This window comes from Phoenix dactylifera, chromosome 1 (assembly GCF_051530095.1).
Source record: "Phoenix dactylifera cultivar Ajwa chromosome 1, Ajwa_hap1_PhDact_Kaust_v1.1, whole genome shotgun sequence".
Lineage (NCBI taxonomy): Eukaryota > Viridiplantae > Streptophyta > Magnoliopsida > Arecales > Arecaceae > Phoenix > Phoenix dactylifera.
The window spans coordinates 57310262-57426661 of NC_143190.1; the positions used below are offsets into that span (position 1 = coordinate 57310262).

General features: G+C 39.9%; 8 protein-coding genes and 1 long non-coding RNA gene across 29 annotated transcripts; 7 read left to right on the plus strand and 2 right to left on the minus strand.

Annotated features, from left to right (window-relative positions):
* Positions 1 to 18463: 18463 nt before the first annotated feature.
* On the minus strand, positions 18464 to 20493 carry LOC103717864 (GATA transcription factor 9). The gene is made up of 2 exons (XM_008806405.5): positions 20023 to 20493; positions 18464 to 19415 (listed from the first exon to the last, which is right to left on the minus strand). The coding sequence occupies exons 1-2, from the start codon at positions 20353 to 20355 to the stop codon at positions 18657 to 18659; spliced, it is 1092 nt and encodes a 363-aa protein (XP_008804627.3). The 5' UTR covers positions 20356 to 20493; the 3' UTR covers positions 18464 to 18656.
* A 14841-nt stretch (positions 20494 to 35334) lies between these two features.
* Positions 35335 to 36974, plus strand: LOC103717865 (Tetratricopeptide repeat (TPR)-like superfamily protein). The gene has a single exon (XM_008806406.6). It carries the CDS (start codon positions 35452 to 35454, stop codon positions 36835 to 36837), a length of 1386 nt encoding a protein of 461 aa, XP_008804628.4. The 5' UTR covers positions 35335 to 35451; the 3' UTR covers positions 36838 to 36974.
* A 396-nt stretch (positions 36975 to 37370) lies between these two features.
* LOC103717866 (Peptidyl-tRNA hydrolase II (PTH2) family protein) lies at positions 37371 to 45539 on the plus strand. 8 transcript variants are annotated; one of them, XR_003387647.4, is made up of 10 exons: positions 37379 to 37911; positions 38027 to 38218; positions 39266 to 39326; positions 39677 to 39713; positions 40863 to 40964; positions 41091 to 41163; positions 41418 to 41457; positions 41961 to 42000; positions 43672 to 43738; positions 45108 to 45130. XR_003387647.4 is itself a non-coding variant. In XM_026808750.3 (9 exons), exons 1-8 carry the CDS (start codon positions 37870 to 37872, stop codon positions 43719 to 43721), a joined length of 597 nt encoding a protein of 198 aa, XP_026664551.3. In that variant the 5' UTR covers positions 37390 to 37869; the 3' UTR covers positions 43722 to 43738; positions 45117 to 45539. The 8 variants fall into 8 exon arrangements, 7 of the variants coding, with proteins under 7 accessions (XP_088563810.1, XP_088563809.1, XP_088563818.1 ...); XM_026808750.3 differs by lacking the exon at positions 41418 to 41457 and having other exon boundaries at positions 37390 to 37911; positions 45117 to 45539; XM_026808748.4 differs by lacking the exon at positions 41418 to 41457 and having other exon boundaries at positions 37392 to 37911; positions 45108 to 45539.
* A 1606-nt stretch (positions 45540 to 47145) lies between these two features.
* LOC103717849 (protein NONRESPONDING TO OXYLIPINS 2, mitochondrial) lies at positions 47146 to 51591 on the plus strand. 3 transcript variants are annotated; one of them, XM_088707699.1, is made up of 3 exons: positions 47146 to 47366; positions 47447 to 47568; positions 49383 to 51315. In XM_088707699.1, the coding sequence occupies exons 1-3, from the start codon at positions 47245 to 47247 to the stop codon at positions 49415 to 49417; spliced, it is 279 nt and encodes a 92-aa protein (XP_088563825.1). In that variant the 5' UTR covers positions 47146 to 47244; the 3' UTR covers positions 49418 to 51315. The 3 variants fall into 3 exon arrangements, with proteins under 3 accessions (XP_088563825.1, XP_088563829.1, XP_008804609.3); XM_088707703.1 differs by lacking the exon at positions 49383 to 51315 and adding an exon at positions 51322 to 51591 and having other exon boundaries at positions 47148 to 47366; XM_008806387.5 differs by lacking the exon at positions 49383 to 51315 and adding an exon at positions 51322 to 51591 and having other exon boundaries at positions 47149 to 47366; positions 47447 to 47642.
* A 125-nt stretch (positions 51592 to 51716) lies between these two features.
* On the plus strand, positions 51717 to 56160 carry LOC113463439 (nuclear pore complex protein NUP35-like). Its single transcript, XM_088707661.1, has 4 exons — positions 51717 to 52328; positions 52440 to 53109; positions 54640 to 54751; positions 55822 to 56160. The coding sequence occupies exons 1-4, from the start codon at positions 52226 to 52228 to the stop codon at positions 56158 to 56160; spliced, it is 1224 nt and encodes a 407-aa protein (XP_088563787.1). The 5' UTR covers positions 51717 to 52225.
* On the minus strand, positions 54561 to 70227 carry LOC103717850 (uncharacterized). Of its 3 annotated transcripts, none has more exons than XR_015971550.1 (3): positions 68751 to 70227; positions 57073 to 64492; positions 54561 to 56969 (listed from the first exon to the last, which is right to left on the minus strand). It is a non-coding gene; the product is annotated as an uncharacterized LOC103717850 (long non-coding RNA). The 3 variants fall into 3 exon arrangements; XR_015971549.1 differs by having other exon boundaries at positions 57063 to 64492; XR_005511401.2 differs by lacking the exon at positions 54561 to 56969 and having other exon boundaries at positions 61177 to 61747; positions 61855 to 64492; positions 68751 to 70218.
* Positions 70228 to 75529: 5302 nt separating this feature from the next.
* Positions 75530 to 80739, plus strand: LOC103717851 (CASP-like protein 3A1). 2 transcript variants are annotated; one of them, XM_039125393.2, is made up of 4 exons: positions 75530 to 76002; positions 76193 to 76328; positions 79633 to 79766; positions 80357 to 80510. In XM_039125393.2, exons 1-4 carry the CDS (start codon positions 75689 to 75691, stop codon positions 80373 to 80375), a joined length of 603 nt encoding a protein of 200 aa, XP_038981321.1. In that variant the 5' UTR covers positions 75530 to 75688; the 3' UTR covers positions 80376 to 80510. The 2 variants fall into 2 exon arrangements, with proteins under 2 accessions (XP_038981321.1, XP_008804611.2); XM_008806389.4 differs by lacking the exon at positions 79633 to 79766 and having other exon boundaries at positions 75635 to 76002; positions 80357 to 80739.
* A 2834-nt stretch (positions 80740 to 83573) lies between these two features.
* Positions 83574 to 87921, plus strand: LOC103717852 (Regulator of chromosome condensation (RCC1) family protein). Of its 2 annotated transcripts, none has more exons than XM_026808756.3 (5): positions 83574 to 83808; positions 83924 to 84127; positions 85934 to 85969; positions 86087 to 86206; positions 86352 to 87921. In XM_026808756.3, exons 3-5 carry the CDS (start codon positions 85934 to 85936, stop codon positions 87639 to 87641), a joined length of 1446 nt encoding a protein of 481 aa, XP_026664557.3. In that variant the 5' UTR covers positions 83574 to 83808; positions 83924 to 84127; the 3' UTR covers positions 87642 to 87921. The 2 variants fall into 2 exon arrangements, with proteins under 2 accessions (XP_026664557.3, XP_088563854.1); XM_088707728.2 differs by having other exon boundaries at positions 83599 to 83808; positions 85934 to 85986.
* A 1390-nt stretch (positions 87922 to 89311) lies between these two features.
* LOC103717853 (nuclear pore complex protein NUP85-like) lies at positions 89312 to 112132 on the plus strand. 8 transcript variants are annotated; one of them, XM_088707778.2, is made up of 8 exons: positions 89312 to 90828; positions 91627 to 91728; positions 91953 to 92056; positions 94169 to 94245; positions 95301 to 98481; positions 98640 to 99137; positions 102365 to 105645; positions 106900 to 112132. In XM_088707778.2, coding segments are annotated over exons 1-4 (717 nt in total). In that variant the 5' UTR covers positions 89312 to 90318; the 3' UTR covers positions 94170 to 94245; positions 95301 to 98481; positions 98640 to 99137; positions 102365 to 105645; positions 106900 to 112132. The 8 variants fall into 8 exon arrangements, with proteins under 8 accessions (XP_088563904.1, XP_026664559.3, XP_088563888.1 ...); XM_026808758.4 differs by having other exon boundaries at positions 94169 to 98481; XM_088707762.2 differs by lacking the exon at positions 94169 to 94245.
* The last annotated feature ends 4268 nt before the right edge of the window (positions 112133 to 116400 follow it).

Here is a 116400-nt window from a genome sequence, read left to right on the forward strand (position 1 = left end):
TTCCTGGGCGCGCGTGCCGGTCACGTGGGGCATGGTGGCTAAGTTCCCCCGTAACATAACCCATGAACAAATCTGTGTATGATGATTACCTCAGGTGGAAGGAGGCTCATGTTTTCTTCTTTGCTGAAAAGCTTAGACTGCATGGCTTCTCCAAACAAAAGATGCTTCTTTTATTTCTTTGTTTTTGGAGCGCGTCAATTGGCTTCATGACCTTTGTATAGCTAACAAATGGCTACCTATAGCTAGAGTTGGGCACTGGGCCGGGCCGCCCACGGCCCGGCACGGCCCGATAGCTACAGTGCCGGGCCGTGCCTGGCACGGCCCATTTAAAGGGGCCGTGCCGGGTCACAGGTTACTGGCCCGCGGGCCGACCCAGGCACGGCCCGCTTCGGGCCTGGGCCGGCACGGCCCGCTCTAGGCCCGCGGGCCAAGCACGGCACGGCCCGCGGGCCAGCCCGGCACGGCCCAACAGGGCCTGGGCCGGGCTGGCCCGCGGGCCTGGCACGGTCCGGGCCTGAGCCCGGCCCGGCCTGGCCCGATAAAAATTAATGCTTCATAAATTTTTTTAATAAATTAATAAATATTGAAAACTAAGGATTTATGAATATAAAGCCACCTTAATGGTGGGGGGTTTGGCATAGACCCCTACCAGTTTATTAATTTAAATCAAAATGGTACATGAAGGGAGGTTTGGACCTTGGTCTGACCTCCAGAATACAATAAGAAAGGGGCCAAAGGGCCGAGGTTTGGACCTTGGTCTGACCTCCAGAATACAATAAAAATGTACAATTATAAAAAATTAAGAAATCTTACTAATCATCAGTGATTCAGTGAATCAGTATTCACTCTTCAGTCTTCAGTAGTGTTTGTATCATCATCATCAGAGGATGTTGTATTATGTCTACCTTTATCTTGAAGTCTTGCCTCAGCATCCAACCAATCTTTGAAGCAGAGAAGCATCTCCACCGTTTCGCCCGTCATCCTACTTCTCTTTTCGTCAAGAACACGCCGACCTGCACTAAAAGCGGATTCCGATGCTACCGTGGACATCGGCACAGCTAAAATATCGCGTGCAATTACAGACATAACAGGATATTGATTTCTAACACTCTTCCACCAAGATAATACATCTAGATTCTCTATTTGATTTTCATCATATGCAGACTGAAGATTATTTCGTAAATAAAATTCTAGTTCACTACTTAAAGATGAAGAAGATGAAGATAAACTTGAAGCATGTGTGTGTCTTCTCTGTGCAATGAATGAAAAAATAGATGACGAACGAGAACTACTAGAAGAAGGAATAGAGGTTTGTATTTGTGTTCTAGATCCACGAATTTTTTCATCATATATAGCATAAATATCATAAAGAAGTTGTTTTACCTCATTTTTAGCAGGTTTAGGATCTTTAATCATATTTTCACAGTATGCATCAAGTAAAATTAGCACGCCATTTAATTTAACTCTAGGATCAAATACAGCAGCTAAGTTATGCATAGGACATATCTTGTCCCAATACTCATTCCATTTAGATTCCATTAGGTCAATAATAGGCATTAAAACATCATCATATCTATGTTCTGCAAATTTTTGACTAATTATATATGCTTGTTGTAAAAATGAACATGAAGTTGGATAATAAATATCAGAAAAAATATTGGTAGCATTATAAAAACTAAGCAAAAAATCTTCCAAAATTTTTCCTTTATTCCAATCAGTTACAGTCAATGTAAAGCCTAATCCACGATCATTAATATATGCACTTAATAAGTTTCTATATGGGTATGCATCATGTATCATGCTATATGTTGAGTTCCAACGAGTAATTACATCAAGTTTAAATTTTTTAAAACGTTTACCATGATTTATACATAGTTCCTTAAATTCTTGAAGTCTTGATCTTGAAGCATGAATAAAAGAAACTGCATTTCTAATTTTACCAATCACATCTTGAATCATACCCATGCCAGCTTGAACAGAAAGATTTAAGATATGACATGCACATCTAATATGCAATAAATTTCCATCTAACATGGGATGCAATGAGTCTTTTAATAATGCAACAGCAGAATTATTATTAGATACATTATCAAAAGTAATAGACATAATTTTATCATTAATATTATATGAACATGCAGTTTGATAAATGATATTTGAAATTGTTGTCCAGAATGTGGAAAATCAAAAGCACGAAAAGCAAGAATACGTTTATTTAATTGCCAATCATTATCAATATAATGAGCAGTAATGGCAATAAAACAATTACTACCTACAGATGCTGACCAAATATCAGAAGTTAATGAAATTTTTATATTTAAAGTAGAAAGTGATTCAATTAAACTTTGTTTCATTGCTAAAAAGTTAGTCATAGCTACTCTTCTAAATGTACGCCTACTAGTTCTTTTGTAAGCAGGTTGTAGGTTTAATTGAACATATTCTTCAAAATTAAAAGATTCACATAAACTAAAAGGTAATTCATCCTTAACTATCCATTTTACAAGTGCTTTTCTTTGATTTTCATGATTATATGCAAAATTACCTACAAGTAATCCCCCTTGTATATTAAGGGTACTTTGAGTTTGAGCATGAGAATCATGCATCCTATGACTCTCTTGATGTCTTTTTAAATGCCCTGTTCCCCCACTACTACTACAACTATAAAGTTTGGCACATTTTTTACATTTAGCTTTCCAGACTCCATCAACCATAACTCTATCAAATTCAGTCCATACAGCACTAGTCCTCTTACGAGAAGAGGTTTGATCTTCACTCGGTTCACTAGTTCTAGAGGAACTAGGAACATGGGGTTGGGGATTGTTTCTTCTCCCTCAGAAACAGGAGGAATGCCAAACTGACTTTCCTCAAAAGATGACATATCTAAATTGATGAATTAAAAAAATAAAAACTAACCACAAGGAGGATTGGAGGAATTGAGTAGAGGGTCGGAGGGCAGAGGCAGAGCCGAGATTCTGAGCTTCCTCTTGTGCTCTCAACAGGAGTGACCTTCTCTTCTCAACAGGAACCTCCTCTTGTGTAGCACTTGAACACTTGCTAAATGCAAACTAAAAATTAAATTGCTAGAAGAGCACTTTAGAAGAGAGAAATAATAGTATTAGAGAAGGAGAGAATAGTTGGTTTGGTGTGGTGAGAATGAGGGAGGAAAGGGCTGTTGGGAGGGGTAAAACCGACTTTTCCTCACCCCTCAATTCAAGTTTTGTTTGGAGGTTCTTCCCCCAACTTTTTTTTCCCAAAATACCCCTCAATTCAGCCGTTATTGGACTGTTGGGAGGGGTAAAACCGACTTTTTCCCAAAATAGCCGTTGGAAACGGCTATTTTCCTCACCCCTCACCGTTGCGGGCCGTGCCTGGCACGGCCCGTTTGCACCCGTTACGGGTCGTGCCTGGCACGGCCCGTGGCGTGCCTGGCACGGCCCGTGGCGTGCCGTGCCCGGCCCGGCCCGCCAATAGACGGGCCGGGGGCCGGGCCGGGCTTCCTTTTGCGCCCGCGACGGGCCGTGCCGGCACGGCCCGTTTAGACCTTGGGCCCGGTGGGCCTGGGCCGGGCCGGCCCGGCACGGCCCGTTTAGACCTTGGGCCCGGTGGGCCTGGGCCGGGCCGGCCCGGCACGGCCCGATGCCCAACACAGCCTATAGCCTATAGGTAGGAGGAAAAGGTTCAAGTGGGGAAGAACCTCCAAGTTGGTGGGGGTTTTAACAAGCAAAAGTAAGTGGGGGAAGAACCTCCAAACAAAAGATGCTTCTTTTATTTCTTTGTTTTTGGAGCGTGTCAATTGGCTTCATGCCCTTTTAAAGCGAACAAATGGCTACCTATAGCCTATAGGTAGGAGGAAAAGGTTCGAGTGGGGAAGAACCTCCAAGTTGGTGGGGATGTTAACAAGCAAAAGTAAGATGGGATTTTATTAGGACCTTTTCCTTCAATGAGTGAGGCCTTTCACAAAGGAAGAAAAAGAATCCAGATGGATCCTGCTCGTAGAGGATTTGGTTTGCATTTATATGAACACACGCATACAGGGCTCTCTCTCCAGATGATCTTTCTGCTAATCTCTGATACAATCAGAGATAATTACTATTAATTACTGTTGCAGATCAGATTTCACACATCTTAAAGTTTCATCATGGATTTAGCGACTCAAGGTATGATCTAAATTCTCTAAGTTTATTTCATCATTTATATGAACAAGAAGCAACAGCTGAGGCCAAGCCTGCAACTAGGAACTGTTGAAGGGTGTGTGGAGTAAGATGGAGAGCAGTATCTCTTATGTGTCTGAACTAAATCCATCGAAATGATCTGAATTTGTTGTAAAAAGCAAAGAATGTTGGAAGTTGTTGATATCGCAACCCGTGATCGCTCACAAGCAGCGAATCAGGATTTTAAACAGCTAATGTTTATGCAGGCTCTCCTTTTAGGTTGATAATGTGGAGATTCTTCACATCAGTTATTTATATGATCTAAATCGGTTTTCCCTCTTACGTGATCCATTCGGTGAGTTGTTTGTACTCATGACCTCATCTCACGGTATCTTACATAATCTGTTTATAATAACTTGGTCTTACGGAATAATATGTGAAAAAATGTGGATTTGGTCAAGCTCATGGGTATTGGTTTAACCCGTTTAGTTAAATACTACAGAAAGTAGTATAGAAGTATACACAGAGGAGCGTCCAAGAAACACAAAGATCAACAGTTTTGTATGAAACATTCCTTCTTACGCATACACTTCAATTATATATTAATAATGTGGTTATAAATAAGTCAACTTCACCATGAGATCATTTGTAAAAGGTTTTATTTTGTCAATTTAAGATGCATCGCACAACAAAAATCATGACATCTTGTGCTTTAATTTAGTTGAACTAGCAGACGGATGGATGTTTGACAGAGATACCAGCCTTTCAGGTGGTAACATTACATATAATTATAGTGCATGTTTTGGCTTTAGTCTAAAGGTTATTTACCATGCAATAGTTCCAAAAAGAAAACGAAGCACCCAGAAGAGATTTTTTTTAAAAAAAATCAAAACACGTCCAGGTTCTATACGTCGTAAGTTTCAGAAGTACACAAGCTTGGTGAATGCCTCGTTAAGAAAGGAAGGAGATGGCCAAGAGGTATTTCAGGAAATGTGCTGGTCAAGCTCATCCAGAGAGTGATGATAATGAATAAAGTAGCTATTATTTAGCATTTCAATCTGCTGATAAAATCATGATTGATACACAGCAGTTGGATGTAGGCAGATATTGGAATTAAGACTCAATGTGAAGTAAAGAGGATTCGATCTACTAATATCAGAGTCTGCTATTGCTTAAAGGTAAGCCGTCGTCAGAAACTTTCCTGTGAATCCATATTGCCACTTCTTGTGATTTGAGACAATGATACATCCTCCCAAAAATTAGAGATTAACCTTTCCATCTTCCTTACAAGCTTTTTGCCCTGATGCTAGATTTTCCCTTCTTGCCAACGATTGTTTCAGCTAGACTTTCACAAATTAAAGCTACATAATAGATAATGAAGCAGAGTTAGTGATTTAAGTGTCTAAAAAGAGGTATAAACTTAATGGCAAGATAAAGCTACCAAAAGAAAGAAGGAAAGGGGGTGAGGGTTATTAGTTTCTGAAGTTGTAACTCTATCGGGAACTCAGAGATTGGGGCAGCATATGAAGAAAACATTTCAAGGGTTAAATGGTGACTTATAAATACGAAATTTGGATGACACATAACACATTCATATAGAGGGGGGGGGGGGGGGGGGGGGGGGGGGGGGGGGGGGGGATGCAAATGCAAGATGACCAAAATTTAGAATTCAGCTATATAATTTTAAGCACAAGCCATCCTACTACTCGAAAAGAAGGCCAAACGTAGTCATTTGCTCCTCCCTGCATCAATCCCCTTGAGTTGATATAGAGCTAATGGTAATATCAAATGATCTCGAGCAGCCAATTTCAAGGAAGGTGTTATGAGAATTGGAACATTGACACTTGCTTTTTGATAGTGCATTCTCTTATTTCTATCTACAATTCCAACTCTTGCCCTGGTATTTATACAGCTCTAACAGAGACCACTCAATATGCGCATGCAAGTGGACAATTTGAAGGAAAGTATAATGGGAATAGATGCAGTAGCTCTTGCCTTCTGATGATGTACTTCTCTTTTCTTCTATCTTTGTAGATAGAATCATAAAGGGCACTTGCAGAGATATTACCTTGATGCAGGGTTAGCATGGCTTATTGGCTTGTAAAATTAGGAGTTGATCTTCTGCACGTGAGGTTGGTGCTGCGAAGTAAGTGAAAGACTATGCCAATCTAAATGATAATATCTGAAAGAACTAGATTAGTAGATTTGATTTGTCACGCCCCGGACCCGGATCCGTGACACGGCCGTGCTATTGCCGACTACCGCCCACAATAGCACGCAGCCTCATACATGGGTAACAGGGTAGTCAAACCAACCAAACCTTTATATAAGAAAGCATTCTTAGTACAACATGCTGATCAGTACCCAAATACAGAGCTTCTATGTAGTTTATGTATACAAAAGTATGCTTGCTTTACCCCAAAAGAAAGAAGCCCTAATAGAAAATTAAAGTGTCTCTGGCAGCTTTCAGTGGTGAGGATCTGAAAAAAAATGTAAATAACGGTATGAGCTACACAGCTCAGTAAGTAATCATACATAATCTTACTGGATCGAACATAATGGTAATCATGTTTATGCAGGGTTTGAGAAGCTGACATGCGTATTATCTCACAATTTATCATGGCAAAATATGTATGCTTGGAAAACAAAGCAGTATTTTCAGTCAAACAGAATTTTCATAAAACATGCACATAAAACCGTGCCCCCGGCATGCCGTGGTCCATTCTCTCGGATGCTACTGCGAAGTCAGTCTCGGCCACTGGCGGGGCCAGCTCAGTTACTATTCAACCACTGGCGGGGCAGGCTCAGTTACTATTCAGCCACTGGTGGGGCAGGCTCAGTTACTATTCAGCCACTGGCGGGGCAGGCTCAATTATTCTCGGCCACAAGCAAGGCCAGCTCAGTTGCATTCGATCAGTAGCATCTTTGAGCCCATTATAGTGCCTCTTGGCTAGCTAAGACTTTATAAACTTACATGCATGATTAAAATATCAGCATCATCATGTTGCATACATAGCCAAAGCTTCTGAGATCATACAAGTTACTTATACATTGTAACATATCATGCATGAAACATATATACTTAAAATAAATGCTTAGGAAACATTAATAACATGACATGATCCATAACAGGATTAGGACAGATTACTTACTCTCTTCACAAATCATGTATACAATTCAAATTGTATGAAAAACACTGGTTCATCTTATAAAACGTAATACAAGATCCACGATAAGATTAAGACAGATTACTTACATCAATTCGCTTTCCAAATTTCTCAAGTCTAGGTGACAAATCCTTAATCACCTAAAACAACACCATAGGGATCACATTATTCCCCATTTATTTATTATAAAATTTCTTAGTTCATCATATTATGAACTTACTTGCTTGGATCCCATCCAAGGATCTAGCCCAAGTCCAATTTACCCAATTTAGAGCCTTTGGGGCTCGATTTAAAACCAGATTGGGTCCACATGGGTTGATTGAGTTTTTAATTAAAGAATTGGGCCTCGTTTATAATTGGGTCCAACCTTTTCTAGCCAATTGGGTCATCTGATTTGGTCAATGTGGCTCATTTGGGCCTGAGTCAAGGTTAGCCCAAGGTCAATTCGACCTTCTGTCAGTTGAATTGGGCTTGAATTGGGCCTGATTCACAATCAATTAGGTCTGCTGAGACCAACTCAGCTTAATTGGGTTCGGACCCATTTCAATTTAACTTAAATTAGCTCGGATTTAACCCAATTTATAGTTTGGGCTCATCAAGACTTAGCCCAATCTGATTGAGCTCGGATTTAGACTTAGCCCAATCTAATTGGGCTTGGGTAGTCAAATTTGGCTAAACCCATTTCATTTCTTTTCTTTTCTTTTTTCCTTTTCTTCTCTTTTCCTTCTTTTTCTTTTCTTTTTCTTCTTTTCTTCTCCTTCCCGAAGCTTCCTCTCCTCCCTTCTTCTTTCATCCTGATCTCCCCTTCCTCTTCTCCTCTACTCTCCGGCGAAGAGAGGACGACGGTCTCCTCCTCTCTTCTCCGACGAAGGGAGGACGGCGAGTGGAAGGGGGGGACGGCGAGCGGAAGGGGGACAGGCCATGACCGGCGGCGTCCGCGGCCAGGCCCATGACGCCTTCGGCCGCGCCTGCAGCCGATGCCCGCGGCCAAGCCTCGCGGCGTCCCCGGCCGAGCCCGCGGCGCTCACGGCCGCGCCTGCAGTCGACGATCGTGCCGACGGTGCTCGCGGCCGAAGCCGGCGGCCGCCGCACACGATGACGAGCCGGCGAGTCCTCGTTCCTTTTCTTCTTTCCTTCTTTTCTTTCTTTTATTTCTTTTCTTTCTTGCCTTCTTCTCTGCTTTTCCTCTCTTCTTCCGTGACCATAGAGGGGGCGACCCCATGCCGGGGCTCGGAAGGGGGGCCGGATGGAGGTCGGCCGGCGACTCCCGTGGCGCCTGTAGCAGCCGCGGCCCATGGTCGCCGACCCTCTCTCCTTCCCGTAGAGAAGAGGGATCTCGGGAGAGGAAGAGCCAGCGGCGGGGACCAACGGCGCCGGCGACGCTCGCGGCCGCACACGGGTGAGTCCCCTCTTCCCTCTCTCCTTTTTCTTCTTTCTTTCATTTTCTTTTCTTTCCTCCCTTCTTCTTCTTCACCGAGACCCCCCTATCCCACTGAAGAAGAACAAGGGGAATGGGCTCCAGCTGACTGCAGCCCCCTACCGAGAGCCGGCAGCGACTGCAGCTGAGGTCCATGGAGTCCCTCCTCTATTTTTTTTTTTTTGAAAACAGGGAAGATGAAGGACCGAGCATGATCAGGGAGCTTACCCATTTCCAGGGATGATCTGCGGTGCTCCCTGCTTTGGCGCTCAGCGGTCATCCCAGAAAATCCTTGGGGAGGAAGAAGAGTTGTAAGGGGTCTATACATGAGGCTTTTTTTTTTTAGCTAGGGTGAGGTGTCACCCCCAGCTTTTTCCTTGTGAAGAGCCTAACAGCTGGGCCTTCTTCTGATCCCCAGCTGGCCCTAGTCACATCCATGCACAAAGCATGAGGTGGCAGCCATCAAACGGGCTGCCAACCATTGGCCCAGTTAGCCTATTAGGTGTCATGGCCCAATGCTCGAATATGGGCCCAAAAAGGCGTATTGGGCCCAGTTGATTTTTTTGGGCCCAGGTATTACATTCTTCCCCCCTTAAATAAATTTCGTCCTCGAAATTAGTCATACCTTAGGGTTCAGGTTTTAAAAGTATTCAACCATCGAGTCATTCTCGAGATCTCAGTTAGTCTCCCTCTTAAAATGCTTGCTCATAAGATTTTGGCAAAATCATGGCATATCAAAACTTGACCCCTTTTCATCTATGATACATAGGAGTTCCTTTGGTCTCTTCCAAAACAAGATTGGTCTTCCTACCTTAGATTTTAAATACTATAATCCTTGGCCCAAGAAATTAATTGCTTTTGATTAAGTCCACACAAAGATCTTAATCGGCTTAACAGAAATAGGTGAGAGCATTAGCATCAAATACTTTTCATAATCTATAATCCTCTTTCTTCTCTTAACTTGCCTACAATTTAATGATCAACTTTTATCCTAACAAAACTTCAAACCCCTTTCAAATGGGTAGATCGAAAATGTCATAGCTAGGAGTAAGAAACATTCCAGGTCTAAGCCCATCCAAGGCACCATTAATCCGTTAATACTAAATTTAAGATGTTCAAAATCTCCCAGGAATTGCCAACAATAGAAAAACTCACTAGTAAAATTATATAGCTATCTCCAGATTATTCATAGAATCAACAACACTTTTCTCCATTAAAAAAAAATCTAAGTCAAATCTTCTAATAATTCTCCTTATCAATACAACTTTATCAGTAGATCTTATCAAAAGAGTAAGGTCCATTACTTCCACATTTAGTTCTTTTAATAGGTGATCTAATTCAAACTTCTTTTTTTTTTATTATATTGGTGCCAGAACATCATTAGTATTCATTTAATTGATTATCACAAGATCATAAACTACTGCACTTTATTCATTGTGGAACATTTGAGCCTAAAATATTCTTCAACATTGAAAATTATTCTCAGAATTTACTAAATGACTTCCAATCAAAATATTAATCTTGCATTATAATTTGCAAAGATCTAATATTTCACATTCCAAGTAAACAAGGAGAAACTCTTAAATCTCATTCTCAAATATACTTTCTTTCTGTATAATAGTTTTATGCATAATTGTCATACAAATTTCATCCTCGAAGAATATAAAACCTTTCCTTGTCCAAGCCTTAAACAACTTATGAATAAACCCTATCTTTCCATCAAAATAATTAACTTCAAACTAGAAGTATCATCCACAGTACCCAGTATCAAGTTAAACTTCCAATATCACCTATATACTGATACATAAATAATCACAATGTACTTTAATATTCCATGGCTAGTACTCCACTTAACATCAGTCAAAATCTAATTTAATCATAATCCAAATACAAATTACTCCTTCGAGAAATCTCCAAAATAACTTATTCTTATTTTGGCATGGCTCGTTAGCCTTCTGATTCAAAACACCAAAATCCTTAGTAGTCTTAAATCTTAAACTCTGATATCATACCTGTCACAATCCTTAGTAGCCCTAACTTCTTTCTTTTTGTTGCTCATTATCACCTATCAAAATATTTGTGTCAAGCAATTTTCGTGATTGACCGATGATATGACCAATAAAATCTTTTATTTACTTTCAGTTATGCGGAATCTCACTAAATGAGACTTAACTACCCATTCCCTTATTAAAACTTAAAATTTTTACTCATGGTTAACCTATTGCTCTGATACCACAAGATGTCACGCCCCGGACCCGGATCCGTGACACGGCCGTGCTATTGCCGACTACCGCCCACAATAGCACGCAGCCTCATACATGGGTAACAGGGTAGTCAAACCAACCAAACCTTTATATAAGAAAGCCTTCTTAGTACAACATGCTGATCAGTACCCAAATACAGAGCTTCTATGTAGTTTATGTATACAAAAGTATACTTGCTTTACCCCAAAAGAAAGAAGCCCTAATAGAAAATTAAAGTGTCTCTGGCAGCTTTCAGTGGTGAGGATCTGAAAAAAAATGTAAATAACGGTATGAGCTACACAACTCAGTAAGTAATCATACATAATCTTACTGGATCGAACATAATGGTAATCATGTTTATGCAGGGTTTGAGAAGCTGACATGCGTATTATCTCACAATTTATCATGGCAAAATATGTATGCTTGGAAAACAAAGCAGTATTTTCAGTCAAACAGAATTTTCATAAAACATGCACATAAAACCGTGCCCCCGGCATGCCGTGGTCCATTCTCTCGGATGCTACTGCGAAGTCAGTCTCGGCCACTGGCGGGGCCAGCTCAGTTACTATTCAGCCACTGGCGGGGCAGGCTCAGTTACTATTCAGCCACTGGTGGGGCAGGCTCAGTTACTATTCAGCCACTGGCGGGTCAGGCTCAATCATTCTCGGCCACAAGCAAGGCCAGCCCAGTTGCATTCGATCAGTAGCATCTTTGAGCCCATTATAGTGCCTCTTGGCTAGCTAAGACTTTATAAACTTACATGCATGATTAAAATATCAGCATCATCATGTTGCATACATAGCCAAAGCTTCTGAGATCATACAAGTTACTTATACATTGTAACATATCATGCATGAAACATATATACTTAAAATAAATGCTTAGGAAACATTAATAACATGACATGATCCATAACAGGATTAGGACAGGTTACTTACTCTCTTCATAAATCATGTATACAATTCAAATTGTATGAAAAACACTGGTTCATCTTATAAAACGTAATACAAGATCTACGATAAGATTAAGACAGATTACTTACATCAATTCGCTTTCCAAATTTCTCAAGTCCAGGTGACAAATCCTTAATCACCTAAAACAACACCATAGGGATCACATTATTTCCCATTTATTTATTATAAAATTTCTTAGTTCATCATACTATGAACTTACTTGCTTGGATCCCATCCAAGGATCTAGCCCTAGTCCAATTTACCCAATTTAGAGCCTTTGGGGCTCGATTTAAAACCAGATTGGGTCCACATGGGTTGATTGAGTTTTTAATTAAAGAATTGGGCCTCGTTTATAATTGGGTCCAACCTTTTCTAGCCAATTGGGTCATCTGATTTGGTCAATGTGGCTCATTTGGGCCTGAGTCAAGGTTAGCCCAAGGTCAATTCGACCTTCTGTCAGTTGAATTGGGCTTGAATTGGGCCTGATTCACAATCAATTAGGTCTGCTGAGACCAACTCAGCTTAATTGGGTTCGGACCCATTTCAATTTAACTTAAATTAGCTCGGATTTAACCCAATTTATAGTTTGGGCTCATCAAGACTTAGCCCAATCTGATTGAGCTCGGATTTAGACTTAGCCCAATCTAATTGGGCTTGGGTAGTCAAATTTGGCTAAACCCATTTCATTTATTTTCTCTTTTTTTTCCTTTTCTTCTCTTTTCCTTCTTTTTCTTTTCTTTTTCTTCTTTTCTTCTCCTTCCCGAAGCTTCCTCTCCTCCCTTCTTCTTTCATCCTGATCTCCCCTTCCTCTTCTCCTCTACTCTCCGGCGAAGAGAGGACGACGGTCTCCTCCTCTCTTCTCCGACGAAGGGAGGACGGCGAGTGGAAGGGGGGGACGGCGAGCGGAAGGGGGACAGGCCATGACCGGCGGCGTCCGCGGCCAGGCCCATGACGCCTTCGGCCGCGCCTGCGGCCGATGCCCGCGGCCAAGCCTCGCGGCGTCCCCGGCCGAGCCCGCGGCGCTCACGGCCGCGCCTGCAGTCGACGATCGTGCCGACGGTGCTCGCGGCCGAAGCCGGCGGCCGCCGCACACGATGACGAGCCGGCGAGTCCTCGTTCCTTTTCTTCTTTCCTTCTTTTCTTTCTTTTATTTCTTTTCTTTCTTGCCTTCTTCTCTGCTTTTCCTCTCTTCTTCCGTGACCATAGAGGGGGCGACCCCATGCCGGGGCTCGGAAGGGGGGCCGGATGGAGGTCGGCCGGCGACTCCCGTGGCGCCTGTAGCAGCCGCGGCCCGTGGTCGCCGACCCTCTCTCCTTCCCGTAGAGAAGAGGGATCTCGGGAGAGGAAGAGCCAGCGGCGGGGACCAACGGCGCCGGCGACGCTCGCGGCCGCACACGGGTGAGTCCCCTCTTCCCTCTCTCCTTTTTCTTCTTTCTTTCATTTTCTTTTCTTTCCTCCCTTCTTCTTCTTCACCGAGACCCCCCTATCCCACTAAAGAAGAACAAGGGGAATGGGCTCTAGCCGACTGCAGCCCCCTACCGAGAGCCGGCAGCGACTGCAGCTGAGGTCCATGGAGTCCCTCCTCTATTTTTTTTTTTTGAAAACAGGGAAGATGAAGGACCGAGCATGATCAGGGAGCTTACCCATTTCCAGGGATGATCTGCGGTGCTCCCTGCTTTGGCGCTTCAGCGGTCATCCCAGAAAATCCTTTGGGAGGAAGAAGAGTTGTAAGGGGTCTATACATGAGGCTTTTTTTTTTTAGCTAGGGTGAGGTGTCACCCCCAGCTTTTTCCTTGTGAAGAGCCTAACAGCTGGGCCTTCTTCTGATCCCCAGCTGGCCCTAGTCACATCCATGCACAAAGCATGAGGTGGCAGCCATCAAACGGGCTGCCAATCATTGGCCCAGTTAGCCTATTAGGTGTCATGGCCCAATGCTCAAATATGGGCCCAAAAAGGCGTATTGGGCCCAGTTGATTTTTTTGGGCCCAGGTATTACATGATTGAGAGAGAATGCAAGGCTTCCATGAGATAAAGGAGGGTTAAGGGGGAAGGTACCATCCAAAACCCATTTTATGTACCACCTATAGGCCCCCATGGCAGCAATCTAGTTTATTAAGATTAAGGTTTATTATAATTTGGATTAAAAGTCTTATTCTTGTTATAATTAAGTATACTCGTTCAAAATTTTTTGTGTATTTCATATTTTAATAATTAATTTCTTTTCATAAAAAAATCAATCCCTTTTCCTTTGATAAAAAAATGAAAAATGGATAACTTCATTTTATTCTTTACCATATTTTCAAAACTATTTAATTTAAAATATTAAAAAATTACTGGCTTCAATATATTTCTATATTTGCATGTAATTTTTTCTTACAACTTTAACATGTAAATAATCTTCTTTATGTTGTTATTTTTTGGTACACTTCTTTATGCTGTGTTTTTTTGGTACATTTCTTTATGCTGTGTTTAAAGAGTCATGGCAGTATTTAATATATAAAATTAATACTTTTATATTATACATATTTTATTTAAATAATTTATGATGTTTAAAGTACTTTAATAAAAAAATTTGGCTAGATTGATGATCTAGGTTCTTGGCCAAATCATTCTTGCGTATCTTTATTTAGGATTGGAATTGATCCCAGCATTAATATACACTTTTAGCCAATATTTTTATTTTATGTTAGCTAATACATCTTTAAGGAATATTTCTGACTTATCAGTAAGAAAGAAAAAAAAATGACGAGCTGCAAATTAATATAGGCAATTTATCATTAAAATGGGGTAAAGTGTTATTTTCTAGTATTTTTTAAAAAATATTGCTAAAATAATGCTGCTGATTGTATGATACAAATGAATTACAAACTAATACCCAGTAATTTATCATAAATATAGAGCAATGCATTATTTTCTGTTGTTTTTTAAAATATTACTAAAACAATGGTGCATGATGCACGTTCTTTGACAAAGGAACCTACAAGTTAATACGTATCGATTTATCATAAGTGTAGGATAAAAAAAATATTGCTCAACTTTTTTTTAAAAAAAATGTTACTAAAATAATATCGTAAATTCTATGGCAAAGATGATCAACAAACTAACATCGGAAAATTATCATAAAGGTCAGACAAAATATTTCTTTAGTAATTTTCAAAATATGCTATCAAAATAATGTTTTAAATTCTAATCTTTCTTGCAGTGTTATTAAGTTACCTATAATTCTCCCTCCATCTTAAAGCAGACCACCGAAACTACAGCCTACTTGTAGCAAAAAAGATTATGCGATAATGTATCACCGCTCAAAAGGTTTGCCATGGCAATATGCTTGCAGAGAAACAAAGCGCGCCATTAAAATCCCAACCAATGAAAATGATATCCCACACTGCATGTCTTATGCGACTGTTGGGGAAAAAGTGTTGCCGCATCCTCGGCCGAGCGCATTCCTCTGAGCAGGAGCCGGCCGAGCGCGTTCCGCCGAGCAAGGGCCAGCCGAGCAGGCTGAGGGCCGGTCAAGCAAGCCCCTGCGCGGGAACCAGCCGAGCAGGCTGAGGGCCGGTCAAGCAAGCCCCTGCGCGGGAACCAGCCGAGCGCATTCCTCCGAGCAGGAGCCACCCGAGCGCATTCCTCCGAAAAGGAGCCGGCTGGGCGCATTCCTCTGAGGAGGAGCCAGCCGAGCGGACCCTCTGGGCGGGGCCCGATCTAGCAATAGTACTTAGTCTGACCAACCCAAGAACGCCCAAACCATATCCTGAGGCCACGTCCTCCCGCAGCTTAGTCGGGAGATTACGTGTTGGCTTCACCAACAGCCGATGTATATGAGTCATGCAGACTCCCGGTTTACTCAACAATTAAAGCGCATGGCGTTCGCAGGCCTCAGCTTACTCAACAATTAAGGCGTATGGCTTCCATCGCTTACGGATACCAAGCCTTTCACGGCAAACTCACATGCCTGTAAATGACGGCATGGCTCCATGACGACTTGGGCTCCGGCCTAGTCTCCTGCGATGAGGGCATTGACTTACATGATCGGGCATTAAAAGGTTGATCGTACGACAGACTCCGTCACATCACAGGTAAACTAGCCCTCCCTATAAAAGGAGTATTTCTCCACTCAAGTGAGGGGGGGGGGTCTCTCTGGTTCTCTCTCTTCTTCCTCGTATCGACTTCTTGCTGACTTAAGCATCGGAGGGCCGGTGCCGGACTGCCCGGCCACCGGCTTCTTGCAGGTCTCCGGGAGGACGCAGCTCGCCGACAAGCCGCCACCCGCCGCTCAGACGGTGGAGCCTCCCCCTTCCGGCCGACGGTCGCCCCCGGGTCCAATTTCCAGCAACAGCGACGAGTCGCACATGAATGATCCCAAGACACTAGCCAAGAGCAGCAACAACGACTGAGTTGCCTCCTATACTGCATCCTATTTAAAAGAGCTATGCTAGGAGAGTATTTTTTTTTTTTTTTGAATGTGCTTATGTACGGATGGTATGAGTTATCACTATATAAATAATAATAATAATAATAAAATAAGAGAGCAGCAGCTGAAGAAAATTCAATCTGGCCGGTGATGCTCGTGCACGTGCTCGTCCCCACGGACGTGAGCCGCGCCAACATTATCCAAAAGACGCAAACTCCGGCAATGAAACGGTAAAACGGTTATCACGTTACACTGACGGATAAATAGATAGATAGCCATGTGACCGCCGTTACGTATGTTTCCCTCTGCCACCCCACCTATAATATTCCTCCAACGATATCTAAAAAACTTATGTAAGTTTATAAAATAATGTGGGCATATTGGAAAATTTCTTTTGACTTATATCCATATATATTATGAGGACCCATGGATGGGCGAGGTGCGTCTGGGGTCACGAGGACGCAGCTCGTATGATGGATTTTTTGAAGTGCTCACCCACCCTCGCCTCTCCCCCATGTGACTCTCTCGTTGGACGCCAATCCCGGTAAGTTTGGTTGCAGGGGTCGGTATAATAATGGATAGAGCGAGGAGAGGTTTCTACCGGGGAGGTTGATGCACGACAGCAGGGAGAGCAAAGGGAGAGAGAAGAAATATAAAAGAAGGAGAGAAGAGGAAGGGGGAGAAAGAATCTGACTTCTCATCCGACTCTGCTCAAGATTTCACACGCCAGAGCTTGAAGAAAGAAAATCAATTTTTATTCATCATAGCATAATCCTAAACAATATACAGGCTCATGTATATAGGATCACAAAATAATAAAATATACTTATAAAAAAAATAATTTCATAAACCTTAAAATAACAATATGCAAATAAACCCCTAATATAAAATCAAGCTGACTGAACTGGCTGAACTTTGTAGCGATCTTAGACTCGAGTAATGGTTGACCTGGCACTGGTGTCTGCACCAGAGGTTTACAACGAAAAACGGTGGATAACCGAAAAATAAGCCCCTGCATAGAAATGGAGACAATGGATAGTTGCAAAATGTATATCGCCACCTCATCCTGCTACCATCTAATTGATAACGATTGCTAACTAGACTCGTTTTAGTTGATTTCCGGCTATCCAGAAATAATTTTTTTTTATCTCTCTTTCTAAATTTTTGTTCAGTTTTCTCCGCGCAAAGCAGGGCTGTAAATGAGTAGGAGCCCTGAGCAAGCTTTATTTGGGATTAGCTTGATCAGATAACTACTAGAGGTGTTTAAGCTCTTACATGTGAGCTACAAAAATGAGTTACTAAAATGGCTTTTATTCATCCTTGCAAATCATCTCATATTTCATTTGGCTACTCATGAATGCACCTACTGCTTGTATTGGACCTAACTTTTTTTTTTTTTTTTGCCTTTCTAGAAGGTGAAATGACTTCACCCTAATACGAAAAGATACTTATCAAGGTTTTTTTCCCTCCATAGATCGGTCATTTGCTTTGTTTTTTTTCTTAGTTGGTAACCAAACAACACCCAAGTGCGGTTAGTCATGATTATAAAAAGGCTTGGCTCGTGAGCCATGTAAAAGAGTCAAATATTATTTTGGGCACACCCTTCTATTTATTTAAGTTGGCTAATGTTCATGATTAATTTATTTTTAGATTCAATTTGTAGTGCTGCTTCAGCTTAACTTTTATATATATATATATATATATATATATATAAATGATGAGCTTCATAAACCTGCAAACTTAAAAAGTAGAGCTCGACTAGTTTGATTGTGTTAGCACAGCAATGGCGAACCTTCTTTCTAGTAACCATGGGGAAGATGGGATCCACCAATCGGGTGGTAGTGATCATTAAGGATCGGCAAGTAGGAGCACCACAACCTACTTAAAAGTTGGCACACAAGTTTTATAGAGAGATTAAAACGATCACGGGCATCGGGTGGCCAGCACTTGCTGTTTGGTCGTACACATGATTTTTGTGCAACCCACCTCCCAAAAATATCAAACGCTCAAAATTATAAACAAAGAAAAGGAAGCTTGAGAAATGAGAGCACGTCCTTCACAATTTTATATTTTTTTGATTTTTTTTTTTTTATAGAAAAGATGAGTCTGGAGTACATACTAGAAATTTCCCTGGATGTCTAAGGTTAGGAAAATAAAACAAAAAGAAAAATCGAAGGAAAATTCCAACACAAGAAAACTGCTTCGGAATCCACAAATGGGAGTCTAAAATTTTCTACGAAAATTGATCCAAATTAGCGCTACTCAAATTCTCCCTAAATGAGAATTTTTTTTGAGATTTTTCGAGCTCTCCTCACCATTAGATGAGTTGACGGAAATCGGGCCCAAGGTGGTGGTGAATCAAGAAGTCGTCGTCGTCGTCGGCGGCGGCGGCGCCTCCGTCGTAGACTGCGGCGCCGCCGGCTTGGAGGAGTTGCTGCGGCTGCAGCTGGAGTTCTTTCTGGCGGCGGAGCTCGAGGACCTTACGGTGGGAGTTGGAGTGCTTGGAGAGCACGAAGGTGGGGCTCGCCGCTGGCCGATACTCCGGCACGAGCCGGCCGGACTTGTAGCGGACCCCGCAAGCGTTGCACAGCGTCTTGGGGCCCATCGGTCCCGTCCGCCATTGCGGCGTCTTCTCGGTGGCGCAGTGGAGGCACTTCCGCCCGTCCGGCGCCGGCGCCACCGCGGGTCCCGCCGACGGGTCCTTCTTCTTCGCCGGCTTCGCCGCCGCCTTCTTCTCGGAGAAGTTTCCCGCCGGCACGATCAGCCCCGACTCCGCCGACGAAGCCGTCGTCGTCGGAGACAACTCCGGGAGCCTCGACGACCAGCTAGAAGGGGCAGCGCGGGACCGCTTGCTTCGGGCCTTGCCAGGGACGGGTGCCTCGGCCCGGACGAGGGCGGGCTGTGCAGCGCAGCCGGCGGCACCGTCGCCGGCAGTGGCGGAAACCTCCGCCGCGTTCTCCGACGCGGGGGAGGAGGACTTGATTCCAGAGATGAGTTGCAGCTTCTGGAGGTCTTCGCTGGAGAAGGACTCCTCCACGAAATTGGAGAGCCATTCGAGCTCGGCTATTTCCTCGTACTGTGGACAAAAATGATAAAAACAATTAGAATTGGGAAGCTTTCCCTTCATCTAACTTTCCTTTTCTGGACAGTCCGAAAACCCCCGAATTCTATTTCCGAGAAGAATGCTGCAGCCGGGTGTTTCCTTTCCTTCATTCCTCTTCTTGCATTTTAGTGCGTTTTTCGTCGTTTTTTTTTTTTTGTTCGAATTAAAACTGAATTGAATTAAGACAAGGAAGAGAAGAATTGCACTAATTTAAAAATTTTTCCGGTAATTTAATACTCAGAGACAACGGTTTCCTATAAATTAAGAAAAGTACATCATAAAGGATTTAAAATTTAAAATTGGCCAATCCAGAGAAAAAGTGATCACCTAAATTTTTTAAAAAAGTCGAGGAAATAAAGAATAAGGAGGCAATGATACATATAAACTACTACAATTTGGGAAAAATCGTATTTTTCGTAAAAACAATCTGTTCTTTTGCTTGGAAAATTACTATAAAGTATGAATTAAAGACAAAAGGAGAAATAAACAGTGATTATGAAAACAGAAATGGGGAAATTTATCAGAAAAACTTAATTTATGGTTCCGGGCCTGCGGCCTGTCGGGGCGGAGGTGGAATTACCGGCTCGTAGAGATCGCCAGAGAGTCTGGCGTCGGCGAAGCTCCGGCAAACGAGGTCACGGGCGAAATGCGGGTCAGAGCCGGAGAATGAGTTGCTGCAGCTGTCCACGGCGGTGACGGTGGAGGAGTCCGTGGAGTTCCCAGCCACGGGGTCGAAGCCTGCGTCATCCCCTCCGACCGCCATCCCGACCTTGTCCTCCTCCTCGTTCGAGAAGTCCAGAAGCTCCTCCACCATGAAATGCTCCCCCCCTCCGCTGCCGGCCTTCTTCTCCGGCGCGAATTGGGGGGTCCCCGCCCTGTAGTAACCTCCATGCAAGTACTCCGGCGCCTCCATCAGAGCTCCACAGAGCCTAAATCAGGGTAAGGGTTTCCGCTACTTCGATCAAAGAAGACGAAAAGTGAGAAGAGGGAGAGAGAGAAGAGTGGGGGTTTATTTGAAGGTCAGAGGCGGACAGCTGAAATGAGGGAAGGATTCGGAGGAGTAGATAAAGCGAAAGGTAGGGTGAAATAAAATTATATACCGCCGAGAAAAGAAAAAGGCCATGCTTCACCTCCCGGGAAAACCCCTCATATACTGCGGCTCCTTTTTCCTAACGCCCCTCCGTTTTGACTCAATTTATACGCTCCCTCGCACCCAATCGCGTGATCAAATCGGACGGTTCGTCATGGGCGAATAGAATTTGAAATGATGACCTTGTCCTTGTCTTAAACTACACGAATTTCCCGGTTTAGCGCTCTAATAAGTAATAAGTGCTCAGGATCTAAGAGAGGAGAGTTATATATTAGGGTAAAATTAAGGAGGGGCCGTCTCGGGAATCCAATTAAAATTTGGGTCGGTGTCCAGGGATCGCATGGTAACCGTAATTTGCCATGAACTGGTATTTAATTAAGTAAAGATGAAGTTACTCCGCCATTGATCCATCTGTAATTGATTAAATTAACAAAAATAAGGAGAAAAAAATAATTCCAATTTGTTTTCAATTCAACTCTCCTTAGGAATCGATCTATCAGCGCTTGTCGCTGCGACTCGTGCATTGGCACCCAAGTTTACAGCCGGAATCCTCTGCGCCCTTTTTTTTGTTGCTGTTATTTTCCCTCTCCCCGTGAGTTGCTTTTTCTTTTTTGTTTTTAATTATTATTTATTATTTTTAATCACTCGTTTCATCTACTCCCGCTTCCATCCGGGCCTTTTAAAATTCGGTATCCCACGTTTAAGCACGGCGGTTACAGCTAAACCCTGATTAATCCAATGACCCTAATCTCGCCACGTGTAACTCCGCAGGAGACTCTGTCGGGTTGAATTAATCAATCAATTAGCCGATTAATTAAACAGTTTATTTTAACTTTGCACGCCGCGGGGCGCTTGGTCCACCTAGGTCGGGGCCGGGGAAAATGGTCGGCGAGCAGAGCGGGCTTACCGTCGGATTCTCGTCTTCCCATACGTGTCGCGCATCCGGAAGCCGGCAGTGAAGGGCGCTGGGGCGGGACTTCGTCATATGGGCCCGGGTCCCACGTCTCTGATCCCTAGGTGTAGCGCGTCGTAGAGGGGTACAATATGACGTCTCAATTTTTTTATTCTTTTCCTCCGGATCCTTTCGGTGTACTCGTTCAGAACGAAGCAAATAGTACGAATCAACGGAGGTGGTCGTTGATCAAAGTTTATGATTCGAATTAACGGTGGTGATTCTGAAGGGGGTGTGATGGGTCTTTCGTCACCTTTTTATTTTTGCTTGGATTAAAAGGAAAGGCTGGGAAAAGAGATTGGCGTTGCTTGGCGTGGAGTTTCTTTTTCTGTTTCCAGGTGGGTCCTGCTCTTGTATGGCTTTTTTTAATCTTTTATTATAATTGAGCCAGGCCCGGGGATGGGGGGATTAATAAGTGGGCGGTGGGCCCTCGTGGAGCACGTGATGGGGTGTCAGCGATCATGTGGCGCGGCCCCTGGGTCTGCGCCAAAAGCCCAAGACGAGCGGTGGTCAATTTACACGTGGCCGGATGCGATTGCGTCTCGCGCCTCTTCTTAGTTGCTTCTCCGCACGTGCTCCGTGGGCTCCGCCCACGAGCCCCCGGGGTTCCCTCTCACGTCATCGAGTCACGCCGAGGACACGTGAGACATCCTTTGAAGAAGCCGGGTGGGCAAAATTGTCTTTTGGTGGCAATGCAAGAGCTTATTGGTCCGATAACAGGAGGACTAACGGCTATGAATAACTCTTCTTTCCGAAACTGCCCTTCTTTTCAAGACTTCGTCTAGTGATGGATTCCCCTCTCTCTCTAGCAACTAGCAACTTGTCATGCTAGAGACCACGAAAAGGAAAAATTAATTGTTGGATCGGATCCATGACTAAGCTAGTTGATCAGTCCAATCACAAACAAACACAACCAAGCTTGAAGAAAGTAAAAAAAAAAGAAAAGAAAAGTGTCGGGTTGCTTTATGGTTGGATCGGTCCACCAATTTAGAGATGGACCTGGTCCGACTAAAATTTCTCAATGAAAGGAGGGTATCAAATGACTTGCTAACTGCATTGCATGTGTAACAAGAGACTAGAGTCTCCCCAATCAAAATCTTGTTCCCATTCTAGCCAACAATTTCTTCATAATTTAATAACTTTGCTGGGTTGCAGAGCATATTATCATGTGAGGCTGCTCTTGTGAGCTGATCCTTTGGATCACCGACATTCCGAGCAGTCGTTCCTGCATGAGGCCCCTCTAAGGAGCAGCTCCTTTAGTCCTTTTAATCACTTCTGTGTGATTGTGCTTGATGCAGAGAGATGAGAAATTCTCTTGGTTGTTCTAATTATCGCATTGTACGGCAGCTTCTATGATGTTGCCTCCACTGATTATTTTCCAAGTTTTTGTATCCATGTCAGTTCAGGACAGTTTGGCATCCAGAAGCGACAATTTTTTTTTTTTTTTTTGTGGATTGTTGATGAGGGAAAAATATTTTGAGTTCCAGTCCAGATTTTGTCTGCTCAATATTTGGTGTAATAGGTAAGTCTAACCATGGGGCCAAACCTGTCACGGAGGGCCCCAGTCTCTTTTGATGAATCCTCTTTTTTTTTTTTTCTTCCTTTCCTTTTCATTTACACCTGAACAAATTAAGTGGGGTGCGTGATTTCTTGAATTTACCTGCGAAACAAGTATTTTGTGAAGAAAATTGGCATGTAAAAGGTTAAAAAACTTGGTCCAATTAAAATACTGAGCATAACAGATTGAGATAGAAGTCTCGGAATCCTTTAAGTATTTTATTAGACATCTAAGGAATTTAACAAGTTCTCACACAGTTAAGGCCATTTCGAAAGCATCAACTGGAATCCTACTTTGCTACTAAGGATGTATTTAGTTCGCGATCAGAATTAGAATCAAAAGAAATTAAAACAAAAATTAAAATAATCATATTTTCCGATGCATTTAGTTCGTGACTGGATTCAGAATCGGAATGAAATTTGAATACTGGGTGAAAGTTTGGATTAGACTTTAGGGGATTGGGGTATTTCTATTTCCATGGAATCAAAATGGGAATGTTATTCCTTCCCACCAAACAACTGGAATGGGAGTCATTCATTCACATTTTCATTTCAAAGCCCAATATCCTCCAACCAAATATACCCTAAATCTTGCGACATCTCATTTTGAATTATTTGAAGGCTGTCTTTTGTATGCAAGTTTTTACTGATAAGTTTTAAAGAAAGGTTTTTCTTCTTAATAATTAGGCATGATGCCTTGAGACAATTTTCACATGAAATCCAACCATTATACTTTCAACCAAGATTCTTTGTAGTGTGGCCCGTGTACCACAAAGTGTTGTACATTCCTAGATAGCCACCATCAAGAAATGGATAGCCATCAAACAATGCCCACCATGCATGACACGACATGCGTTCGTAGACTATTTTGTTTGATAGCCATGTATCTTCTGATTGCTGTCATCTATGATTGCACAACATTTTGTGGTACCATATGCATACCATAAAGGATCTGTATTCTTGCACTTAGGACTCAATTGATTCATGGGAAGAATTTTTTTTCATTAGAATTTTTTTTCTGAGAAGCTGATTTCTGAGAATACGATGCCTTGTAAAATAGTTTTGACATGTTTGGATGACTATAGAAAAGTGGTACATTTCAGAGTAACTTATATTTGGTTGAGCATCTAATTTTCTAGAAAAGTTGTGCAAAATATCTATTATATCCTTAATAAAGAAAAAGATTTTATCCATAGATTTTGATAGCGTAAGGATAGTTTTGGAAAAAAAAAATTCAATTTCCAACTAGCGAAAAAGTAGCTTTTCTATGTCCCTCATAGTTTTTTTTCTATAAAGTATTAAAATCTTATTTCCATAAAAATACTACTTTCTTATTTATTTATTTTTTTTAAACTCCAATCAAATAAGAAGTCTTTTTCATTTTTTCATTGACCACAATTTTTTTTCTTTCTTTTTCTGCGAACCACATGAGTCCTTAGACTCTCCTGGTAACCGTTTCTTTTTCTTCATTTTTGTTGAAAGTTTATCATAGTGGCTCTACAAACACTAATACTTTCCGCAAATACGCTCCCTTTAGATCTATGACAACCAACATATGCCTTTCTTCGTTGTTTTTACTCTTACAATATGTGATCTCCTAACTAATCTTAAGATATCTTAATCCTCTAAATGGATATTGTTGGGGGGAAAACCCAAGTCAAGCCACGAAGGCGCTCGGCCAGGTAGCTCAACCAAAGAGCGCCGACCAGAGAGGCGCTCGGCCAGAGAGCGCCGACCAGAAAGCGCCGACCAGAGAGGCGCTCGGCCAGAGAGCGCCGACCAAAGAGGCGCTCGGCCAGAGAGCGCCGACCAGAAAGGCGCTCGATTGGTGGGCGCTCGAGCAAGGAGCGCCCACCAAGAGAAGCAACCCCGCCACAGGACACTCTGCTAAACAACCGGCTCGGCTCGGCACCCGTGCCGGGCCCGTGCCTTAGCCAAGTGTCCAATCTCCACCTAATCCTCTAAAGGATCCGACAACTAAATACATGACCTCACTGCAATCTGCCACTATCTCTGATCTCCGCAGGCATTCGGTACGCCCTATCATTAATGCATGAGACCTCCTCAGGCCTCCGATGCACTCGATCATTAAATGAACACGGCTCAAGGTGATCTCCGGATCACCGAACCATTAAAGTGTATGGCTCTCCCTGACCACCGGTTCACTCAGCAATCAATGCACTTACCATCTACGAACCCAAAGCCCACCACGGCCGGCGGTTCAACCGCCCCAACGGGTCCGATCAACCGTGACAACCCCCTGACTCCGGTCTGATCCGGCCTTACTCTCCACAACGCCATTAATGAGCATGATCGTGCCCAATTATTACAAAAGAAGACAAATTCCCCTGTCACCTCCCAGGTAACATAATATCTCTCTATAGAAAGGGAACCTGGAAAAAAAGGGGAGGGAGATACAAACACAAAAACAGAGAGAAAAAAGAGGATTCTCCTCCTGGAACTCCCCTCACATATTAGCCCCCTCTGACTTAAGCTTCGGAGGGCCGGCGCCGGGGAGCCCGGCCACCGACTTTCTTGCAGGATTTTTCAGGAGGACGCCACCAGTCGACGCGCCGCCACCCACCGTCCCGGCAGCGGAGCTCCTTCCCTCTCGATTCGCGGCAGCCCCCGGGTCCAATTTCCAGCAACAGATATCTTTCCAAGTATTGATAGTGCATGAGGTCCGTGTTTTAGAGCTTAATGTTGGAGAAATATTGCCTAGAAATTGATATATCATTATTTTATAAAAGAATAATTCACTAAAATGAATTTAAAAAATTGAAAAAAGTTTGCCTGGATCGAAGCATGTAATATACACTGCCTTAAGAATGTGATTCACCCCCTATGTGCGGGTTTGCGGCGATCTCGTTCCCAAGATACAACAACCCGGCTCAGCTCGATCCTCCTTTAGCAAGCACAATTACTGGAGAAGCTTGACCCGATCGATTCCTTCAATTGCCTAAAAAATAAAAGAAGATAGAAAGTAGAAAGTAGAAAAATAAAAGAACTCTGTCTGTGAAAGAAACTCTTGGAAGACAGAGTATCAATAAAAAAGAGAGAAAGAGAGATTGGATTTTATAAGAATTAATCCTAAAGAAGTCTATTTATAGACTCTATTCGGAAAACCGATGTAGCATTTCCGAAAATGCGATATTTCAAAAACATTGTATCCCTACGGAAACCCGAACCAACGTTCTTTTTTCATATGTTATTTTTAGAAGAGTCGCACCTCTTCTGAAAGAAGCGTCTAAAGAAAAGTATAAGAGTTTTATAGTATATTTTAAAACATCTAAAATTTAAGGGATAAAGCTAGTATATTTATTTTTTAAAATTATTTTTTTAAAAAAATTAAAACTCCAACACTTAATGCATATATCATACATACAACTTAAATTTATAAATAATGGCAAACAAATTTCTACTAAAAAAGGCATAATCTAAATGTACTCGTGACAATGTTCACTAGCATTAGCTAGACATTTGGCTTCTCCATTAGCCCCTATCTAAACATGTGTAACTATTATCATGTCAAACAAGCTTGTTACACTGTAAACATCGGACATGATGGATTTTATGATCAAAAGCACTTGCTTTGGAGATCCGTTAGTTAATCTGTGCCTGAAAAACATGCTTATTTCTTTTTTTTAATGGCTAAACAATCAATTGCTTGCACTTTTTAGCCATATGATAAAAGCCATTATGGATGACATCACAGATATGGTCATGTTGGATTGCTGAAAGGCACTTGGACAGGAATCCAATTTTTCTGATGCTTCTAACGGTTTGTTTGGATGATTAAGCTGAAAACTCTATTAGATTTGTAGATAGAGCCAGAATAACTAGCAAAATCAAGAATTACATACTAAGCGAGAGATGTAGGTACACCTCAAAATCATGCCATTATCCTAACCTAGAATCTTTACAGGCAAGAAATGCTGATGATTAGTGATGGGGGAAATATTGAACACCCCGACCTCGGACCTGACCGACCTCTCTGTCTGCGAATGTAAACCAAGATGAACAACTTCGGCTCCGATTGAGGAGTCGCCCCAACAACTGACAACTATGTCAGTCCGTGATCATGGCAACCCCATATCCCGCGCCAGACCTGCACTGCACTCTTCTCACACGAACTGACCCTCACGCCGCAGCCATACCATCAGCCGTTGCCCGGCGTTATTGCACGTCATGTCGGTACAGGTAACGACAAGGTTGGCTCTCCTATATAAGAGGAACAATCCGGAGACCTGAGGTACGCGATACGCTACCATTCTTACAGAGCCGTCACTCTGCTGAAATCTCTTTCTTTCATACTGTTGCCTCGTTATTCTGACTTAGACATCAAAGGGTCCGCCACCGAAAATCTTCTAGCAAGTGGACTTCTTACAAACCGTCCGTCAGCGTCTAACGTTTAAATCAATCTGCTCAATTCGTCTCTAGCGGACGTCAGAGTCCGAATACGGTGGCAACAATTAGGTTGGATGCTTATTGATGTATCTCGACCACTATCTTGTGCAACATCTTTTCGCCACCAACCAATAAATGGTGCATCACTCGTTTGGCTGTTTCACACGAGACCTTTCCATAGACCATGGTTCCTGTCATTCCCTCTCAAGGGAGCTTTGAGTGATTCACCAAATCCCTCGTCCAACCCAACTGTTCCAAGGAAAAGAAAGCCGCCTGTCTTGCACTGATATCATATCCATAATCCTCCTTAAGTACCACCTGAGATTGGATAAAGATATGCGGCCCCCACTATGTTCCCCGGAAGATAACATTTGACCTAGAATTTGAGGGAAATAACCCATAGGAAGCTTGGTCCTGAAAACTGCTGCAATTATCTATGAATTGGCTTCAACCTTTGTTTGCAAACGCTGAGAGATAATGATGAGGAGAGCAGAGCATTTTAATCATTTTACATATGTCTTATTTTTTCTTCTTCTTTTTTTGAGATACACCAATATGTAGTTGATTTCAACTACTTACACATCTTACATGATGAAAACTTAATTCTTCATTCCTCCCTATCAACTTCTTGCAGATGCACAAGAGCTAACATTCCTTGCATTTGGAAACCAGCACAAAGTTCTTTCTGTCGTTTTTGTTATGCACAAGTTTGAACCCCAACTCCATCATCTTTTTCTTCCATTTTGTCTATAGTCCTCGTTGGAAGGGCTTTACAAGGCTTAGGTCGCTAGGTTGTATCCCAATGCTGGCACTTTTCATCGAGGTGGGCCTTGCTTAAATCCCGCAGAAGTCATCTCGTATCGTGGCGTGCATTTAGAGGACATCAGATGATTACTGCAAGAGTATGCTGTTTTTCAGATTGGCCACATGTTCCGGAAGGCAAACAGAGCTGCTGACTGGGTCGCCTCCTTTGTTGCTCATCATTCTGAAAAAATTCTTTGGATCTGCAATATACCTGTCCCTCTACCGCTGTGGAGTATTTTATCTCCTGACTCTGTAGGCAATGCTCACGCGAGATTAGTATAAGCGGCCGGTTTACACTCATGCCCCCCCCCCCCAAAAAAAAAAAAAAAAAAGAAAAAGTGTGCAATTTGGTTTGAGTAGCATGGTAGTGCAGATCATGCGTGGCTAAACTGTTGGAAGTCTCCTTCCTTTTTGGTAGTTTGTAATATTGAGAGGAGTTTTTGTCCTACATTGCTTGTGTAGAGTTTTTTAGATAGCTTTATAAGCATTCATATCCTACACATGTTTACCTAACATTTTGGTGAAAATTAGAGGAGGGAAAGCCAATATTATATTAATCAAAGATTGGCACTTGGACACGTGGAACGTGCACGTGTAAAATTTAGATTGGTTATGAATTTATTTATTTATTTATTTATTATTATTTTTTACGCTAATACAGTTTTGTACAATATAATTGCCAAAGGCAGTTTTGATCCGTTATGTTTTGAATAGACACTGTTCCAATAGTTGTGTTGGTTCAGAGTTTAGTTCAGGATTATAAATAGCCAATGTCCTTCACAGATTAAAGGTAACTTCTTCTAAACTATTCATTCAGTTGTTCCGAGGAATCCTAATTTTGCTGGTTAGAATTCTATTTCGATTTTGTTGTATCCTGAAGCGAATTTACTGGATCACCCACAGCAACATAGTGGTGGCAAAATTTACTTAAGGACAGTGTTAATTCATGCTTCAAAACCGATTTCAAAATCTAGAGATTCTGCTTCAACAATCTTAAGCAAATTCTATTATATTCTATAATGGAGTCCAAGGTGATTAATCAAGATGTTTACAAGATGGAAAGGTTTGATGGGATGAACTTTATGCACCGGAAAGACAAGATGTTCTTTCCCCTCTCTGAATTGGCTATAGTGTATGTTCTAAATCAATCATCGCTGCCCGAACCACAACCTGATAATTTTGACAAAGTGAAGGCTGCCCAGAAGAAACGTGAAGATGATGAAGTGCGCTGTCGAGGGTACATTCTGAACCATTTGTCAGACCGACTTTACGATCTATTTAGATCTATCCAGTCTCCAAAGAAAATTTGGGCCACTCTTGAGGACAAGTATACTTCAGAAAAATAAGGTACTGACAAATTTATTTCTTTAAAGTATTTTGAGTTTCAAATGACGGATGATAAATCTGTTATGAATTAAGTTGATGATCTACAAGTTTTGGTATCCAAACTCAAGGATCTGAAAGTGGAAGTTTTTGAACCTCTTCAAGTTGCAGCAATTATTGCAAAATTACCTCAGACTTGAAATATTTATTGAAAGAAACTATTGCACACTTTAGAGGATTTTATCATTGACCAACTCGTTAAACACATTCGGATTGAAAAAAAGATAAGGATTCGTGAAAATAGGGGTGTTAGCGAGTCTGGATATAAGGTGAATAATGTTGAGTTTGGCACCAAGAAAGTCCAAAAAAATTCTAGAAATAAGAGAAAAAATCCAGAATCAAGTAAGCCTGATGCAAGTAAGAAAAATAAGACCTGCTTCTTTTGTGGAAAGAAAGGGCACTTTAAAAGAGATTGCAAGTTTAGGAAGAGGCTGAAAATTGAGAATGATTGTAAGGGTAAACAAGCCAATATGACTGAACCTGAAACTTCTGAAATTGTTGCTATAATTTCTGATCTGAAAATTAGTATGATAACTGAGTTAAATATGGCAACAATAATGAAGTCTTCTGATTGGTGGTATGATTCTGGTGCAACGGTTCATGTGTGCAATGGCAAGTCTAAGTTCAAATACTATGAAGATTTGCCATAAGGAGAGAAGCTTCTGATGGGTAATCATGACACTGCAAAGGTCGTTGGAAAAGAAACTGTTGAACTGCAACTTACTTCTAGAAAAAAATTATTTCTTACTAATGTTCATCATGTTCCGGACATTAGAAACAATCTGGTTTCTGAAGTCTTCTCTGCAAGAAGGGTCTCAAAGTTGTAATAGAGGCTGGAAAATTAATTATTTCTAAGAATGGTGTATTTATTGGAGAAGGATATGCTTGTGATGGAATATTCAAGCTTAGTATTAATAAAGTGAATGTTTCTGCTTATATTGTTGATTCATCATTTTCTTTATGGCATTATCATTTAGTATATCTAAATTTTAGATCATTAAAGTTTATGTTCAATCATGGTTTGATTTCTTGTTCTGATCATAGTGATAAAAGGTGTGAAACTTGCATTCAAGCAAAGATGGCTAAGAAACCTTTTTCCTAAGAATGAAAGAACTACTAATATTCTTGAACTAATTTGTTCTGATATTTGTGAATTGAATGGACTTATAACTAGAGGAGGGAATAGGTACTTTATCACATTCATAGACAACTATTCTAGGTATACTATTGTATATTTAATGAAATCAAAAGATCAAGTTTTCGACATGTTTAAGAGTTATAAGGCTATGGTGGAAAATCAACAAGAGAAGAAGATTAAAACTCTATGTAGTGATAGAGGTGGAGAATATTTCTCTAATGATTTTTCTGATTTTTGTGAAGAACATGATATAATTCATCAAACTAGTGCACCATATACCCCACAACAAAACGGATTGGCCGAAAGGAAAAATCGAACGCTTATAGAGATGGTAAATACCATGCTCTTACATACCAAGTTGCAAACTAACTTATGGGGAGAGGCTTTGTTAACGGCTTGTCATGTGCATAATCGCATTCCCTCAAAGAAAATGAAAGAGTCTCTATATGAAAGATGGAGAGAAAAGAAGCCTAATTTAGGTTATTTGAGGGTATGGGGTTGCATAGCTTATTACAGAATTTCAGATTCTAAAAGAACAAAGTTAGATCCTAGAGCTCTCAAAAGTATATTTGTGGGATATGCAGAAAACTCTAAGGCTTATAGGTTATTGGATATTGACTCAAATGTAATTGTTGAGTCTAGAGATGTTGAATTTATTGAAACAAGTTTTCTTAACGATTCAAATGTCAATCTAACACCCATGGTTATACAGGATAGTAATGAGCTTTTAGTACCACAAGATACAAGTTTAGACCCTAGTTCTTTGGTTAACAATAAAAGGAAAGCACTTGACGCTCCTAGTGAACCTAGGAGAAGTCAAAGAGCTAGAAAGAAGAAGAACTTAGGTGATGATTTTATATCTTCACAAGCCATAGTATTTTTAGTCGAAGGGAGTAGAGATATCATGCTTAATAAAATACCAGTAATCATGCATGTTGAGGAAGATCCTAAAACGTATACAGAAGCTATGGCGTCTAGAGACTCTGCTTTCTGGAAAGAAGCAATCAATGATGAAATGGATTCTTTGTTATCCAACAATACATGGGTGTTGGTGGATTTACCTCTTGGTTCTATACCCATTGGTTGTAAATGGGTCTTTAGACGGAAATACAATACCGATGGATCCTTGCAGACCTTTAAGGCAAGGTTAGTAGCCAAGGGCTTTAAGTAAAGTAAAGGTGTTGATTATTTCGACACATATGCTCCGGTGGCAAGAATAACTTCTATTAGAATTCTATTTGCTTTAGCATCAATTTATAATTTGTATATCCATCAAATGGATGTTAAAACAACATTTATAAATAGTGATTTAGATGAGGAGGTTTATATGGAGCAGCCTGAAGGTTTTGTGTTACCTGAAAATAAGAAGAAGGTTTGCAAATTGGTTAAATCGTTGTATAGTTTGAAATAAGCACCAAAACAGTGGCATGAAAAATTTGATTCAATGATCTTGTCCATGGTTTTAGCCACAATAGTGCGGATAAGTGTGTTTATTCAAAGTTTACTAAAGAATATGGTCTGATTATATGTCTTTATGTTGATGATATGTTAATCATTGGGACCAACATGAAAGGAGTAATTGAAACTAGGAAGTATTTAACTTTTCAATTCAAAACGAAGGAACTTGGAGAAGTTGATACTATTTTGGGAATCAAAGTTAAGAAACATTGTGGGGGTTATGCTTTATGCCAGTCTCATTACATTGAGAAGTTGCTAACTAAATTTAATCATTTAGGTATAAAAGAATTTAATACACCCCTAGATGTTTCAAACAAGTTGGTTGAGAATTCAGGTAGGTCTATTAGTCAAATTGATTATGCAAGTACCATTGGCAGCTTAATATATGCCATGCATTGCACTAGGCCGGATATTGCTTTTGCAGTTTGCAAACTCTCAAGGTTTACTCACAACCCCAGCACTGGATATTAGAAAGCTATAGGAAGAGTTCTTGGATATCTTAAAAGGACTAAATCCTATGGGTTATTCTATAATCAGTTTTCTGGGGTGTTAGAGGGTTATACTGATGCTAGTTGGATTACTAGCATTAATGATAACAACTCTACGTCTGGTTGGATCTTCACTTTAGGTGGAGGAGTTGTCTAGTGGGCTTCGAAAAAGTAAACTTGTATAACTTATATATTCCACAATGGAATCTAAGTTTATAGCTTTAGCGGCAGCAGGCAAAGAAGTAGAATGGCTAGGAAATTTGTTGTTAGATATAAAGTTGTGGCCACAACCGATGCCAGCGATTTCTTTGCATTGTGATAGTGAAGCAATGATGTCTAGAGCTTTTAGCAAGATTTATAACAGCAAGTCTAGACACATTAGTTTAAGGCACGAGTACGTAAGGCAACTTATATCTGAAGTTGTCTATATAAGATCCAGTAATAATTTGGCTGACCCATTAACCAAAGGACTCTCGAGAGATATGATTAGAAAAACTGCCATAGGTATGGGTCTAAAGTCATTTTAAACTTTGTCACTAGTAATAGGAACCCAGTAATAATAAATTTCTGATAAGTGATGATTTCAAGTATTAAAGGCTAATACTTATTAAAGGAGGGTAGGTATAGATATTGCCTTTAATGAAGTTTGTTTGTTCGGTTTGAACATGGGAGCCATGTACTAAGGCTCAAAGGAACATCACCTATACGAACATAGAAGTGGTGCCGCTTCTAACAGAAAATTGGATATTAATTTTTTTGTATATGTTCATGAATCCAAGATGTAGCACAAGGCCATATACGGTGCTAAAACTTACGGTATACTTCCAGCTTTGATAATAAGGAATCACGGTTTAAACTTAAGTTATTGTTGATTTCGTCGAAGTTTTAAAGTGCTTACACTAAGAGGAGGTTTAATTCGAAAGAAACTTTCTCAATGCATACACTCGAATAATTAGCATTACAAACTAAGTGGGGGATTGTTGGAAGTCTCCTTTCTTTGTAATATTGAGAGGGGTTTTAGTCCCACATTGCTTGCGTAGAGTTTTTTAGATAGCTTTATAAGTATTCATATCCTACACATGTTCAAGTAACGTTTTAGTGGGAATTAGAGGAGGAAAAGCCAATATTATATTAATCAAAGATTGGCACTTGGGCACGTGGAACATGCACGTGTAAAGTTCAGATTGGCTATGAATTTATTTATTATTTTTTTTACACTAATATAGTTTTGTACAACATAACTGCCAAAGGCAGTTTTTATCCATTATGTTTTGAACAGACACTGTTCCAATAGTTATATTGGTTCAAAGTTTAGTTCAGGATTATAAATAGCCAATGTCCTTCATAGATTAAAGGTAACTTCTTCTAAATTTTTCATTCAGTTGTTCTGAAAAATCCTAGTTTTGCTGGCTAGAATTCTATTTCGGTTTTATTGTATCCTAGAGCGAATTTGCTGGAGGTTTTTTTCTCTTAACCCAATGCCAGACTGAGAGAAAACGACCACCCCAATCATCACTGCTAAATCTTCTTTCCGTTACTCTCCATTACAAAAGGCGAACAGCTATTACTTTAGAGGCTCATCCGTTTAATTACCCCTCTGGGGGCACGTCTGAAAAGGTCAACCAATAGACCAAGCGCCAGAGTCCGGACAGATTTTCCATGTTGACGCGCACCCTTCTCTATCTGGCTTGCTCTATTTACTGCGCTCGCTGCTTTCACAACTAGTTCATGTACCAACAGCAACATAGTGGGGACAAAATTCGCTTAAAGACAGTGTTAATTCACGCTTCAACATCGGTTTCAAAATCTAGAGATTCTGCTTCAACATCAATTAGGTCAAAAATAGCAAAAAGATTTGTCGCTATTTGGCAGTAGTTAAGTATCTCTCACTAGTCGACATTAAAAGTTTAAGTGTGTTTCTACTTGACATAATTCACGGGCTTGTCAATGTTTGACATAGTCAAGTTGGCACAAGTGCAAGAAGTTTAGGATTTAAATATAATTTAAATTTTAGAGTGAATTATATTGATTTTTTTTTTGAGATTTCAGGTAATTACAAATTTCATCCAATATTTCGGAAACATACATTCCACCATCTAAGTTTTACCATCTGTGTAATAAATAATTCTCTATCATTATCTTTTTATTAAACAAGCTCACAGGGTCGTCTCTCTCTAACCTATTTAAGTCTTAAAATATTTTAACCATTTTTTATAAGATTAAAAAGACTAAATTATCCCAAATTAGCTAAACTCAATCTTAGTTTTCAAGATTAATCCGATCTTTTTAATCTTGTCCCAAATCACCTCAGATATTTTAAGAGTCAAATAAGTTATGGAGTGATAGGGTTGGCAAGGTCCGTTAGCTTATTTAATAGGAAGATTATCATGAGAGGTTATATCCCATATATATTGCATAAAAAATAGATAGTAGAATGTATATTTTCCAAATACTTGAGTGGAAATCTATAATTACTTTAAATCACGAGTGATCAATGTAATTTACTCTAAATTTTAATGTAAGCAAAGATCTTTGCAACAGATTCATTTGTTGCATGAAGCGGCGTACGTTCACGTAAAGCAAATGACATGAAAACAGATCTGCCATCCATTCTAAATCCGGACAACGGCATCAATTTGAGTGCATTGTGGCCTATATATCATCATTAGCCCTTTGGCCTTTGGACTTTGGAGTTTCCTCTCTTTACCTCCCCTCTTGCCTAAACCCGCCGCATGTATTCGCCTCACTCTCTCTTCTCTCGGCACCCCAATACCCCCAAACCCAACCCATCCTCCCTTATTCTCCCCCTCTTCAACCAAATCCAAACCCAAACCCCCTCCCCAGAATGCCATTACAACCGAGCCACAGCCTTGGCAACCCAACTCGAGTCCTGCGCCGGCCCATCCGAGCTCGCCCCAATCCACGCCTACGTCCTCCGCCGCCACCTCCTCCTCGCCCCCTTCCATTGGAACGCCCTCATGCGCTCCTACCTCCGCCACGCCCGCCCCCTCCGCGCCCTCCTCCTCTTCGCCCAAATGTCCTCCTCCGGCGCCACCCCCGACTCTTACTCCCTCCCCATCGCCCTCAAAGCCGCCTCCCAGACGTTTTCTCTTTCCTCCGGCCGCCAGCTCCACACCGCCACCGTCAAGCTCGGCCTCGAGTTCAATGAGTTCTGCGAGAGCGGCCTCATCAGCATCTACGCCAAAACCGGCGAGTTCGAGTCTGCCCTCAAGATGTTCGACCAAAATCCCCAACGAAAGCTCGGCTCCTGGAACGCCATCATAGGCGGCCTCGCCCAAGGCGGCCGCTTGGCCGAGGCTATTGACATGTTCATCAAGCTAAGGCGAGCCAGTTTGGTCCCGGACGACGTGACCATGGTCAGCGTCGCCTCGGCTTGCGGCGGGTTGGGCGACCTCAACCTAGCCCAACAGGTCCACAAATGTGTCCTCCAAGCCCAAAATTTAGGCAGACTCGACGTTATGGTGTGCAATTCCTTGGTGGACATGTATTCCAAGTGTGGACGGACGGATTTGGCTTATCAGGTTTTCCGCAGGGTGACGCCGAAGAACGTAGCAACGTGGACGGCTATGATCATGGGTCTGGCGACGCACGGGAAGGTGGGTCCCGCGCTGGAGTTTTTCAAGGCGATGAGGGAGGAGGGGGTGAAGCCGAATCACGTGACGATGGTTGGCGTGCTGTGCGCGTGCGCGCATGGGGGGAGAATAGAGGAGGGAATGAGGTATTTGAATGGTATGGCAAGGGAGTGGGGGGTGGAGCCAGCAGTGGCGCATTATGGTTGTGTGGCGGATATGCTGGGGAAGGTAGGGAGGCTGGCGGAGGCGCGGACGGTGGTGGAGAATATGCCGGTGGCAGCGAACGCGGTAGTGTGGGGGACGCTGCTGGGGGCAAGCGAGAAGCACGGTGATGCCGAGGTGGGGGAGTGGGCGGCGGGGAAGCTGCTGGAGCTCGAGCCGTGGAATGATGGGGTGTACGTAGTGCTGTCGAATATTTATGCGGGGAAGGGGATGTGGGGGGAGGTGGAGAGGTTGAGGAGGTTGATGAGGAAGAGGAGGGTGGCAAAGACGCCAGGGTATAGCTTGGCAGCCATGTCAGCTTGAATTGGAGCGGCATTTGCTGGTTTGAGTCAAAGAGGAGTGCGCGCGGGGGGGGGGGGGGGGGGGGGGGGGGATTTGGAGAAGCTATTTAGAGCTTTTGAAAGTAAAGTTTTTATAAAATGTTGTTTGCTATTTGGTAATTATATTTCTAAAGTGCTATGAAACTTTTACATGTGTTTGGTAAACAAACTGAAAATGCATTTTTCTTACGACAAAATGACTATAAAAGACATTACATAGTATTATACAATAGAGTATAATAAAATTATGTATTAATATTGCTCTTGTGGCTTGAAAATGATTCCCTATATTATTATAATATAATATTATTATAATATAGTAATATAATATTATATACTATAACATAATAATTTAATATAATAATACACTGATATATCATATATCATATATCATAAATATATGATATAATGTACTATAAGATTATATTTATAGTATAATACCATAATAAAAATATAAAATATTATAATAATAATAATTATATATTAATATTATTATTTTCTATAACTATTATATTTTATCATGAGTATTTTGGTCCAAAAAAAAAATTATAACTCAAAATAGCTTTCCGACGGATTCTAAAAGTTCTTTTCTAGAGAAGCTCCAAAATAGCTTCTCCCAAAAGGCTCTTTTACCTTCTTGACAAAACTAAAAATAGCTTTTCAAAAATTTTACTAAATATTTCTATTTTATTTAAAAGTACTTTTGGAGATTCAAAAAGTATGTTTTAGCCCTCCAAAAGCTTTTCCAAAACGGACCTCATTCATCTTATTTTGTTATGGGCCGAGATAGGTCTCGGGCTGAAGGCCCAGGATGTCGTAGCGAACTTTCTTATTAGGCTAGCGAAATTATACAGCATCGCCGTTTATTGTCACCAATCCAGAAGGATATACTTATCCGGGATGGTCTAAAGAACCAAACTCAGGAACGGCAAAACCTCTCTTCGACCGCCCTCTCTCTCGCCCTCCCAAATCCGAACCAATCGCTGGCGGACAAAGCAGGAGGCAAGGAGGGTAAATGTTTCCTTTCCGGCGAAATCCATCCCAACCTTCGAAAAACGTATCCCCTTTCTCCGCCGCAAAATAACTCGACTCTATTTACCCTCCCTCCCCCCGCTCTTCTTGCATTCCTTCGAAAACCTTCTGATTTCTTCTCTCATCTCTCGAATCCACAGAGGGAGGAGCCATGGCTGGCCGCCAGCCTGAGGCCGGAGAACTTCCTTCCAGGGCTCGTAATCGGGTTTCTTCTGGGCCTGTTTATCGATCTCACTGCTTCCAATAGAAGCAGCTCCAAGGGGAAATCCTCCTTTCCGTCGGGCAAGCACCAGTCGGTCGTTTCCTGCGGCAACGGTGAAGAACTCAAGATGGTATGCTTATTCTCTCCTCCACCTTCCCGAATTTGGAAGGGAACGTGAAAAGGATTTGGGTTTTACTTCACTGCTTTTTGTCTCGCCCTCCCTTATTTTTCTTTTCTTTCTGAAGTGAAGAAGGAATTATAATCGAATCCCAATTTTTTTTTTTTTTTTGTTTAAGTGTTTTATGCAGTTATCTTGATTGTAGAAATTTTGCAATTTATTGATCACGATCATGTTGTGGCATCCAATTATCCCAATTGAGTCTATATCATGCCGAGGCATCCACTCTTTCTCAACATTCATGACTCCACATTCTTTGCCAAATATATCTTTTTCTCCCTCGCATCAGCCACAACTTAAGAATTGAAAGCAACAGGAAGACTAGAAGCCAGGCAAAGGTTGTGGTGATTCTCAGCTGCGCATCCCACGAATCAATCTGCCGCCTGATTGCCTCCCAAAATGCATGAGTAGCTTGAAAAGCCTGCAATTGTATCATGCATGAATGAATATCTCCGAGAAGTGGCAGGGCATGGTCATCTATAGCACCTTTTGCATTAATCCAATCAATGACAGTTCCTGGATCACCCTTTAACCTAGCCAATTATAACATCCAGCTGTCCACTGCTAAATATAAAGTTAATCTTACTCTTAGGCATTACTTTCTTGTATTGTCTGTCTGCAATTCTACTTTCTGACTTCAATACAGCTGTAATCAAATTTATGTGATGTCATGTGCTTTCTCTCAGCTGTCTCATTTTTGCTAAATATTACTTCTTGCTTGATATTGCTTTTTTTTTTCATACTTTATCCTATTAAAAGACGTGAAAGAGATGAAATTTATAAGAAGCAAGATAAGTACCTAGGTTATAAAAGTTTTTATTTGAAGTAGTTCTTCTTTCAGGAGCTTTACTAACATACCATCTTAGGATAAGAGAAGCTTTCTTTGATTTCGATATACAATTTGGTATGTTTAGATATTGACAATTAAGTCTCGTAATCTACTACATGAGTCATTTTGTGGCAAAAATTAGCTAACAATGGATGTACTGCCAATTGCAGGTTCTAATTGTTCGACAAGATTTGAGGATGGGAGCTGGAAAAATTGCTTCTCAATGTGCTCGTACGATACATTAATTGATAAATTTGGCATCATCAATAAAAATATATATTATTAGTTCATTTTAAATAATTATTTTGTCCATATTGTTGGTTTTCTTACTTGCTGGTGTGGTCTCCATTATTTCCATATGATAGTGAGCCATCATCCTTTGAAGGATCATTAGTCAAGAATGATTGCACACTTTCAGTAGCCCCTCCCTATCAAAGGACCAGCTATTAGTGCCAAATTTTAATCATCTTAATCTTCCAAACTCGGCCACATTTGTAGTCTCGTCACTGTATAAATTTTAAAATTTTGGTTGGTTGTCCCCTTTTTGTCACTAATTACATGCCACTCATTTGAAATGACAGATGCAGCCACTGGCATGTATGCAGAGATGTCGCAAAGGTACTATTATGCTTTCATATCCTATTCCATTTTCAGCCATTTTTGGTTCAATGACGTTTCTATACTCTCTGATCGTCTGTTATCGACTGACATGTACAGCTCATCAGACTTAATGTAGTTCTCTTTGCTGCATGTGGCATTGCTCAAATTCGCTTAGTCTTGTGTGTATATTTGTCTGTGGCTGAAAGGAGGGATGAATTTGATGGTTTAATACATAAGAATTTTAGGCCTCTTCTAGATTTGATGGTTTAATTTGTCTATGTCTGCAGCAATCAGGCTGTTTCTATTGTTGAGTTTTAAAAGGCCTTGAATACTGTTTTCATTATTTCTGAGTAGTTCATGCATTATATACAAAATTATGTTAAGCAAGGGCAATTAGAGGCCATTTGTTATCTGTAAATCAGATTTGTGGGCATACAATCTGAAAAAATGGAAACACTTGGGATTTAAATTAAGTATTATGCCAAGTATTTACAGGTGAATACTTGTTTAGCTTCTGCAGAAGTTCTTCATGATCTGGTGCTCTTTTTAACATTACATTCCAAGATCTGTAATTTCGGTACCGGGTACCGTATCGGTACCGGGTACCATATCGGTACCTTATTGGTTTGGTTCAATGCAGTATGGTACGGGATATTTCTATACAGAAATAACTCTCTAGCTATTTTTCTCAATTTTTATTTTAGTATGCTTCGATATAAGTTGGTACGCCTCGGTACGGGCCGATATGCATCTCGGTAGACCTCGGTACATCTCAGTACAGGTCGGTGCACATCGGTATGGGGTAATACGCTTCAGTACGGACTTGTACCATTTTGAAGTTAAGTTTCATACCTATTTCCTTCTAGTACGGTACAGTGTGCCTCATACCAAGCGGTGTGGGGCAGTACGGTGGACCATGATATATGCTTTATTACAATCTTTGTGCTTCTTTGTTGTACTAACTATCCAACACTGCTAAGCACTTGTACTTGCAAATGATATGAACGGTGACTACAAATCTGGCAGTATGTATGTCTCTTTCATTTGATCAGTAGTTGCATTGGTTATGGTTTGTCAAAGTTTGTTTCTTTAGTGATCATTTATTGGTGTATCTCAGCCAGTGTTTCTATTGTTTGAGCAACAAATCTTGTTGCAAGAATTCTGCAGGCCCTCTAATCTCTCTTCTTTCAGCCACCGATCTCTTTTGAGGCAATGGGAGCAATGTGGCCAGCCTAAAATAGTTTTGTCGTGCAAAAATCAACAAGAAATGTAAGCAAGCAGTCCTTTTTCTTTCCCAATTAAATGCACAATGTTGACCTTGATTTTTGATGACTTTTAAAAATATCTTTTCACATGTCAGTTTTTCTTTTTAATTTTTATAATGTGTCTTATTAGGAATAAGATGAAGGAAACAGCAGATCGGTGTGGCCTTCCAACTTTTGTTGTTGCTGATGCAGGGCGCACACAGGTTTATTTTTGTTTTTATCATGTAAATGTAAATATTACACAATGTGGTTTCACTAAACATTCACAAAGGAGTTGTCGATTATGTTACTGAAAATCATGCTACTGAGCATGCTTCGTAATGATCATCTCGAGAACATGAAACAATCATAATTAACATGCAAAAGCAACAAAAACAAGTAAAATAGATTATCTGCACAGTCGTGTACAGTATAGAATTAAATACCTCATAATAATTTTTTCTGTTAATGGATGCAGAATATTCTAATTCTGTCATGAAACCCTTGAAGTTCTGATGGTAAGGACTTATGAATAAATTACTTTGTTCAATATTATTCATATAATTACTCCCAATTAATTATACATGAAATGGATGGAATGCTCTTGGGAAGACCAAATTGGTTCAAGATCCATCAAGAGGGAGATGGACATTATTTGGACCCAAATTTTTTATCTTGAATCTCCTTCCTGTCAAAAGTTATCCTTTGAATATGATGGATGCTCAATGCAAGCCACTATATGCACAATAACGCTGCCTCGCTGTCATTTGTTTTCCTGGTGGTTTATTTGACAAATGTATGCACATTGCTATTGCAACAAACAACATCCATCTCAGCTATATTGGATGCAATACATGAATGGCTTGGTGAATTTTACTTTTACTGTTTTTTCTCTTTTTTCCCCATACAGATGTTTGATGAGGTAGGATCCAATTATCAATACACTTATTATCATGATTTGTTAATTGTGTCCAAGCAAGATTATGCTCTGTGCTGTAGTCATGATTAAAATCTCATGCAGGTTCAAGCTGGGTCGAGGACAGTTCTTGCCATTGGGCCAGGTTAAGTCCTCCCTACAGCTTGTATATGAAGTTATTCTCATTTATATTTAGGATCTATGTTATTTTTTCTTACAATTGCTTTCAAACAATCTGCATTTGTTTTTTTAATTTAATATGCTTTCCTCTCAAACAAAAATAAAATATTGGCTTTAAAAATTTAGAAGAAAAAAAGGAGGTAGAAGGAATAGATAAGATAATTTGACGGATCTTGATGAATAGGTAGAACTTGACAATCTTCAAGGGGAAAATTGTTAGTGTAATATTCATAAAAATTGTATGGGGTTCATGAAATTAACCAAATATTAGAATTTAAAACTAAAACTAATGTCGAGAGGTGTTGAACTTGAGCTAAAACTTCGAGGAAGGAAGGGAGTGTCCGCACAACCAATTGTGATAAGACAAAAACCTCACTACAACACATACGGCAAAGGGTGTCAGAACCTTAGTGGCAACGGTGACCTGCAAGCCAGTAGGCTCTCAATGGGGGTGGATGGTAGGTGGAAGAGGAGCAGGGCAGATCATTCTCTTACAAGGCTGAAAACACTATCTTGGCTGGCCTCTCTAAAGATACACCTCTCACGATGCTCACTCACAAATTCAAAAAATCTGCCAAAAGGTAGGTGAGAGAATAGAGAGAAGACAATGACAAGTCCTACAAGGGAATTCGCACTAATCAATAACTCAAGTATGAGTACAAGAGGAGCCCCAATGGGATATTTATAAGTGGTACAAAGGAACTCTTTTCTTCACCTTTCCAATGTATGGTTCCTAATTTTATGATGACTCGAATAACTCTAACTATTAACTTTCCTAATAATATCAAAAGTCGTCGAAAGAGAAGTTCACAAAAATTAAAACTTCTTAAAATTGATCAACATCAAACTTTCCTAATAGAGAATTGGCGTCCAAGTGGCATAGCACCCAATGTGGGACTCAAACCCACTCACCCTACAGGTGAATCCTAGATGCTCCAACGTCAAAAACCATTTACTGTAATTAAGCAGGAATAAAATCAGGAAAAGAAGTTTGTTCAGCAATACTCATAAGATCTGAAAATTTTAATGTTTCTGAAGGTTAGGGAGATGTTTATTAGAAAACACAAGGGCATTATTATGCAGCAATGTTTTGGAGCTTTTCTAGAAATGACTTGCAAGGGATTTGGATTTACTTTGAGACACGGAGAGAGAGAGAGAGAGAGAGAGAGAGAGTGCTTTGCAAAAGATCTTAAATTTGCCCTATGTAAAGTCAATGAAAAAAACTTCATTTATTTATTATATGGTTTGATGTGGGTGGTTAAAGCTTATCGGTAGAGCTAATACAAACTATATCACGTGGTGAAAATGTTGATAATTGGTTGTCTAATGATCTGTGTAATATGATGGGAAGGATAGACTTGTCTAATTAACAATATTTGTTGACATACTTGATTCAACTTCAATTGAAAAAATGGCTATGTAATTATAATACTTTCACATTATATTGTGTATGGTTGCCCTTAATTCTATTTACTTTTATTTGTCTTAATTTTTGTCAAGCATCTGATGGTAAAGCAATTCAGTCCAAAATAAGCACCCTTTTATATTGCCTGTACTAGACTATCCTGCTTTCTGTCTAATTATTATCTGTTAGTCTTATATTATTAATACTATGTTATTGGATGTTATCAAATAGGGAGGAAAGCAGATATTGATTCGGTTACCGGAAAACTGCGGCTACTTTAAAATGGGCAGCCACAAGGGTCAGTACATTATGCCATTATTTCCTTTTATCAACCTGTAAAAACTGTTAGTTATAAATTTGCTTGCATGTTTCTTTGTAGGATGTATACTATGATGAATTTCACTTCTCAGATTGTGTTGCAAGAGAATTTCACATGAAGTGGAATTAGGTGATAAGTTATCTAAAATGGTTGCAGGAGAAATTCTTAGACGATGTAACGCTAATTAATATACATACATATTAAGGAACTTGGTGGGGGGATTAAGAAGAAAATATCAGAAAAAAAATGGAGAGTGGGGTTTGTAAGAAACGATTTTAATGATCTTGCACTGCATAGATTATTTAGACCTCCAGATGAATGAAATATGAAGTATCCAAAAAGTGTATCATGGGCAATTTATGAGTGGCGAGTTAAGTATGTTCAACCTTGTTGCTAGAGTTTATGCAACAAACCTACTTCATGTTACAAGAAGCCTCTCATGTTATTAGCATACGGCTGTTGTATTTTATATGAGTTTCGTCTCTTAAACCATTCATTTTAGTTGTATAGATTCATCTCCAATTTTACATCTTCCAGGCCCTCCTCTTCAAGTGCCTAGCTTCTGAAAATAGTATAATTTTATATCTTATCCATCAGCTTTGACTAAGGAGTTTGTTTTCTTAGTTGGAGTTTTGGAGGATCTCTCTGTTTCTGTTAATACGATGCCAATATGTAATTCTGGCCCTATGGAAATAAAGAAGAGCTGCTTCATTCTGCCTCAGCCTTACAGATCTAGCAGTTTTTATGAGCCAATCCAACAAGACTTGGCCACCTCATTACGCATTGTTTGAGAGAGGCTGAAAATATTGTTGGACAACTATATAGTTCATGCAATGAACTCTGGACCAAAATAATGGAGGATGTTTTAATGATAAAGACCTTGAAATTGAATGCTAGCAAATATAGCATTTTTAATGGGAATAATGTTGTTGTTGTAAGTTTGGTTAATCAATGCGTAGAATAAGGGAGAGATGGATATAGTGAAGAAGAGCCAATTCCATCAGTTTTGCTATGTACATACTGTAGAGCAATTGGGAAGTTGCACGTGCTTGAGCACAACGGAGGTAATGATGTTATGGTGCACAGGTGGCAAATTAAGGTGCTCATATCTTGGTTGATGAGCTCTAGAGACTAGAAAATGTGTATCAGCCTAATTATCAAATGTTGCTGTTATTATTTACAAAATTGTGGTCAGACACAATAACTCCCTAAGGATCCTTTTTTCTTTGCATTAATAGTTGCCTGCTCTTGTTTGGCAGTGTGTTAATAAATCATATATCAATTCTATTATTAGACTATTTATGGTTGGTTGATCATTTTTATTAGAGACTGATCCATTATATGGCAGATTTTCCAGTACAGGAATGAGGAAGGCTCCTCTATCTTGGTGTTTTTCCTAATGGATTCTTCCGAGGTGCCACGAGTGCAAGCAAAAGCCATGATTGTTCAGGGATTTAGTGAAGTCTTAACTAAAGTACGACGACGGTCCTCTGCATGGCCTCCTCTTCCCTACCTTCTGTTGAAACAGCAGCTCTTGACCCGGGAAAGCCAATCAAGCAATGTTCATATCCAACTGCTAACTTCTGCAGGGTATTGGACTTCCATTTGATTTCTATTGGGGTATTATTGCAAAAGCTCCAATGTGGTTTGAGTTCTGTGTAATTTTCATGTGTTTGTTGAACAACTCTTAACCTTTGAACGCACATATTTATCCAAAAACGGCTCCTTGTTTGTTTTAGTTTGTACCTTTTCCTTTTTAATCTAATCATATTTCCTTGAAGTGTTATACAATGGAAGATTTCATTCAGCAGGTTAGCTCTTGTCAGCTGCAAAAGAAGGTATTCCAATTTGTTGCTCGCGTAAACCACTCTTTTTGTGGATTGCAGTAATCAATAGTGACATGATTGCAAAACCCAAGGAAAATGTAATATCTGATGTGAAAAGTATCCACCTTTATGATAAACATAATCATTAGCAGGAGTTCTAGCTTGATTATCCTTAAACCCAATTTGAGTTTTTCTATTTTGACTTGCTCCTCACGACATATTTTGACTTGCTCCTCCGTCGTGATCGAATGAGAAGGGATAAGAGGTTTGTAGGATTGGTGTGATAGGATAATGATGGTTGTATTGCTGGAAGAATTTCAGGCTGAAAGTAAAAAATTAATATAAAATATTAAGACGAATGGCCTGGCCGGTTGGGTAAAAAATAAATAAATAAATAAAAGAGAGGAGGATAAGGAGGGCTTCTTCCTGTTCAATGATTGCTGGCAATTGTGCCCAGCATTGGTGTCAAAATGTTTTTTCTTTTCTTTTTATACTTTTAGATAATAAGAATAAGCCAAATATATTTTTATAGGAATATTGTAACAAAATTAAAAAATATATATTATAGAGAGTGACAGGAACAACTGATAATTCTGTCCACAATATGCCCCCGGAATGCTGCCATATAAGAAGCAAAGATTGTTCTTCCAAACGTTCAATTGACCCTACCAATAGTTTCAAGGGAGAAAAGGAAGAATAACCCCAACAGCCTCCTTTTCCCAACCCAATTTTGCCAGATTCTTAATGCTTCTTAGGCCCTGCTGCCGACCAGTTTTGGTTCGGACCCATTTCGTAGCCAGCGTCCCCATGGTGAGAATTTCTCCTTTTTTTTTTCCCCCCAAAACAAGAGAAAAACTTTGATAAAGAAATACGCGGTGCCATTGACACTGCCACGTGCACAATCTATGGTGGCTAGGGACATCTAGGGCTCTCTCTCCATTTTTTTAGCATGCAAATTTGCTTTCTGGGGAGCCTCCATCCCTCTTATCACCTTAAGATGAATTTTGATGAAAACTGGTCTAACGGTGGCGATGGTGCAGGAATGACATTTATGATCAGAGACTATTGTTCCAGGTTGATTGCGACGGGGGAGGCGGTCTTTCGAGTTATCAACATTTGGGGCGAGGCTCAAGGCTGCATGGGAGGAACTTGCTTATGCAAGACATATTCTGGAGGCAAGTTACATCATCCTGATAGGAAACTCAGCCTTGTTGATTGAGCGCGAGAGGGGAGGCCGGAGGAGGCAAAGCATCATCTTCTAGTTGACACACGTTTGCTTCGGAAGTGCCACGCGGTCCAGGTTAGGCACGTCCTACGGGAGGCGAACCAGGCTGCTGATTGGATCGCCTCATTCGCTACTCATCATTCGAGAAATGTTCTCTGAGCTGAGCTGTCTTCCGTTCCTTCTGCTTTGTGTAGTCTTATTGTTAGTGATGTAGTTAGTTGTGCTCATGCGAGATCAATGTGAGCAGCTAATGTAGCAAAAAAAAAAAAAAAAAAAAAAAAAAAAAAAAAAAAAAAAAAAGGGGAAGAGAGAGAGAGAAAAAATAAAAAAACGAATGAAAACCTTCGGAAACCCTCGCGCACTTTGCCCTCACGGTTCTCTCTACGACTCTCGTCACCCGCTCCATCCTCTGTTCCTATTCCAGTCTCCATCTCATGGCCTCTCGTTGTCGTTCGATCTCGAGACCTGCCGTCTCTTTCCTCAAGTCTTCCATGAGGAAAACCAGCAGCCCGCTCTCTCCTAATCTTCTCACTCGTCCCGTTCCTTCTTTTCCGAGGCAAGATCTTTCTTATGTTCGTCACTTCTTCCCCTCCTGTATTTGTTTTTTTTTCTGATCTCTTTTGGTTTTCATTTTAGGGTTCCTCGCGCGATGGGTTCCTTGCAATCCCTCCTGCCGTTCCACAGCGCGGTGTCTTCGGCTCGGCTGACCTCGCGGCTCGGGATAGACTCCACGGCGGGCTCGAGGTCGCTGTCCCAGGGTACGCTCTGCAGTTCCAACCCCGGAGTCTGATCCTTTCTTTCCCCCCAATTTCTCTCTGAACTATCTTGTGGAGTAAGACACCGTTCTATTTTTTTCTTTTTCTATTTATCTCTTTCGACTCATTGACTCATGCGTGTGACAAACTTTTCTCGTAAGATTTATGCGATTTCGAATTCTTATAGTTTTGGTTGCAACGTGGTTCTATTTGTTTGTTGGGAGGCTCAATATATGATCCGACATAGGGAAGCTGCATTTGGCGTTGCTTTCTGGGATCTGGTCAGCTGGCTATTGTATGATTTTTAAAGGAGAGGCCTTTGCAGTGAAGCGAATGTGATAGATTTTTTTTCCCGATTATGGTTGTTTTCACTTAATATACACTGATGAGAAGCTGAAGTTTTATTTGGCTCGTGACTGTAACACCGATGTATTGATCAAGAGAGCTGAAATGGCTTATGGATTATGGATGTGCATGAACTAAGCATGCCAAAGATGAGTTGGGTTTATCAGTAAATAAAACTTTAAGAATGCATTTGAGAAAAAAGAGGATAGGGAATTTCTTAGGCTTGTTCTGGAGCTGAACGAACGCAGGTGCTTCATAAAACATGCCACAGATGAGCCTTGGTACCAGATAGTTGCAAACTTGACATGCTTCTATCCTCAAGATCATGTGAATCTTTTGTCATATTCACTTATTAGAATGGCAGCTTTGCAAAACAATTCTATCCTTAGATATAAAACATATTCCTATGTGCTAGAAACTAAGTATCATTCTTATGTATGCTTAATCTATCTCCCATGGTTGAACAATGAGAGACAAGCTAGAATACTTCACGGAATTGTAAGATTCCTTACAATGCTCTGAGGCGCCCACTATCAAACCAGGGAAAAAAAAAGAGAAAAAGGAAACCATTTAGCATGTGTTTTGGTTTCCAGGAGAGCTCCATTCTTCGTGCTTTAGATGATACCTTCTCTTTGTGCTTATGCACTAATTGAACATGGTGCTGATTTATCATGCTGTAACATATTGATTTCTTTAATTTGGAGTGAAGTTTTATTTTATTGACTTGTAGAGGTTTCTTTTTTTCACCATGAATGGTCGAAATATTTTGCATAATGCAAATATATTGTGAAATCAGGATTAGAGTTATTTAGTTATTTTATCCACAAAAACAAGGGGTTTTGAAGTTGGTTTCTTATAGGAGATCCCTATATAATCTAAGGCCCTCAAGTATCAAAGTGTTAACTGATGACTCTTCGAAGGGTTACAAGCTTTATCGACTAAAGATATTAACAAGTTAGAGTGTTGATCAAATGGTTTAAAAGGCATACACGACCTCTCCGGGGGCTTGAAGATGAAGACTGCTAGAAATGCGTAATTAGGTGGACATCATAACTGAGAAGCATCCTCAGTGTTTGATGTGTATAGTGGAATATCATCTTGATGTGGCTTGGTATTTGCATGGTTCTCTTTTAGCTGCACAATGTTTTAAATCCCTATAATGGACCCTATACAGATATGGGTCAGATCGGTATGGTAAATCCATGTACGGACACACGGTATGCTGTTGGAGTTGGGACAACAGATGTATTATGTGTTGGTACGGGGGCATAGTGAGCCCCCTACCACACCAGTACCGTGCCAGGTTGGTAATATATGCCCATATAGACAGTACGTGTAAGTACTGGAAACCTATAAGCCAGGCATATTTTGATAGCTTATTTTAACATGCTTTGTGACTTCTGCATTCTTGGGTGTTCCTGCAATTCATTTTCTAAAAACTTGAATTTGATATAATTGATAATTTACCTCAGATGATGATAAAAACGGACAGTTATTTGACATTTGATGTATTGATTCAATGGGATCCAGCAGGATGCTTTATTCATGAAAAGGTTCTACTTTTGCTTCTTCTTTTTTCATCTAGGCTTCTATTTCCTTTGCAAATCCCCACTCTGGATTCAAAATTAATTATGTCATAACAATTTTATAATCTAGGAAAGATGGGCACTGTTGTATAGAGTTTGATCAGGTTCATGAGTGAATTAGCAATTCTGAAATGCCTACTGACCGAACAGGGCAAGAAAGAGAATTGACATATCTTTTAATTGGATTTCTAGAAGTTTATATATAAATGTTTGTGATTTCATGATCTGCAATTTTTTCTCAGAGATAGTTTCTACTATCATGCTATTGCTATTGAAAGACGACTCCAGCATGCTATGAAGTTCAAGGTCGAAAGCTCCTTGTGTTAACCCAACTTTTTGATGGCAGTTAGAATTTTTTGCATGCCATATGTATTGTTCAAGGAGTGAAGGTTTCAGGAAATTATTCAGTGTAAGTTCTGTGGAGGATAAGTAATTAGTGGAGATCTACTAGACTAATACTAAGCAAGCATGACAATTGACAAAGGCAGCAAACTTTTGTTCATCATCTTTTAGATATGCTTCACCAATATAACAACCTTTGTTAGTCTGGTTCTGGAAAAGCACAACTCTAGGATAGTGGGTTGCTGTAGTGTTTTCCCTTGATCAACTTGGTGTTAAGATACCATGTCTGAGTAAGAATAACATGATAGACTTGAATGTTTACCTAACAAATTCTCTATTTTCCATACCTTTAGTTCTAGTTCAGAGCAAAGGCCTTATGCATCTATGTCTTGCTAACGTTCCCATTAGATGTCATTCTTCCTTTGTTTTGTTACTCTTCGGACTTGCTGAGGGGCATCAGCCATTGTTGGTTTTATGCTTGACTGAGCTTTACAACTGCATTAAGGAGATCATCAAGTTCTAATTATTCTATTTTTGATGTCCTATCACAGACTAATGGATAAGCTTATATTGTAATTGCATCCATGTAATTGGACTTTGTAGCCAAGCTATCCTGCTAAAATCAATATTCTCATCCCAATGCTTTAAAAGATGAATCATTTCTTGCACCATAAGAGGATATGCTCGGATGGATTCATAATGTTGGATCGCAAGAAGAATAATTGAAATTGCTCCAAAGAACTATTGGAATGTTATGTTTTCCCTTATTAAATGGTTTACGATTTGACTAAACTATTCATATTTTTGTCTGCTACCTGAAGCCTTAGTTTAAGTTCCATTAACATGTGCTGAAATATTATGAAATGCATATATAGGTACTAATACGACTAGTAATAGAATGAGATCACATTTGCCATAGACTACTTCATTGGCCTAATTTCCTTGTAGAATTAACTTTCTGTGCATCACATATAATGAACTCGTGTGCCTCTTTATATATGCTTCTAAGATATAGTAGCATGTCCGAAAATTATTCATTTTATGTTCAATAAACTAATTGTTAGTTACAATTTTGGTTGAGGCAATAAGTCATAACTTCTATTTCAGTTACACGTAACTATATTTTTTGTTGGTTGGAAATTTCCTGGAGAACAGCTGATTATCTTAGGAATGGCTAGCAATAAAATTCCCTCATGTCTACCCCACAATTATGTATGTTGTGATTTACAGAACACTGCATTTGGCTGGTTATGATATGTAATGTGGATGTAGTTTGTAGGGACTTAAAAAGTAGATGTAGTTAACAAAATGATTGTACAAATTTCTGGCTGTTTTTCATGAGCTTTATGTTCTCCCATAATTCTATGTAACTAATCAAATCAACCATCACATGGTGTGTATTAATATTTTGTGTTTATTACCCTTGGATTGATGCTTTGTTTCCCAAAGTATGGTGTTAATGTGTTTCTTGTTTGTCTCTCAGAAACAGGCCTTTTTGATTGATAAAAGGCTCTATTGGCTGCGGATGTAGTTTACCTCAAAGCTTCCTTAGAAAAAAACTTTGATCTGGACATTTGCAGTTTGAGCTGCACGAAAATTGAGTTGAGGTCATTGTTGTAAGGCACTCATCTTTGTTAAATTATGAATTATGTTACACCCCTCACAAAGAAGGGAGCTGATTTATTTTGGGGTATCGTACTGTTGTGTGTTTCTCAAAAAAAATTGTAACTCTTTGGCGCATATCATATTATCATATCTGTTCTAAAACCTTGACGAGCTGCACTTCTCAAATTTGTCACTGAGAATCTATTGTATAATACATGGTCACTGGAGAATGTGATGATGGAATTTCTCAGCAGGCCGGCCTTTCCTCCGTATGAATGAGATCTCTTTGCATGGTATTGATGTTTATCTGGTTTTAACTGCAACCTCCAAGTGGAGGAAATAGATAAAGAACTTTACCCTTCTGGATCAGCACTTCAATTTGCTGTTTTATTGCTAAATCTTGAAGCATATATGGGACTGTAGCTATTGTGCCTTGGTGAAAAGAAATCCTCTTCTTCAATCTCTCCTAGATATATCATTCAGTCTCACTCGATCATTGTCGACAGTTCCTAAATCTTGACTTGATGATCTATAATGGATTGCCAAACAAATGTCGATTAGAAACATTTTTCTCCTCACTGGGATGGACCCCCTAGGGTATTCAAGCCTAATCATTCTATAGGCTATCTAATCTAAAATTGCTCAATTGAACTTAATTGGTCCGTTATAATACTCACAAAATAATCACCATATAACAACAACAAACGGTTGTTGATAAACGATGTAGCAAAGCTATCACGGTTAGGATTGAGAGCCATGCGGCCACCATTTTCCATCAGAAAATGTGCACCAAATCGTGCATTTTGGACCAAAATTCTTGTAGGCCAAACTGCTCCTCGTTGGACGCCTGCGACTATGAAAAAATTAAAAAAAAACGCCAAAGAGGTAAGGGTATTTTTAGTTAAATTATTACTTCGCTCTCCAGCGGAATAACTGGGGTTTTCCGACAACGTCGAACTTATATTATTTTCCCCCCCAAATTCGAAAATTCCCCAGTTTCCATACGTCCCCAAAATTTAGGGTTTAAGGTGTCAGTTCTCGCCGGAAATCAGAAGGATAGTGGATCGGAGATGAGCTCCTCCCGGTTGCCTGGAAGCTCGAAGCCCGGGCGGTTGTCCCCGTTCTTCCGCGACCTCGCCTCCCCGATCTCCGCCCACCACCGCGGCGGCCGCTTCGCCACACCCGGCCAGGCTGCCGCCGTGTCCGCCCTCTGGCGGGAGAACTTATCCTCCTCCGACCCCCCTCCGCCTCCCGTCTTCACCCTCGACGACCGCGCCGACTTCTCCCCCGAGCCCGCCCTCGCCGAGCTCCACCCACCCTCGCCGGCGGCCCGGTCCGGCAGTAGGAGCCGGACCCCGCCGCCGCTTTCCCGGGGCGGCAGCGGCTCCTTTTCCCGCTCCCCGTTGCTTTCCTCTCCCTCGGTTTTGAAAATTAGGGCAGAGGTGAATGGATCCGAAGGGAAGCAGGCGGCGCCCCAGAGCCCCGAGAGCTTGAGCTGGATCCACCAAGGCGAGAAGGAGAACGGTTCGCCGGTGGATGGAGTTGTCGAACAGGGGGCCTTGCTCATGCTTCCGCCGCCAAGGGAGGTGACGAGGCCGGAGGCGCAGAAGAGTAGCATCGTGCCCAACGGCGGGCTTAACGAGGAGGCGTGGGTCACTGTTTTTGGGTATGGCTTAACTTTTTTTTTAAAAAAAAAACTCTTTTGGATTCTAGTCTTATTTCAATTGAATGTCAATGTAATAGCATGTTTCATGTTCAGAAATTAGCTTTATTTATATCATTCTTCTGCTGAGATTGACTTGAAATTTAGTATAGATTAAGTACAGCTTGTGATGATAGGAAATGTAGCTATATTTTAAACATTCGCCTGCTGAGGTGGGGTAATTAAGTATTACTTGTGAATATTAGAAGTTTAGCAATGTTTGTGACATTCTTCTGCTGCTATTAAGTATATAACGTAGCTAGATATTAAGTAGGGCTTCTGGTAGAGACTCATATAACCAAGTTAAACTTTAGATGTTGTTGAATGCCTGCTTGGGGGGTTGGAATGGTAGACTTTGAATAGGAATTGTTGATTCCCTCTCTTGATGTAGGCTGTGGTTTCAGAAACTGTTGATACGGGCAAGAGGTTATTCTAGAATTCTATTAGTACCAGTGTGTTGTTCTATGTTGGTGTTTCTAATTCTTTACTAACTACTGTTGTTGGCTATATATTGTTTGATTCAGTAATCTCGGATCTTAAATATCATTGAATTGTATCTGCAAAGACCTTATTGGATGTATGCGTACTAGAACGATATGAATCATCCATTTCAGCAAAAAAAAAGGGGGGGCATGCTTTATTTTCAATTGAGGTCTAGAATTGTCGCACTTGGATGACATTACTTGTTGTGAAAGTTTCATTTTGGTTCTATTGAATGGCGGGTTGTGGTTTGGAGAATATCAGTTTTTCCTCTCAATTAAAATTGGTTTACATCTTCCGTTGTGTCAGACCTTTTATTCATGTTCTTTTCTCAGAGGAATTAGTTGGTTGGCTGTATAATTTAAGAAGACTTTAGTGCATTTTTTAGATATTTACTTTCTTGTGTGCATAATTATGTATCCTCTGATGGCACTTGCAATGTTTAGCTCATGATTTTTTTTAAAGAAAAAAGCCTGGCCTAACTCACCCTTTAAAGGAGTCACATAGAGTCGATCCTATTTTGAGCTAATTTTTTTTTCTTTTCTTGTTCTTGTGTTGTTAATGTAGTCATATCCTTGTTTGTTAATACCCACGTGGATTTCCAGATCCTGGATAACAACAGTGAGATAACTTTATTAGTGCGACCAAATTAAATTCCACATTTCTACTTTTTTCGTGGTTGTGGTGCTGGACATAAGTGCGTGATGGTTGGCTTGATGGTTGAGGTCGAGGGATCTTGCTGTTGTAATTAGTTTCCAAGGGCCATTTAAAATGTCCATCTCTTGAATGACAAAATTATCTAATAGTTGTGAAATGAGATGTTTTACACCTTATTCCAAGAGTAAACCTCTTGAAGATGCTTAACTATTTTGCATTGACTAAATCTTGCAATTACTGTCTGTTAATGTTCTTTTTATTTCGATCCATATTGTTGAATTTAATATTCGATATTTCTTGTTATTTGAATTTATGTTGGGTCTATTATATGTAATGCTACTCTTTTCCCCTTTCCAGCTTCTCCCCTGGTGATACCAACTTGGTAGTACGTGAGCTTGAGAAATGTGGTCCAATACTGAAACATGTCCCTGGTCCAAGGGATGCTAACTGGATGCACATTTTATATCAGGTAATTCTACTGCATTTTGTATATGATACTTGCAGTAGTATATAAGGACCCATAACCTCAACCAAAAAAACTAGTTAGAATGTATTATTTGGGTTCCTTAGCCCTGTGTGAGTATCCAAGATCTACCTAGTGCATAATCGATATGGGACTAGACGCATGCTTGTACAGGCTCTTGCAGTATACATTATAGTCCTTGATGTTATTTATTCTTCACTAGTTGAAACAATTAGCTATAACAACTATGTTTTTTATGCAAACCACTGGTCATTTAAGCCACTTTTACTTGCAAAGCTGCTTTCATGCAGTGAAATAGAGGCATTTGTTTCTTCAATTTACTTTAGCCACACCAAATGCTTAATTGCTTTTCATGCATACTTGCATGCATACATGTATGTATGGAATAGGCATTATCCTTTTTTTGTGCGGTGGTGCTAGACGTGAATTCTTTGTGGATCTCTAGACAGTTTGTAAATTACCCTTAAACTTGCCCATCATTAGATTGTCAAAATCACTTCATATTTTTCCCCATTAAAAAGGTATTGAAAGCATGGAGATGACGTGATTTCTAACTGGGGCCTTTCTCAGTTCCCCCGCCTCTTCATTCTAACCTTGACCAAAGACCAGAGGCTTTCTTGGGTTTGTCTATGTTATATCTGGTTCTATTCTGCAACAAACAATTTGCTATATAAGTGTAGGATTGTCTTCATGTCTCTAAGGGAACAAGTTTGGCTACTTGTGAACAAGGGTGTTGTGATGAGATAGAGTTTGGCACTTATTTTGCACTGCTACAATGTCATGCTCCAATTTACATTTGTAGTAGTTGGAATTCCCAATTTAGATTATTCTACCAGTTTCAGAATTCCATATTAGTGGTTGTAAGTTCTTGTTAAACATTCTGAAACCATTTTATAACATGTTGCTGCTTTTTTGTTGTCAATTCTCAATAAGGATCACGTATCAGGTTCGGATTAGCATTTACAATTAAAACTAAATTCTCTTGGTAATGCCATATTCAACACTGATTAGTTTTTTCTTGTTACTGTTCTTGCCTCTTTTTTCTCTATGAGCAGAACCAGTATGATGCTCAAAAAGCTCTTGCAAAGAATGGGACACAAATAAACAATGTTCTAATAATTGGGGTGAAACCTGTGGACCCTATGCAGTGCCAATTTCTGACTGAGAAGCACAACAGCATAAATCATGGGGGCTTCATGGTTTCATTGCCCTCAAAGTTACATACTGCAACGAGTTCCGCTGCACCAAGTTCTTTGGGATCTCTCCCTCGCCCCTATCATCCACAAACCCGCACCAACGCCGTCAGTGACAGCGGACACCATTCTGCAGGAACGATTGCTTTCCCAGCAAAATCAGTTGTATCAAAAGTCAGGGATTTGATGTTTGGCATATGAGTTGGATAGGTGACAATTCTTTGTTGAGATGTATTTTCAGGTGTTTCTTTTTCTTTGTTGCAGCTACCAGAGTACGTTTAGGCCGCTCGCTGAAGTTAAAATCCTCTTCTTTAGGATGGTCAATGAGGATCATATAATCAAATTGGTTTGCCTTGATTTTTGCCAGTGTTACATACAAACTATGCCTGTTGTCTTCTTCGTATGCTTGGTGAGTTCAAAATGTATGTGGCAGACTTGCAGTGCAACCTCGAAGTATTATAGCAGCTTTCTAGTCTGCCACCCTTGTAGTGTGATGTAATCTGAGTTTATACCAACTGTTAAACAGACCCAGTAGATGAGTTAGCTATATGTTATTTTTACAGACCAAGTGAAACTTGAATTATGATCATGCGGCTCTTTCCCTGAGAATTTCTGGCGTTTAAAAATGTAGAGGCTTCTTGAAAGGATTATATATATGTGCATTACGTGGTTGCATGCGAGTTTGTGCATATTTTTGTCCAATCAACAAGTTTCTCCTACTTCATATAAAGCAAACTTCCATCAAAATAATATAATGAAAACGGTATGGAAAGTTGGAAACTGGACGCTGAGGCCTTTCTCTTGAAAGTATTTGTACTATTATTGCAGTGCCTGGAAGCTTGAACTATTTTAGTGCAAGAATTACCGTAGCGCTATTCTGATCTCCCGGACGCGTTGCAGGGAGCGAAACCCATCTGAATTTTAATGTGCCAAACACCATTCGGTTCTAATCTGTTGCACCATGATATCAAGTTCTCCTCACTCCATATGGGATTTAACTCCACTAGAAACTTCAAAAATAAAAAAATAAAAAAAAAAAAGTCAGTGCGGCTTGCTTATTAGTTTATGCTTTCAACACAGAACTGCAATTGGTAGCATGGTACATTGAGGTACCGCTCTTATCACGGGGTGGAGACCGAATCAATCTATCTATCGAGACTGGATCTCCAAGATGATGTCTTGCTTGCCGCATCTGTTTGAGTACCGGTTGTCCATGAATCTCTCAAATGTAGTGGCTTGAAAATCTTGAGGCTTGGCATCAGTGACAGCTAGTAAAGCAGAATTGTTAAATGAAACAATAATTTGATTATGGCCCTAGTTAAGAACTTAAACCTTTGTGCACCTCGAGGGTTAGCTGCTTTTTTTTCGTATGCATATAAAATCATGGCACTTGTCATTTTTATACTCCCATCCGCCCTCATGTGGCCATGTAATAATATGTTATTCCTCGGAATTGATCTTTCACCACCTAGATTTCCTTTTCTTTTTCTTGATTTGAAGTCAGGAGTTCCTACGATTTCAAAACTTGTAACGAACAGGAGGATACGGATTGGGAACTCGAAATGTTAAGACCTTGGCACGTAAGCGTTCGCTAGAGGCGCCAAGGCAAATAGGTGACGAGATGGTGAACGATCACAACCCGAACGGTTTGCCCAAACGAACGAGCCATACAGAGAAGTTTCAAACACGGGCCTTCCTTCCCAAGGCAGAAATGGACGTCAAGATGGTGAGTCAAAACCTAGAGCTGAGCATTACCATCCCATAAGCAGATGAATTAAGGATCTCCCAAAATTTTTGAAAAAAAATAGATAGGCGAAGTGACGAATAATTGAGGAGCATTGACTCTTGGAAGTTGGGATGTTCTAAATATAGTACCGGGGGTGGTAGAAGTCATGAACTGAGGGACATGGAATCACAGCGGCGACTCAAAGATATAGCATCCCATGGTCCTTTTCAAGCTACATTCGAATCAAGAGCGGCTCAATATATTTGAGGGCCTAAGACAGAACTAACTGAAAAAGATCTTTTTTTCCTTTTTATTTTATCTTTGAGGCCTTTCCTGCAATGGGCCAGTTTAAGGCGAATTTACTAAGAGAGATCTTTTTCCTTTCTGTTTTATCTTTAAGGCTTTCCCTGCGGTGGGCTTTTTTGGGGCTAGGGCCTTAGGCGACCACCCCAGTCGCCTAAGGCTTGGGCGAGCTCTGATTTAAACAAATCTAGTTAGAGATAACTTTAACTAGTGATATTCATCTCTTCACCAACCAACCAGTCAATAAAATATTTTATAATAATATTAATATTATTATATTAACAAAGCATCATATAATAATATTAGTTTCCTTATAGAATAGAAAATAGAATACGCTTTTTTTTCAATGAATTCGAATCTATTTTCTCTTCCTCTATGGCTAAATTCGAATATGGATTCGAAAGGCTTTTTATCCTAGGATAGGGCTGTTTGTTCTTCACTCCTCTATCCTGCTCATGATTTCGGGTATGGTTACCAAGTCAAAAGTCAAAATATTCGAGTTCTTTCACCGTAATATAATAATGTTAATGTCTTGCAATACGAAATATGTAAATAAATTTGTTCTTTTCTCCCCGTCGGGCTTGATAGATGAACTCCAAGAAAAGTAACTCGTAGCTGCATACATAACATGTCAGCAAGGGTTGAGTTATGATATTAAAAACTGTTAAAATAATTTTAAAAATCACATAACAACCTACATCACTCATAATATTTTTTTTTATCACCGTGATTCTGTGTCAACCTATATTAGTTTTCTTTGTTACCATAATGTTGTTAAAGTAATTTTAGAGATCGCATGACAACCTGCATCACCTATAATATTTTTCATTGTTAATGAGATCCTATATCAGCTTATTTAATTTTTTTATGCATGGAGTCTGTACATAGGTATATATAACTCCTGAGATGTACTGAATATGAAAAAACAGATAAATAAAATCACTTCTATCTTTTTCTTTGTTTTTCTCTTCTCCAATTATTTCAACATCGTATCAGCACCACCAATCACGTAACCTATTGTCATCTCTTCCACCTTTGTTGTGGTAGTCATCGTCGCTTGCAAATTCTTTGTGTCTCCTACCTCATTTGGGAGATACCCAAGGCTTCGGCCTTGGTGGCTTTCAAAGCCCCCTTCAAATCTGAAAGAAATCTAGCCTTTTCTTTTTCTTCATCTTTACTACGATCGAGAAGAGATGTCAGCCCTACTTGTGTGGGCGCTACAATAGCCTCTCTTGGCTATGCTCTCGCTTGGGATGGCTCTCTTCCCACACTAGGACCATTTTCCAACGGCGCTATGATGGTGGCGGACCTCGAACATGCCTCCCTCGCAATCCACGCGCGCCTCACGCGCCGGCCAAGCCCATCTCTTCACCTCCGAGCGTCGGAGAAATAGAGAGGGAAGATAGGGAATCCCTAACTCCCAATCTTAAAGAGGGAAGATAGGGAATCCCTAAGTCTCCATCCTCTCTTTGATCTGATTCCACCCCACAAATCTGTCCATTGCTTCAAGTTCTCTACGGATCCTTGGTAGCGTAGTCTATGATCGCCGGTACTTCCTCCTTCACCGAAAAGATCGGCAGCGGCAACGAGCTCGACGACAACGAGACCGAGAAGGCTAACTTGACGTACACCACTGTGGTCATCGTTGCGGTCTTCAAACGCCCGCACCGATCTACTTTGGGACCATCTCAGCGTCCGGCCTCATCCTCCCTATCTTGAACATCGCCGCCGTCGTCGGCTTCCTAAACGTTTCCAGCGGCTCCCCTCACTTCAGGATTGACACCTACCCCGCCGCGGGGCGTTTTCCTTCGCTAGTCTTGGACGGCTTGACAGAGCCCTCCCGCTGCTTCCCCGGTTGATCCATCCAGGTCCCTCTGTCGTTCGATTTGGGGTTCTCTCAATCGTAGAAGCCGTTGTTTCTTCGTTCTCTTCTCGATTTCTCCGATTTAAGTGCTGGTTCAGAGGATCCTCGGATGCGCCATGGCTACAGGCGATTCTGCTCGAGCGATGGCGATCTAGCAAGCGCGAGTTCCAATCCTCCACAGCCTCGTCGGACGAGGACATGTCGACGCCATTGGAGATGAGGAAGTTAAGCTCTCCGAGCACCCGTTTCCGGTGCTCCTGTTCTTCCATGTCGGTAACCTCCTCCATAGCCTCGTCGAGCGAGGACACGTCGGCGCCATCGAAGATGAGGGAGTTAAGCTCCTTGAGCATCCGCTTCTGGTGCTCCTATTCCTCCATATCGCTGACCTCCTCCACAGTCTCGTCGGGCGAGAACACGCTGGCGCCACCGAAGATAAGGAAGTTAAGCTCCTTAAACACCCGCTTCCGGTGGTTCTATTCCTCTGTGTCGATGACCTCCTCCATACCGTGTCGGGCGAGGACATGCCGGTGCCACTAGAGATGCGGGAATTAAACTCCCTAAGCACCCACTTTCGATGCTCCTATTCCTCCATGTCGGGCAAGGACACGCCGACACCACCGAAGATGAGAGAGTTAAGCACCTTGAGCACCCACTTCCGATTCTCTTATTCCTCCATCGAGGCGGCAGGCGACACCACTCAAGAGAAGCCCTAGAGGTTGGTGGTGGTGGCCATGAAGGCCTCCATCAGAGGCGTTGTCGTCAGTCTACAAGTTCATCTAAGGCGCGGTAGTGCTCAAACTCCGTCACATCAAGAACCGGCTGGCAGGGTAACTGCGGTATCCTCAACTCCGAGACGGGACCAAAGCTACCTTGGGCTTCTTCATCATCAAGTTTGAGGTCTCTTACTCTTCTTTCATTGTGCTTTTATCTACAAGCATCGTTGAGCTTCAATTGCCTTTTCTCTGAGATCTATCCTCGCTGCAATCTTTGTTTCTCGCTGCCACATCATCAAGCAAGCCAATCAACCATATCGACAGACATCATATAAAATTCTGAAAATATGAGGAACCAATCAGCAATGAATCAAAAACAAGAAAACAAATTAAACCAAGAAAACTAAAACGAGGCACAGAACAACCCCTTTGCCGGGCATTTTGTGAGTCTTAGACCTAATTTAAGCACAAATATAAGACCATCCAAGCATATGCTTTGCTATTAAAGATAAGATGTATAAGACCTGGTATTCACCTTGTAGCAGAATCAATCCTTGTTCCAGAGATTATGAGAAGGGAGAACCTCTTTGAGAACAAATAAGATTGGTAAATGTTATAGCCAATCATGGCAAAAGTTCAAGCATTCAAGAACAATTAAGCTAGGGACAAAGATCTGATATACTAAAAAAACAAAACATAAAAAAAAAAAAATCGTCCAGACTTGAGAATAAATTTACATATCTAGTAGTAGGGGAGGGGAAAAAAGAATGTAAAAATTACTGGTATAGATCTTTTCATGCAAAGAGAAACAACGAAGAAAAAATTGTCCAAACGATTCTAAAAGCACCGCAAAGCAAGGAACACCAACCATGGATTTTCAAGGCACTGTTATCTGCATAACAGTGATAGTCTTCGGAAGGTACAATGAATTGAGAAGGGAGAGAGCTGTGAAATCGGGTGTGGGGTGCAGAAGAATCCATAAATATATGGAATCCAATCACCTTCCAACGACTCCCACCTAAAAATGGCTGCAACTGGTTGCCCATGAGGGCAGTTCACGCAAGTAACCCCACCATCATCAAAGATAGGAAGAGGAGAGATAAGGGGCTTAATTACTAATGGTTCCATGGCATGCAAAGATACCATAAACAGAATCATATGATTGTGGCTTATCATCACCACCTGTTAACAAGCATACATACAGAACGTAAATAGTGATGGGAGAGCAAAAGGTCGCCCAGATTTACCTACTTTCCAGCATTGTGCTATGAGAAAGATGAGAAACCCACCTACACAGCAAATGGGAACAAATGGCAGAAACTGATTGCCTGCCACACAGCAGATAATTAAATATTCATCTCACTATATCCAATCAGAATAAAGAATTACAGCACACAGCTTAGCAAATTCATACAATGGACACAGTCATTCAGTGTCGAAGAAAATAAGTTTCTATATAATCAAAACTAGAGAAATAGTCTACAAATATTCACCCATAAAAATTGAGAAAACTAAAAAAATGAATGAAGATGCATTTGCATATAACAAGATTTAGAACCAAAAACCAGGATATGTATGTTCGAGCATATATGTGGATAGATAAAAAAAATTTCACATGCCCATGTATTTTATATGCATATAGAAAAGAGTGCAGAATGGCTGGAATTTATGGAAGAGCTGCTGTCTAACTTTCCTAGTGTAAACACATTCTAGTAAATATGCCCTCCATGGTTGCTCCCTGATAAATAATTAAGAGAAAGAGGAAACATGCACATAGACAAAAATGGGAAGTAAGTTCACCATATTAATACCTAACAGCACTGATAGATAAGATCATAGTCAAGCATCCCAAGCTCTTTTTTCTTTTTGAATAAACAACATGCATCATACATGACCAACAACAGTGCAAGTCCAGGTATACTTACGTATGCATGTGTGCGCGATTTTTGTTCATGTATATTTACAATGCCCGTATGTAGGCATAAGATGTGTGCTAAACCAATCTTTTAAAACATATTAAAAAATATAACAAAGGGGTATGTAATCTGGAACAATCAAAAAATGTGAAAGTTATTGCTGGAGTTTTGGTTTCGGAGTATTACATGCAAACTACACATCTTCTACTGGGAAATTACATTCAGAACATCTAATTATCACCTCAGTAATCTAAAAACTGATAATAACAGAATCATGGCCTGACAAATAAGGCTCACTCCTATACAAATGATCACTAGTTTTAGACTGGAAAGAAGGGGAAAGAAAAAAGGATATTGATACCACCCTCCAACTCCAGCACCAAGAAGGTGCAATGGGTTAATAATAAGAGAATTACTGTTTTAGAAGAGGGGAAAGCCTTTCACGCAATCATCATCATGACCACCACAAAACATATGCATCTAAAAGTTGCTGGAGGAAAAGGCTTTGACATTAAAAAAAAAAAAAAAAAAATTGATAAAGAATAGAGTACAATAATTAACAAACAATAAAAAGGAGGCAAAAAAATGGCTTGTTTGGTACAATTTACCAGAAATCTTGTGCCATCTCCAAATTAATACTACATTTTATTTCCACCTTGACCCCAAAAAAATTGGGGCATAATACTACAAAATATAGAATAAGTATAAGTTCTCAAAAATAAAAAAAAGTTTACATTTTTGTTTGAGACATCCATTAAGGATATGTGGAAAATGATTACATGAATGAATGATTTCAGTAGACAAGAAATGCTGATATGTTTAAGAGGAAAGGGTATTTCATGGATGGTGTCAGCCCACGGAGTACATGTCAAATCCAAACAGGTTGTATAAAAAGCAGGTTTTTAAAGCACAGAAGCATAAAAGCAAGCAACTTACTACTATCATTGCAGAGTTAAGTAGAAAGATTAAGGGAAAAAAAAAGTAGAAATTTTTATAGGTTCCTACAACTCCAGAATAGAGGCTAAAAAGAATAGTGAGTCACAAGTCCACTCAGCCCCTAAGTAAGCCATGTTAGAAGAGCAATGCTAGAGAAAGCAGCTCAGGAACCAAGTAGTTACTGCAAAATAGAATTTGGTCTGGAGCATAGCATTGGAGACTTTTCAGATTGTCTTTTCATAATATTGATGCTCGAAAGAAGAAGGAAAAGACTACAAGATTAAAAGGAAGGCAATGCAAGATTAAAACTATCATTACATGGGAAAAACAACTTGAGTAAAAAAGAAGAAAAGAGTCAGAATTCAGAACACTGTGGAACCATAATAACAAGCAAATATTCTAACTTTCAATAAAAAAATCAAAAAAAAAAATATTAAGGACTCAGGTTCTCAGAAGCCTAGCTACTATTGATGCAGTCCCCATCCCTGATCATTCATCAGCCTCCAAACCTATGAATTTTTGTAGAGCCACACGGGACCAGCTCATCATACAAAATTGATTCTAGAAAAGAAGTTAAAAGCATTGAAATGTAGAATCTTCAAAAAGAAAATAAACAGAAATTAAAAAAGTGAAGGGGAAGAAAAAAAGGAGGCTCAGGTTCACTGTTTAATCCAGCATTGTATAATTACTTCGAATACCCTCTACAGAATTAAACCAAATCAGCTGTGATCAGTTGCCTGCTAAACAGTAGTAGGCCATCCATGATCGCCTTGCCATTTGGAATTAACTGTTTTCGGATTCACAATGCCACAAACCCTCTGCCCAGATTCATTACAGCCTCTTCTACTAAAGCAATAGAAAAGAAAAGACTAAAGAGAAAGGAGGAGAGCAAGAGGCAGAACATCACAGCATTTACCCACTGGAAGTAGCAAGAAGAAAAGGAAGAAAGAGAAGAATGGTGGACGCAAACTAGGAGGCTCAGAGGAATTCTTGAATCGATGGAACCAAATGATCTCCCTTCTCTGCTCCTCCGGCCGGCAACCTCTCCATCTCATGATGGCTGCAGATGGGTTGCCTGCAGAACAAAAGAACTTCAGAGCTACCTGGCCTGTTATTTAAGAAGAGTACACAAGCAGAGAGACGAGAGATGGGGGTTGATCTTAATGACATTGCTAAACCAACAAATGAGAAAAACACTTACATGCTTCCCATCATCGCCTCATTACACTATGATAAATTACTTCATTTATTTTTCAATAGAGGCAAGCTAGAATAAATGTTGCAAAAGATCCAGGAATGTGGCTTCAGGCATTTTCTCTAGTTATTTTATGACGGCGATCTTTTTTATGAAACAAATTCAAATGGAAGTGGATTGTGAGAGGATTTTAATGTTTTATAGAAGACAGCCATTCCCATACTTGATTATATTAATTAAAAATCTTCCTATTAGTCTTTTTTCCATCTCTTCCTGGAACTAAAGAATCGATTAGAAATTTACTAGATATCTATTCCATTTGGGTTGTATAGAAATTTATGCCATAGCCATGATGCACTCGGCTTAAAAAATACAGGGGATTTGGTTCAGGTTTCTGAAGCATAAAAGCATACAAAGCAAATTCTCACCATCTCTATAGATCTAAGTAAAAAGATAAACAAATATAAAAAAAAGAATTCTTAGATAATAAAGAGTTGTATTGAAGAGGTTAAGAGCATCATTAATGGAGTGTCAAAGTCGAGAACCTTTTCATTGGTGCCATCAAAAATTCTGTTTGAGCTTTTAAAATTCTGCTGCATAAGGGAGGTTTAAACTATAACCAAAAAAATTGAAGAATCTCCAATACTCCACCAACCACCAAGTAATCTGTATCTAATAATGACACTGCCAGGAAAACCAATTTACCGGACATCACTGCTACAGGTCTCATGCATAGGATTTTTCATTTTACATTTGAGATTTTCTAATGTTATCTTTCAACGTGGGAAAAGGAGTAGTAACAGAAAAAAGCAGAAAAGTAAAAGGAAAAAGGGAACTCAGATGAGACCAAAACCCCTGTGACCTGCAAAAAGGAAAAACTCACGTAAAAAGGATGAGTCAAGGGAACAACATGAAGAAAACCCACACTAGCTATTTATTTAGATCAACAGGGCATCAAGATACTTCAGGAGTTGAACTTTGATGTTTCATTGGACCGATAGCCAGTTTTCACTTTCTTACTAGGATTCAGCAGCCAAAATTTAAAGAGAGTTTAAAATATACTAAAGTAAAAAGGTTTTAGTCACTTATCCCTCCAATCCTTCAGACAACACCATATCAGATAAAATTCTGAAAATCTGAGGAACCAAGCAGCAGAGAAACAAAAACAAGAAAACAAATTAAAAAATAGAAAAGTAAATGGAGGCATAGAACCACCATTTTTTCAGGCATTCTTTACGTCTTTGACTATTTGCAAGCAGCTGCAACTGGTTGTGTGAGAAACAGCAGAACATCCAAGCTTCCATTGTGTTAAAGATAGGGGTATAAGACCTTGTTGTTTCCACTTTGTAGCAGAATCAATCCTTGTCCCATAGATCATGAGAAGCGAGAACTTCTTAAGGAGAAAAAATATTTTGACAAATGTTATAGCCAACCATAGTCGCAAATTCAGCATTCAGTAACACAATTAAGCTGGGGGCAAAGATTTAGTATACTAAAAATACAAATCATAAAAAGAATTTGTCTGGACTTGATAGCAAATTTTAGATAACTAGATTTACAGGAGGACAAAAAAACAATGTAAAGTTATTGGTGTATGTGTATCTCTGCTCATGCAGAGAGATATATTAAAGAAAAAATTGCCCAAACTCTTCCAAAAGCCTCATTTCACAAGGAACACCCCAACCATAGACCTCTGAGGCACCTTTATCTTCATATATATAATGAACTTGAGAAGGGAGAGAGAGCTGTAAATTAGAGTTTGAGGCTCAGATAAATCCATATATCTATCAAATCCCATCACCTACCAATTACCACATAACAATGGCAGTAGTCAGCCATGCAAGTAACCCCGCCATCATTAGACAGGAGAGGAAGAGGAGAAGTGATAGGGATAAATTGGTAATGGTCTAATGTTCCATGGCATGCAAAGATGCTATAGACTGAATCACATGATTATGGCTTACCATCATCACCTGAGTAGTGATAGAGAGAAAAAGGAGGTGCTTGCATTTGCCTATTTTCTGACATTATGCTATGAGAAAGATGAGAAACACTTCTACACAACAGATGGGAGCAAATGACAGAAACTGATTGCCTACCACAGAGAAGATAACTAAATATTCATCTCACCATATCCAACCAGAATATTGAAATGACAGCACAATTTACCAAATCCATACGAGTTACAGTCATCCAGATTACAGCAAAATAAATTACTAAATAATCGAAACTAAAGAAATAGTATAAAAATATTCGCCCATAAAAAGTTGGGAAAACTAAAAAAAAATTGAATAAAGATGCATTCAAATATAACAAGATTTAGAATCTATTCAGAGCTGTGTCCCACTTCATTAATGTAACTACATTCTTCTTTTAGTAAATATGCCCATCAATGGTTGCTCCCAGATAAATAGTTAAGAGAAAGGGGGAAAATGCACAAAGGCAAAAAAAGGAAGCAGGTTCAAAATATTAACACCTAGCAATGGTAATAGATGAGATTATAGTCATGCATTGCATGCATCAGATTGTCCTTCCTCTTGAACACACAACATGCATCATACATGAGCAACAATTATGCATGTATAAAGAAATTTACTTATGCATGTGCACATGCATGTATTTGCAACTTTTTGTTCATAAGGATTTACAATGCATGTATGTAGGTATAAGATGTGTACTAAGCCAATTTTCTAAAACATATTAAAAATATACAACAAAGCGGTATATAATCTGAATCAATAAAAAAAATGGAAGTTATAGCTCGAGTTTTGGTTTCAGTGGAGAGAATTACATGCAAACTATACATCTCCCAGCAAAATATATTCAGAAAATCTCATCATCACCTCAGTAATATGAGAAAAGCAATGATAACAGAATCATAGCTTGACCAATAAGCCTCAACCCTCCTTCACAAATTATCACTCATTTTAGATTGGAAAGAAGGGGAAAAGGAAAGAATATAGATACCACCCTCCACCTCCACCACCAAGAAGAACCCATGGGTTAATAGCCAGAGAATTAGTGTTTTAGAAGAGAAGGCAGCCTTTCACGTGACCATCATCATGACCACCACAAAACATATGCTTCTAAAAGTTGCTAGAGGAAATGGCCTTGGCATTCTTAAAATATTGTTTTTGATAAAAGAATAAAATATAATATTCTACAACAACGAAAAGGAGCATAAAAATGGCATGTGGAGTTGAGCAGGAGGAAGGGCTTAATCGGTCCCATTTACTAGAAATCTTGTGCCATCTCCAATAGGTTGCAGCAGTAGACTGCAGAACAACAAAGCTTCCAAATTGCAAATAACACAACTTTTTCCATTTTATTTCCACCTTGACTCCAACTAATTGGCACATAACACCACAAAATACAAAGTAAGTATAAATTACCAGATATTTAAAAAACAAAAATATTACATTTTTGTTCGAGATAGCTACTAAGAATATGTGGCAAATAATTACATAAGCGAATGATTTCAGCAGACAAGAAATGCTGATATATTTACGTGAGAACCCCGGCGGGCGTATGTTTAGTCCCACATCGATTATTCGCGGGGTGGATCTTGAGTGCTTATACAGGATCAAGGAACCCAAATAATACCTTCCGGCTAGCCATTTTGAGTGAGATCCTACGTTACTACAAATAGTGTCAGAGCAGACCCAGCTCATAACCTATGTGGATTAGGAGACACTACAGTACGAATCTATTGGGGCTGACCACGGGCCGATCGTGATGCTTGTAATTAGATTTGAATGAATTTGAACCCTTAGCCTGACAAAGGCGTCAGAGCTTAAACAGGATAAAGTATGTAAGGATCCGTGCGGGCGTGTGTTTAGTCCTAGATCGGTTATTTGAGGTCCTAGGTTGTTACTTTTTAAGAGGAAGGCATATTTCATGGATCTTGTTAGCCAACATGTTACACATCAAATCCAAGCAAGTTACATAAAAGGCAGGTCCTTTAAGCACTGAAGCATATGAACAAAGCAAATTACCACTACATCTGCAGAGTTAAGAAGGAAGATTAAGAAAAAAAATAAAAGCAGATAAAGAAGCAGCATAAATAATTGAACGGTTGTATTTATTTTTAATGAGATTAAGGACATCATGGAGGAAGAGTTGAAGTGGGTGACCTTACCTACTACCAACTCCAGAGGAATTTCTAGAGGGTCCTGGAACTCCTTCATACGGGCTTGAAAAAATACTGCAACGCGAAGTTGTCACAAAGCCCAGTCAGCCCCTAAGAAAGCCATATTAGAAGAGCAACGCCAGAGAAACCAGCTCATGGAACCAGGTAGCTACGGCGAAATAGAATTTTCTGGCTATCTTTTCGCCATATTGACGCTCAAATGAAGAAGGACAAGACTAAAAAATAATGGAGCAAAAGGAAGCCAATAGAAGATCAAAACCCTTGTTACATGGGTTAAAAATAACCTAAGTAAAAAAACAAGAAGAAAAAAATAGAGCCAAGATCGAGAACAATGTGCGACCCTAATAGCAAGCAAATATTCCCTGATTTTCGAAAACGAATTCTCTAAAAAAAAATATTTAGCATTTGAGGGTTTCTCGGAACCCTAGAGAATATTGATGCAGTCCGTCTCTGATGATTCATCGGCCTCCAAAATCTATAAATTGTTGAGGAGCCACAAGAACAACTCTCCAAAAATATGACAAAGAAGCGTTGAAAAATTGAAACTTGGGAAATAAAAAGAACAGAAATTAGAAAAAGTGAAGATGTTAAAAGGAAAAAGGAGGCTCAGATTCACCATTTAATCCTGCATTGTAACGTTACTTCGGGTATTCTCTACAACTAAACCAAATCGGCTGCGAACGGTTGCCTGCTAAACAGCACCAGGCCATCCAAGATCGCCTTGCCGTTTGGAATTAACCATTTTCCGCTTCATTATGCCGCAAACCCTCTGCCCGGAGTCATCACAGCCTCCTTATAAAGCAATAGAAAAGAAAAGAAAAGAAAAGAAAAGAAAAGAAAAGAACAAAAGAGAAGGGATAAGAGCCAGAGGCAGAACAACACGGCCTTCACCTCCTGGAAGAGCAAGAAGAAGAAAAAGGAGAACGATAAGAATAGTAGAAGCAAACAGGGAGGCTCAGACGAATCTTGAATCGATGGGACCCAAAGATCTCCCCTTCTCCTCTCCTCCAGTCGAGGACCTCTCCATCTCAAGATGGCTGCAGATCGGTTGCCTGCGGAACATCAGAACCCCCAGAGCTGTTGAATTAAATTAAATATTATTGATTTATCAATTATATTTGCGCTTCTAGGCTAACAAGGGCTGCCTCGCCTATCGTTCAAGAAGAGAGAAGACAACCGGAGGAGAGGAGAGATGGGGGTTGGTTTTAACAAAGACCAACGCTAAAGAACAAGAACTACACTAACAATTTGCCCACCATCTCCAAGAAGATTGCGTTGAGTAGGAGTAGGAGTAGGAGAAGACGAAGAAGAAAGCCAAGAAGAGAGAAAAAGGGAACAGTTCTCGAAGCTCTTGAAGCTAAAAACGCTCGCTTACCGATCGACCGAACCCCAAGAAGATGAGAAATTATACCCTACACTGCATGCACCACGAGAGACCCAAGAAAACGGAGGGAGAAATAAGCGGTCAGCCGCGCTGCTGCCCTTTATTTAAGCTACCAGCCATTGTCTATGGATCATTTACCCGTTACGGGAGACCCCACAAGCTTACGTCTACCGCGCTTGATGTAGACCGTAGCGTCAAGTTATCGGCGAGAACTTTTAATTTGATCTGACTTATGAGTGGATCAGCGGATAGAACCCCCGTCGTTGCTTTGTAATTTTAAAATCCAAAATCCGTGAAGGCCATGTACCTGCGGAAGAGCTTCTTTTCTCCACGCACAAAGACACTCGTAAAAAAATTATTTACAAGCCACAACGATGGTAGCGCGGTAGGAACGGAGCTTTAATTTTATCAGAGTGGCTCAAATTCAAAATGCACATGCATCGATTAAATATGAAGATCAAATACTTTTCACTTGATTCATCCAATAGAATCGCTATCTGGTCTACTGGTACCGAAATGGCGCTGGGATGATTATTGATCTCAGTGGAAGAACCTATAGGTCGAAGAAGGTACGCAGAAACTTACGACTTGCATCAAACATTTTCTGATAGAAGGAAAACCAGTGGGGACTGCTGTGCGGATGAGGTTCTTCTCTCCTCTCTCCTATTTTTCAGCCAAAAAAAATATTATTTATAACATAATGTTTAACATATTTAATTTATTCAACTTAGTTCAATTTATCATAGATCGGATTGAGTTATTTATTTAGTCAAACAATCAGGTTCAAATTTAAATTTCCGATTCATCTAATAAATAAATCCATCCTGTTCAGATTGAATAAAGTTTTAACGTATTCTTTGTCCACCCCGGCCTGTGTATAGTCCAATTTGATCCGCTGCCACCCTAATTCAGTAATACTATTACTTGTCCTCTGAGATAGGATCATCAGATGAATAAACATGGTAGTTTTTTTCTCTTTATTAGTAAGAGTATTTATTTATTTTTTATTATCAATTGGAGCAATGGGGGTTAGCAACTTCGATCTTTCCTATGGTAGTATAATTTTTCATGCATAGGAAAATATGAATCTAAAATCGATTTCAGTGTTATGGCATTAAGAGTTATCGTTTGATTATTCTTTATTTTTCTAAAAACAAAACTTTGGCCATATTAAAAGATTAGTTTTCAATAATTTAAGGACAAGTCAACCTTATGAAGTAAGTAGGTCATATATCTACAATAATATTTGAGATTTTTTTTTTTTTTGTTCGCATTAAAGCCTGATAAAATTAGATGGAAATATGCTAACTTAAGCTTATAGATTTAGGTCTAGCTATGCTCCAATAGTCTTAGAGAAAAGATATAGAAAAGTAGAACAAACTCATTTTTAGAATAATCTCAGTTTTGCAATATTTAGGGTTGAAATTGTGGGAAGATTGGATCAGATTTGCTGGGAATATTGAGATTGAAACACGATGGACTCTCTTTACATAGTAGTCCATTGGAAAATGAAAATCTTTAGCCTGCACTCAGACTTGAATATTTTAAATATTTGACTCTTAGCTTGCTCGTCTTAGAGCCCTGAATTTTGGTTTAATATATAAGTAAGTCAATAAAGCTTTTAGGATATCAAGATATCAAAAGGTGTTCGAGAATGATGAAGAGCCATTGGCTTCCTTGTACGGTTCAGTGGGTATTTTAAACAGTCAGATAAATCCGATCATCTCCTATTAATATAGGCATGCCGTCCAAAAGATCATACTTCAATCCAAGTTCCTAATCCCTGTAAAATATTTTATCTTTCTTTTTTTTTTATACCCGTGGTTACCACTATCATAGCTTTTCCTTCGTGAGACCTGCTCATCAGAGTTCACACTGCTTTTGATGTCGGACTTCGCTCTTCAGTAGCCAGTGGCAGACAGGGCTGCAAATGGGTTTACAAGAATTTAGTAAATTCACTTAGAAAAAGAAACAAGTCTAATGTCAGAATTCGACTTGGCCCTACGGGTGCTTTAAACCAGGTTGGATTAGATCTAAAAAGGTCGGATCACGGATCAACCCGACCTATTTGCAGCCTTAACAGCAAATTCGCGGAAGCATAAGGAGATTCCACTCTTTATCATGGCTTCCGAGGACTACAAAACATCGAGTAAATAAATATAACAGCATACTCAAATTAGTAGTTAAGATGGGTTCACTGTTTTTTCAATCCTTTTTTACCAATTTGGGCCCTGGACCACAAACTTGAGATTATCCTGCCATGAAGTCATGTTCTAACCTTTGAAATCTTATCCTTTAATACGTCGAGACTATTGCTTCCAATGATTGTTAGCTTCAACAAATACTCTATGTAGAAGGAAATTTGATCAGTAGTGGTGATCTAAGCATCAAATGGAAACATCCAACTGCATCTATAAATTTCAAAAAAAAGTTTAATAAGACAACAACTCCCATAGAAAGCATTTCAGAATGATTACTCCTAAATTCAGCTACTGAAATGTGGCCATGTAAAAGATGCCAGACTTACGGGCGATGAGCATGATGTTTTAGACCACATGATCGGATAGAATACAGCATCCTTTTACTAATAAGTCACTTTCCACATGACTAACTTTGCAAACAAAATGCTGAGGTGGAGCCCAATTATTAAAATTTACCCTCTTCACAGCTATCATTTTGATGTGGCACAAGAAGATCGGTGCTTTGTCCTATAACTCTGCCATGAATTGCGTCAACCGGCGAATCACATCAGCTCCTTTGTGCCATGTGGTAAGCCATGCGAGAAGAGAATTATTACTCTCGTTCTTTGCTAGAAATGTGGTTAATGACCCAAAACTCATCAATTGCAAGCACTGTAATAGTGTTATAAAATATTATTGCACTATGTTAACGATCATCATTAACTGTTGTAAAATGGAACAATTTGTTGATCTTTCAATGATTCTTCAGGTAGTTGATATTGGAAGAACATGACTGGATTTTTAGAGATTAGTATTGAAATTTTATAATAATTATTGTGGTTCAAATTTGGCCCGAAAATGACAACGCTAGAGGAGTCGAGAGAGCTGCCGGAATGTTGAGGAAGAGGAGAGCCACCTCCCGCATGACGGCATACTTACATAAAGGCTCACCGGTGGTTCTGGTGAGGACCCTCCGATACTCAAGTTATGGTAGATTTCAGATGGATCGAAAAGTCCTTTAGGCGTTACCTGACGGAGCTATTTATAGTCTCTATAGAGGTGCCCAGGTGGCGGAGATATGGCCCGTTCTCATCATGAGAAAGGATGGCTTTAAGCCAAATGGTGCGTAGTTAGAGCTCGCTTGAGGCGCACGGTGCAGTCCGTTCTTGTGAACGGTAAGATGTTGACAGTTGTAGCAGGATATGGCTGGAGTAGCATGGCGTTGTCCTTGGCTGTCATTGGTCAGCAAACAAAGCATGGCGCGGAGGCATTGCAATGTACGGCCACGTAGGTGGGCATGGGCACGCTCGTAGATGCGGCCGTAGGCAAGGCCAAGCTCGATAAGAGGTCGCATTATGTATTTGGTGAAGTCAGCTTAGCGAGTGCTGAGGCCGGCCTAGCATCCTTGACTCCGAGGTGTGCTCGGTAGAGCACCTCGAGCTCAAGAGTCGGAGCACGTTGCTGGATAAGGCGCTCCAAACTTAGTCGGGGCGCGTCGGCGAATATAAAGGCGCCTCGAGCTCGGCCAGGGCGTGTCGGCGAATATAAGGGCACCCCGAGCTCGGGGGGAGGGGGCGTCAGTGAATATATAAAGGGGGCGCCCCAAGTTCGGTTGGGGCGCGTTGGCGAATGGATATGTGGTCGAAGGAGCTCTCGAGCTCGTAATCCAAACAGTTGGGCGTGCCCCGAGCTTGGGCTCGGGTCGTTGCTATGAGCATCAGAAAAGATTGATGCAGATCGTAGCAACGGAGAGACTCGTTTGAGGTCGGCTGAGCCCTTGACAAAATTCGAGTTTGGACTGGCTCTTAGCAAGACCAAGGTCTGACTCAATCGGTGCAGGAGTCTGTTTGGCTGAAATTGAATGGTCCTATTGTTGTGAGCAGGACGATTCATTTTGCCTCCCATCAGTAATTACAAAGATGTCATGGAACAATCATTGCAAAATTTCTTTTCAATATCTCCAATAATTGTACAAATACTCTATTAACAAGTTGTCTATTTTCATACGCAATGGAGGAGCAAAACAAAGAAAACTTGGTATACCAACTTCCTATGACCAACAAGCGTCCCCAGAATTTTAGACTGTTGATTACTAATCTCTCTCTTAAATTCGAACATATATTTGTCAGCATGAACATATTTAGTTGGTAGTTGATGCCTTCGGGTGGCAGTTTTGCTGCATCGTTTGTATGCAGCCCGTGCGGCTTCCAAAAAGATTCCCCGAGCGAGCCGGATGGTCTTTTGTCCTTTTTCCCTCGTGACTTTGCCTTGACTTGCCGGGTTTTGCCTCTTGCTTTCCTTTTTTTTTTATGCTGATTGACTAAGGATCTGTCAATTAGTGCTCGGATATCTTCGGCCTTAGTAATATATTGCTGCTTCTGTCTCCTTTCTAGTAGGATGATGACACATTGAAAGGGTGATAGGAGGCAAAGAGAACATGCTTAGTTTCCCATGAAAATATCAAATAATCATCATTTATTTACGGTTTCACAGGCCCGAAGGAGGTTAAGTATAACGTTTTCAATTTTTGTGAACAAATAATCTCATAATCTCTCCGATGCAATGAGGATCTTCCCCAGTAGCACTGAATTCTGGTAAATTCTAAAGAGAAATTGTTAAGAGGTCTGACATCTAGCGAAGAGCAGTAAAATATTTGGAATTAAAGCTTTTTGAAGTAAAATATTTTGGCACTTGGGTTGCATGGATCCTCTTGTTCAATCCTCAATGTTTCTGGGTCACTTTTGCGATGCTAAAAAATGGATCAACCTATTAACTTATAATGTATATTTATAAATATCTTTTTAATATTTTATTTGAATCTCTATCCTACCAATGTTCGTACAAGGATATGTAATTGTTAAATAAAATATGTATAAAAATATATGATCGATTGGATATATTGGCATCGGAACCGGCTTAGACTCTTGCAGCGAGACGTACCCCGCTAAAAATTTATTGTAATAGGTTGTTACTTTTAAATTTTAATCCATCACAGTTTCCCAGTTAAGTTTTGTTGCCCAAAACAAGTGGGAAGGTTAGATTTGTACTTCCGTGGGAGCTTTACACTTACTTGATCAATCCATTCTCATCACCTTAAAATAAACATCAGACGGTTCTCGCGCGAATCCATACCCAACCAACTCCGAGCGTCGGAAACATCAAAGCACCATTTCCGGGGTCTCGTGCACTCTCGTAGACACGGACAGGACATCCTCCGGCTCTCTCCTCTTAACACGTGTCCTTGCGCGCCACAACGAGGTACGGTCACCCATTACTCCCTTAAAGTCCCTGCCACCCCTTGTCTCCTCTCCATTAGCCTCCAGGAACTAGAGTGAGAGAACTAGAGTGAGAGGGAGGGAGATATGGACGGGGCGGGCAAAGGGCGGAAGGCGCTGGCGGAGGTGGGGATCCAGATGCCGGAGGCGGCGAAGGTGGCAGTGGCGGTAGACTCGGGAACAATGAGCGGGCCGCTGGTGCCTGTGACAGGAAGGCCGGACGGCGCCGCCGCTGCCGGGAGGCGGTGGGACATTGCCGGAGCGGCGATGCGGGCGGCAACGGTCGTCTCGTCGCTTTTGGCTTTGGCGCTGATGGTCTCGGCGGAGCAGCGTGGGGAGCTCTCGCTCTTCGGCTTCCAGCTCCCGCTCCACTCCAAGTGGTCGTTCTCCGACTCCCTCGAGTAAGAGCGAGAAGTCTTGCCCTCCTTCCCACGATGCCCCGCCACCCGTTTTTTTTTTTTTCAAATAATTTTTTGATCTCCCAAAATGCCCCTTCATGACGGTCGTGATTCACGGATATTTGTGTTTTTAGATTTGAATTTGGGGTCGGCGTACCGGCCGGTGAAATTACCGTTTCTGTTCTTTGGTCAGGTATCTGGTGGGGATCTCGGCGGCGGTGGCGGCGCATTCGCTGCTGCAGCTACTATTGAGCGTGAGGAAGCTGGTGAAGAAGGCGCCTGTCATCCCGTCCCGTCGTCACGGCTGGGTTATATTTGCTGGCGATCAGGTATATATTCTTTAATTACCAATCTTTATTTTGCTTTAATATTAGCGTAATTAAGTTTTATTTTTGTCTCAGCGTCTTGCAAACTATAGAATCACGATTCTGTTGAAATTTTGAAGTTTTTATACCTTTTTTTGGTTTTTTCCCCCTTTTTTTGACCAAGGTAGCACCATCATGATGTTATCTTTCATGTATTGCTCTCATTTTCCAAAAAAAAGAAAAAGAAAAAAAAAGAGACGGTTGTGATGTGCAACATGCATGTAATCATGCTACCAAGATTACATGTAACATGTTCTATCTTCTTAAATGTGCCATGGAAGTTAAGAGGTTTGGGGGTAGGAGAGATATTTGTTGCTTGCCTTTAAATAGGTGTGGCCCAACCTAGCATTTATGGTGGCTTATGCAAACCGACATAGCTTCATCATAGAGATCAGAACATTAAATAGCTTTGATAAAGGAGGTAGATACTCTTTAAGTTTGATAGTGTTCAGAAGCACTAACTAGTAGTAACTGAGCTGAAGCGATGATAGGAGGGTGAATCTAGGTTTATTTATAGCTCTGATTCCAGATGAATTTTGGTTCTCTTCTTATTTAAAGGTTGTATCTTTGCCAGCAGTTATATTGCTAAGTTTGTGGAAATAGAACCTACCATGTTTTATATGAAAATTAGTGCAAAGTTTTTGATCAACATTTTTAGTTAATATAAATCGTGTGTCGGGCATCAGTCTGAAAATGATGTGTGGTTTTTGAAGCATTGCCGAGATTGCTTTTGAAAATGAGGTTGAAGAAAAGTGCCATGGACTGAAAAGGGATGGTGGGAGATTAGGGACAGTGGTTGGTGTCATGTATAACTTGCCTCCTAAGAAAAAAGGATGCACTATTGAGGCCCCGATTGTCTTGTTATAAGCTCAATCTGGGTGTATGTCAGACGTCTTGCACTCTGCGACACCAAAACTAAATGTAAAACCATAATTTTTGTGAACTAAATTGCATTATCAGGTTCACTTGTAACTGACACAGTTCATAAAAGCATAGGTAATCTTGAGCTTTTTGCTTCAAACACTAAGTCAGAGGTGCTTCTTTTTTTCCTGTATACCTCCTAGCATGGCCACGTTCATGATATCTTACCCATCCTCAGACCATGACAACCCAGAGACAGGGATCTCATGGCAGTGCCCTCTATGTAGATAGTTCCTATTTTAAACTTTAACTAATCAACTTTATCTCATCTTCATGGATCTGGATTTTGAATGATGACCAATACTTAAGATGATGTCAACCTTATGAATTAGAGCCATGGCTACTTTAAGACATATGAATCACTTGGTGGGAAAGGCAACCTATCTTATTACATGCAGCTAAGAAGCAGAATTTTATACCATGAAGTTTGTCATGATGCTTTATGTTTATCCTTTCATGTTATGTCTAATATACACTTAGCTTTGTTATAGTGTGTATGCCTAATGTTTGATGATATTTCTAACACTAAGTTTCGTTGTGCCAATATGTACCACCCTGTATTGAACCAAACCTGTACCAACACTAAACCAATATTCGGTACAGGGGGCCGTGGTAACTATACCAATGTGATACTGGTACGAATACCGAAACCGGTATTGCAAACCTTGTCGAGCACTTATAGTAAATTGGTCTCTATGTTCCTTTCTAATAAATTGCATAGTGTCATGTACTTGGTTTTTATTTATATAGCCTGAGAACCAGCATGCACATATAGGGATATGTGGTGGTTTAAAACAAGCTAAAAAATTCAGAAAGTTATACAACTCTGGTCATTTCTCACATTAATCGTTCCAAGATTCTAAATAGGTGTAGTTTATTTCAAACTTCTATAGGATAACAGTTTCTTTTAAGCTATTTCTAGAAATAAGTATGAAGTGCAACCAATGTAATTAAAATGATAATATGATAAAAAAAATCTAGTAGTCTTCTGATGGTAGGAAATGGTGAAGCTTGTCATATAGATCCACAACATGCTGTCAATTGGACATAACAAAATTTTACAGGTTGCACAGGGCGCAAATACTTGTTTGATAATTTGATTCTTTCCTTTTTTCAGAGAAATAGAATATAGAAGCATTAAATCCAACACTGCTTTGATTCTGTATTGTTTCTTGGACCAGTAAGGTGTTGCATAGAGCAAACAGCCATCAAAATAGCCTGTTGTTGTTCCATAGTCCATCCAAGTGCTTGTCCTTTTGATGTAATTTTTCTTTGGTTGTAATTTCTTTTGTAGTTCTGATATCAGATCATTCCATGTAACAAAGTTCTATTATTTCATAAACTACAGATTTCTGCATCCTATGAACCCTTCCCTTTCTGGTACTTGCATCAATTATATTTGTACAAATGCAAGGCGGATTGTTTTAAAGCTATTTTCTTTTACAAAAGTTAATGCAGGAGTTGTGTGACCTTGAGGTTAGATATTAAAAATCACTCAAAAGTTGTTCAATTGTCTTGCACCATTCACTTTTCTTAGTTATGTGGCACAATTCACGATGCCAATTCAAAGGGAGCAATGAGAATACAACACTCTGGGTTTTGACTTACACTTTTGAGTCGCTAAAGCATATCTATTATTTTCTTGTGATATGCAAGGAATACCAAAGCGTCTTTTTGCAATGAGCTCAATGTTTTGTGTTAATAATGCACCAGAAGTCTCTTTCAGCCCGAGATTAGTAAAAGGGCTAATTTAGTATGGCAGTCATTAGTTATCTCTTGGATTCTTCTCTGATTTTTCATTTTCATTTCTTGAAAAGAACTATCATGGATATCCAGCTTCCAGCTTTTCCTTTTAAAAAGAGCTGTAAAGCTTTTCCTTTTAAAAAAAGCTGTAAAGCTTTTCTAGAGTTCTGTAATTATACTCTTATAAGTACACTCCTTAGGCAAAATGTGCATACATCTTTTTTATAGTAAAATGGACTATTACATTAAAGATATCTGATATAATGAGTTCTCAAAGAGAAAACAAGATAATTGACTTAATATATGTAGCATTCGTGTTGTTATGACTGCTTGTTTAATATTTTCTAGTAAGAGAAACCTAGATACTGGTGACAGAAAAGATATTTTGCGTGCACATGCGAAACGGATCATTTCTGCAATTTGTCTCTGGAAATTTGGATAGGTATTTTGACATCGGATTATCAGCTTTGTCTAATAATCAGCTTGACAAGATATATTGGCTGCTCCATTGCCTGGGTACCTCCTAGGTAGATTTTAGTGATCAGCACAAACAGGAAGATGTGCAAAGCTTGAAGAGGTTTTCATCTTGAATGGCCAATTGCAGGTCCTTCTCTTCATGACTTGCAGAAGCTCATGTCCCTCCCATCCTTTCTCATTTAAAATAAAGAACGTCCCCGGCAGCAATCACATCAGCAGGCTTGGCATCCTCTCTATTGTGGGCTTATGGGTAAATAAAAGGTGTTGTCGTCTACACCTCCTTCTGAGTTCTTGAAGATTCCAAGTGTAATAACCATGCTGATTGCCTTGTGAATGGCTCACTTCTTCAGTCTATCCATTTGGTGCATATATCTCATTTTATTTAATTTCCATATATGCAACAAACTCTAGTTTTTATTTTGACATGCATGAGTTATTTCTTAACCAATAGTGACGACCAGGCGTACCACGTGATATGCAAAGTTGCATATAGCTCTATTCTATGTACAGAAATTGATCTACAACTATTGACCGATGGTTTTTTTACATATATATGTATCTATATGGAGTCAAACAAGGTTTAGGTATGTATATGATGTTTAGAATGTGGTCTCATCTATGTGTTGACAGGAAAACTTTGCAAGCTTGCATGCTATGCCAGTGTATGAGCTATAAGGAATGCCTGGTCTTGCAACGTTCATTGTATTGTAATGAATAACACTAATTGACTGCCAATAGTTCACTGTATGTGACTCAATAAATACAACCATATTAGTTTCGACCTGATGAAAAATGGTTTAAGATGAGTATGCTACGACAAGCTATAATGCTGTTATTTTGCATGATGACAGGCTTTTGCATATGCTATGATGAGCGCGGGCTCAGCTGCAGCTGGGATAACCAACTTAAACCGCACAGGGATCCGGCACACTGCACTTCCAGACTTCTGCAAGCCTCTGCATCGGTTCTGTGACCGCATGGCTATCTCAATTACATTTGCTTTTCTTAGCTGCCTCCTCTTAGCTACTTCTGCAATTCTCGATGTGCTTTGGTTATCTAAGTACTGAGTGCTTTAAAACCCCACTTGCTGCCATACCTGTGTTCCATGTAAAGATCAGCTAAATTTTAGAGTATATTGGATCTTTTGGTCAGAATGGATGATCTAAAATATCGAGACTTGCACTTGTATGTGATTGTGTTACCAGGTTATCAAAATCTTTTGGTTTGAAATTTAGACTCTTGCCTCCTTTGTGGAAATTGAACTAATGTGCATGTCATCTGCTGTTAAAGTGCCTCAGAATAGTGAATTCAAAAATATTTATCTTTCTAGGTTTTAACAGCCTATAGTCGTAGTAAGAAAACTACTATCAATCTTAAGGAAAGTGACATCCAACAGCCAATATTTTCAGTGCTCAGTCAAATGAGTGCCTGTTCCCATTGCCAAGAACATAGTGAGGAGAAGACATGATTGCAGGTGCCATATAGCCATATCAAGCGCATAGTTGTTTGCCATCTAAATACGACACTTCAATAATCAATCATGAGGATGCAAAGTGGCATGTTATTAGAACTGTTTCTCTAATCGAGAACTGCTCAGCTGACAGTGTTGTAGGACAGCAATGCTGCAAAGCCATGAATGGTTTTCTTTTAAAGAAAAAGATAGCCTTGAAGGAAGTTATTATGATGGAAAAATGAAAATTCTATCATCCAGGCAGCTAACCTGACCACAATTTTTCTGTGTCAGTTGCTCTTTTCCTTTGTGGAAGAAAAGCTCTTGTTGGCTTTGCTTAGTGCCCATTGTTGTTTTAAACACGACCCTTCGATCGACCTTGATCTATCTTTAGCATGCTGCCCTGACCATCTGGTAAGACAAATACTGGTTATTTTTCTGCCTTGATCGCAGAATGCAACTCCACCTGAATGCGGATGGCTACTCATCAATTTTATCTAGTCTATTTACGTATAATTTTATCAGGTCTAGAATCGAACAAAAATGCAAGTAGTTTATCAATTTTCATTGCTTAAAAATAATTGAATATCTCTTTAATGATTCATGACTGGTGATGGCCGAAATTAGTTATAGCCGGTTCTATGGTAGCTGCCATTTCTTACCAGCGCTGACAAGTTCAAGTGGTCTTGTGTGCATTTTGTTCTAACTTTTTTTTTTTTCTTCCAAAGGAATATATCAACTTACAGGATTTGTAGCTTTTATGGTTGTTGTGGTGAGGAACTGCAGAAATACGTTTTACTTGTGCTCCTACATGGACCAAAACTTGCTTATGTATCAATGTGTAACAAGAGATCAATACATATATTATTGGGATCATGTAACAACCTAGGACTTCACCCAAAAAAGCAAGTTAGATAACTGATGTGGGACTAAACACACGCCTGTATGGAATAAGCACTCAAGATCTATCCAGTGAATAACTAATGTGAGACTAAACATATATCCATACAAGTCTTTACATACGTCATTCGTTTAAGTCCTGATGTCCTCGTTAGGCTAAGAGTTCAAATTCATTTCAAATCTAATCATAAGCACCACGATCAGCCTGTAATTAGTCCCGATGGATTTGTGTTACAGTATCTTCTAGTCTATATAAATTATGGGTCAGATTCGCTTTGATATCATTTATCACAACTTAGAATCTCACCATAATTGCCCAGGCTCAATTATTGATTGGATTCTTAGCATGACCAAGTGAAGAAGTAGGATTCGGTGATCAGAGAAAAAGAGAGCAAAAGCATCGAGTCATCCAACTTTAACTGTCGTCTGGTTTTTGCGGACACGGACATTGCAAAGCGCAATGCCATGGCCCACGAAGCGACCGACCGCATTTATAGGGACATATTTGTGGGAAAGTTCTCCACGAATTTTACAAGCGAGAGCTGTCCCGCTTCCATCCACGAAGGTCGTGTTCAAATCGCCCATTGCATAACCTAGTGAAGAAGTAGGATTCGGTGCTCAGAGAAATAGAAGGAAAAAGATAGCAAAAGTATCGAGTCATCCAACTTTATCTATCGTCTAGTTTTTTGTGGACACGAACACTGCAAAGCTGCAATGCCATGGCCCACGAAGAGACCGACCACATTATAGGGACATATTTGTGGGTAAGTTCTCCACGAATCTTACAAGCGAGAGCTCTCTCGCCTCCATGCACGAAGGTCTTGTTCAAATCGCCCATTGCGTCAAAATATGGCTGGTTTGATACCAAATAAACAACGTAACCAACAAGCAAAAAAGACCGCATCTCCACCTGTGTCTGACCACACTTGCTCCTTCCGTGAGCTGTCCACTTTCGCCTTCTTTCGAGGGTCTTCTTCCCCTCCGGCTATAGCTAAAGTAGATGATGTAGCTGGCACAATTTATCATCATCAACATATATTATCCAAGACTAATCGGATTAAGAATTGGCTAAGAAACGTAAAGAAATCAACGTCCGTGCTAAATCAGCATCTGTGGTCGAGGGTACGAACTCAAATAATAGTATCTTTTTAGAAGGTCATGTGTCTGCGTCATTTGCTTTCTTTTCTATCCTTTCATTTTTCCTTTTGGTAGCATCCAATCTTTATGACAAACTTATGGATCCCAGTAACCAAGTGTTAAAAAAGATGAGAATACTTTACATGGTATACTTCTACAGTGTATACTAACTGTTAAATCAAAAACGGGACTACGGGAGTATCTACTAGCGGAACATAAAAACATAAATTAAGCTTTCAAGTCCGCATGTGACATGTCCGGAAAATGGCATTTCCCTCCTCTATCCACGTGGTGCTAACTTTGAACGATGGAAACCCTTCTATATATATTTTTTTAATTTTTAACTTTTTAATGATCATGGTAGCTGGAAGCTTAGTTAAATTATAAAATGAGATTTTTTTAAATAAAATTAGATCGAAAACAAGATCCCTATGTCAAGAAAAATTCTACCTATATGACTAATTTATTTAAGAGTAAAATAAAAAAGTTATTAAAAAAATTATTTACTAGATGTAGGGTCAAAAAATTTAAATAATATCAATCGTATATTAAGAGGTACTACAATGTAGGTTTATTAGACCTGATCATAGGCGGTTCGCCGTGAGCGGCCGCGGCGCAGAATAGCATGGAGTCGCTATAAAGGTCGAGTGCTTTGTCGCTGCCTTCCCACTGATCCTTATCACTACCTGTCTGCGATTCACGGGCCGTACCTCCGGGACTCCACTGCAGCAGCAGCGCCTCGCTTTAAATCCGGCGATATGTCGAAAAAAGTCGTTGGAATCGCCGCCGGGGAAGCCCATACCCTCGCTCTCAACGGTGTTATTTTCTTCTCTTCTCCCATACACCGAGTCGAAGTGATCGATAGAGGAGAAAAAAATCCGTTTTTTCTTCTTTTTTTGTTGTTTTTGATTCTTTTGTGCAATTGGGGCAGGCGACGGAAGCGTGTACTCGTGGGGAAGGGGGACGTTTGGGCGGCTGGGAACCGGAAAGGACGAGGATGAGCTCTTCCCGGTCCCCATCGCCTCGGGCGACGCTTCTTCGAAGAAGGAGAGGAGTTCTTTGGAGAATGGAGAGATAGGGCGGCCGAAATTTGTGGGAATAGCTACTGGTGCTTACCATAGTCTCGCCTTGGAAGGTTTGATCTCTTCTTCCTTTCTTCTTGCGATTCCATTGAATTGATTCGGTAAATATCTTGATCTTTCTTTTGCATTTGTCATCAAATAGGATGTTTTGAATTAAACTATGTAGCTACGGGGCCTTTGTTTTTAGTTAAAGATCTATACTTGGAAGGGAAAATTCGAAGTAGATGCTGTTATTATTCATAGGGAATAAAGGGGGATCATGATATGTGCGCGCAGTACTTCTCAATTGAATTTAAGTGTTGGGATCACCAAGGTCAATCAAAGCACGAATTTGAGGGTATTTAAGTGGAATTTGGATCAGTTGTAGTACTCTTAGCAGTTGTCGTGACATCAAAATTCTAGATTAATAAGTCTTTTATAGTAAAAGATTTTTTACATGGTTCATATGTTATGACATCAAAGCCACTTCATCTAATATTGAGAAAGAATTGATACATGAGAATGAATTCATTCTAGTGAATGAGATGGAAGTTTTCAGAAAGTTATTGAATATGCTGATTTTCCTTCGTCAGTACTGACCAGCAATTTAGGGGTTTCTTTAGGATGATATCCGACTCCACTCTCCCGTGAACCAAATAGTTGTTAAACTATTCCATTCCTGAGCTATCAATTTAGCTCTAACAAGGCGGTTAAGCAAGTTCAACTTTCCACCAGTTCAAATAAAGTATTGTAATCTAAAGTTTTTCTTCTTTTTTTTTTCGAAAAAAAATGCTTGGCAGAGAGGTGAGACTGGAGTAATACACTTTGTGCATGCCTTTTCTTGCTGTGCCTGTAAAATTCTTTTGTCCCCCTGTCAGAGTAGTTCTGGATGTTTGCATAAAATTCTTCAAGGTTTCATTTCTCCATTCTTTCCATCTCATATGAAGAGCGATCAAACATAACATTGACTTATTGTTGGATTTTGATCTTACTCATGTAGCAAACAGATTTCGTATTTTTTTCCCCATTTATTCCTGGTCCTTCACCCTGCAAGAAACCGACTGTTAGGATCTTCAGATCGAAAATTGCGTAGAGGAGATCCTTGGTGTTCATCTTTGCTATTCTTTCAATATGCTGAAATAAAAGTATACTATGTTCCAATTGTAAGGGCAATTTGCTTCGTCATGTTGATACCACAAATTTTCATAGCAGTTGTCTTGGGCTTCTATTGATGTCCCCAGGAACTATTTGATGCAACATTTAGCTTAAGAGATCCTTTATCATTAGTTATTTGATGCAATTCCCATGCCAGTGCAGCCTTGTTTCTTTGGTTCAGAGAACGAAATTTTAGTCATCTCGTACCTCCAATATCGACCAGGTTAATTCTTCCATTGAGTTTCTGAAGCATTGATGATTGATTCAGGAGACCTTTTTTTCTCATGTAAAACGAGTAGTTTTAAAAAACCGCTTATCCATACAGCAGCAGTTAAGAGGGAAGAAGCAAATGTTACCTTATGTGATGGACTGCATACTGGCACATACGATCATTGGCAGATTGCTTTCTCTTTTTTAGGAAAATATTGAATGAATGTGCCTTGTATTTACCATCAATGCAAGTCTTCTAGATAATATCAATCAATTTCGAATATGATTTGGAAGATGTGTTGCACATTATTAGACATCATGGATGTTCTGTGTCTCATGATGGCTCATGCATTCGACATATCAAGGCTGAATGTATTAAGACATAGGAAGTATGTATTCTATTGTATATTTGTTATTGGATGCTATCTCCTTGCAATTGCATCTTCTCTACTTGCGCTATGACAAATAGATGGGATGAAGCATGTTGTATTGACTTCTTGATTCTTAAATGGCAGATGATGGCTCAGTTTGGTCATGGGGCTACAATACCTGTATCCTTTATGCTACTGTTCATTTAATTTTCTGGTTTGATTAAGGCACCTCACTGCATGGATTGGTTAGTAAGCCACCATATCTTTTGTTGCATTGACTATTTGATGGATGGCCAGTGTGGTCATGGTGTGGAAAATTCCTCGGTTCCTTGTTTAATAGAGCGCTTCCAGGAACTGGGTTCTCCTGACTCTTTGGCGGACGAATCAAACACAGATGGTGAAAGGACTCCATTGAAGGTAGTGGAATTTCATCCTTTGAGGTGCAAGTGAACAAAGTCTGGGGGCTTGCTTGCAGATTATTGATATGCCACATTGAGTCCACGAGCAATTATTGATTTTCAATTGCAGTGTATTAAGAACATTTGTCACGACTTGCTTGCAGATTTGTTCTGTCAAGGCTGGAGGAATGACGTCACTTGCTATAGATAGTCTGGGGGCTTTATGGATGTGGGGAAACTGCCCTCAGCCAACTGATGAAGGGGTATTCTGCCTTGTTAGTAGTTCCGTTCCTCTGCCTGTTTGGGATTTCCATGGCCACACTGTTGTTAAAGTGGCATGTGGAAACGAGCATGTGGTAGCTGCAGTTAGTGCTGGAGAAACATATACAGGAGGTGACCTGATATGCTATGCCTGGGGCAACAATAGCCATGGTCAGTTAGGATTAGGTGACAAGGACAACAGAGCACGTCCTGAAGTCATTCCCACATTCAACCAAGAGACTTCTTGGGCTGTCTATGAAATTGCTTGTGGAGCTTTTCACACCGCTGTTCTTACTCATAAGAAGTCATATGACCAGGAGTTAGAATCAAAGTGCTGGACATTTGGCCTTGGCGAAAATGGGCAGCTTGGTCATGGGACTACCAACAGCGCAAGCTTGCCGGAACCTGTAGATGGTTTACCACAGGATGCCTTTCTGATTTCTCTTGATTGTGGCCTGTTTCACACATCTGTTGTCTCTTCAGCTGGAGATGTATGGTCTTGGGGGATGGAGAAGGGTCTTGGGCTATGCCCAGATGCTAGCTTTACTGGAAGAGATGCAGGGGATGCACTCTCTCCCATAAGGATTCCAGCTCCTGAAACAAATGGATTCAGGTTCACAGATGCGGTTCAAGTTGCCTGTGGAGCAGCTCATACAGTTCTTGTTGCTGGCAATGGGTATAAGCTGTGGGCTTGGGGTAGAGGCCGGAGTGGTGTACTAGGGAGAGGCCAGACGGCCGATAGTTTTGTTCCATGTCTTGTGATGTGGCCTCCTCTTGATGAGGATTTCAAGAAGGTCAGCGGGGAAAGAAACAGCAACAGAGATGCTAGAGGTGAGGTTGGACAGACACTGGAGATGGACCAGACGTTGTCTACAGCAATGGAAGAGATACAGAACCTACAGATGAAGCTGACAATCATGGAACGATATGCTACTGTGCTGCATATTTCAATCTTTCGTAAGCCTCTTGATGAGCGAAATCTTCCACAATCATTGCAAGACTCAGGTGTGTTTGATATCAGAAGGGAATTGGAGAATATGATGGAAGCAGCCGACACTGATGAGCTTGCTCGAATGGAGATGTTCTACCGTAGCATGCTTTCAAGTGTGAAGGACAAACTGACGAAAAGAAAAGTACAAGAGATGGTCAAAGAGTGTCTTCGTTCTTTATCCGCTGGGAGACGTACTTACTGAAGTCAATACATCAATCATATAAGCAAAATATAAGGAGCTTCTTACTTTATTGCAGCTGTGAAATAGATGACTGTTGGTACAATGTTTATAAGTCTGCATATTTGTGCTATTTGCTTGTCACATAAAGTCTACGATTGCAGCAAATAATTGAAGGTTTTAATCGTTGGCGATTGGTTACAAGTGTGTGCTTGTTCTATTCTTCATTTTGTATGGTTAGTATGATGTTCTGAAGCTCAGTGGAACTGGCTAATTTATTATATGAACTACTATGTTATGGACATAGAGCAGACCCATTTGATATCAGTTAATGTTCATTGATTTTTTCTATATGGTATACAGATCTGGGATAATCCTGGAGGAGTGGGATATGGCTGATTTTTTTTTCCAAATTCTTGAATAGCTAGCTGTTCTGGCTGTGCTCCTTATTGTCTGACAGGTTTTATCCATAAATCTGGGGGACTCTGAATATATAGAAAGAAATATGTTGGCTACTTTTTATTAGTTGATCTTTTGAAATATCAGTGTTAGCATGTGATAGCTATAAATGTAACTCAAAAGCATGTGTTGATCTAATGAAGTCTATCATTCTTCGCTCGAATGATGCATGTACTGGTTGTCGATTGGGGACTGGGTCAAGGAGTTGCTTGTAGAACAGCTTCGAAATAAGTTGCTCAGTATAATTGCAATTTTTAGCAAACAAAACAATGATCCTCATTTTAAAACAATTTGTGAGGATTCAGTCATAAAATAAGACCCATGATTTGCACCTACTATGCTCTTCTTTCATGTGCAGTCAAATAATATTTGAGAGCATGAGCAGATAACTGCCTGTCATGCATATGTTAGCCATGCTCCACCGCATTACCATTCGTCCTGGGAATTAAACTACTTCACTACTCTACCATTATGGCATGAGCTTAAGTTAATTTGGTAAGAAATATTATCAGCCAATCCACGTTTTAGATTTCATGGCATGCCATTCTTGCCCAAAATTGCATCAGATTCTAACTGTTGAAGTCCAAATCAAGAGTGGATCATAAAACATAAACTTTTCAATGCAGTGACATCTCAACCCATGAAGGCCAATCCAATATAATCATTTTAGTGTCATTCTACAAAAAATATAAGAGAATCGTAGAACAGGTCCCTTTTGTGCTTTATAAATTATATTAAGAACCAAATTCTATAGTTCAATATACTAACTGCAAAATTATATTTGGTCCACTTTATGAAATACATAAATGAAGATGCATAAAAGGTCTCTGGGTAGTCCATCGATAATGTCAACACCTAAATCTTGTGTTTTGATATAGCGACTCTAAATCATTCAGTGGTCACTATATGACTTATTGGAATTGAAATTTTGTGATTTTATAGTGTCTTTTCTTTATGCTATAATGAAGAAGGCAAGACTCAAAATACGAAAGAAGAGCTAAGAACGATTATAATTGCAAGCATCAAAGTCTCCTCTATAGTTTATTGATTATAACAAGGTTAAACTTTTCTTGTTTTCCATGTAATAACCATGTAACTATCTTGGATTATTATATAAAATATGAAAAATAATTTAATAATAGGTCAATCATGGCCAAATTTAATGTTGGTGTATAGTAACCATACAACTAATAACTACCAAACTTATCATGGTTGCTTTATGCACTCTGAGAAAAGAAATTCAATCACAAATCCCTCCATGATTTGTTGATTATGCTAAAACTTAGTGATATTTCCATATAGTGACTAGAAATTGATTCTATGATCATTATACAACATATGGAAAATGAAACTTGATAACATATCTCTCTGTATTTTATTATTGAATGCTCAAATTCTATATTTTCATATAGTGATCAAAGAATCAATCACAGTCACTACATGAAACATAGATGATGGAATTTACTTTGTCTTTTCTAACAACCATGATAGCGTCATAGTAACGGCATTAACTGGCAACTATAAATATGGTATACTATGTTTTCTTCTAGGATGACTAGAAATACTTGGGGTACTCTTCATGCTGGGTCAGCGCCACGATTTGCCCTTTGTCTCTTAGGTACCTCCCTTGGCTATCTCAAAGTAAACTTCGATGGCAGCAGGTCTGTGGATGGTGTGACTGACAGGGTTGAATTTGTGATCAGAGATCACCATGGTAGGATGCTTGCTGTAGGAGGGTAGCGCACGCCAGGGCTTACAGTAGTCGGGGCAGAGCTGAGGACGGTTTGAGAGGGTATATCCTTGGCTAGGCAGGTACTTAATACCGAGTGGGTGTATCTCGAGGAGGACTTATCTGTGGTGATCGACTGAATCTGGGGGGCAGACAGGTATGGTGATAATCATCCCTTTGTCCGGAAGACGTGTAGGATGGCTTAGATGATGGGCGAGTTTTAGACAGCACACGTATTTAGGAAGGCGAATAGGGCAGCATACTAGGTCGCCTCTTTTGTAGCCCGGCACTTCGGAGATTTTTTGTGGATGTCCGTATCAGACGCTCCTACTTCTTTATCTTTATTGCTTTTTCGCGATCTGGCAGGTTGTACTTATATTAGAACTTTATGAAATGAGTAACCGTTCCTTAAAAAAAAAAAAATAATAATAATAAATATGGCGTGGTCCACCGTCACGTTGCCGTGAAGACCACAGGCGGAGCGGGTGCGGTTAGTGACCACGCGCGCCGGGGATGCAGCGTCTTGCTTCATGTTCACTACTTTGGCGAACCCTTTCAAATAACCCCAAACGCCCAAAAAACCCGCCCTTCCCAGAACCCTATCCTCCATCCCGTCCGGCCGAGTCGCCGGTGGAGATGACCGGTCTTGCGTCGGATCACGGCGACTCCGTTGCCACGTTTTTGCCGGACTTCTTGGACCCGGTCGTCTACCCCGTCCGCCTTGGCGTCAATCCCCCGATCTTCCACGTCTTCGTGTCGTGGACTCGGGGGAACCTCCTCCAAGTCGCGTGCCTCCGTCCTCCGGCGCCGGATCCAGCCGGCTGCGGTGATGACGGAGTTTCCGATGAAGAGGTCGTTGGGAAGGTGGTGGAGGTCACGCTTGGGGCCGGTGACGGGGAGATCGGTGAGGCCCAGAGGCGGAGGATCGCTTATGGCCCAGTTGCGGCCTTCGCGTTGCTCCAGTTGGAAGAATTCCCTCGCGGCTACCTCCAGAATGTCTGCGTCTTCGATTCGCACCGAATGGTATCCTTTTTCCGTTCAATTCGTTTCTTTCCTTTTGTGTTTTCTTAATGTACCATTATGCTGTTTGAAGTTTTTTATGTATCAATATCCTGTTTGAAGAATTGGAGTTCTCTTGAACTAGGGTTTGTATCTTGAACTAGGGTGTTCAAGAATTTGTCCATAGTCATTTGTCTATCCGAATTAGCCAATCATCACACCTCCTTGGCAAACTTCTTCATGGAGCTTTACGTCCTTTAGCATAGTATGTGATAGAAAACTTAGGGGTTATTTGGCTTTGCTATGCTCCCAATTTTTGAATCACCTGCAAGGTTTCTGTTGAAAAGATTCAAAATTTTTATTCAGCCTAGCCTTTCTTGCACTTCTTTTATTGAATAGCTAATATCCTTGTCTAAAGAGGAGGATTGTAAGAAAGAGCAAGGCTTGGTGGGTTCTTGGGTCAAATGTTCCACCATTTATTGGTTACTTCAATTGGGCTTTTGATGCTGCTGCATTCTTTGCAGAAATCATCCAATTGCATTTATCTCAGGATTTTCAGGGAAACTTGTTGAACTTCTGGGAAAATGGGTTGGTTGGGTATCACAATTGGTATTAGCCTTCGAACTTTTACTGTTTGTACCCAGTAATGATAGGTTCTTGTAGTCAGTTGTTTTGGATCGACGAACCTTTTCTGTGGTAAAATAGGGAAACAACCTATGAAGGGCTGGTAGAAACTTTGTTGCATTTTTGTGCATGCAGATTAGCAGAAAAAGGATACGGGCTGTAAGCTGTTCTCTAATATGATGCTTGTGGCACATGCAGGTAGGAACATGTTTTGGAGTCAGTTGTCACATAAATGATTTTCTTGGGACCCCAAGGCTTCCTTCAAGCACAGTGGTTGAGGACCCAAGGATGTTTCTGCAGGTGAGTTTGTTCTGTAGCTTGCTAATAAAGTTGCATTCGAAGGGAAGCAATTGATAGTTTCTCAAAACATTTGTGGTTCATCCTTTCCTTGTTTATCATTTTTGTTCTTTGTTATTTATATACTTTTTTTAACATCATATGTGAGGTTTTTATTAACACCAAAGTCTTTTTTCTCTTTCTCTAATAGCTGCCTCTATTGAAGTTAATCAACTCTTCTGCCACAGCACCATGAGGAGCCTACTGGTTTGAAAGCAGCATGGCAGCTAATGGAAATATTTTATGTGGATAAGCAGTCCTTGACTTGGCTTCCAGGGTGCCTTGTTGATTGGTTAGCAGTACTGTTCTTTCTTTTTATTCTTCAGCTTCTTTTTCTTCTCATTCAATGTGGATCTGACACAGCAATTTTCATTCTCTGTTGTGGGATTTTAAATGCTTGCTTTTGTTTTTATTTTATTTTTCCTTTCCTAGGATTATGACAGCCTTCTAACTAGGACATAGACAACAATTCATTCAAAGCTTACGGGCTTGCAAAAAAGACTTGTCAATTTACAGGTTTGATTTTCTAAGGGCTCGTTTGGTTCGCGGAAAAAGAAGGGAGGAAAGTGTGGTCAATGGGGAAGTAATGAGATGCCTCTTGTTTGGTTGGAGTTTTCAAAGGAGAGAGATGGGAAAGTTGTATTCCCATGGGAATATGATTTCCACATTGCATGGGAAAGTCTTTCCCATGAGAAACATGGGAAAGTAACTTTGAAAGTTTTTCCCATAAGAAACATGGAAAAGTAACTTTCCCATGAGGTGGGAATCACTTCATCTTTATTTTTTCCCAAAAAGGCCCTTCGGCATTAAAGAGGTATTAAAGACCTAATTTTTATTACAGGTATAATAGGAATTACACATAACTTTCCCAGAAAAGTGGATGGTTAACCAAACATAAGCATTCTAAAAATTTGTCACTTTTTCATGTTTAACCAAACATGCCAAAAGTACATTCCCAGGCATTCTCTTCCTAGAAATCTTCTTCTTAGGAATCATATTCCTAGGAAGAAAAATGCTTTCTGCGAACCAAACGAGCCCTTAGTGATCTATCAAGCGACATCATTTTCTCCAGTTCTCTTATTTTAAAATAATTATGTACTTGATATGATCCTTTGTCATGATCTTATCTATTTGATTTGGATATACCTTTTGGTAGAATAATCTTGTTCTAATGTGAAATGGTATTCTTAGTTGCATTAGTTGGATTATTATTCCTTGAATCTTACTCAATCTTTCTTTTACTATCCGCATGATCTTTTTTTTGTTGGTTTAATTACTTTTGACCATTATATGATACAATGATTGATCATTAAGTGATTAAAGTTCTATTCTTGTAAGACCTCGCTCATTGGTATTACACTTTGTAGGTTTGTAACAGAATGAACCCTCATTAAAGATGTTATATTCCAATTAGTGATCTATGCAATTGCCCCTTTGTTTTTCAAATTTGCCTCTTCAGTGTTTTTTTGATCAGTGGCTTAGTAACTTGATTAGAGAATCATATTTATTAGATGTCTGGTTCTTCTGAGAAAAATTACTGTGTATAACTCTTCTTTTGATTGTGTCTTTAAATAACCATATGAAGGATATTGTCGTTTTTTATCTTCTTGTGCAATGATAAGACCACCATGGTAAGATTCCTTTAGGGCTTGAGATATATTTGAATTTCTTAGTATGCACAAAATACATTCCCTATGGGTCTTCAATATGTTCATTAGCACTTGCAGTTGGTTGGCTTGACATTGTGGTAAGATGTTTTGAAGTTTATCTATCTCAATTCTCAAGTAGTTCGCTGGCATCTGCAATCTGTATCATTAGTACATCATTCAGGTCCTGTAATTGCCTCATAAGCCGAGTGTACACTATTCTCTTTTGCAAGTGAAATTGTTGAGACTACATGGATCATCAAATGGTTCAACTTGGCAGCCGTGAGGTTGGTAAGCATACCAATAAAAGGTTAATTCATGTTTTTCTTTGTGGTCACTAATATTGACATTAGAAATCATGTCCTACTGACAAAAAGGAGCTAGTTTTCATAATTTGAATATTAATGTTACTTCTAAAGGAAGAGAGTCTTTTAGGTGAAATGCTGCATCGGTAAGAATTGTTAATTTTTTAGTTTCCAAAAACTACTGTTAGCTAACTTTGGAAGGACCGACAGTGTGACATCTCAAGTATTTTTAGGTGGTAGTGCATGGTCTCAGCAATCTTTTCTTGCTTTTTGACATTATTTCCGATGGACATGCTGTGATTTGAAAAAAGCACTTTATCATGGACTGATTTTCCTGCTAAAAACAAAAGGAACTTTCATGCAATATATTGAGAAGTCAATATCAACTTCGAGAACATAGATATATCAGGCAATTGTTTCATGCATTGCTTTGATTCCACATGCATGGTACAGATGGAAAATGGACTGGTAGAGGCAGTTGCTGTTCACGTCTCAACAATGCCACGCATGTGTCCTCGTCCCCCAATTGGGTAGGTCAATGCTTTAAAGCCAGGCCAGATTTTATCAAAGTATGGCTGCATAATTGTCCCATCATTATTTTTCGTGTCATTGATAAGAGGCTAACCATGTTATTTTCACTTGTTGGTTATATATTATATATGAATTGGAAACATTCACGATAGCACTTGAATTCAGCTTTTCATTAATATACTCTTTATGGTTTAGAAAGTTCTTGAAGAGACTAGAATTCTTGAGTTTAGTCATTGGCAAGTCGATGGACTCACATTAATGTAAGAGATAGTGTTTATTCTAGACAGATATAGATTACTGCGAATAAGTTAAAAGGATTCAAATTGTATCCATGCAATGTGCATGTGTACTCATTGGATATATTTGGTACAGTATAAGTAAATATGAGTTGCTTTTTTTTTTTTTCACATGATTTCAAGGCATTAATTGTCATCTGAATGCATATATGGAAGTTTTAAATTATTTGAAGATATCTCAACCAAACATGGTCAAACTACTTGACGGGGGGCAATAAGTAAAAGGTATGTTTCTAGTCATCCGCAAAAGAATTGACATCTCAAAGGGTGCCTTTTGAGTCTAGAAAAATCTTAATATTCCATCTTGTTTTGTGGGTTTGATATTTGCATAGAATTTTTTTCTTGTTGGGGATTTATAGTTAATTTTGCTTGCCTTGCTGGTTGAAAGAGTATATTGTCTGCCATTTTTCTATATTTTATTTGACTGGAATTTTTTTCGAGGTTAATTAACCTGTCAATCATGGCAATATGCTATTCTGCAAGACTGGCATACTCTAGTTGATTGCAATGGTAATAAACTTGAGGATATTGAGAATTAGACGATCAAAAGGAAATGCTGATATTTTGTGGCCTTCTAGCTACTGATGTCTCAACTTGTACAAGCTCATGCAACTCCAACAATCTTGAATTGCCTCTTGTACAAGCTCATGCAACTCCAACAATGTTGATTGCCCATGTACAAGCTCATGCAACTCCAACAATGTTGAATTGCCTCATGTACAAGCTCACTTATTACAGGTTCATGAATCTTTCTGTAGGTTTCCCACTTGATCTACAGTTGCAGTACTGATGTTGCTTCGAATTTTATTTACTTATGTCTTCATTTGTGGAGACCGATGGACAAGGGTTTGATCGAGTTAGGAGGACAGGAATAGGAAACAAAAAAATTCCAGCCAACCCATTTTAAGGAGGTGAAATAATTTCAAATCTTTAGTAGCTTTTCAATGTTCTATATTTTGTCAACTACTTCACCAAAAGTTGTATTCCATTATTCTTATTTTTGACCAACTTTGGAGATCTGAGCTGAAGCATGCAGTCTTCTAGTTCCATTGGCTTTTAGTTTGTCATTGTCATAATATGCCTGGATTAGCCCGTGATACATCGGCTTTTTCGCATGCCTAATTTTTTCATGGCTGCTGAGTAAATTTTACTCCTGTGCTTGGGTAAAATGTATTTACTTGAAACCTCCGAATAACAGGATCTGAGGAAAGTTGAAGACTAATTAGTATGTCAAACCATATAAGCATCTGATGTTATCTTTAATGCTGATATGTAGTCCCATAGCACCATCTGGTTCCTATCTGCAGAGTTCTAAAACCTCTTCGAGCAATCAAAGAAGGGCTAGAAATACAAGAAAGAACCCATGGCAGTGAACTGATTCCAAGATGAACGTCTAATCAGTTCAAGGATTCTGCTTCATGCATGACCTCGAGGAGAAGAGGGGGAGGGATAAGGCGTCTTTGATAGTATGCAGGGACAAACAGCTAGATATTTGATTAATGAATTTGCAGTGTTCTTCCATATTGTATACTTTCCCCTTTTTATGTGCATTCCTATCAAAGGAAGGATCGCTGTCAACAAATTTTTGAAAGGTTGCGAATGTGTATGTTAGAAATATGAGCAGTTTGCATTATTTTTTCGGCGCAATCATGGAGTCAATTTGCTTGAGTTTTTTACAACAATTACATACAAAAGATAATTGAACTGTCATTGTAACTGGCATGTGTATGCTTCCGTCTCATAATTACTTTGAGGCTTGTTCTTCTTTTTTGGATATTTTTTAATCCTGTATTTGGTTGAGGTCAGTGGATGATGTTGGAAGAATGGATAATTTTTATTTACTATTTGGTTCAGAAAAACTTTAAGGAAGATGGGACGAAAATGAGGATGTAAAAAAGGATGAATAAATTAGGAGAAATGGATTTGTACATTGATAAAATTAATTTTTATTAATTTTTTGATAGGAGACGAGATCCACGTCTTATCTTTTTTGATAGGAGATGAGATCCACGTTCTATCTTTTTTTACCATGTTCTGCTGCAGTATCTCAGGGCCAGGAAGATTTGGAGGAGACTGACCTACTGCCCCACTCAGTCGAGTTGGTACAGAACTTGATTCATTGGCTGAGAGTCTCCATGCGGAGGCCTAGTACTGTTGAGGCGGGGATTCGTTGGGCATATTTGGCTTATTACATCTGGTTGGATAGGAATGCTGGCATGTTCGAGGGCAGGAGGTTACCTCCGAGGATGGTGGTGGACAGAGCTATATGTCATGCGAGGGAGATCACCACAGCTACTGCGAGTTTCTCTTTTGGGATGGCTAGGGACATCTGGGGTACTCTTTCCGCTATTACAGCGCCCAGGTTCGTCCTTTTTTCTGGGGTACCTCCACCTCTTGGTTATCTCAAAGTGAACTTCGATGGTAGTATGTCGGTGGACGGGTTGTCCGGAGGTGTTGGTTTTGTGATTAGAGATCATTTCGGAAGGATGATAGCAGCTGATGGCCGTCATACGCCTGGACTTTCTGTTGTTGGAACGGAGCTGCGAGCAGCTTGGGAGGGGATATCCTATGCGAGGCGGATACTTGGTGCTGAGCATATATGCCTTGAGGGGGACTCCTCTGTTGTGATTGATTGGATTAGGGAAATAGACAGATATGGTGATAGTCATCCTCTTATCCATGATACTCGTAGGTTGGCTCAGGAGCTGATCGATTTTCAGGCTTTACACGTGTTTAGGGAGGCGAACAGCATAGCAGACTGGGTTGCCTCATTTATTGCCCGGCATTCTAGGGAGATCATTTGGGCATCTGTAGGAGAGATACCTTCTACTATGTACTCTTTACTTTTTTCTGATATGGTTGGATGTACTCACGTTAGAACTATATGAATGCTATTTTTACCCAAAAAAAATAATTTAATAAAAATATATCATAAATATAATCTAATTTTTTTTTCATCTTTTTATTACCAAAAAAAAAATTTATTTTCATCCATCTTTCTATATTTCATTAAACAAGCAGGGGAGGGATGAATTCTGCCTCGTCCATCCTTTCTCCAGTCCACCTCATCCATCCATCCATCCTCCTTCAGTGCTTCACGGTTCGCTTTATTGAAATCAGTAATTTTTTATGAAATATTAAACGTTAGATAATGTGGAGCGCTAGTTTCCGGTTGCACCCTTGAGCATCATTTTCTGCGTACGCAGCGTAGAAACCTTACCATGAGAGAAATAAGAAAAAAATAGCGTAAGCGCGCGATTTAAATTTGAAATCTAGAGAAACGGATTTTCTTTTCGTTTTCTTTTTGGACTAGATGACTATAAACTGTGGAGAGGCGCGCGGTCTGTGTTTTCCCAATCGGGGAGGTTACGGCGTAGATGCGTGGCTCGCATCCGTAAATGGTGCTTATAGCGGACACGTTTAGAAATCTTATACAATTGAAATTTTTAATGTACCGATGGAACAATTAGATTATGGTTTTACATTTTTTCTCGAAAAAAAAGAAATAAAGAGGAAGTAAACCAAGTCGATCATGGCTCCAATCCCCAGCCACAACTCTCTGGGACCATGTCACGTTTCCTTCCCTCCTCCCAACCTTTTCTTCTCGCACTTCTTCACCTTGATATTGTTCTCTCGCTTCCCGGGCCCCCACCTTTTCCTTCTTGTGCTTCTTGTTCTCTCTCGAGCGTGCGTGCCGTCCCGCCCTCTCTTTTAATGGCGGCATAACATCGTCGGACATGGCTGCCATGCAATCGGCGTCCTCTGATCCGTCGCCAACATCCTCCACCGGCGAGTCAGTGGGCGAGTCCTCTACCTCTTCCGTTGCCAACGCCGACTACCGCTAAAGCCCTTCTCCAACATCGCTTCTCACAAAGCGCACCTTAGGGTTTTGCTTCTGGGACGAGAGGAAAGCTGAAACAATTTCAATGAACTTCTCATGTAAGTATCATCCATCATAAGACTCCTATTTCTATTTAAGCTTAAAATTTCTATATGAGAGATCCAAAGCTTTATTACGACCATATCTATTTCATTGGTGTGCCCTATTTTTACACCACTTTATGATTTCAATCCTATGACCCCCGTTACCTGTCTAGGAGTCCACCAGCCCAACCCCATCGCCATGGTAAGGGCCTTCGATTTCCCCCCGTCTCCCAGCATCCGTCCACGGCCCCCTCCCCGGAACTCAGGCACCAAGTCGATCATGGCTTCGATCCGGAGCCACCACCAGCCTTCAGCACCTCCTCCAGGCGGTCCCAACCGAGGAGCTGGTCCGGGATCAGAAGGGCGTAAAGCGACCCATGGGTTCGCCAGACGGCCTCTGTGCCGAGTCAATGGAGGGATCCTGGCTCTTGGCGTGCCATTGACTCCCAATCCTGGGGAACGGATCCGATCCCTGGGAGAAGGCCACAATTGAAGGCGCAGCAGTGCTGAGGCCTGGCTGCCCGTTTCTTAGGTATGGATGGTATGGGACTGATGTCGAGGGCGTAGATGGAATCCCCTCTAATGGCTTCACGCATGCCGATTCTTGGAAGGGCTGTGATGGGGGCTCCTTTGGTGGCTTCATGAGGTGGCTATTGTTGTAGCTTGGTTTGGTGAGTGTCTGAACCCTTTCTTGCCTTCATATAGCAGTTGTTCATTTGTCGTTTAGTTCCGGCACCCAAAGTTTCCAAAGAGAGGTTGCATCCGGTTTTACAGATATGTTGTGGGCGTAATTCCACAGGTTTGAGAGAGGATTTAATCTTATACTGCGTGCCGCTGTCGGTAATAGAAATATGTGGTTTCTTTTGTTTCGTGCTATACTTGATGTTGCTCGGTTCATTTTGCGCTAATAAACTCGAAGCTCCGAGAGCAAGCTTGAACTTAATTTTGCATTAATATCGTGGTGGCGCCTATACCAATAATACAAATGAGTGGTTTGTTTTGCCTTATAGTAGGCTCGTTGTGAATTTGTCATTTATTTTATGTTAATGATCTCGAAACTTCAAGAGGAAACTTGAATTTTATTGGACATTAATATTGTAGGTGCAATTTCTAGGTTTTAGAGAAGTCTTAATGTAGTTGGTTATATCTAGTGCAACTCCTAGTAATAGAAATATGTGGTTTTCTTTTTAATATCAAACTATTTGTGGGTTTGTCATTTATTTTTATGAATGCATCTGAAGTTTGGTATCCATTAATGTCGCAGGGATAATTTGTAAGTTTGGAAGAAAACTTAATGCGCTGACTCATATCGAGTGTGGCCCATGGTAATAGAAGTGTGTGGTTTCTATTGTTTCATACCAATCTCATTTCCAGTTTGTCATTTATGACATATGAATGAATCCAAAGTTGCGAGAGCTTGAATTCAGCTTCACATTTAATATCGTGAAAGCAATTTGTAGGTTTGGAAGGAGACTTAATGCAGTGAGCTTATACCAATGTGACCCTTGGTAATAAAAATACATAATTTCTTTTGTTTCATACTAAGCTTTGTTGGTTTGTGATTTATGTCTTGTGAATGAACGTGAGCTTTGAGAGAGAGCTTAAATTTAATTTTGCTTAATATCATGGGTGCAAATTGTAGGTTGTAGAAAAGACAATGTAGTGGGCTCATACCGCGTGTACCCCTAGTAACAAAAATGTCTGGTTGTTTGTTTATACAAGCCTATTTTCCCTTTATTGTTTATACAAGCCTATGTAAAGCTTCAATTCGAGAGCTTGAATTTGATTTCACATTAATCGTGGCTGCAATTTGTGGATTTGAGAGAAAACATAATGTGGTGGCCTCATACTGTGTGTGGCCCCTGGTAATAGAAATACATCGCCTTTGTCAGTTTGTTGTTTAAATCCTATGGATGAACCTAAGCTTCAAGAGAGAGCTTGTATTTAGTTTTACAATAATACTGTGTGCACAATTGTAAATTTGAGAGAAGAAATAATGTGGTGGACTACCAATGTGGTCCACAGTAAAAGAAACACGTTTTATTTATTTCATAATAAGCTCATTTTTAACCTTGATTCAGTTTCACATTATTGTCATGGGTGCAAATTGTAGGTTTGAGAGAAGACTTAATACGGTGGGCTCATAACAATTGTGGCCCTTGTAACTCTGTGTTTCTTTTGTTTCCAAATTCATTATTAGTTTGTCATTTATGCCCTATGAAAAAACTTGAAACTTCAAGAGAGCGCTTGAATTCAGTTTCATATTAATATAGCGGACCAACTTTAAAAGATGACTTAATGTGGCTGCCTCTTACCAGGTGTGGCCCCTAGCAATAGAAATACGTGGGGTTTTTTTGGTCCGTAACAAGGCTATTGGTTTATTGTCTATGTCTAGTGAATGAACCTGAAGCTTTGAGGCAGCTTATATTTGGTTTCCTATTAATGTCGTGGCCACAATTTGTTGGATTGAGAGAAGATTTAGTGCAATGAGCTCATACCAAGTGCACCCCCCCCCCCCCCCAAGTAATAAAAATGCGTGTTTTCTTTTTTGTTTCTTACCAAACTCATTGGCAGTTTTTATTACCAAGAGTTGCTATATGTACACAGACACACGCACCCGCACCCGCACCTACACACACGTGCACGTGCGCGCATATATATATATATATATATATATATATATATATATATATATATATATATAATGGTTCGTTGTATGGCCCGAACCATCCGGTTCGGAGCATATCGAGCCATACCGATGTGGACCGGCACAGTTTAGCCCCTTAGTTCGAGACAAGCAAGGGATGGAGAGAGGAAGAAGGAAAGAGAGAAAAAGATATAGAGAGAAAGGGAGGGAGACGGAGAGGAAGGGAGGGACAAAAAGGGATTGCTAGAGGAGGCCTGTGGAGTCTCCTTGCCGACTTCACTTAAAATTTTTAAAATAAAAAAAGGCAACTTCGGGGCTCCTGTTTCAAACGAAACAAGAAAATAAGAGGGAAGAGCCCTTCCTCCGCCCCTCCCCACCCCCGACCCTCTACAGCCATCCTCCTCCCTCTCCCTCTCTTTCCCTCCCTTCCTCTCCCTCTCCACCTCCCCCTCTCTCTCTTTTTCTTTCTCCCATTCTCTCTCTCTCCCTTGCCCTCCCCCAGTTTTGCTATGTCGGTATGGGTCTAGCACAAAATTGCATGGTATCGTATCAAACTGTGCCGTTGGGCAACCAGTGCTGGACCTAGTACGGGCTTAGCAATCCTTGACATATATGTATGTATGTAATATGTATGAGCTTAAATTAGAACTCAGAAATAAATACATTATCTACAACATATTCTAGCAATCTAGATAGTTCCAGTTCTAATTAATACTTTTCATATAGGTTTCCTTTTATGCTACAAACAACTAATTTTGATGATGGTGTTTGAATTGATGGGTAAAGGAATTTCTTGTCTCATTCTTCAGCATATATTCATTTGAACTTTATGAAGGTGTGGGGAATTGTTATTTGCTGACTGACATCCTCTAGTTGATTCTTTATATTATATGTGTGAATCCTATGCTAAGCACTCAGTTGTCATATGCTTACAAAGTGCATATATTTGACAAATTTGTAGGTATCAAGAATTGGATGGTGAAAAGAAAGATTTTAAAATTTGTCAATAAGATAGAAAGTGTGCTGATGTTTTTTGGGCTGGGTTCCAACTATTTGATTTTCATCAATATTTTTTTAGTTGAAACTATATTAATATGTGCATATGAGAAAGTCCATATCAGGTTTCAACTCAGTCAAAATATTTCTTGACATATGAATTATTATTTTGTTTCCTTTTTCTTTTTCAGTTAAAGTTGTTGGTTGAGAAGTTCTTTGGAGAGTCTAATGAGTTTATAATGAAACTTCTTGCAGCGGTCTCAATAATTTTTTAGAGGCAAATTTAGCATCACGATAGTATCGAATTGATCCCCTTTAATGGCTCAGAAATAAAGGGTCTCTTTTGGCTTCATAACATCAAAACAGGAAGTGGATGTCTCAGCTGGGTGAGTTTCTAAATCTGTTGTTGCATTTATATTGCTTGTTGCAAGTCTGTTGACTTCCTATGAATGTGTGTGTGTGTGAGAGAGAGAGAGAGAGAGAGAGAGCTTGGATTCATTTCTGTATTAACATTGGGAAGTGATTTCCCAGGTTTGAGTGACAGTTAAATTGGTGGGCTCATATGGAGTCTAATTGCCGATGATACAAATGTTTGGTTTGAACTCTATCAAGCTTGTTGTCTTTTGTTCTTTAGTTCCTCTGGATGAACCTGAAGCTTTGAGAGAGATTAGATTCAATTTCATATTAATGTTGGGGGCACAATTTGTGAGTTTTGCAGAAGACTTATTCTAATGGGCCTTATACCATATCTTGTTGCTAGTATTAGAAATCTTTCACATTAACATTATGGATAGAACTTTGTTGTTTTGAGAGCGGACTAATCCAGGTGTCTCATAGTGAGTGCTGCTGTTGTTGACAAAAAAATATGTAGTTTCATTTGTTTCACACCATGCTTGTTGTTGCTTTGTTGTTTGGTTCCTGTGAATGAACCTGAAGCTTCGAGAAAGATTTTTTTTTTGGTTTTACATTAACGTGGCAGACATGATTTCACTGGTTTGAGAGGGGACTTTACTAGTGGGCACATCCCACGTGCCACTACCAATAGCAGAACTGTGTGATTTCATTCGTTTCACCTCGGGCAAGTCAACTGATTTACCTTTATATACTAGATAAATTGCTTATTATCGGCAATTCCAGAATGCACTATAATGTGTTGGCAAGAAAAATTGATTTTTTTTTTTTTTGCTTCTTATTGAACATTATCAGTAAAGTACATAAGCATGAGTATTGCTCAATGAATTTTTTATTTATATGGTATAAACTAAGCTTTTATATCATGGATTTATGGAAGTTTTTAAGCATTTGATTGTTTGTTAGCTATATCTAAATTTTGCTGTTTGGATGGTATACCTTACATCAATCAGACTACTTGGAAACTACTCAAATCTTAGTCTACTTCTCTACCTTCATATGTATAATACATGAGAATAATGGCGAGGTTGCTGCTAGTAGGCTTTGAACTCTGGACCTCTCACAGGAGAGAAATTTCATGCAGTGAAGCCGAGGCTGGTTGCCATGTATATGACTCATGAAGAGGAAAAGAAGCTTGTGAGATGTGTCTTAATAATGAATAGGTTTAGCCATCATGACAGTATTTAACAATGAAGCTTCAGATGATTCGTGAGTATATAATGCATCACAAATTCAGTTATATTGTTCGTTTTTTCTATTTTTTCGCATATGACTTGTGGTTTCTTGCAATATGTGATTTACATTGTGTAAGTCCTTTTTCCAAATTATCTTAGTTATGACTAAAAGCATCCATTCACTGTCTTCTTAGAATTTGTGACCAAATTAAATCACATTCATCTAGTGGATACTAGATAAATGTTTATTCTGCACAAATTTAGGATGCATTGCAAGAAAACAACAGTAAAATGATTGATTTTTTCGGTCATCGAGTACTTTCATTGGAGTATAACCAGATTTCCATCAAAAAAATCGTATATGATTTATTAGCACCATGTGTTGCATTAAATGCATAGGTGAAAGCTTAGAAGAACCTGCAAAATCCTATCTGTAGCTAAAAGAATTTGTTTATGTAGTATGACTTAAACAAACCAGGTTTTAAGTAATAAAGGTGTATGTATTGGTAGTAAATGTGCTTCTATTCGGTTGCAAGAGATGCGTCGAACTGCTCCCAATATAGCCCAGAAATGAACCTTACTATTCCAGCTATGTCTGTAGGTGTGAAGCAATGTTCACATTGGATTCCTTCTCTGCAGCAGATTTATTTAAGATTTTGCTTGGAGCAGATGAAGCATATTGTGATTTTTTGCTTCTTTTCCTAACTTAACTATATCACCTTGATTTATCCAATTTAAAGTAGCTTGTGGACGAAAATTAAAATTTATTGCATTGCATGGTGCAAGCTACGAGTTCTTGATCCATATGAGTTCTAGGACTGTGTTAAAATTGCTGAATTCTTTTTTTCCTTGGTTTATATGTGAGTTTGTTTTTTCCTGGATTATATGTTAGTTGAATATCTGTTTGTTCGTACATACATGAGAGAGCGATAGCTCATTAAATTTGTATACATGGAGCTGTTGCCCTTTGTCAGTCTTGCAACCTGGGTTCTTTCTCAAGTATTGGTTCTGATATGTTGGACAGAAGGCATGCAAAATGACATGTAGATGTTTAAGCTAAGACTGTAGGTGTGATGCATTGAAAAGAGTGTATTTACTCATGCTGCAGTTAGTTTCTTATGGGTAAATTGGTATTCTTTGCATCTCTGAGGCAACACTTTTACCTACTCATGTATTTACAAAATTTTGTGGTTATGTACGTAAATCTTGACTTCTGCAAAAAGTTGAAGACATCTGCCAGATTTCACAAAAGAATGATGCCATAGCCTTTATTAATCTTTTTGTGCCGATATCTTCAATAATTCTAACCCTTCGTATCAGGAATCTTCTGCATAGGGTTCTGCACTTGCTCCAGAATCTTCCAGGAAACCCGTCCCAGCACCAGTTTTCTTTCTTTTTTTTATTTCTGTAGAAAAAAGAGACCTGTTTCTGCACACCCTGATTATGAATCTGCTCCTGCACCCTCACCCACTTTTGGTAACCAAGTTCTAATCCCTTGTAATTGTACATAGATGGTAATTGCTGTCTTTTGCAGATTTCGTTCAATCTTATAATTCATCCAATATTGCTCCTCAAGTTTCTCAGTTTCAATATATTGGACTGAGAAAGCTTGCACAACGTGGTCCATTCCTCAGGTACGATAGATTAAAACACCATATCTGCAGATTGCAATTTCTATTTCATGCTGCAGTTAACTTCCAGCTACTTGCATCTTCATCAAAAATTGTGTTTAAACAAATTAGTCTTAATCATTGTCACATATGCCAAACTCAAGCAAAATTTTTTGTCTAGTACTCTGACATTGTACAAGAGAGTGATGGGGTTATCTTTCTATTGATATGTTTTCTACTGATAAATTATTTTCACCTGTTATCTTTGTTAGCGGCAGGCAGAAAGTGTGATTGTGGCTCTGAATTGCATTCATATGGTTTTGGGAGCTCTTCCTATCAGGTGTGGTCTCAATCTTCCGTTCTGTGATGCTGGTTTTGGTATTATTTTTGTTCTTCTTTAGTTACACAGTCTTCAATGTGAATTTCATGATTTATTATACTAAATGTGAAGCCAGCTAGCTTAAATAGGTTGAAGATAAAAACCTGTGTAGGCATTGGCAGTTCATCAGCCAATGAAAAGAAGCCACAAATCAAGAATTTTTTGAGGAAACTCACCTCAAACAAATAATTTGACATTAGGGATCTAAGTTTTTACTTAGGAAACTGTTGAAATGCCTTGATGATTTATGTGCTACATGTGATAATCCAAGTGTCTTTTACTTGTGTTATTAAACTTGTACATTAAATTGAGAAAAAGAGGATTATATTCATAGAAACTCTGACATCTTTATTCATTGAGTGAACTTGGGTATGATTAGATGGTTTTGGAAAATTTGTATGTTTGAATAAGGAAGATTTTTTGTTTAAAAAAAAAGAAATGGAGTGATTCACTCTCAGTCTTATTATTCAAGTCCATATTTTTTTTGGATATATCATCGAAGAGTCAAACTTGGAATCTCTAGTTGCTAAGAAGAAGAATAAATCCCGGCTCATGGACATAGAAAAAATTTTATCCTATATTGTCAGTAGAAACCTGATGAGAGTTTGTGGCTGATTTCCGTGATTCTTGTTGATCAATGGTGCACTCAATCACCCCCAAAAAGATTTCCACTCGAGCTTATTTATCATTCCATCAAGGGCATAAGTATAACCAATATTAGTAAATCATTTTCTTTTTCCTATAAAAATTCCTTTTTTTGAGAATAAATTTATTCCCTGCCCCTAACTCATCAGATTGGCAGGGTCCAAAAAAGTCCTGTAAAAATAAATTCTTTGTAAACCAACAAAGACACCAAATAGAAAATGCATATATTCAGTCTCACAGAGAGGCTGTACTTCAATACACCAAAAATCCAAAGCCTTGTCCTTGCATGTAAATCGTGAAGACTTGACACGTTGAAGGATCCTTTCCATTAGGTTCCCCTCCTGTACGCCCTATTTCTCTATGAACATTTCTATCACAGGCACGACCTTTCAGGTTACGTTCTTCTTCAGCGTTCATGGGTAGTGTAGGTGTGGAGACTGGCTCCAATCCCCATGCAGCTGCTATTCCCTCTTAAGGAGCCTTTCTTCATCAGCTAAAATAGGGATCTCAGGGATCAAGGATAGAAGCCATTTTCCTCTACTATAATGCATATTACATTTGGCTGGCCAGGAATTGTCAACTATTTGGACACACTTACCAAAGCCGTTGACTGACGCCTATAAAAGATGCATCCCTTCAAGCTTCATAGTCCATTCAAGCACATACCACTAAGGGTCTTTGACAGCGAGGGAAATTTATGATTCCCCTTCTGCAGTCTGTCTTCTCATGTTACTTATTTCATTTGGGGGCCTCCCATCTCATGGTTACCTTAAGATCAACTTTGATAGAAATGTGATCGATGATGGAGCTTGTGGAGGAACAGGTTTTATCATTCGAGGCCTTGGTTGTTCCACTCGTGGTTGTTGGTGACTCATTATTTGACATTACAGTCCCCATGGTTGAGCTGCACGAGGCTTGGGCAGGAACCGCCTGCAAGTAATGTTGGAAGTATTTACTTAATATTTTATTTTGGTATTTAGTTGAATATTGTCCTAGTCTTCAGGTGGTAGTGGAGTCTGTTGCATGTATTTACCGAGTCTTTCGGTTTGTTATTTTGTTTGTACGTTGAGCACTTATCTAGGACTTAAGTGGCTGCATATTTCTACTTTTATGCATATAGCCGTTGGGCAGTAGGTCTATATAGAGAGCAGCTGGTTGTGAGTTAATAATTGGAGCAGAATGTGATAGAAGATTAGTTCATTGTCTCTTATCTTGTTTGTCTTTTTATTTTTCTCATTCCAGATACATAACAGTGGTATGAGAGCCAAAACCCACAGGTCCCAGATTGTCGGGAGAGTGAGATAAGCAAGGTTGAGAGGTTGTGAGAGCCAAAAAAGAAAAAGGGTTTGTGAGATAGAGTGTATAGAGCCGCAGCGTTCTTTCTATTGCACTTGTTTTTCCTTTTGCAGTAGTAGTGAATGATGGCTTCTGACAACTTTGGTGCAACCAGCTATTCCACGTTTCGATGGTCACTATGATCATTGGAGCATGTTGATGGAGAACTTCTAAAGATCAAAGAGTATTGGCAGATTGTTGAAGTTGGAGTAGGAGAACCAGCAGCAGGCACCGTGCTAACGGACCAGCAGAGAACTAATGTTGAAGGGCAGCGGTTAAAAGATAATTATCTCTTCCAAGCTATTGATCGCTCAATCTTGGAAACCATTCTTTGCAAAAACACTACCAAGCATATTGGGGATTCCATAAAGAAGAAGTACCAAGGATCGGCGAGAGCAAAGAGGCAGCAGCTTCAAGCACTTCGTTCGGAGTTTGAAATGCTTCGAATGAAATTAGGAGAGTCGGTTACAGATTATTTTTCAAGAACGATGGCAATCGTCAACAAGATGCGGATCCACTGCGACAAGACGGAGGACGTCACCATTATTGAGAAGATTCTTCGATCCATGACACCAAAATTTAATTTTGTTGTCTGTTCTATAGAAGAACCTAATGATATTGATGAACTTTCAATTGATGAATTACAAAGTTCTTTATTGGTTCATGAGCATAAAATTATTCATCAGGAGAAAGAGGAGCAAGCATTGAAGGTCTCAACTGAAAATCACTCGACACAAAGTAGTGCAGATAGAGGATGAGGTAGAGGCAGAGGCAGAGGAAACAATGATTGTGGAAACCAACAACAACACCAACACCAAGATAATCAATTTCAAGGAAGAGGACGAGGAGGCCACCACTCAACTACTTACAGACCAAAGTTAGCAGACAAGTCTAATGTTGAGTGCTACAAATGTCATAGGTATGGCCACTATCAGTCAGAATGTCGAACTAATTTGTCCAAAATACATGGTGAAAAATCTAATTTTACAGAGAAGGAAGATGTGGTATCCTTGTTGATGGTTTTTCATGCAAAGGAGGAAACCAACAAGAACTTATGGTACATAGATACAGGCTGTAGCAATCATATGAGTGGAGACAAGTCGTCATTTTGTGATTTGGATGAGTCCTTTCATGATAATATGAAGTTTGGTGACAATTCTAGAATATCTATCATGGGAAAAGGAAAGGTAACAATCCAAACCAGGAAAAGTACTATTCAGACTATCTCTAATGTTTTTGTTTGCTCCATATTTGAAAACAAACTTGCTTAGCATTGGCCAGCTTTAAGAAAAGGGATATAAAATCTCTATTAAAGATGGAGTATGTCGAATTTAAGATGCAAAATTGGGCTTATCGCTCATGAGTCAACATGACGACAAATCGAATGTTTTCGCTTTATCTCCACAACACTACCCATTCATGCTTCTCAGCGAAATTGAAGGATGTGGTATGGCTATGGCACTTTCGCTATGGGCATCTAAATTTTGGTGGATTAAAAACACTACAACAAAAGAACATGGTAACGAGTCTTCCTCAAATTACAGCTTCCTCTCAAGTTTGTGCAGAATGTGTTGTTAGCAAGCAACACTGTAATCAATTTCCACAAGGAAAATCATAGAGAGCAAAGAAGGCATTAGAGCTGGTTCATTCCGACCTTTGTGGGCCAATAAATCCATCTTCTAATGGAGGTAAAAGATGCTTAATCATCTTCATTGGTGATTTTAGTCGAAAAACATGGATGTATTTTATGCAAGAGAAATCTGAAGCTTTTGCAGCCTTTAAAAATTATAAAGTGCTTGTTGAGAAAGAAGTTGGTAGCCCAATAAAAATACTTCACAATGATCGGGGTGGAGAATACAACTCACAAGAATTTGCAAATTTTTGTGAATCCCATGGAATCAAGAGGCAACTTATAGCAGTATGCACGCCTCAACAAAACGGTGTTTGCGAGAGGAAGAATCGTACAATCCTAAATATGGTGCGAAGCATTTTGTCAAGGAGTGGCATTCCAAAAAGTTTATGGCCTGAAGCGGTTAATTAGAGCATTTATATATTGAACAGAAGTCTCACACTTGCTGTTCAAAATATGACACCAGAGGAAGCATGGAGCGGACGAAAACCGATTGTAGGTCATTTCAGAATTTTTGGGTGTATTGCTTATGCCCATATTCCAGATGAGAAGAGGAGAAAGCTAGATAACAAGGGAGAAAAATGCATTTTTCTTGGTGTTAGTGATCAATCAAAAGCTTATAAGTTATACAATCCTAGCACCAAGAAAATCATTATCAGTCGTGATGCGTTTTTCGATGAAGAAGGAATCTGGTCATGGAATGAAAATGGTGTTAAACAACATATTCCAGCAGATTTTGATGGTGTTGAGAAAAGGTAGCAGCCTATGGAGAATGTACAAGAACTAGAAGCCACTCAAAATGTTCTAGTAGCTGCTCAAAGCCTACTTGCAGCTGAATTAGATGAAGAACAAAGGCCTCAACATGTTTGAAGAAGACCCACATGGATGACTGATTATTAGGTAACGGGAATTGACCAATCTAAGGACCCACTTACACATTTTGCTCTGTTTTCAGATTGTGATCCTACCAAGCGGTTGTTAAAGAATCAAAATGGCGGAAGGCGATGGATGATGAAATTGCAGCCATTGAAAGGAACAACACTTGGGAGTTGACTAATCTTCCAAAAAAGGACACAAAACAATTGGTGTCAAGTGGGTGTACAAGACAAAGTTGAAGGAGAATGGCGAAGTCGACAAATACAAGGCGCACTTAGTAGCTAAAGGCTATAAGCAAAAGTTTGGTGTCGACTACAAAAAAGTGTTTGCTTCTGTTGCAAGGCATGATACAATCAGATTAGTGATCGCATTGGCAGCACAATATTCATGGCCTATCTTTCAGCTGGACGTGAAATCGGCTTTCGTACATGGAGACTTGGAAGAACAGGTATTTGTTGATCAACCTCCTAGTTATGTTAAGATTGGAGATGAGCATAAGGTATATAAATTAAAAAAGGCACTATATGGACTAAAACAAACTCCAAGAGCTTGGTATAGTCGTATAGATGCTTATTTTTTTGAGGAGGGATTTTAAAAATGTCCATATGAGCATACACTTTTTACAAAGATTGGAGATGGAGGAAAAATGCTCATTGTTTGTTTATATGTGGATGATTTGATTTACACTGGAAATGATAGGGCCATGTTTGAAAAACTTAAGGAGTCCATGATGATTGAATTTGATATGTCTGATCTTGGAATGATGCATTATTTTCTTGGCATAGAAGTAGTGCAATCCTCTGCTGGTGCTGTTATTTCTCAAAAGAAGTATGTGCAAGAAGTTCTAGATAGGTTTCAAATGAAGAATTGCAATCCTGTTAGCACACCTACTGAAATAGGTCTAAAGCTTGTTAGAGATCCTGAAGGAAGAAAGGTTGATAGCACTCTTTACAAGCAAATTGTGGGGAGCTTGATGTATTTGACAGCAGCAAGGCCATAAATAATGTATGTTGTAAGTCTGATTAGCAGGTACATGGAGTGCCCAAAAGAGATTCATCTCTTGACTGCAAAAAGAATTTTTCGATACTTGCAAGGTACTGCTAATTATGGGCTATTCTACCAGAAGGGTGAAAAGTCAGATTTGTTTGGCTTTACAGACAGTGATTATGCCGGAGACATAGATGATAGAAAGAGCACATCTGGTTATGTTCTTATGATGGGCTCAGGAGCAGTTTCATGGTCATCAAGGAAGCAATCAATCGTAACTTTATCAACTACGGAAGTCGAGTTTGTAGCAGCAACGGCGTGCGCTTGTCAAGCAATTTGGTTGCGAAAGATTCTTGAGGAGCTTTGTTTCAAGCAAGAATGGCCTACTCCCATTTATTGTGATAGCAGTACAGCAATAAAGCTCTCTAAAAATCCTGTTTTAGATGGAAGAAGCAAACATATTGATGTAAAATATCATTTCTTGAGGAATCTCACAAGAGAAGAAATGATTGATCTCATCTATTGCATGAGTGAAGACCAAGTTGCTGCATACTCATAAAGCCCCTCAAATTGATTGTGTTTCAAAAGCTCAGGAAGCTGCTTGGTGTTCGTACTTTGGAGAGTTCAATTTGAGGGAGGGTGCAATTGCAACTAATCTTCATTAAACTGATGTTTCAAACATTCAGTTTAAGGGAGGGATTGTTGGAAGTATTTACTTAATATTTTATTTTGGTATTTAGTTGAATATTGTCCTAGTCTTCAGGTGGTAGTGGAGTCTGTTGCATGTATTTACCGAGTCTTTCGGTTTGTTATTTTGTTTGTACGTTGGGTACTTATCTAGGAGTTAGTGGCTGCATATTTCTACTTTTATGCATGTAGCCGTTGGGCATTAGCTCTATATATAGAGTAGTTGGTTGAATGGTTGTGAGTCAATAATTGGAGCAGAATGTAATGGAAGATTAGTTCATTGTCTCTTATCTTGTTTGTCTTTTTATTTTTCTCATTCAAGATACATAACAAGTAAATGGCAAATAACTGCAGAAAACTGTAGTTGCCGTAATTAATGCTACATACATTTTTGTACAGGTAGATGATAATTGTTTGCAAACAGACCCTAAATAAGCTCAAAAGTTGCACTTCTCCACCCGCTGCAGTTTACTCTCTGTAGATTTCACCTCGTCATCAAGGTGACACTTTCTTATAAATTGGATAGCAACCAGTGTCAAGGCTCATTATAACTTAGAAATATTAAACTAAAGGGATTGTTAGGTTATGACATTAACCTGGTGATGTTTCCCAAGCCTCCATTGCAGTTCATCTGATATATTCTTCCTGCCTATATGCTCTTAGATCCAAAGTTCTCTTCCCTTGATCATAAACTAAGCTGCTCTTACCCGGTAAAAGCTTGATGAAATATTGACTTTCTAATCATACGAAAGTTGCAAGAGTCACACCATGAAGCTTGATAATTTTCAATTATAATAGCTGACTACCGTGGGATATTTGAGATGTAGTGAGGTACATTAGATCATTAAATTTTAATAGTTGCTCAAGATGTGTGAAGTTTGATGAGAGATTCTCTATATGCACATCAACCACGCTGAAAAACTTTTCGGATGCAGGAAAGCGAGGGCAGCCGAACCAGTTTAGGCAAGGTACTCAATGTTTGGCAAGAACCTGGAGAAAATTCATATGGCATACTCCAAATTCTTGAGTACAGACCATAGGCTGCGAAATCAGTGCAATTAAAAGCATTGGATCTTCTGCATCAATTGAAGGGCGATAGTAAGGTTCCAAGCCCTTCAAACCGAATATTTTTATAAAGCTACAATCGATGCTTGGAATTGTAGGTACAAGTAAATTTTGTCCGGGAGTGTATCGCATATTAAAAACCAAACTCAATGGAGTGGTTCCATGTAATTAATCATTTTCCAAGTAAAGGAATTAGCTAAAATGTCGAATTCCAAGTGGCACTTTGATTTTTTTTTTGAACAATTTGATGAGGTGGAATCTAGGTACGCCCACTTTGAACCACAAAAATTAAAAAAAATAATTCAAAAAAAATCAGACCCAGCCTTTTTTTTTTTTTCTTTTCTTTTTTTTTTTGGTACAACAATGGTTCACACTTTACGAGTGTGGATGCGATCAACAAAATTCGAAAATAACAAAGCAGAAAAGACTCCGGCACTATATCGCGCTCCCTCCAAACAAAAATAGAAAGCGATCGAATCAGCTGCACAATTCGTTTTTCTGTGTAGTTTGATGGGTACCACACTTCTACAAGAGTCCGCGAATGTCAAGAAGCAACGGCCTGTCCTCGTCTGCACATCTCTAACCCCTGATCCAATCAATCACTATGGTCGAGTCGTCCGCGAAAATGATCTGGTCCGCACCAAGTGTCCGTCGGGCATAGGATATGTCCTTTCAGGCGGCTCTAAGCTCAGCAAACACCACCGAAGAATCGAAAATCTGCTGGCCTTTCATCGCCAATAGTCTGGAGTCATGATCTCTAATGACGAAGTCTATGCCTCCGCCTCTTTCATAAGCGGCTATGCTGTTATTGAAATTCACCTCCAGCCTTCTGGATCCTATCCAGGCCTAACTTGAAAAGGGAACCCTGATTGGCCCAAACCCACCATGGGGTGCATCGGACAACCTAATTCCCTTCGAGGACTTCTTCTGGCCCCTCGCTGGCCTCTCGCTTCACCCTATCAAAGGCACCGCCAGAAAACCCGGCATCTTCTCCATTCGATGGCCCTCGCCGCTGTCCGTCTCGACGACACCGCTCTTCGCTGCAAGTATGTTTTTTCTTTCAAGCATCCATGCAGAACAGTGCCTGACGGACGACCCATCCCGCACCGCAGCCTTTTCGACGCCGGACACACCCCCGCGACTGGCATCACCCGTGACGAGGGCCGTCTTCTCTGCCCACCTCCTTCCCCTATGGTGCCGAGGTCTGTCCGCTCCCATGTGTTCGCTGATGGGAGGCGGAAGGCTTCCGTGGAAGTCTCGGGCTCGCCCAAGACCACCGCGGTCAGGCGATCCATCCCCTGGGAGCGCGGATGGGAGCAGCCCCGCGAGGCTGCGCGATCAGGGAAAGGTTGCTCGGCTGGAGATGGGCCGGACGGAGCTTAGGTGCGGGTGACATGGAACGGATGGTGGGAGCATTGGAGGGATTCACCTCCAATGCCTCTCGGCATGGCGGTGATGCCCGCGAGGAGGAGGATGGCTCTTTTGGCTTCATGGAGTTTATTGTGGGCTGATGGCTCGTCTGAGTAAGCTTCTGAGCCCCCCTATCCCCCTTTTATAAGCATGAATTTGAAGGTTCCAGAAAGAGCAGGAGTTTAATGTCTCAGTTAATTCTGCATAGCCGGTGCATTGCATTTCGAGGTTTTAAAAAGAACATCGATCTAATGTCTAGTTCAAATCTATTCAACCATTGCATGAATTCGAAGGTTCGAGAGGGTGTGTCTCATTTAATTTCTTTTAACAATTGCATGATTTTGAAGGTTCGAGAAAGACACAGGTCTAATATCTAATTTAATTCTATTCAACTGTTGTATGAATTTGAGAGAGAGCATGTTTAGTGTCTCATTTAATTCCTGTCAACCATTGCATGATTTTGAAGGTTTGAGATAGCGTGAGTTCAAGTCTCTCATTCAATTCTATTCAACCCTTGCATGAATTCAAAAGTTTAAGAAATAGCATCGGTCTAATGTTTAATTTAATTCATTTTAACTGCTGCATGAATTCGAAGGTTCGTGAGAGTGCAGGTCTAGGGTCTCATTCATTCCATTTAACCATTGCATGATTTTGAAGGTTCGAGAAAGAGCATGAGTCTCAATGTCTCATTTAATTTTGTATAACGGTCGCATAAATTTGAAGGTTCGACAATCACTAGAACTTTGTTTTATTTAATTTCATATAACCATTGCATGAATTCGAAGAAAGAGCCCAAATCTAAGGGTCTAATTAATTACTCATAACTGTTGCATGAATTTGAAGGTTTGAGAACGAGCACAGGTACAAGTATCTCACTTAATTCGTTATAACCCGTTGCATGAGTCTGAAAGTTCGAGAAAGAGCACAAGTTTAGGTCTCTCAATTAATTCCATTAAATCTTTGCATGAATGTGAAGGTTTTAGGAGGAGCATGGGTCTAAATGTCTTATTTAATTTTTTTATAACTATTGTATGAATTTAAAGGTTTGAGAAAGGAGTCGAGATCCTCTCCAATCTAGGGTTGGATGTGTGAGTGCCAGTCATCCAATCACGGCCGTCCATATATGGCACAATGGCCATTACTGAGTGGACCCATGGTATGATGTTCATGTGCTGTGTAGGGCCCACTCAATCATGGCCATATCACCACATGCAAATGGCTGTGATTGGCCAACATGCCCTCTCCAATCCATAGTGGATTATATGTGAACTCTTGAAAAAAGGGGACAACTATTGCATGAATTCAAAGGTTTGAGAAAGAGTGTGACCATTGCATGAATTGAAAGGTTTGAGAAAGAGTGTGACTGTTGCATGAATTCAAAGGTTCGAGAAAGAGTGTGACCGTTGCATGAATTCGAAGATTCGAGAAAGAACACGAGTTTAAATGTCTCATTTAATTCCCTATAACAGTTTTATGAATTTGAATTTTCGACAAAGAGCATGAATATAGTGTCATTGCATGTATTTTGAAGGTTCAAGAAAGAGCACAAGCCTGATATCTTATTTAATTCTATAAAAACTATTGCATGAATTTGAATGTTCGAGAGAGACCTGAAATTTGATATGACATTGACGTTATGAACAAAACATGATCTCAAAAGAGGACTTGAATTCATTCAGTTCATATTGATGAAGTTGGGGGGAATGGACACATATGAAGACACATGCTTGTTGTAGACAATTGTAGAAAGTATTGTGACCATGTAAAGTGAAAAATATTTTTCTTATTTTGTTTCTCATTAAATATTATTAATAGGATATATTTAAATAAATATTGAATGATATACATAATTTTATGAGACATAGGCCAGATGTTCCATTAAGTGCATAACTTATCATAAATCTTTAGCTAAGTGTGTGAATTTGAAGTCTGAATGGTAACTTATATATGGCTTTTCTTTGCTCTTATGTGTCATAAATTTGTGTTTTGATTAAGAATTGAAGTATTATGTGCCAATGTATGTTAGCCTTGCACTAGCATTGCAATAGCATGTCTTGTTATTCCATGCCAGTGCTTGGCAC

Coding starts and splice junctions, on each gene's coding strand:
- LOC103717864 (XM_008806405.5), bottom strand. CDS start 20,355: ATGGAGGCGCCGGAGTACTTGCATGGAGGTTACTACAGGGCGGGGACC. Junction 19,416..20,022: donor CTGGCGATCTCTACGAGCCG/GTAATTCCACCT, acceptor TTTTGTCCACAG/TACGAGGAAATAGCCGAGCT.
- LOC103717865 (XM_008806406.6), top strand. CDS start 35,452: ATGTATTCGCCTCACTCTCTCTTCTCTCGGCACCCCAATACCCCCAAA.
- LOC103717866 (XM_026808750.3), top strand. CDS start 37,870: ATGTTTCCTTTCCGGCGAAATCCATCCCAACCTTCGAAAAAC. Junction 39,327..39,676: donor AATTGCTTCTCAATGTGCTC/GTACGATACATT, acceptor TTGAAATGACAG/ATGCAGCCACTGGCATGTAT. Junction 39,714..40,862: donor TATGCAGAGATGTCGCAAAG/GTACTATTATGC, acceptor AGAATTCTGCAG/GCCCTCTAATCTCTCTTCTT.
- LOC103717849 (XM_088707699.1), top strand. CDS start 47,245: ATGGCCTCTCGTTGTCGTTCGATCTCGAGACCTGCCGTCTCTTTCCTC. Junction 47,367..47,446: donor CCCGTTCCTTCTTTTCCGAG/GCAAGATCTTTC, acceptor TTTTCATTTTAG/GGTTCCTCGCGCGATGGGTT. Junction 47,569..49,382: donor CTCGAGGTCGCTGTCCCAGG/GTACGCTCTGCA, acceptor AATTTACCTCAG/ATGATGATAAAAACGGACAG.
- LOC113463439 (XM_088707661.1), top strand. CDS start 52,226: ATGTGCACCAAATCGTGCATTTTGGACCAAAATTCTTGTAGGCCAAAC. Junction 52,329..52,439: donor TAAAAAAAAACGCCAAAGAG/GTAAGGGTATTT, acceptor AAAATTCCCCAG/TTTCCATACGTCCCCAAAAT. Junction 53,110..54,639: donor GCGTGGGTCACTGTTTTTGG/GTATGGCTTAAC, acceptor TCCCCTTTCCAG/CTTCTCCCCTGGTGATACCA.
- LOC103717851 (XM_008806389.4), top strand. CDS start 75,689: ATGGACGGGGCGGGCAAAGGGCGGAAGGCGCTGGCGGAGGTGGGGATC. Junction 76,003..76,192: donor TCGTTCTCCGACTCCCTCGA/GTAAGAGCGAGA, acceptor TTCTTTGGTCAG/GTATCTGGTGGGGATCTCGG. Junction 76,329..80,356: donor TTATATTTGCTGGCGATCAG/GTATATATTCTT, acceptor GCATGATGACAG/GCTTTTGCATATGCTATGAT.
- LOC103717852 (XM_088707728.2), top strand. CDS start 83,751: ATGTCGAAAAAAGTCGTTGGAATCGCCGCCGGGGAAGCCCATACCCTC. Junction 83,809..83,923: donor CCATACCCTCGCTCTCAACG/GTGTTATTTTCT, acceptor CAATTGGGGCAG/GCGACGGAAGCGTGTACTCG. Junction 84,128..85,933: donor CCATAGTCTCGCCTTGGAAG/GTTTGATCTCTT, acceptor CTTAAATGGCAG/ATGATGGCTCAGTTTGGTCA.
- LOC103717853 (XM_088707741.2), top strand. CDS start 90,319: ATGCAGCGTCTTGCTTCATGTTCACTACTTTGGCGAACCCTTTCAAAT. Junction 90,829..91,626: donor TCTTCGATTCGCACCGAATG/GTATCCTTTTTC, acceptor TGGCACATGCAG/GTAGGAACATGTTTTGGAGT. Junction 91,729..91,952: donor ACCCAAGGATGTTTCTGCAG/GTGAGTTTGTTC, acceptor CTTCTGCCACAG/CACCATGAGGAGCCTACTGG.